The 144,179-nt window shown below is 35.5% G+C and overlaps 2 protein-coding genes across 4 annotated transcripts; both read left to right on the top strand.

The window, feature by feature from the left end:
* Positions 1 to 9,015: 9,015 nt before the first annotated feature.
* On the top strand, positions 9,016 to 111,624 carry LOC125649522 (chitin synthase chs-2-like). 3 transcript variants are annotated; one of them, XM_048877091.2, is made up of 18 exons: positions 9,016 to 9,080; positions 17,062 to 17,120; positions 17,253 to 17,988; positions 19,502 to 20,487; positions 22,587 to 22,668; positions 27,354 to 27,463; positions 29,886 to 29,983; positions 31,876 to 32,029; positions 33,638 to 33,863; positions 56,490 to 56,627; positions 74,224 to 74,407; positions 78,219 to 78,419; positions 85,284 to 85,681; positions 85,946 to 86,110; positions 88,395 to 88,591; positions 93,109 to 93,155; positions 109,547 to 109,606; positions 109,789 to 111,624. In XM_048877091.2, the coding sequence occupies exons 2-18, from the start codon at positions 17,062 to 17,064 to the stop codon at positions 110,589 to 110,591; spliced, it is 4,644 nt and encodes a 1,547-aa protein (XP_048733048.1). In that variant the 5' UTR covers positions 9,016 to 9,080; the 3' UTR covers positions 110,592 to 111,624. The 3 variants fall into 3 exon arrangements, 2 of the variants coding, with proteins under 2 accessions (XP_048733048.1, XP_048733049.1); XR_007360726.2 differs by having other exon boundaries at positions 9,023 to 9,080; positions 93,109 to 93,210; positions 109,789 to 109,838; XM_048877092.2 differs by lacking the exon at positions 78,219 to 78,419 and having other exon boundaries at positions 9,023 to 9,080.
* Positions 111,625 to 126,855: 15,231 nt separating this feature from the next.
* On the top strand, positions 126,856 to 137,929 carry LOC125650797 (aplysianin-A-like). The gene is made up of 5 exons (XM_048879317.2): positions 126,856 to 126,947; positions 132,041 to 132,437; positions 134,979 to 135,077; positions 136,404 to 136,646; positions 137,047 to 137,929. The coding sequence occupies exons 1-5, from the start codon at positions 126,893 to 126,895 to the stop codon at positions 137,834 to 137,836; spliced, it is 1,584 nt and encodes a 527-aa protein (XP_048735274.1). The 5' UTR covers positions 126,856 to 126,892; the 3' UTR covers positions 137,837 to 137,929.
* Positions 137,930 to 144,179: the final 6,250 nt, after the last annotated feature.

Genomic DNA, 144,179 nt, shown 5'->3' on the forward strand with positions numbered 1-144,179 from the left:
TGGATTAAAAGTATTTTTTAGCAGACAATATATATATTCATCCCCAAAATCTAAGATTTTATTCACCACTCCTTTTCCATAAGAAGCTTCAAAAATGTTCATCCAGGATGGGTTGCATGTTGATACTTTTTGAATCCATGAGCACTTTAAAGATATTATGAAATTATTTATATTGGTCATGTTAAGCCCACCCAACATGCATTTTTGAGTAACCGTTACTCTTATAACTTTATCACATTTTGCTTTCCATATAAATCTAAAGAGTTCCTGTGTTAATGAGTTTATGATTTCTTGACTGGGATTTGGTAGTGCAGAAAATAGGTGATTAAGTTTCGGGAGGAGAAGCGTTTTAATGACTGTGACTCTTCCTATGGGTGTTAAAATCCTTCTACTCCACTGCTTTATCATTGCATGAATAGTAGGAATCTGAGGACTAAAATTTAATTCTACAATGTTTTCTAGATCAACTGAAAAATGTATTCCTAGGAGAGTGAAGCTTGTGGATCCCCAGTCTAGTTTCCATCTTGGGTGATGATAGACATCAGCAGAAATATTTTTTGCTCCGATCCATATAATTTTTGTTTTGGAGCTGTTTATTTTTAATCCTGATAGCTTTGAGAAGAATTCTAGGGTTTCCAAAGCATTAAAAAGTGATTTATCTGAGCCATCAAGGGTCAAAGATGTATCATCCGCGTACTGAGACATTTTATGTTCTTTATCATTGATAACTATACCTTTAATATTTTTATTTTGTTTAATCAAAATAGCAAGTACTTCTGCACATAGAATAAATAAGTATGGGGCAATAGGGTCATCCTGACGGCACCCTCTCTGAATGTCGAATTGTTCAGAGAGCTTTCCACATTGTAGAACTGAGGCTTTGATATTGGTATTTAGAATTTTAACCCAAGTAATTACATTGTTACCGAAACCAAAGAAATCTAAGACCTTATATATAAACGACCATGATATTGAGTCAAATGCCTTCTCAAAATCTATAAGCATAAGCAAGCCTGGTAAATTATGTTTTTCTGTATATGCCATGAGGTCATATATAAATCTAGTATTTCCCCCTATATATCTACCTTTTATGAAGCCAGTTTGTGTATTAGAAATAAGATAATCTAAAGTACTTTTAATTTTTTGGCTAATACAGCCTGATATTAATTTATATAACACATTAAGTAGAGTGATAGGCCGCCAATTCTTGAGGAATTGCCTTGGTTTATCACCCTTTGGTAAACAAGAAATGATACCAAGTCTCTGTGAGACTGGTAAATATCCTTGCCTAAAGATTTGATTAATAGCACCAGTAATATAAGCCTTAAGATCATTCCAAAAAAAATTAAAAAATTCTGTAGTAAATCCATCACTGCCTGGAGACTTATTGTTTTTCATTTCTTTAAGCACTTGAAAGATTTCACGCTCACCAATATCTTTTTCTAGATCCATGGAAGTTTTTTGATCAAGTCTAGGTAATTTTGTTAAAGTTAATATATCATTAAGGTCCATATTGATCAAATCAGAGTCGTAATTCTTATATAGGTTTTCATAAAACTGTTTGATTTCTTTCAGAATATCTGATTGATTATAAATAATCCCATTATCTTGGGTTTCTATTTTTTTAATTGTCTTATTTAAATAGTTTCTTGCCTCTAGATGACAAAAATATTTTGTGGGTTTTTCCCCTTCTTCAATCCATTTGGCTCTAGAACGCACAAAGTGACCTTTTACTTTTTCCTTTCTTATATTTTCCAATTGTTTTTGTTTTTCTTCCAATACCCCAAGGTCCTCTGAGTCATTGGTTTCGATTTCATTGATTTCTTCTATCAAACTGGCTTCTAAAGTATTTCTTTCTCGTTTTTTGTAAGATGAGTAAGAAATTGTCATTCCACGTATTTCCATAAGTAAGGTTTCTAGAAATAAAGCATCATCAAGCTCAGAATTCTCATCCTGAGAGTCATGGGAATATTGTGTTTTTACTAATTGAATATGTTGTTTTACCTTTTCAACAAAGACTTTATCATATAAAAGTAGGTTATTGAACTTCCATAAACCCCGCCCTCTCTCAAATGTGTTAAATCTGAACTCGATGACTACTATTGAATGGTCAGATCTATAACCAGATCTAATTGAACAGTCTTCAGTGATATTGGTAAAGTTTTCTGAGATTAAGATATAGTCCAGGCGTGCTTGCTTAAATGGGTTTTTTTCCGCCATGTATACAATTTATTACATGGTTTGAGAACTCGCATATAGTCTACTAAATGTAAATCATTCATGACCTCAATAAGCATATCCTTTGCCTTGGGATTATTTACATGACAATAATTTTGAGTATCCAGAGCTTGATCCAAAGCTATATTAAAATCTCCACACAATAAGAAGTAATCATTATCGAAATCTATAAAACATTCTCGTACTTTTTCATAAAACTCTGGACAATCAACATTAGGTCCATATATGTTAACTAATGTTGTTCTATTGTTATTAATACTTAAATAAATTGCTAATAAGTTTCCATTGGAGTCTTTCTTTTCTTTGTGTAATTCAAGTTCAAAATTATTGTTAAAAAGTATTGCAACACCTCTGGAGTTGGAAGAAAAAGAATTAAAAACACATTTGTATCCCCATTGTGCTTCTATGCAAGCCTCTATATCACGTGTGAAATGAGTATCTTGTAAGCATACAATAGAAAATCCTTTTGTTTTATAAAAATTTAAAACATCTTGCCTTTTGGATGGAGTACAAAGCCCCTGACAGTTTATAGTAACCACCTTTACAGTATCAACCATAACAATAATCGTAGAAACACATACATACATGCATTCACACAGTAATGGCCTAATATAACAACAGAAAACATGAGAAGAAAAAAAGTGAAAAAATAAAATAAAACAGAAATAAACAGGTCAAGAATAACACTCTGCAATCTGCAGCGAAACACCTGATACTCGTTACCGGAAGTCTATTGGGCGAGTTAAATGTAAGGTTCAGTCCGAGAAAATACCAAGTTCCCGGAAAAGTCTTATTTCGAGTTTTTCTTTATTTACTAAAATTAAAAAAAAAAAAAAAAACAAAAAACAAAACAAAAAAAACAACCTAAAATATTCATTTATCTTATGCTGTTATATTATCATCATCGGCGCATACATTGCATTATATTTGTACTTTCTCCAATGTATCATTGAGTGGCCATGACAAGCACGCCAAATGGAGTTTGTGTTTGACTGAAAGGTATTTAGAAACAAATTCCCCCCTTTTTAGAGGGTTTTTGGTCAAGTTTGTGTCTGTTGTCCATGTCAATGCAGTAACGAAATAACGATAATTACGTAGTATTTGGTGATTAGGTCCTCTGAAAATCTGTTGGAATTTCCATGGGAACAAAGTGCGCTCCATTATTAGCTGACCTATGTTTTGAATTATTATGAGACAGAATATCTTCATTAGCTCCTACATGATATATCGATAACGTTTTATCCATCTAAAATATTCATTTTCATTCATAAATTAATTTAATATATCCCAATTAACTCGAAATAAATGACACCACAATTTTCCATATCTGCTTCATATTTGGATATCTTTATTGAAGATGGATGTCAACGGCAAATAAACAACACAACTTCATGAGAAACGAAACGACTTCAGCTTTTCCAACGTCAACTTCCCACATTTGTGTAGCAATTTTTCATTCTCATCTGCATTCCTGTATATGACATCTATGTCTCAACTAATTCGAAGCACAAGAGCATGTTCTGCGTATGATCAATTTTTAAATCGAGGCAGGACACCGACAAATAAGTTGATGTTACAGAGCTTTCAACAATATCGTTTAAAGTAAACATTTCGCAAATTCTATATAAATTATGATAGTTCTAATCTTTAATTTGCAAATACAAGCTATCACTGGGTTTAATGCAATGTGGCATGTTTCATACCAATACGGAATATCGGAACGACTATGTCGTCTCCGATTCCTTCCTGGTTTTAATATTCAGTATGTTCAACGAGATCACGTTTTCTGTGTTAACTTGGGTAACTTTTCAGTAAACAAGCATGAGTTACTTATTTACTATCAGATATATTGAGTTCAGGCACATTTTAGCTTAGAATTTGAAAGTTGATGGGTGGTTAACAAACGAAGAAATAAGTGCCGTTATATTTACATGAAAAATCTTAGTAAGCAAGAAAAGCAGTTTTGCCCAAATCCCTAAATCGTAAAGGGGGAGAAGGGGGGTATTCTTCAGTTCATGAGTTTTACTCATCGATCCAACCTTGCATTTCCACTACCATTCACCGCTACTATATCAAGTGACCAGCTAATGAATCGATCTTTGTATGCACTAATAACAAAATTTAATTGTTGTATGTGATAATTTAACGCGATCTCAGGAAAGGGGGGGGGGGCTACATGTTGATGCATGTACGTTTCTGGAGATCGATTTGTGATTAATTATATCATTTCATAGCTGTCGGTTGTTTTAATGACTCGAGAAAATCTCAAAGTAAATATCCACATAAGTGCATACGGTGTAGGAAATATACTTTTTCTTTTGTTTTATCTCTGATACCAAACAATCCAATAGCTCATGTTTTGGTATGATGCCATTCAATTGCAACAGAAATGAGTCGTATTTAGCCATCACTAATTTGTATACAAGAGTTGCCCAAGTGATGCATAATTTTCGTAACTTCTTTTTCTGAAGAGTTCCAAAATTTTCTAGTTCCGATATCCCGTATTGTTAGGCCGTTCTTTACTAATTTTCACTACATATTACATCGTGTACATGATCAAGAGCTCACGGCGGGTGTGACCGGCCAACAGGGGATGCTTACTCTTTCTAGGTACATGATCCCACCTCCAGTTTGTCCAGGGGCCCGTGTTTGCCATCATCTTCCTTTTGTATTCTTTATAGGATTTGAGATTGATCATTGTTCGTTATCTTCTTTTACATTACAACTGTATCATTGAAAAATTTAGCATTAATTCGGCATTTTTTAATCCAAGCTATACTTTAAGTCCCCTTTCCAATCATGAAATTCTTCGAAGTTATGTTTCAGTTTAAAACCCATTGAATATTCCAGTCAATGTATGCTTGATTTGAGTTACAGTACCCATAGTAGTTTCTAAAACTTCCAAGAAAAGCATTACAAAGATAAATATATTACAGGATCCAGTAACTGTTTTACCAAGCCCCTATCTTTACCCCCTACCTGCTGTGAAGGCGAAACATCAGACGTATTGTGTCGCTACATGTGCATAAAATGGGTTTAATGAAATATGGATTCTCAAACATTTCGAAAAAGTTAGTAGATATGAAATCACAAAACGTGTACGAATTAAACAGCATCAAAACGTACGACTTTTTAATAATATACATCACTATTTCTCACGATATATTAAAGACTAGGTATTTTAAATAAAAGACAGCTGCGTATGATAATTTTGTAAAACCAAGGTAGGCTACTGATAAATAGGTGAGTGTAACAGGGGTTCAAACAGTCTTGTTTATAGTCAACATTTCGCACATTGTAAAATCGTTATACTGAGCTAATTTGTAGATACAAACTATCAGTGGGTAAGTGCTGTCTGACGTATTTTGTATTATTTGTTAAGCTATTCTTAACATACTGATTTTAACAACGGATTACTCACTCAATTTATCTAATTATGATATTGGGCTGTTATTATTGGGCTTAAAGCGCAAAGATAACGAACAGTGATAAACCTCATAGATCTTATAAAGAATACAAAATTAAGGGTAAGGCAGACACGAATCTCTGAACACATTAGAAGTGGAATCAAGTGCATAGGAGGAGTAAGCACCCCTGTTAACCTGTCACATCCGTGGCGAGCAGCTATATCTTGATCAGGTAAACGGAGTAATCCGTAGTAAAAATTATTATGAAATAAATTCTGCCTCATGGAATTGCAAAACTAATAATGTAGCATAATTTGTGCCCATGAGAATTCGAACAGACTGTGGAAGATCTGATTAACAAAGACTAAGTAATTAATGTCAACGAGAAAATCTAGCATTATTTGAAGTATGAGCTTCAGATTACTTGTAATATTGAACCTTAAAAAGGAAGACAATGTTGATAAAGACTTTGTCTGCTGGAACCAGTACATAACCTTCTAATTCGTTCATCACAATGCAGGCTGATAGATATAGGGGATGCTTACTCCTCCTAGGCACCTGATCCCACCTCTGGTGTGTCCAGGGGTCCGTGTTTGCCCAACTATCTAATTTGTATTGCTTGTAGCAGTTATGAGATTGATCACTGTTCGTTATCTTCACCTTGCATATACGCATTTTCTAATTGTCAGTTGTCCAATGCACAATTTCAATATTCCTCTAATACCCTTCATCCATTTTGACAACATCAAGTTCTCCTCCTTTATATTAGCCTGTGGTTTGGTATTATCTTTGTCAGAATTCCGAATAGGGATGAAGTTTTTGTCGCCAGTTAAAAGATTGGCCTCTCTGAATTTCGGATCTTTTAAAATGAGTGATTGGGTCGTCATTTTCAACCATATTTCCTTACTCTTAAATGATAATCCATTCTAACTATAACCTCTGGCATTACAAATGATCAAAACTGCATTACAAGTAAAAGCTGACGCATGTTATTTTTTAACCAATCACAATCGCTATATCATCGTCAATCAAAAATAGGAAATGATACCATACCAACATTACATTTCTAAATTTAAATAATATTCATGTTTGTTTAAGGTGAGGACCGTTGGTTAAGTACTCTAAAGTAAAAAAAAAAAAAAAAAGCAGGGTTGCAAACTGGAGTATAGGGCAACATGAAAGGTGAAGATAACGAACAGTTATCAATCTCATTACTATAAAATAGAGAGTTGGGAAAACACGGTCCCTGGACATACAAAGGTGGGATCAGGTGCCTAGGAGTAGTAAGCATCCCCTGTCGACCGGTCAATGACAATTTATAACACCTGTTAAAGGGAATTTGTGATTCACTGGGGGAGATGTATTGAAAATATTTTCTGTTTTCCATTGATTTCTATAGTGAAATATGTTATTTTAACCAAAATTATATAGAGTTGGTACCTCTCGTTGTTTGTTTTTTTTCAAGTAAGTTAACTTAAATGAAAATGCATATGAATTTCTATATTGAGATTAAAAAATCATTTAAAAATGATTACTTTAAAACTTTACCAGAAGGTAGGTGGCGAAAAAATACTATCCTTCGCACTTCTTTATAGCCAGTGAAGACTTGTAATTTTATGGTACGGCAAGAAAAGTCACAAAGATATACGATAGGGGATGCTTACTCCTCCTAAACACCTGATCCCACCTCTGGTGTGTCCAGGGGTCCGTGTTTGCCCAACTATCTATTTTGTATTCTTTATAGGAGTTATGAGATTGATCAATGTTCGTTATCTTCACCTTTCATACATATATGTACTGGTAGACGAAACAATGGATACATAATTAAAACCTGCAAAGCGTTGTCTGCCAATGTGCCTGTAAGCAGTGGTATGAACTATGAATAGAACTAGTATCTATTCTTAAGAATTGCGAAGAATTAGGAAACTCAATGATATGACACAGTATCACCATTATATATGAGTTGCACATTATTGTTATACAAGAATCATTCTGGACTAAGCGTTTGAGAAACTTTCATGTAAATCTATCAAATATGATATATGTGTTTCAAATCATTCATACAATGTGATACATGGAGAGCAATTTTCTATCTGATTTTGGAATTTTCGCCAAAATTTATTAGTGAAAATGGAATGAAAAGAAGAGGTTAAAATAACGAACAGTGATCAATGAAAGGTGAAGATAACGAACAGTAATCAATCTAGTAACTTCTATAAGGAATCCAAATTTAAGAGTTTGGTAAACACGGATTCTTGTACAAACCAGAGGTGGGATCAGGTGCCTATGAGGAGTGAACATCCCTTGTCGACCGATCATACCCGCCGTTAACCCCACATCGCCATCAGGTAAACGGAGTAATCCGCAGTCAAAACCAGTGTGCAAAAGACGGCCTAACAATTGTCATGAAACACCTCAGACAGGATTTGACCCAATGACAGGTTATATCGACAAACTAGATCGTTACAACGATCTAAGGATTTGTGAAATGTTGGCTTTAAACGAGACTGTTGAAACCCCTGTAACATCAACATGTTTGTTAGTAACCTGTTTATATTTAAAAACTGATTATCATCAGAAAAAGGTCTTGCGTAACGAATCGGTTGAAAAGCACAAACACCATATGCAATTGATGATGGAAAATTGCTACTTTAGTATGGAAAGTCGATGACGGAGAAGTTGAAATCATCCCGTTTGTCATAAAGTTGAGTTGTTAGACAGTCATACAGACGGACGTGAACAAGAGTATATCTTAACTTTATATAGAGGGTGTTGGTGTGACAATTTCTCGATTAACATACCACTAGCGATAGACTTGTACACCTCATATTTAACTTTATTTCTATAACATGGGTATGTTTTAATTGGACATTTTATTGAAAACCATATTTGACATTGTTTCACAACGGAGGAAAATCTCACTTGTAACACATTTGACCACAACCTTTTAACGATTTTAGACATCTATGAAAGAACAAATATATTTCCCAAGTTCCTCTAATTAAAAATGTTAAGCAATTTAATGTATATGTGACTTTGTACATCTACTTGGGAAAGCTTTTAATAGACTTCAAGATGCTGTCTAAATAAACAGAATACACGAGGAACCCGCATTTAAATTCATTTAAATGCAGGTGTTATGGGAATTTCCCTATGCATAGAAAGACCATGAAATGGAAACAAGAGATATATCAATTGCAACGAGTAACCTTTACAAAACCGAACGAAATACATAACTTTATAAACGCATATGCATAGTTGCTAAGCAAATATTTCATGTTAATTGATCCTTTTTGATACAATTACTATTTAAATACGTTTGCATTGCCTGACAACCATGTATATATCTTCTAACCATGATCATTGAATTTAAAACCAGTTTTACGCTCTACATGCACAGACGAGAATATCGAGCGGGCCCTTGCTTGTGACGTGGTAAGTACAGAAATTTTTCTCTGATATAATTTCAAAAAGGTATTTGATTATTTTTTTTTTCAAATATGAAAGCTCATTTATTTCTTTGGGTATGTAACTACAATTCCACCATATTATTTTATATGATATTTTTTCATAATGAACCTCTCACTTTCTTGAGAAAGAATGAAGTACTACTGTTTATATGCATATGTTATATAACTGCATCACGAATGAATATATTTAGCGACTCACGAACATTCAAAGTATTAGGCAACATCACTATTGCCTTCATCATGATGTTGATGAACAGGGAGTAAAGTTTTGTTTGACTTCGAACAATGCATTTATAACTAAAACGACAACTCTCTTTTTTTTTTACGTTGAATTTCAAAAGTTTTACCCGAATATAGATTATGCAAAGTCTCTTTTCAAATTATTGGGTATGCAGACAAACCTACTTAGAATAAGATTTCAACATGTTTGATCATTTGAATAAGTTTTCGACGATGAAAGGCATTTGGTGTTTCAAATATTACAATTAAGTAAATTGATCTGGAACCTAGAGTATTTATATAAGAATCTAGAGAAGAACGACCGTTTGGTGCTTAAAATTATGTAATTAAGGACATTGATCTGTACGCGAACAATGGTGTTTAAAATACAGTTTGGGCATTCATTTGCAAGCATTTTTATGTCTCCTCGTTCTTCCCTTATACACATAATACCAACCACAGACTTGTTGAAAATTGTTTATATTTGATCAAAACTTTGATCATATAATTAAAATCATGCAATTAATTAGCATCATAAAGTTAATACTAAAACAATTTGGCGGTAAAATAGAATTACGATTAAGTCTTCAGCTCAATTGTTAAGTATATGACTTCAGAGAGTTTACCACGTGTAGGATTGTCACAAACACCAGTTCACATTGTTGAAATCACACTGTAAGATACCAACATAAAATCGGAAAATATCTTTCTGTCAATGAACAATATACAATGCAATCCCTTACCAAAATGTAAAGTTTGCTGCAAATTTGCCGCAAGTTTGCTGCAAGTTTGCGGCAAACAAATCAGTGTGCCAGAGCTGTTTGCCAGAAGTGTGCAGCTAATGCCGCTAGCGGCATACAGTGTGCCACTAGCAGTACACAGTGTGCCACTAGTGGCACAGTGTGCCAGAAGTGCACCACAACTTTTCCTAAATGAAACAGTGTGCCAAAAGTGCACCACAACTTTTTCTTTGGTATTCAGAATCAAAACTGTGTGCCAGAAGTGCACCACAACTTTTTCTTTGGTTTTCAGAATCGCGTGCCAGAAGTTCACAACTTTTTTCTTAAATTTTTAGAACTGAAACAGTAAGGGTACCAAAGTTCACGACTTTTTCTTGAATATTTAGAATAAAAGAGCCATATCAATATATCCATCACAACATTTTCTATAATAGAACATATGCAACATTTCTCGCACCCCCTTCAATCGATCTTCTTGTCTTAATGGGAATTAGCGGTCATTTTGTCACCAAATATTGAATTCTATGAAAGTTGCCCTATAATAGATATTATATATTAAAGTAATAATTACACTTGTATTTAATTATTTCAAACACCTTTTAACATCTTGAAAAAGAATATGTGATTTTGGTGATTGAATATTATTGTCGTGCGAGACAGTATAATTATTCTCTAGTTACCTTTGCATGCTGTCAGCAAAATGTATTTGTTGTTTTTGTTTATATTTGAGAAATGATTTAATTGGGGTGCAGTGAATACTTCTTCCGTATATATATTTCTTTACATTAAAAGCGGTTATCTAACATAGTTTTATTAGGATTAATTTTCTTGTTTTTGTACATAATAAAAAATAAATGTTCTTATTAGTCATCAATATGTATTTCAATATCATCGAGAGATTTTGAGAAAAAAATAGTTGCCATCACTTTCACAGCTAATGCTCCTTTAAAGTAAGATGTAAGTGCACAGGTATCTGAATTTTAATCTAATTATTTAAATTATTTATTGATTCACCAAGCATGTTGGCATACAATCATGTTACACAATATGAGATATATAAAGACAATAAACTAATTACTAACAGTTCATTTACATATATGTAAATACAAGTATATATTTGATATGTACCTGTGATATTAGACTATGTATACAATTTAGTATTGCATATTACATAAATTAAATGTAGTTATAGCACTCTACTTTTGGTGCGCAATTCAAAACATTCATGTAAAAATTAAATGTAGTTATAGCACTCTACTTTTGGTGCGGAATTCAAAACATTCATGTAAAAATTCAAAAACCCTTCTAGCATGAACTACATTGACAGGGTTGCATTGTACTTTACAATGGTTTTCCTTTGATATAGCATCGTGTGAATTGTAGATGTTCAAAGGGTAATAGTTAATTAGAAAAAATGTGAAGAATTTTTTTTTTATATCTAAATAAATGGAGAGAGAGAGAGAGAGAGAGAGAGAGAGAGAGAGAGAGAGAGAGAGAGAGAGAGAGATTTCTTTTCTTTATTTACATGTATATCTGTTCATTACAGTTCAGATACTGGGTTTGTGAGTTGAAATTAATCAAATGAGAGTGGTAAAAATCCACCTTTATATGTATAATTTACATATCAGGATTTTATCCAGGTACGTTATTCTGGTTTGTGGAATGCTAATTTATACTAAGTTAGAATAATCTAAGCTGTATACCAAAGTAGGTCTTCATGGGGCTTTACGGCTCTATGCATCGTAAATAGAGATCGGGTTCAATGCGTCGGGTGTGGGATTCACACAATATACGCTGAGCGCGAAAGTTGATATTGGCAGGCGCCATAATGTTATACCGGTAAACAACATTTTGAACATGAATCGAGAACAGGAGTTGAATCAGTTGATGCAGATATTCTGAGGAGAATCTTCCAGTCATTGAGTAAGTGAATTACTGTGTATCTTATAGTTATAAACTCTCTAATATATTGTTCAAAACGAAACTGACCATCGCTCATATTGTATGTTGTTGCGTCAAATCTTGCAAGTCGGTGTTTACGTTCATAAATTTACATGCTTCATTCAATTCTTTGAAATTATGTGGAATTATTTATTTTTTTAAATTTCCTTTGTATGAGATTAGACTCCTTCTAGTTGCATTATCGTAGCCCTCGCGGATTTTTTTCTTATACATTTGGACAGGACCATATAGGCACTTAAAAAAAAAAATGGAGAGAGGGGGGAAGGCCGGAAAACAAACAAATAATTAGGCCTATTTCCGTAATACTTATGCTATTTTTTGTTTACTTTCTACTCGGGTGATATTTGCAAAACTTAATTAGTTTATTAAGTAAATGGTGTTTTTTAATGAATGGTTGATTTTTTTTTTTATTCAAATGCTTATGATTTGAACCCAGATGTCCAGTTAGAAAAATTAAACTGCATTATGATCAGGGATGTGACCTCCGGAATCTCAATTTTGTCTCTACATCAATGCATTTAATACGTTATTAAAATGGATTGAAGGTCTTGTCTTGGCAATAAAGTTTGTACGTAAAGTTGGGTCAGCATGATATTAACAGTTGTACATCAGATATTGCATTTATTAGCCCAATGGGCTGTAACGCAACATTGATTATTCCTCGGCTTTGAAAATCGGTGGCCCCAGGTGTCGGGTGACGGTAATTACATGTACACACCCCAGAATGATTCCTCCTATGTTAGATGCCTTGCAAACTTATATATAGGAGGGCCAATGGTATCTCGTAATTATTTAAAATTTTATATCTTTTTCAGAATATATTTCATGATAGTCATGCAGATTCAGAAGTTGTGATGGTGTGTTGATAGGCTGTCTTCAACTTGCCATATCTTAGAGTTCCAACATGCAGGCCTGGATTAATGTGTATAAATCACTAATGAAAAAAAGAATGACATTTCAATTTATACACACTTGCCAAGTGAATCTGATGAGACTGCTACATGTATTTGTGAGTAAAGGCACTCTGTCTTAACCGAAAAACTATTTACAGTTTATCACAACAAATGGATGGGACAGTAGAGCTGTTGCGGACAATATGTGATTGTGATGACCAAGTACTGAACAAGTGGAAGATTAGAAGAAGGTCCAGAATTCAATCATGTTTTTGATTCTAAGGTGCACACAGCATGGAGATAGTCCTATTATTCTCCAGTTCATCTATGATGGAGAAACTTGTGTAAATGTTTAGTGTTCTCCCTAATAATTAAGTGCCCACAAGTCTGTATTAATTTATCAGAATATAAAGTCCTTCACAGTACTGATTTTAAAATTAATGTAGATTGTCTCCAGATTTTTCTGAGGAAAAGTTCATAGTTTACATGTGTGAATTTTGAATATATTTCATTCTTGTCTGCAAATGTTGCCGAAACCTGTTGTTATTGATGCACAGTCATGTTATGCAAATGATAGACCTTCTTAATTACATGTACAGAAGATCATGTCAACTCCTTTGTCTTAATTGTATACACAATTCTAGCATTTATAGCATCATTTATATAGCACTTGCTAGTTTAAGAAGGATTTTATTTTCTAAAAGCTTTCATTTGACATGATTGATCTAAAACGGCCAAAATTCACAAATCTATTTAAATCACAACCTGACCTTATGTCAGAAAAGTGCCACTGTGGGTTGATATTTTTCTCTTGGATCTTGAAAGAAATTCTTTATGCAACAGTTTCCAAATAAAATGTACTCTCATGGCCAGGGTGGGACTTCACCGAGAACTTTTTAACATTGCACAATGCAATATTTGTAGATTAGAAGTTGTTGCAGTTTCTTTAAGTTTTCTCTCACATCTTGTTATAATTATATTTTATATTTTTGGTTGGGTTGCACAATGTGCAAACAGTTTATAAAATGGTGAATGACTCAGTGGTGGGCAAGCGACAGTAGCGTCCCTGTAATAGTACCTACTTTGTGTAATCAACTCCTTTCACACCTCTCACTTGATGTTCCTTAAACTTTGTACAGTTGTTAGGGATACATTGAAGATGTGCATGTGCCTTTTTGAAAGTGATCAGACATTTTTTGAAAAATTTACATGTAGTTGAACTTCGTCATTTTTAAGCATTTCTTTAATCGACAGTACCTATTTTGTGTAATCAACTCCTCGTATATCTCTAACTTGACATTCCTCAAACTGTGTACATTTGTTTTGAACACATTGAAAATGTGCATATGTGTTTTTGAAAGTGATCAGACATTTAAAAAAAATGTATATGTAGTTGAACTTAGTCATTTTTAAGCATTTCTTGTAACTATTTTGTGTAATCAAATCTTCATGCACCTCTAACTTGACATTCCTTAAACTTTGTACAGTTGTTATGAACACATTGAAGATGTGCATGCATCTTTTTGAAAATGATTAGACTTTTTAAAAAAAAAATTATGTGTAGTTGAACTTGGTCATTTTTATGCATTTCTTGAATAGATGGTACCTATTTTGTGTGATCAACTCGTGCACATCTAAATTGATATTCCTCAAACTTTGTACAGTAGTTATGGACACATTGAAGATGTGCATGTGTCTTTTTGAAAGTGATCAGACTTTTTTCAAAAAAATTACATTTAGTTGAACTTTGTCATTTTTTAAGCATTTCCTGAATAGATGGTACTTATTTTTTGTAATCAACTCCTCTTACAGCATTTATTTGACATTCTTCAGACCTTGAACAGCTGTTATGGAAGCATTGTAAATGTGCATGTGTCTTTTCGGAAGTGATCAGGCATTCTTTGAAAAATTTACATGTGCATGGTGAAGTTGAACTTAGTCATTTTTTAAGCATGGTACTTTATGTAACCAACTCAGCTTTTACTTAACATTTTCCAGACCCTGTACATTATAGATGTTTTAAAAACATTGAAGATATTCATGTAACATTTTAAAAATGCTTCTCTTTTTTTTCTCTCTCTTTTTTGTTGTTGAAAAATTCTACCTTTAATTTGTCATTTTCCCAGTATATGTTTCTACTGTTGTTCCTATGATAGAGAACATATTTTACAAGAACCCGGTCATTTCTGTTTTTGAATAATTTTTTTTTAATTAGTATTTTTGAATATGTTAATTACTTGATATGTCATTGTTCTTGAAATTATATTAATTGAATTGTTATTGTGTTTTTGTTTTGTAATGACAGTTTATATAGCATCCCTTAATTTCGAGCAGACAGTGCCAGAAGTGTGCCGCAAGTTTGCCGCAAACTGTGTGCCAGAAGTGTGCAGCAAGAGTGTGCCGCAAGTTTGCCGCAAACTGTGTGCCAGAGGAAAAATTTGCATACGAAAAGTATACTTGCGGCAAATATGCCGCACACTGTGTGCCAGAAGTGTGCAGCAAGTGTGTGCCGCAAGTTTGCCGCAAACTGTGTGCCAGAGGAACAATTTGCATACGTAAAGTATACTTGCGGCAAATATGTCGAACACTGTGTGCCAGAAGTGTGCCGCAAGTTTGCTGCAAACTGTGTGCCAGAGGAAAAATTTGCATACGAAAAGTATACTTGCGGCAAATATGCCGCACACTGTGTGCCAGAAGTGTGCAGCAAGTGTGTGCCGCAAGTTTGCTGCAAACTGTGTGCCAGAGGAAAATTTGCATACGAAAAGTATACTTGCGGCAAATGTGCCGCAACTAGTTGCGGCAAACTTGCCGCAAATGCGCTGCAAATTTGCAGCAACTGTGTGCCAGAGGGCTTATATTTTGGTAAGGGATATACATATAAGTTGAATGGGAACATTTAAAATGGAAAACAAAACACTCCATGTAAAGTACATCCATAATCTAGTTTGTAAACTACATCTATAATCTAGTTGGTAGCGGGTGGGGTCACCAGTGTAGAGGAATTAATCACTCCTCGCCACCAGTGTAGAACAGTGAAACAGTCAATCCTCGAAGCTACACACTTTTGGCATTCATTTACGAACATTTTCATGAAAATGAATACTCCTAAAAATAGATCATGTTTAAAATAAAATCGGAAGAAAATGATACAACTTGTATTATACATTGTGCGAAAACGGGATTTCGTTGTATGAAGAAAAAGAAAAAAAGAAAACAATTAAATCAACCGAGAATTATACAGTCTGTTGGAATTCCTATGGGCACGAATTGTACTCCTTTGTTAGCTGACCTGTTTTTATATTCCTATGAAGCAGAATTTATTCAAAAACTTCTATGTGAGAAGATGTGGCCTTCAATTCGACATTTAGATATATCGAGGATGTATTATCTATTAACAATACTAATTTTCATTCATATGTCGATTCAATATATCCCAGTGAACTCGAAATAAAAGACACTGCAGAGTCGTCCACTTCTGCTTCATACTTAGATACTTTATTGAAAATAGATATTAACGGCAAACTCAACTTTATGACGGGACGATTTCAACTTCTCCATCGTCAACTTTCCATATTTATGTAGTAATATTCCATTATCACCTACATATGGTGTTTATAGCTCTCAACTGATTCGATACACAAGAGCTTGTTCTGCGAATGTCCAGTTTTGAAATCGAAACAGGCTACTGACAAACAAGTTGATGATGCAGGGGTTCCAACAGTCTCGTTTAAAAATTGCATTTCGCAAATTCTATGGCCATCATAACGATATAGTTTGCCAATATAACCTATCATTGGGTCAAATGCTGCCTGACGTGTTTCATGCAGGTTGTTAGGCTGTTCTTGGCACACTGATTTTGACTACGGATAACTCCGTTTACCTGATCAAGATATAGGGCTCACGGCGGATGTGACCGATCGAGAGGGAATGCTTATTCCTCCTAAGCACCTGATCCCACCTCTGGTATATGCAGGGGTCCGTGTTTGCCCAACTCTCTGTTTTGTATTGCTTATGGTAGTTATGGGATTGATCACTGTTCGTTATCTTCGCCTTTCATAGGTTCCTGAACTTAAATCTCAAACAAAAGTTTACTTTTCAGCAAATTCAATATCTTTCGATTTGAATTTTTTAGATGTCAGCCGTTAGTCACAGCGATGATTTGGGAAAGCAAAATGTGAAAGCAACTAAAGAGTAAGAAATTTAATGTCAACATTAGTTTGTAAATTTATTAAATCGCTTTATTTGTTTTATTATTTTTGGGATGATACTGGAGATCAAATACAAAGAATGTTAATCAAATGAGTTATTGGGCTTTTTTTTCAGTAAATACGACATTTTTGATACAAGTCCAGAGACGATAGAAGACAATGTGAGGCGTAATTGGCTAGATAGATGTCATGGTTGTCTTCGTCTCTTCTTTCTTATTTTTTTATTTGTGTTTATTCTAATCACAGCTTTCATATCGAGATTCAGTTTTCATATTATTTTGATAAATCTAAATCCTCCGACCATCTTCACAACTCTGAACAAATTTGGTGGTGATGCTGTCAATAACACTGTGCCGTTCGAGCCAGCGGAAGTTCACATTGCGTGGATCTGGGCATGCTTTCTATTGTTAGCAGCACCATCTGTTCATGTTTTTCTGCATCATTTCTTGCAAATTTGCAAAAAATGTAACCTGGAAGATATAAACAATGAAAAAACGATCACCAAGCATGAAAATGAAAAGTTTGTATGTTGCAATACTTTCCCAATACAAATATTTCATAAAAGAAATGATCAGTCCTTGGATGAAAAAGATTCACACGAAGATAAAAAGGCGAAAAGAAGAAAGAATTCTGACGACGATGAAAAGGGTGAGCAAATTAAAAAAGAAAAAGGTTCTGGCGACAATAAAAAGGATAAACAGACTAAGAGTGAAAAAAATTCTAACGATGGTGAAAATGAAAAGAGAGAAAATGATTCTGGCGACGGTAAAAATGATGTACTGACTAAGAAAACAATGGATCCTGACATAGAGAAAGAAAGTGATCAGACCGAAACGGAGAATAAACTTGGCGTGAGTACTTTTCCCTAATGGAAAATGCTGAACTCTTTATCAACACCACTTCACACTGTCCTAAGTATCATTCATTAGATTTAATATTAAGTAATTAATATTGTTCAGGTGTAGTAAAATATCATTTATTTGAGACTTTTCGATACAATAAATTTCAATTACGAGCATTCTCCCAATAAATTACTAAATCGCACGTCCTTTTGAAAAACCAATGAGTTTTGAGATTTCTATAAATGCATCAAGCAAAGCATAATTTCAAATTAAAAGTAAAATAAATTCAATTGAATTTCGTACACTATCAATTTTCAATTACTACTATCTTTTAAATAAATAGTTGCATACTTGTAGCTCTCTGGAACAGACCAGAGAGCAAAAGATTCACCTCTCATAAAAAAAACCTTCGATTTACGGTGCAGTTTTTTGCGCATGTTCAAGATCTGATATCGCTTATGTACATCACCACCTCAATATTTTGGCATAAAGAATCCCTAACACATTTGTCCGCTACACTTGTATTGAAATATATTTTAAAGCATTCATAAAAGCCCTATGCAACCCGAAATCTTAACAGTTTCAAATGATTGATGAAATAAATGAATGATTAAAAAATCTTCGCTCTGAATCAAAGTCTTGCATTAAGGTCGGATGTGTCTGTCTTGTTTGTACCAATATTTTCTCAGAAAGGCACATATCTGCAGCTAACAAATAAGGTCATTGCAGTTGTAAAGTAACAGAACATAATAAACTGACCAGAGCTTGCAGAGATTTTTCAAATGAATATGAGAGAAACATCAGATAGTAATGCAACGAACGAGTACGGTCATGCGCGTATTCGGAATCATGTTCTTATCAGTTCAACATATTCCGTTAAAATACAACTCGGATATTAGCCCTAACGTACTACCGAATTATGGAGTAAGATCTGTAATAGAATAAAAAAAAAATACGCCAATGCAAAAGATTTAATTACTTGATTTAGAAGTGTTCCGCTTATATCAGTCTCGTTTAAAGTCGGCATTTCGCAAATTCTATGGTCGTTATAACGATCTAGTTTGCCAATACAACCTATCTTTGGGTCAAATGCTGTCCGCCGTGTTTCATGTCGATTGTTAGGCCGTTCTTGGCACACTGATGTTAACTACGGATAACTCCATTTATCTGATGAAGACATAGGGCTTAGGGCGGGTGTGACCGGTCGACAGGGGATGCTCACTCCTCCTAGGCACCTGATTCCACCTCTGGTGTATCCAGGGGTACATGTTTGCCCAACTCGTTATTTTGTATTCCTTATAGGAGTTATGAGATTGATCACTATTCGTTATCTTCACCTTTAATACTAGCAGTACTAAACGTACTGAAAATCACCATATTTGATCCAGAATATTGACGAAGTAAATGAGTATTTGTACACCATGATTTCATATCCTACAAATCAGGTAAATCTAATATAGAATGAATGATTTGTAAAAGTAATATATGTATGTGAACTATTCTGTTTGCTTTTATTTCACAGGTACGCCAGACAGTCGTGATTGTGATAATCGGAGCATTTCAAGCAATCTTTGAAAGCTTGGCAGTATTTGTTTTACTTCCAACTTTTGACCAAGCTTCAGCCAGTATAATATCAACAAATATGACCTTGTTGGTGCCACTTTTTTTAAATGGATTAGTAAATCCATATTTTCGCAGTCATGGGGAGAAGTTCTTCAAAGACCGTGAGGATTGTCTGATATGTTTGTGGAAGTTTGGAGTGATCGTATTGGCAGCAACCGTTCTTGTTTTTCTGTTTGCGTATTTGATTTTGATAAATGTTAATGTTTCCGAAGAAGGGGTGCATTTTAACAATATGCCTTTCCTATATGCCCTCACTTTTATTTTGAATATGTGTATGTCTTGTGGATTTTGGGAGAATGTATCGGGATTCCTCATTGAGACACATCGATATAGAAATCTGGCATTTTCTGCGTTGTCGGTGATTAAGATACTGATTTATTTTTTCACCCTTCTGGCTAGTGTAGGTGTAACGACTCATGGGAGAGATGTATCTGGTGTTGGGGTGTTATTTGGGGTAGGAACTAATGCCACGATCGCCATGCTAGAGAAAAGCATTCTTCTCATCAGTACTTCAAGTTTCAGAGATGACTGTTCTGCAAGACATCCGTTTTACGTAGCTCTTGTCAGTTTGTTTGCGTCGTACCTTTGCTTTAATGCTTGTTATCAGGCTTGTAGAACCTATCTCCAATGGCAAAGTTTTTCCATTCCTCTATTATTGAATCTAGTACTGCTTCCTTTAATGGTGGGGTTTTTCCTGGAACCAAATGCTTTCTATTCGAAGATTGATAACTGTGAGATAATTTCAAACGATTGGGATTTCATTGTTGATAGAAATATTCAAAGTCAAATTATGATGGGGTTTTGTGGTGGTTTTACTTTACTTAGCGTCTCCATGCTTACGACTTACATCTGGCGCAGTGGAGCGAGAATAAAAAAGCTAGAAAGGTACGTTTAGCTGAATAATATTATTTAATACAACGTAAATCTTTCCCCTGCATACTTATTTTACAAATTGTTTAAAATTATAACATAATAATCACAAATTCTATGGTCGTTATAACGATCTAGTTCGCCAATACAACCTATCACTGGGTCAAATGCTGCCTAACGTGTTTCATACCGATTGTTAGGCCGTTCATGGCACACTGATTTTGACTACGGATAACTTCGTTTACCTAATCAAGATATTGGGCTCACAGCGGATGTGACTGGTCGACAGGGGATGCTTACTCCTCCTACGCACCTGATCCCAATACTGGTATATCCAGAGGTCCGTGTTTGGCCAACTTTCCATTTTGTAATGCTTATAGGAGTTATGAGATTGATCACTGTTCGTTATCTTCATATCTTCACCTTTCATGATTTAACTTGAATGATATAATAAAAATATCGTGTAATTTGTTTTGAGTTTGAGTTATGCATGTTTTTAAAAATGATCAAGGAAAATTTCATCATAATGTTCTGATGGATATTTTACCTCAACTTTCCACTTGTTTGTTTTCTTTCAAGCATATCAAAATTATCTTCATAAAATATGAAGAAATCTCATTTTCCTGTGTTATTTGAAAGACTCTTATAAGATGAGTAGATCCTGACAAACAATCGTATTGGGGGTCGAATTCGGCTTTCTTTTGCGCTCTATATGCCTTTACTGCGAAAGTATAATTACGATCTCAAGACATTCAATATAGACAGACTATACAAGCATAGTGTCCTGCATATGCATCTTAGACAGAATAAATATTTAGAATATACAATATCTAGACATAGGGTTCACGACGGGTGTGATCGGTCTATAGGGGCTATTTAGTCCTCCTAAGCACCTGGTCCCCTTTCTGGTATGTTCAGGCCTCAAGACCATAAACTGAGAATAGACTTATGTCTAAATTTCAAATCCAGCTAACGTTTTAAATAATATTCATAAACAAATAAAATTTTCATTATATGTCTGCATTTACATTTTTTATAAACTTGCAGTTTTTTAAAACATATGTGCTAGGCAAAATCTTAAGATATAATTAATCAAATTTTGACTTAAGTCTACTCTCAGTTTATGGTCTTGAGGTCAGGAGTCCGTGTTTGCCCAAATCATTATTTTGTATTCTTTATAGGAATTATGAGATTGATCGCTGTTCGTTATCTTCACCTTTCATGCACAATATGAGACAAAACAGTATGGCGGGAATTCCTCATCCAATTTGGCACAAGAAGATATCGATTTTAGCACATTTAATGGAGACTATTGCAAGATTAGCATAGTTGTATATACATGGTTATGGGCATATACTGAACTGTTCATTTCTTGCAGGTTCAATGTTTATTCTTTATTTGTAGAGAGGTTTAATATAGTAAAGTGAATTAGAGTGTATTTGCTTCTTAATGCAGATGTTTAACGTAGTTCCACTCTCCTATGACGTCATAAGATTTCGGAAAGTCAATGACTTAATAAGATTTATGCACGACAGGAGCATAAACGTTTTTGGAATCTTTTTCAATAGCTATTGTAAAAAATCTTGTTAACCATAATATATTTCAAAAGTCTAAATTATATATGAATAATCAATTATATGTTTCAAAATATTGAATCCAAGGGCAACAACTGTTTTCATTAAAATATTTATCAAGTCCATTACATGTTATGGATACTATTATATCGTTTTAACCAGTTCTTGTGAAATTTTGATAATGCTGTTCAAGGGGAATTACAATTTTCTGACGTTGATAACAGGTATATGTATGCTAATTGATGAAAATTTTATAAATACCGCAACAGACTTATTTTATCATTTTTACTTGTTACTAAGATATATTATTTGAAAAATCAACAATCAAATATAAAACTGAACCTATACTTCTATAGGGGTGGAATTACCTTAAAAGAACATTATCACTCAATTCATTAAAGATATGACGTTGCGATGGTTGTGTTTCATTATTTCATCATGCAATGATTTTCCTATATAAGTATCATAGCATCTGTACAACTAAATTCAAAACTGTAAATTTCGATACTGTCACTTCACTTCCTTTTTAATATATTTCAGAATATTTGCCATGCCCTTTTATACTGGTTATGCGGTTGATGCATCACTTCTGTTGTCAAAACGAATTAAAAGGAAGAAATGCGTAAGTTCGAACATAATAAATATTATCATCTATTTTGATATATTGCAATGATATTTTGGTAACGACACCATCTCACTCAATCCATCGAATGTTCTTGCCGCCGTGCCATTTTCTCTTGAAAGTTTCCATTAACAAATTAAAGAATGGAAGAAATGACTATAAATTTTCTCAAGTGTTTTATATTAAAACTATTAATCTAACTTTAATCGTTTTTATATGTCATATTATTCAAGGAAATGTGTTTACATAGGATATCAATTTCAAGAGAAAAGTAGTAAGGTGATCTAATTTCAAACAATATGCATCCGAATAACATTTGTTAGAAATGGTATTCCACAGAACTTTCCTGTCAATTAGCCAACTGCTGTCAGAAGTGTTTCATGCCAGTTGTTGGGTCGTTCTTTGCATACTAGTTTGACTCCAGATTGCTCCGTTCGCCTGACCAAGTTGAAGAGCGCACGGTTTGACCGACTAATAGGGAATGGTTACTCCTTCTAGGTACCTGATCTTACCTCTGGTGTATCCAGGGATCCGTCATTGTCCTACTTGTGATTTTGTGTTCTTTATAGAAATTATGGGAATGGTCACTTTTCGTTATCTTTACTTTCCTTTAACGAATATCCAATAAAATGAAATAGCAGTTACGATTTTTGATATGTAATGATCTGTATTTGATGTGCATGTATATACAGGGAGTATCATTTTCCATGATAGATTGCTGAAATTTGTTTTGATTAGTCTCGTTATTCACAGCGCTTACACATGCTAGCAGTTTAAGTGCTATTCCACGTAAGAATCATGCAAGGGGTGACACATCGACCGTCAGGAATTGAGTCGATACTTATATACACTTTGCCCCTATATATAAGAACTTTAGACATTATTTTTTTTCCATCTGACGCATCTCTACAGAGATATGTTAGTAAAATAGATTTTCCCCATATTGAACCCAAAATAGCTAATAAAATAAAAATATTATCAATACGTTTTGACCAAAAAAATACACAATAGCAAGTAAAGTCCCTTTGTTCTTTATTCATTGCCATAGTGACAATATCTCACACGTCTCCATGACAACCATTGCTTTTATTTGATACGTATATCATTGGGAAAAGAATCTAATATTTAAAACCACGTTTCTCAAAAAAGCAAACAAGATGTTTAGATAAATAAGGGGGATTTTGTTTAATCGTTTTCCTTGTTCAAAAGTATGAAAAATTCATTTTTTCCCCATAGAAATGTTTCTTTGATTATATTGATAAAATCTGGAAAAATAAGATATTATTGAAATTAGTTTTAATATAAAAATTGCGCATTAATTTGTCAAATCTATATTCTTAATTGATGATAATATGAATATATTTTGATATAAAAAATAAGATACCAAAATATCGTACATAATCATACCGAAAATGTAAAACAAGATCTTTAAAGACATTTCTATCGGGATCGAAGTTCCCATTATAACAAATCTATTGTTTACACCACGAGTGTACAGACGATTTTTTGAGTCTTTTTTCTGCCAACGTTTGCAAGTTGGAGTGAAGATTTCATGTTGTTAAAAACGTGTGGTTTATGAACACTAACGGTCGATTGAACTTGAATCACAACACGTAAACAAGGTAGGGCCCAATATTTCTTTATTTACATTTCCGGCTCGTTATTTTACCTTCATTGTTTAGTTTTCATTGAGACGGTTGGTTTGTCATGTTAATGTTTAGTGTACCATTGTAATTTTAGATTGTCCCCGAGACGTTTAGTTTGTCATTGCGACATTTAGTTGATCAATGGTGTTTGTTTATTAATGTAAGATTTAGTTTTAATGTGACGCTTGGTTTCTTATTGTAACGTTTAAAGAGACACTACAACTCAGTGTCCACATTTTAATCATGTTTTTTTTACAACACATGTCGATAAAAGGATAAAAATCATGCCGATGTTGAAAATTTAAACAAATTGAATACATCAATTTGCTCTCAACTGCGCTTTGAAAACCATCCGGAATATAAAGGTTTTTCCATGCTGACTCGGACAGTTTACATCACATGATTTAAAATAACAGCATAAGGGTTGTGTTGAAACTTATTCAAATACCCCCATAAGAGGTTCATACTTGCTTTTTAAGTAGCAGAAGAATAATTCGTACCGTCAAGTAGAACCCCGGATCACCATATTTTCTGGTTATTTACAGATAACTATAAGATAATGTTGCACACGGGTGACCCCTGGTCATCTTCTGATTTCATAAAGGAAAATCATGTAATTATGGATTATATTTTACGATACTACAGCAGTGTCAACGTGAAATGTTTAGCTCACTTGAGTCAAAGAATACAGATGATCTTTTTAATCACTTGTCATTTATAAACTGTCGTAATTTCAATCTACTGTGCATATTGTCACCAAACCATATGCAAGTGTTGTCCAAATATGTGTTCAGTTATGAGATTGATCACTGTTCGTTATCTTCACCTTTCATGGTCCATGGGTATTTTATCTAAGCCATATCTGTTTTCACTTTGTAAGAATTGTTGCAAATAGAAATTAAAACATATATAAGGTGTGTTTGTAAGATATGTGTAAGAGAAGTATGAATTTCGAACATAGCACGAGGTTCATCATATGGTCACTCTACCTGTTACTTGGGTGTCTATTTGAAATAGAAGTAGAAATATAAACAAATTTGATCTAAGGTCATCCATACACTAAAATGTCATTTACCTCAGGACAGCTTTCTATGATGTGAAATTATACAATAAATACCCTCACATAACCATTGTATCTATAGGTGACCAAAGATTTTTTTTATATGGCTATTACATATATAGGTAACCAGAGGGAACCCTTACATGACCGTTACATCAATGGGTGACCAGAGGGAACCTTTATATGACCATTACGTGAATGAATGGCCTGCGGTAACCCTTATATGACAATTGCATCAATGGGTGGCCAGAGGTAACCCATCTATGACCAATACATCAATGGGTGGCCAGAGGTAACCCTTTCATGACCATTATATCATGGGTGACTATAGGTAAACGTTGTATGACCACACCAATGAGTGACCAGAGGTAACCTTAAGATGACCATTGCAACAATGGGTGATCAGAGGTAACCCCTTTAATCATTGCTTCTATGGGTGACCAGAGGTATCCAGTGGTTACTCTTATATGACTATTTTATCTATAGGCGACTAGAAGTAACCCTTCAATGAACAATACAACAATGGGTGATCAAACGTACTCTAACATCAATGGGTGACCAAAAGTAACCCTGACATGAGCATTAGAGAAAGGGGTGACCAGGGGGAATATGATCGCTGCATCTCAGGTGACCATGGGTAACTTTTGTAGAACCATAACATCAACCGGTTGGGAACAATTGCCCTATATCGAGACGGTCCCTCTTAAGCATATTTTTGCTAGAGTATATGCAATGATCAAGTTGATTCATCTGTAAGCATTGGAACAAAACAATCGCCAGGAAAAGAAATATATAATGATGATAATAATAGTACTAAACATAGGAAAACACAGAAAAGTGGAAAATTCTAATTATAGGATTCATAACAGAATGTAAATTGGAGCATGTCATTCTGCCAAAAGAATAATAATGCAATATAGAAAGTAGGTACATTACCACGTTCTCTAATAGAGAAGAGTTTCACTCGCATTTCTCATTATGTGCATTTATTTCTACTACTTTCGTATGACCTCGGGTCCTATTTAAGCGTACGAATTGTCCTTCTGCTTTCATGGATGTGATTATTTCCTGTTTCTTATAATTAAGATGTATATCATTATTTTAACGGAAACCCTTTTATGTCCCTATTGACCAAATAAAGTTTTCAAACTAATACGTGACGTATTTATATAGAAATAGCATTTACTTTTAAAGCATTGCGTGTGATTCACCTAACTCTTGGTTTACCAAACACTCATACTAATCCCCACGCAAATTTTATCTTATCTTGTTTTATTTTCACCCTATTTCTAGCAAAATCTGTCAAATTCTGGGTCTAACCAATGTACGCTTTCTCTCACTCGACGACATGCTGCACTGTTTACCTTCTGTGCGCATGTCACTGATGACCGCAACGAAAAGACTGAATGTTTTTTGTATGCGCTGTCAACAGGTTTTAATTTCTTGCGTTAAAACAAGAATTTTCAACTTTAGAAATGTTCATACCTTCAACTATGCAATAAAATTTGAGAAAGCTTTGGGATAATTGTCATTCCATGATTTTTGTGCAAAATGAACCGTAGTGTCTCTTGCATTTGTCGTTGTAACGTTATTCTTTAGATTTGACAATATTGCGTCACTTTTGTCATTGTGACGTTTAGATTGTAATTTGGATATTTCATTTGCTATTGAGACGTTTACCTTGTTACTGTGGTGTTCCTATGACTTGTAGTTTGACAATGTGGTGTTCCTTTGTCCTAGGTACGTTTACTTTTTGTGCATGTCTTGAATGAAGCTTACATTTATGTACAAGGACCCAGGTCACGGTGGTACAATGGAGATGATCCTGACTATCATGTCATCGCTAAAAAAGATAAGCTGGCTAGAAAAATCATATGAACGGCAACGAACGACTAACTCTTACGTCACTATTGTTCTTGTAGGTATGCAAATAATATAGAATGGTGATAGTAAATCATTTTATTGTGTTATATTTTTAGATTGATCCAAAACGCGAAAAGCATTCAACAATTCCATTTATCTACCTATGTGCAACGATGTGGCATGAATCAGAACTAGAAATGAAAACACTTTTGAGGTCCATTTTCAGGTAATGGAAGTGAGAAATGTCCAAGTTATCTAAGAATATATCATATAGAGGCTCCTTTGAACGTGAAATTCACTGAATAACACTATAAAATATAATCTATATAATGAGTTTTTCCCTAGAGAAATTACTAAGTTTAAAGTAGATTTCCATGACTTGTAAATCAACTACAGACATGATGTTATGTACAGGTAACTTGGAACCATGTATTCGTATGCGTGCCAATATTACATGCAATCCTAGTGAAATATAAGCTGAAAAATAACTTGTTTGTTTCTACTCCATTCATTTTCAAAATACCTTACTTTGGTTTATAATCATTATTATATTTCATATTATTTGCTACCGATTGTTGAGTTTGCATACGAAATCAAAGGAGATACATTGGATTATTAAGCAGGAGGACATGATGCCTTATAACACTGTATACAATACTGCTTTGTGTTTAATTTTTATTGCAATTCTGACGGTTCTTTTTGGAGTTTAATAGAACGATTTTAATCTTGCCATTTCAATGCCTTCTTTAAGGTTAGAGGTTTTTTTTCATAATTTAAGAGCTTGTCTACCATGCAAACATGAAAAAGAAGAAAATGGTGATAATCAATATCATTTCTACTCAGTTATGTCGTTTGATTATATGGTTGGAATATGTGTATTTTGTATTTACATGCATTCTAATACCGGATATCGGAACTAGAGAATTTTGGAACTCTTCAGAAAAAGAAGCTACGAAAATTATGCGTCACTTGGGCAACTCTTGTATACCAATATTAATGATTGCTAAAGACGACTTATTTCTGATGCAAAAATATCTGCCTGGTTTGAATGTTATTTTTCAGAATGTTGCAAGTGAATACCCTAGTACCTGGAACATGAGTTATTGGATTAAATTTCTGATGTTTCGTAACGGAGATAAAACAAAAAAAGTTAATAAAGTGAAAGGAACTTAATAAATTTTCTTTAGGCACGTGTGGGGATATTTACTGAATTAGATATACTTTCTCGAGTCATTAAAGCAACCGACCACTATGAAATCATATAAATAATCACAATTAATGTATGCATTCATCTCCAGACACGTACATGCAGCAACATGTAGCCCCCCCTTTTTTTTTTGAGTTTACGATTTTGGGGTTTGAGCTAAGATTTCTTTTACAAATATAACGGCACCTTTTTTCTCCGTTTGCTTCCCACCCCCAACTTTCAAAATCGACGCTAAACTGTGCCTGAACTGACTATATCAGATACTAATTGTAAATAACTAAGTGCTTGTCTTCTGAAAGTTGCGCAAGTTAACGCAGATAACGTGATCTCATTGGGCATACTAACTATAAAAACCGCGACGGAATCGGAGATGAAATAATGGTTCCGATATTCCGTATTAGCCTTTGAACACAATAAACATCCTAAGATATTAGGTTTTGTTTTCAAACTGCAAATCATTTTTGAAGAGATATGAAGACTTTGTGTCATAAGATATTTCCCCTTTAAACCTCTTTTGAACAAATCTTGTTTGGAATCATTGATGTCCATATAGAAATTACATGGAATCTGTATTTTAGCATTGTTCAAACTGTTTAATATATTGTATTATATTGTCGATTTTCAAATAGGTGTTGCTGCAGACGTAATGTCTAAATCATTTAAAACTTAACGATCAAAACCAGGTATTTAAAACAAAACCTTAAAAATCAATTTTGGTCCTTTGGCCATTAGTCAGCAATACAATTTTAAAAATTAACAAATCGCATTTCAAAAGCATTTTGAATTCTCTTTTAAAGGATTGATTTTTATGCTTTAAAAATTATTACATTTTTGATAAACGATTCCAAAAATCTCTATGACAAATTGGATGACTACAACTTCTCCATCATCAACTCCCCATAGTTATGTAGCAATATCCCATTATCACCTGGATATGGTGTTTATATCTCTCAAGTGATTCGATACGCAAGAGCTTGTTCTGCGTATGACGAGTGTTTAAATCGAAGCAGGCTACTGACAAACAAGATGATGTTACAAGGGTTCAATAATCTCCTTTAAAGTCCGAATTTCGTAAATGATGTGGTCGTTATAACGCTCTAGTGGGCCAATACGATCTGTGATTGGGTCAAATGCTATTCGACATGTTTCATACTATTGTTTGGCCGTTCTTTACACCCTAATTTTTAATACGGATTACTCCGTTTACCTAATCAAGATATAGGGCTCACGGCGAGTGTTACCGGTCGACAGATATATTTCCCCTTCTAGACACCTGATTTTACCTCTTGTAAATATGAGAAGATTCCATTCTCAATAAATGATTAATACGTTCCCATGTGCTATTTCTTGATATATTAATATCTATAGAAGAGTATAACAAATTGTATTTGATTAACATGATGCAGTTTGTACATATTTTCAATTTTTTATTCATGTATAGGTTGAATAAGCATCAGTTCATTATGACAGTAAAGCAATGTTACATGCAAATAAAAAGGATTCGAAAGGAAGCAAACGAACACCTTTATCAATTCGAAGGTACTTTTATAGCCATTTAGATTTTGTAACATACAAAAAGTCAGAGACATGCATAATTCGCGAGCAAAATAGAGCCTCAGTTCGTTCTTTACATATTGATTTTGACAACGTATCACTATATTTACCTTATCAAGATGGAGGGCTCACAGCAAATGTAATTTTTTAACAAGGGATGCTTATAAGTTACTCTTCCTAAGTTCATAGGTATCTGATTCCACCGCTGGTTTTTCCAGGGGATCGTGTTTGCCTTGTTCTCAAATTTCCGATTCCTAATAGGATTTATGAGATTAATCACTGTTCGTTATCTTCACTTTTTTTATGAAAGATGTTCGTTCTTGAGTTCTTATAGGTTTAACAAAGTTTTTAAAAATCGTTTACCATCATAGATCAAATCTGGAAAAATTTTTTTTATTAATGACAACATAATTATAGAAGAATGGTCATCTAGGAAAAACTGAATCACTTTTATGATTTTCTCTTTTATAGTGCTTTGCAATCGCAATTTATTTTCAAAGATAAAATTTAAACTTCTAGAAAAAAAAACAACAAAGAAATATCTACATAATCACCATTAACTAATAGATATTTATCATATCTTTTTAGATAAGGTTCGGTAATAAAAAGTAAATATTTGGCAAGCTTCACGAAAGGCGAAGATAACCAACCGTTAACAATCTTATAACTCCTATAAGCAATACAAAATAGATAGTTGGGCAAACACGGACCCCTGGACACACCAGAGGTGGGATCAGGTGCCTAGAAGGAGTAAGCATCCCCTATATGAATTATGGGTTATTGCTATTTTACATAAGTTGGGATATACGATATTAGTAATACAAGTTTCCTAGAGAGTCTGTTTTGGAATTGTATAACATTTAGTAAGATATATTTTATATGTAAAAGTAACTAACATTGTAAATGCAAAAAAGTCACACTTGATATCAAAAGAGATATTTTGAAAAGTCCTATATTTCAGTTTGTTGAATTAGGTTATATGATAATTTTAGATTCAATGCTGTGCATCACAGTAAGGGTAACTTAAAGATTGACGCAGATCAAGAAGGTCAAAATCCATGCAAACTGACTTATTACATAAGAAATACTTAGACGCAGATTTTCCCCTCGAGCTTGTAATTCGTCACATAAGGAAATTTTGTTTCTTTCTTTTTCTTTTTACTTCTCGAGAATTTTTCACTTATTTTAAAACTTCACAAGCTGTAGGTAAAGTCCTACAGATTCAGACCTACGCTCTCAGAGCCGTACGTGTATCATCCTCATAATGTCAGTGGTCCTGAGTTCTACGATCCCGAGTGAACACAGGGTGCCTAACATTGTGAGGATATACCTATACATGTACATGTAACAGTGAGGAATCTTTATCGTGCCAACAACTTCCGTCACAAGAGGTGGTGATCTCACCCGAAAGACTTCTCACTCTCATTATATGCCAAACGTATAGCGACGGAACAGCCACTTCCAACTTTGTTAAAGTATTATTCGTGACACGACCAAGGTACGAACAAGATTTGAACACCTGACCTCCCAGTCACGAAGAAAACTTTCAAACTACTGAGCCATACGTAGATAATGAAAATAGTTTACACTTTTAATGCAGACAAAAATATCCTTTGAAATAAAATGTACATCAATGTTTAGGTGTAACAAACATGACAGAGTCGTGGTGATTATTTCAAATCACAGATATTGTTAATCACGAACAGGATCAGCAAAGGCGATCCACACATTAATGAACTCCTTAATGAAAACGATAAAATTTACAATATTTTGATTTTAAAAAGATGTTAAAATATTTGCACATAATTTCTATAATTCTTGAATATATACATGTAATCCGAAAAAATAATCATGGGAGATTTTTGTTGTCTTTTCAGCTCACATATTTTTTGATGACGCATTCAAAGAAAATAAAGAGAAAAATCCTCCTGAGGATGGTAAAAAAAATAAAAAAAAGTTTAAGCAAAAACCTGGAAAGGATACCAACGAGTATGTCAGTCAGTTCATTAAATGTGTCGAAGATACGGCAAGGTAATCTTATAAACAGCCTAAAAAATTTAATTATAGGTTGGTAAACTTTTCTCACGTACCGAAACATTTGGTTCCCGGGCGAAGCGAGGGACTAAATCGAGTGACGAGAAAAAAGTTTGACAACATGCTTAGGATATGTTTCACATGAGTAATGGAACTCTATCAGTCTTTGTATATTTTTAAACGTATTAACCATTTTTATCACACACACCATCCTTTAATCAATATCATCGGTAATTATCCTGTTTGGAGCTTCTTTGTACTGGCTGAGTTGGACAACTGGTATTCTCATGGTGTAGTAGTTTTCAAGGATAATTAGTTTTTTCTGCACATTCGAAATATCTTCATCCATATTTCAAGACTACATCTTTTGAGATGGATGTAGATAGAAAAAAAGACACTTTAGTTTTATGGACATTGATGAGGATTTGTTTTCGGACATGATAAAAACTTAAAACTTCCATGCGTTTTCCAGAAATTATTTGTGAAAATGATCCTTAAGGACATAGGATAATCTCCAACAAATTTACTATATTATTTGCAATACATTTTCCAAAACTATTTTTAAATGTGTTTATATTTCTAAAAACCATATTAACGACAAAATTTTCCTATGAAACATTAAATTGAATGGACGAACAAAAAGGGGACACTCCCTAACTCCATTAACTACATTTTAGCAGGCATTTTTACTAATAATTTTGTTTTATACCAATTAAATGGCAACAACGTGAATCATTGATATTTTTTCGTTTGATAATCATAGATACCATTTCATGGTTTCCCAACCGTGAAACTTGGACTTTTGGTGTGTCAAGCAATTTTGTCTAGGCGTTTGTTGGAGGTGTGAAACATGTACTATCGTTAACACACAAACGAAACAACCGATTTGCCTTGGACCTTATCAGACACCAGTATGCATAAACAGGAATCCAAATCTAATATACCACAATAGGTCTCCTATGTAAACTAGGGGGTCTACCTTTAGTTAGCGAAAGTTTAGTACTCAAATATCAAAGTATATATTCATCATCGATTATTTTGTTGAATGAATAATTTACTGTATCAAGAAACCAAATGTATTCAAATAAGAAAATAATTTTGTACAATATTAAGTTTTCATCCTACATCAATGTATTAAAATTGTACTATAGCAACATATAGAATCAGATAAATTTTTCAAAGTGAAGCAATCTCTATCGTTCATGGGTGTATAGTTATAGTAAACCTTTATAGTAAACCTTTATAGTAAACCTTTAATTCAAACACTTTAATTTCTTGTAAATAATGTTCCACATACTGGTGAAATTAAATGAAACTGTTGAAAAGAAAATCAAACTGGCATTCTTATGCACCACTTTTAAATGAAAATAGGGACGTGTGTTAAACGTGATGTACAGGCAATATTTTCATCATCAAATGTTGAAAACCTCAACTAAACCTTGAATCATTGAATCTGTAAAAACAATAATGTGAACAAAGTTACATCGCCAGTTTTTGTTATGAAAATCTATTAACGCTTAGATACACAACGTTCCATGTACAGTAAGAACATAACATTTACACAGCAAGACTTTAAAGCTAACAATACTGGTACATTTCATTCAGGTCATTTTATCGAATTAAAACATTTCCTGTCGCTAAAACATATAAGACACCATATGGTGGAAGACTGGAATGGGATTTACTAGTTCCAGATGTAAAAGACCTGAAATCCAGTGGTACAGGAACTTCAGGATCTCATCAAATTCTGGAAAATTTGACCACTCCTTGCAAACTTATTCTCCATCTCAAAGACAAATTTCTGATCCGTAATAAGAAGAGATGGAGTCAGGTAAGAATTACCATTACTTAACTGAGATATAGCATAGTAGGCAGTTCGATAATGTACAGAATATATATATATATATATATATGTATATATATATATATATATATATATATATATATATATAATTATTTGAACAATTGAACTACAATTTAGCATAATATTTTTACAAAATATGTGGGAATTATAGACAATTACCAAACTCTACCGGTTAACGTTATTATGATGTCATAAAGGACTCGTTTAATTGACGTCATAATAAAGATGTTGCTAAACAATTTTTGTATACATATTTGAACTGCCTGATGAACCATGTAGACATGGAGAAAGCGCTAGCAGTAAATGATTGTTTTTTAAGGAATGTGTCATTCTGATTTTCAATATTTATTTACAACTGTGCCGAATCAACTTCTAATATATATATATATATATATATATATATATATATATATATATAAAGTCAAAAAATAAAATCCAGTACTCAAACTTTTATCTATAGCGCTTTCGCCCTGCGGGCTCGTCATTGTTTAAATATCTACTGACGAGCCCGCAGGGCGAAAGCGCTATAGATAAAAGTTTGAGTACTGGATTTTATTTTTTGACTTTATTCTACCCCGATACCAAGAAAGAAGAATTTATTGAATATATATATATATATATATATATATATATAGGTAAAAAAGATACACGAAGACGTTTAGTAAAGCTTTAACGTCTTTGTGCATCTTTTATTATTTTTTTCCTATACTTTTACCGATCATTGCGAAAAGTAATTTTATATATATATATATATATATATATATATATATATATATATATATGATCTCCCGTGGTTTTTTTGGCTGTATATGATTATTATCCAACGAGTTGTATGTTTTCTATTCCTGAGCCTTGGGTATTATACACATATTTTGAAGAATTTAACAACACCTGTGCCATACCCATCATTTTCTACAATTTTTGTGATTTCTGTCACCCTGATCTAGTTCCTATGCACATTACCTCACGCGTTTTGGGATACGAATAATTTATGGTATCGCATTTGATCAGTGATATCCACTGGGTGGCAGATGAAAGTTCTTTTGGTTCTGAAAATGTGGGTAAGGGTATACACCAAAGTCAAATTATGACAGACTAATGAAAAATCATATTTCCCTTTTATGTCAATACTTGTATTTCATATTGGTGTAGTTAATAAATAATGACCCTAAATTATATGTAATTCATACATACTGGTGCTGGTGTACAAAACATGCTTTGAGCAGGTGCCCCTTTCTTGCTTTCATTTTCTCTCATTTGGGCTAATCCGCACCACCTCCACACCATCACAGTATCGAGCGAGAGGATTTACAGTCTGAGCGCAATCAAGAACCCTGTATGCTCTTCTTAAAAATCTACCTTTCATATAAAGCAATTCATCTTCCCTCTGAGCTACAGACCTTTTGCTGGACAATGCATGTCTTCATCGGATTTTCTTCAGCAACTGACTACGTGTCTTAGTTTCGTATTTACACCCATCTATAGGCTAGGGATCATGGTAACATGGTGACCGGTCGACAGGAGATGCTTACTCCTCCTAGGCACCTGACCCCACCTCTGGTGTGTTCAGAGGTCCGTGTTTGTCCAACTATCTATATTGTTTTGCTTATGGGAGTTATGAGATTGATCACTGTTCGTTGTCTTCACCTTTCCTGTTGCATATCAACATTTTTATTAAGCACTCAGCTACATTTGACATGTATCCTAAAATGATTGTATACATTTTTACACATGTAATATTACTTCAAATATGGGGTATTTACATTTTAATGAAAGTTGACAGGGTCTATAGTGCGAAGCTGTCCCCTGCTACATGGATAAAAGGGTGAATTTGTGAAATAGATGTACACATACATACTTACCTACCTACCTATCTACATGTATCTATCTATCTATCTATCTATATACAAGTTTATATCGAAATATGTCGAGCACTCTAGAAGATTATATCGGAGATTTATCCCACTATATATATATATATATATATATATATATATTATACCTCAGTATGAGAATTCTATGCAACGCGAAATCTGATTGGTTTGGACGGTCACATGCCAGGGATAACAAAACTTCATATCTCCCTCTCAAACATCATATTTCCCTATCATATTTACCGCTTGGGCAGCCTCGTGCATTTTCCATAAATTTAACGTCAAAGACGACGAAATGTATTGTGACGTCACAATAAGTCCGAGTCATTCTACTTCCATAGTTCGTAAGGCACAAAATATGCAGGTCTTTGATACACAGTTAAATTGCTTGGTTTGGGTTGATACACATATCACAACGCCCGAGGGGAATATGATTTTTCTTGGGTGAATAAATCTTCATATCTCCCGAACATTCATGCAATAAATTGTTTATTATACCGAAACAAAGCAAGACCACAAAATTGCATTTGAGATTGGAGTCCGCTCATCTATACATTGTACATTTATGTAGCTGAGATTGCCCTAACGGTAACACCGCGCCTCAACGAATTAGAAGGTACAAACAACGAAATACAGTGATATGATAACCAGCAATAAATGTATAATATACAACACCCGTTGCCTAGAAGTGTCGAAAGTAGTATAACCCCTCCCGATAGGGAGTTCAACTGAGTGCACTTTTTATGCAAATGAGGTCAAGTAAGGGCGGCTTTTGATTGGTCAAGCGGTGTTGGGGTCAACGGAGTGGTTCAATATCTAGGACGGGGTTAACTGGCGGACCCCAGCAGGGGTTGTAGGCCGGGTGTCGGGTTAATAGGCTGGCCTATTGCCGCTGGTCTAATTTTAGCTCTATTATGCGCTACTTTCGCTTTGAGTTCCTGGAAAAGGGTGAGTTCCTGGGGGCGATTTCAAGGTCGCAATGTGAATTATGACCTTCGCGCAAATATAAATATGTTGCGTGATTTGATACGAAATTGAAATATATTATTTGACAAGAAAAATTTTCACGTATACGGCTTATGTATTAGGTTAGACGGCAACTTTACTTAATAACACCTATCAATATAACGACAACATATAGACATGATGTAAGATGTACGTCGTGACGTACTTTTTCGTTGTGATCTCATAGGGTGCGAAGTGCACAGATAGTTGTTTTTATATACTATAAAACTGTTCTGCTATATCCATAATAGAGTTGAGGTCCAAAGTACTTTTAGAGTAAAAATGAATTATTTTCAAATATATAGCGTAAAACTATATGGAATCCGGGTTAGAATAAGTCCTCACTTCCCCTTGCTTGTCGTTAGAGGCGACTAAATGAGGCGGTCTTTCGGATGAGATCGCAAAAACCGAGGTCCCGTGTCACAGCAGGTGTGGCACGATAAAGATCCCTCCCTGCTCAAAGGCCGTAAGCGACGAGCATAGGCCTAAATTTTGCAGTCCTTCACGGGCAGTAATGACGTCTCCTTATGAGTGAATCATTCTCGAGTTCAACAATAAAAAAAAATCAATCAATCACATAAGATTCAATACAAAATAAAGGCCTAATGCAGAAAGATCTGACTCAAACCCCACACTATAGTGAACATATGCATAAACTCTTTGCATGACCGAATAGCTGACCTCATTGTTTACAAAATACCAGCGTTTCCGAGAAGTCAAAACGAAAGTGTCTGAGTTCATTGTTTACGCAATACCCTGCGTTTCCGAGAAATGAAACCTGACGCCTATCTATTTTCTGTCAGCTGTTAGACGAGGTCAGTAAATTATGTGTAAATTTGTTCATTGAATAAATGTGTAAACTTTCAACCATTGTTCTTCTTTATTTGAAAATTTAACAAAAAGGAATATTAACACACGCTATCACCCCAGATTTCCCCCCACCTATCCAACTTGTACTCCCCGTGACAATGCGAATTGTGTATTGCGTTTATATACTTATTGTGACGTCATAGAAAAGCAGGTTTTTCCACAACGTCATATAGAATGTTCCAGTCCTAGCTCGGCCACAATTAACGTCATATAGAATGTTCCACAACGTCAATAACCTGGACTCTAAATTAATTAGATTATAACATTTGTTTTAATAAACAGAGCCATTTAATCATGCGTTTTTTATTGATAACAATGTGAATTTAAAGGATTTTAAAGGATTAAAACAACAATAAAACACGGCTCAGGCCTCGTCGTCATAGCGATCTCGACTTTAGTGTTATCGATTTTTTCTACCCATTGTTGCGTCATAGCTCCGCACGCGCTCCTATCTCATAGCGCTCTCCCAAGTTCATACTGTCCTAGCCCGGCAGTCTTAGCACGCGCACCCCTAGCCCGCTCTCGAGTGCGTTCTAAAACTTGACCTTTTGACCTCAAAAGTGCACTCAGTTGAACCCCCTATCGGGACGGGTTATACTACTGTCGGTGGTCTCTTCCCAGGTACATTATATCTGGGTTCTCTCTTCCACCAACAAAAAACTGGGCGCCACTATATAACTGAAAAATTGTTGAATGTGGCGAAAAACATCAAAACAATCATCTTTCATTTGACATATGGAAATTCAATAGTATTTACGTTACATAATACGATCAATCAAACAGTATGATGTACACAAAACGCATCATGAAGAATAAACTTTTACACTTACTATCATGTACAGTCACTGTTTTTATAAACCGTAATGGAGTTGCCATAGATACTATTAGGTGGCAGGGGATAGTTTCTTTGGTTTTGAAACATGTGGATAGGGGGTATACACCAAAGTCAGATTATGACAGACTAATGAAAAATCATATTTCCCTTTTATGTCAATACTTGTATTTCATATTAGTGTAGTTAATAAAGTATGACCCTAAATTACATGTAATCTATAAATACTGGTGCTGGTGCACAAAACATGCTCTGAGCAGGTTCCCCTTTTTTGCTTTGCTTTTCCCTCATTTGGGCTAATCCGCACCACCCCCACACCATCACAGTACCAAACATGGGGATTTAGACACTGTCGCACAATCAAGAACCCTATCTGCCCTTCTCAAAAATCTACCTCTCATTTGGGGCAATCCACCTTCCCTCACCACTAACAAAACCGCTCAGTACATTCTATGCAACTCCCGGAAGTATTGATTTCTACCCCTGCGCGCATGCCCCAAATGACGTATTTGTTTACAAACACAATAATGACAACACATGTACACAGTATGCAATCAGCTGCTAGCTGACCGCCGCGCCGCGCCTGAGCCGGGTTGGAAATAGTTAATGCAATGTTACTGTTGATTGATTGCTTTGGCAAAATAAAATAGGTTAAATAAAACTTTTGTTTATTTTGGAACTTTGTCAAATAGATATAAATGGGTATAGAATGATTTGTACAACTTCAGTCACAGTGCTGAGCTGAGCTGTACATTGCATTGCAAAGCTCTGCACTGGAATACATTTCATGATTTCTGAAATGGAGGATTTTAAGATTTTACCTTTTAAATCTATAAATGAAAAGAAAGTTAAAGCAACAAGAAAACGGTCAGAGATTGACATAATATGTGGGGATTATTTTCCACCTGAAGGACACTGTGCCATTTTGATTTGTGAAGAGCAATTAGATGACGAGTTGATGAAGTCATACTTATATTTTGGGGGATCAAGGCATACAGAGGAGTCTACATGGTGTCTGGGATCAAGCCCATTTATTATTTCATATGTTATCTCTGAAAATGATGTTGTTATTAGTGATATTAAAAGATGCGACACATTTGGTGCATCATTTCCATCATTGGCCTCTTCGTCTGTAATTGTTGGATCCAATGATACAATACATGTATGGGGAGGAATGGATACATCATCTATGAGAGTTTTGCATGACTTATATCTTCTCAAACGGAAAGGTGCAAAGTTTGAGGTTATCCTTGCACAAGACAGTAAAGATGAGAGGAATGTAACTAAAATCAAACAAACTGGGGATGTTCCACTCGGCAGATTCGGGCATTCTCTTACAAAATTACATGATCAGTCAGCAATATTACATGGGGGAATTACACTGCCCTTTCGTGAAGCAGCAGAACTTGCACCCCCATTTCAACAAACATGTGATGATGTAAAATTCTATTTACTTAATTTAGATTCATTGAGCTGGTCCATAATTAATGTTCCAGATGTCCATAGCAGAGCATTTCATACTGCAACATATGATCAAAAAATGAAATGTATATACATAATTGGAGGAGTGACATATCAGGAATGTACCCCAAGGTCACGCCTGCCAGTTCATGATGTACTGGTTTTGAGAATCCCTGATAAAAATAACATCACTTTGGACAGGATCATATTTCAGTCACCACCCAATATTGAAAACCTTGGGCTGTCATATCACAGTGCCTGTCTAGAAGATGGTAAAGTGATAATTGTTGGAGGTTTTACACAAATAGGACAGTTTCAAGCAGATGAAAAACCTGACCTTAATCCCTGTGTATTGCTTGTGGATTTAAATTTCAAATCCATATTATCTGTTGATATTGGTTCAGACAACTTAACAGCTGGGAATTCATTGCTTTGTTTATCAAGTGACTGTTTTCTCTCATGTGGTGGTGTAATTAAAAGCTACTTTGTTTATACAACAAAGGCTATGAAACCTAGTCCTTGTGACCTTCAAACAAAATGTCGTATTGACAATTCACCAGAGATATCCCCAATTTCGTGGATCCAATGTGAGGGGACATGTAAAAGGTGGCTCCACCAATTTTGCATTGGACTTTTGAACAAGGACTTACCAAAAGGAAAATACAATTGTCCAGACTGTAAAACTAGTAATGTCAGTAGAAAGAGGAAATCAAGGAAATAGATGCTAAACAGTTTAATATATATGTGTGCATATTATAGCAAACATGTTTTGCAGACATGCCATAATCATATATATTGCAGTAGATCATTTGTACAATTTCAATAAGATTTTTGTAAATGACATGACCTCATATTATGACCTTCTTGTAAACATATGCTGCATTTTTTCTTTATGCTGGTTTTACTTGCAAGCCTCACCAGTTCTGGGCTGCTATAAAGCCAGTGACCCCAAAGCACATCTCGAAGCCCCCCATAAGTATCCCCTTTCCTGGCCAAATTCTTCCTAAAATGCCTAAAGATTTTGTTTCCACATTCATTACCCTCCCCACTCAACCCCCCCCCCCCCCACAGTTCCAGCACCATTTTCATCTTCAATTAGTTCCTGAACATGCTCAATAACTTTGTGTATGTAATTAGGCCATTTAGCATAACTGAAATTTTCAAGAAGTGCATGTCCAAAGGAAACTGCAGTCTGTTTGTACATTTTTGTTTCTTCGGGATACTGAGTTTTGGGGTCACTGGCTCTATACACGTTTCTCATGAATCGAAACTTTGAGAGCAGATCTGACAGATAATTTCTCCTGTCGCCACCATCAACCAAACACAAAATACTTTGCTCATTGTCAGGGTTAAATAGTGACCTCGAGTAATTACCTGGCATCATCAATTGCGGATTAATGCCGATTGTTTTTTTTCAGGCAATTATCAAATGTAACTTCAGCATTCTTAATGATTAACTGAATGTCTTCAGTAGCATCCCATGTATTAACATGTGCTATTTCTCTTATGATGAGTTTTTTGAAAAATGACCCACAATTAATGTCAGCATGGGTTGCATCTAAGCATTTCTGACTAGCATCAGTTTGGAGAAGAGGAACAGTTTTCACCCCTTTTGACAATTTGTCAAGTGCAGATTTGGATAAATTATCTGGGTTTGCTTTGACATAATTAGCTATTTCTGTAGTATCAGCAACTGTCCTTGAAATACTAAATGAACCCAGCTGAGATTGAGCCGTCTCTCTAGTAGCATAGCACAAGGTACACAGATAGGATGAGCCACTTCCTGCCAATCCCCCATATGATCTGTCTATTTTTTCATCTATCATGGAATTAAAAAAAATAAAAAAATAAATAAATTGTGCCTTCTCCAGCCATTTTGGTTTTGAACTCTTAAAATTTTGTTTTTCATGAAAAATCTTTCCTGTTCAATTATTTGAAGACACAATATGCTGGAGGCTTTGTTATTTTCATCGCAAATTGCCTCTAATACAGGCCTGTTAGTTCTCGATGAATTTGGCTTTTCTTCTTAAAAAAAAATAAGTTCCACATGCTCTCCCAAAACTGCTTCAATTCTGAACACACAAAAAGAAAATCTAAAAGCTTTGTCAGGAAAGAACCTATCCCCTGTTTCCTTGTGCACTGCTACATCACCTAATCCATCAGCCCCATCCTTTATATATGTTTTTAGGATAAGTGTGGGGTCAAGAGGATCAATACTTTTGGCCTCCAAACCTTTAATGATATCTGACTCTAACTCCTGCAGTGTTTTTGCAATAGCATCCGGGTAACTCCATCTGACCCCCTTAATATTGGGGGTTGGTATTTCAGGTACAGCTTTGTAAAAATCACATAAAATATCATATGGTTCAAAGGAAATATATCCACTCTGGGGCAATATTGAACTAATAGGTTTGGCTGGGGTATGGTAAAAAGTATTGAAATACTCTTGACCCTCCAGCGAGTATCGAGCTGATGCTGACATATACTGACATTCAATAGAATCCAATGTATGGGGAGGCTGAAAAGGATTGAAATTGCTCTTTTGTTTCAAGAATTCATATTGAGAGCGATATTGCGTCTTGCTCTGTAAAGTATCTATTCTTAAAACCAGACATTCATGTGCAGTAAGAGATATTGACCTTTCACTTCTCCACACAGAGTCAATGACCTTTGACCTTGGATCATTAATGTCAGATAAATGGTCAGATAGCATGAAAAAAAGAACATCTCCAATATTTTCATATTTCTTCCTGCAGAATTCATGGACAGACTGTAATACTGGTTTTTTTACCTTTTCTGTCTCAAATATTTAGGTCTACAATCAAAAATTGGAAGTTTTGCAAGACCTTCCCCTCTAGCTTGATTTGATTTTGGGTGCAAAACTTTCTTAGAGTATTTGCCAAATTTGCATTGAGCTTCATGTTTCAGTATCTCATTCAAATACAGTACTTCTCTGCATTCAGTGTAAACACATGACACATGGAGAGTTTCATACATAAGAAGCAAATGACCACTCAATTTAGAGATGCCATCAATGTCTGTAACTGTCCGACACACAGGGCAAACACTAGCTATATGTAGCCAAGCAATAATACAGTGTTTACAGTAAATGTGATTACACGATGTGATAGTGGACTCAGTTGGCAGACATTTACATATGCTACATTGCATTATTTCAGCTAAATTAAGTTCTGTAGCTCTGTCTAATGGTATGCTAGTTTAACCCCTCGTCTGAAAATGAATAAAAAGTTTCACCAAAATCTAATACACGTGCAACATCAGAAACAGTGTGAAGTTTTCTTGGAATTTTAGCTGCTGGTTCCACTGTTTCACTGCTAGTGCCAGCTATACATTCAGCCATGCTGCTACTTGCAGTTCCCTCGCCCTCAACACAGTCAATATCTGAAGCTGTATCAGTACTAGACATATCGCAAACCCCGCCACTCTTTGTAGAGGATGCAGTACTTTTACGTAAATTGAACTCATGTTCCGATGCAGTATCGGTATCACTATCACAATCCGTTTTTTCAATTGAAAAATCAAAAGTAACAAGCGTTAATTGTTTGTATGGACGACCCTTTCCTCTACAACAAATGCTGCAAGTACCGGTATCATCTGTGTGTTCAACAAAGTCAAATGACTTTGAAATTTTGCTGGAAAACTTCAAATGTTTTTGTTTTGAAGTTCTATATCTGATACAAAGCATTTTGCATGTATTACACTTTTTGAAAAAGTTGACCGGGCCTATAGTGCGAAACTGCCCCCTGCTACCTTATGCATATATCAAATTAACTTGTACAATTATGGTTTCGCACTATATGATGATGTCACAGTTCACACTTTCTATTTTTGTCATTATCTTGCATATTCAGTTTTATAACCCATTATAGGGCGATCAAAGTTTTATGTTTTCATTTCCAATGTTATTTGCCTTTAATATCATTACAAATCAATTGTAATGATAACCGTTTCCTCGTGTTCCCGTGGGGATCCGGGTTAGAATAGGTCCTGGATTATTCTCTTTAGAGAAGTCGAGAGGCATAGCCTTCATCGACTTCTCTTCGCAAGCATTCATGTTTTGATTCTGGAAAACGTGTAAATGCCGGAGTCGGTGACGGTTTAAGCTTCGACCGACGTTTCGACTCAGATGTGCCTGGATTTACGCAATAGACAACTTGTTTTCAAACATTTAGCAGTAATGTACAAAACTGTCACAAGGAAATCAACACTTACTTGCTTTTAATCCATTTTCAACATGTCCCCTGTCCCGGGTTTAAATCACAACTCTGTTTACGTCAGCCTGCTTTCTCTTAACTGGTCCCCTATTGTGACAGCTCCCAAGACCAGTTAACGTAAACCCGGGACAGGGGACATGTTGAAAATGGATTAAAAGCAAGTAAGTGTTGATTTCCTTGTGACAGTTTTGTACATTACTGCTAAATGTTTGAAAACAAGTTGTCTATTGCGTAAATCCAGGCACATCTGAGTCGAAACGTCGGTCGAAGCTTAAACCGTCACCGACTCCGGCATTTACACGTTTTCCAGAATCAAAACATGAATGCTTGCGAAGAGAAGTCGATGAAGGCTATGCCTCTCGACTTCTCTAAAGAGAATAATCCAGGACCTATTCTAACCCGGATCCCCACGGGAACACGAGGAAACGGTTATCATTACAATTGATTTGTAATGATATTAAAGGCAAATAACATTGGAAATGAAAACATAAAACTTTGATCGCCCTATAATGGGTTATAAAACTGAATATGCAAGATAATGACAAAAATAGAAAGTGTGAACTGTGACATCATCATATAGTGCGAAACCATAATTGTACAAGTTAATTTGATATATGCATAAGGTAGCAGGGGGCAGTTTCGCACTATAGGCCCGGTCAACTTTTTCAAAAAGTGTAATACATGCAAAATGCTTTGTATCAGATATAGAACTTCAAAACAAAAACATTTGAAGTTTTCCAGCAAAATTTCAAAGTCATTTGACTTTGTTGAACACACAGATGATACCGGTACTTGCAGCATTTGTTGTAGAGGAAAGGGTCGTCCATACAAACAATTAACGCTTGTTACTTTTGATTTTTCAATTGAAAAAACGGATTGTGATAGTGATACCGATACTGCATCGGAACATGAGTTCAATTTACGTAAAAGTACTGCATCCTCTACAAAGAGTGGCGGGGTTTGCGATATGTCTAGTACTGATACAGCTTCAGATATTGACTGTGTTGAGGGCGAGGGAACTGCAAGTAGCAGCATGGCTGAATGTATAGCTGGCACTAGCAGTGAAACAGTGGAACCAGCAGCTAAAATTCCAAGAAAACTTCACACTGTTTCTGATGTTGCACGTGTATTAGATTTTGGTGAAACTTTTTATTCATTTTCAGACGAGGGGTTAAACTAGCATACCATTAGACAGAGCTACAGAACTTAATTTAGCTGAAATAATGCAATGTAGCATATGTAAATGTCTGCCAACTGAGTCCACTATCACATCGTGTAATCACATTTACTGTAAACACTGTATTATTGCTTGGCTACATATAGCTAGTGTTTGCCCTGTGTGTCGGACAGTTACAGACATTGATGGCATCTCTAAATTGAGTGGTCATTTGCTTCTTATGTATGAAACTCTCCATGTGTCATGTGTTTACACTGAATGCAGAGAAGTACTGTATTTGAATGAGATACTGAAACATGAAGCTCAATGCAAATTTGGCAAATACCCTAAGAAAGTTTTGCACCCAAACTCAAATCAAGCTAGAGGGGAAGGTCTTGCAAAACTTCCAATTTTTGATTGTAGACCTAAATATTTGAGACAGAAAAGGTAAAAAACCAGTATTACAGTCTGTCCATGAATTCTGCAGGGAGAAATATGAAAATATTGGAGATGTTCTTTTTTTCATGCTATCTGACCATTTATCTGACATTAATGATCCAAGGTCAAAGGTCATTGACTCTGTGTGGAGAAGTGAAAGGTCAATATCTCTTACTGCACATGAATGTCTGGCTTTAAGAATAGATACTTTACAGAGCAAGACGCAATATCGCTCTCAATATGAATTCTTGAAACAAAAGAGCAATTTCAATCCTTTTCAGCCTCCCCATACATTGGATTCTATTGAATGTCAGTATATGTCAGCATCAGCTCGATACTCGCTGGAGGGTCAAGAGTATTTCAATACTTTTTACCATACCCCAGCCAAACCTATTATTTCAATATTGCCCCAGAGTGGATATATTTCCTTTGAACCATATGATATTTTATGTGATTTTTACAAAGCTGTACCTGAAATACCAACCCCCAATATTAAGGGGGTCAGATGGAGTTACCCGGATGCTATTGCAAAAACACTGCAGGAGTTAGAGTCAGATATCATTAAAGGTTTGGAGGCCAAAAGTATTGATCCTCTTGACCCCACACTTATCCTAAAAACATATATAAAGGATGGGGCTGATGGATTAGGTGATGTAGCAGTGCACAAGGAAACAGGGGATAGGTTCTTTCCTGACAAAGCTTTTAGATTTTCTTTTTGTGTGTTCAGAATTGAAGCAGTTTTGGGAGAGCATGTGGAACTTATTTTTTTTTAAGAAGAAAAGCCAAATTCATCGAGAACTAACAGGCCTGTATTAGAGGCAATTTGCGATGAAAATAACAAAGCCTCCAGCATATTGTGTCTTCAAATAATTGAACAGGAAAGATTTTTCATGAAAAACAAAATTTTAAGAGTTCAAAACCAAAATGGCTGGAGAAGGCACAATTTATTATTTTTTTTATTTTTTTTAATTCCATGATAGATGAAAAAATAGACAGATCATATGGGGGATTGGCAGGAAGTGGCTCATCCTATCTGTGTACCTTGTGCTATGCTACTAGAGAGACGGCTCAATCTCAGCTGGGTTCATTTAGTATTTCAAGGACAGTTGCTGATACTACAGAAATAGCTAATTATGTCAAAGCAAACCCAGATAATTTATCCAAATCTGCACTTGACAAATTGTCAAAAGGGGTGAAAACTGTTCCTCTTCTCCAAACTGATGCTAGTCAGAAATGCTTAGATGCAACCCATGCTGACATTAATTGTGGGTCATTTTTCAAAAAACTCATCATAAGAGAAATAGCACATGTTAATACATGGGATGCTACTGAAGACATTCAGTTAATCATTAAGAATGCTGAAGTTACATTTGATAATTGCCTGGAAAAAAAACAATCGGCATTAATCCGCAATTGATGATGTCAGGTAATTACTCGAGGTCACTATTTAACCCTGACAATGAGCAAAGTATTTTGTGTTTGGTTGATGGTGGCGACAGGAGAAATTATCTGTCAGATCTGCTCTCAAAGTTTCGATTCATGAGAAACGTGTATAGAGCCAGTGACCCCAAAACTCAGTATCCCGAAGAAACAAAAATGTACAAACAGACTGCAGTTTCCTTTGGACATGCACTTCTTGAAAATTTCAGTTATGCTAAATGGCCTAATTACATACACAAAGTTATTGAGCATGTTCAGGAACTAATTGAAGATGAAAATGGTGCTGGAACTGTGGGGGGGGGGGGGGTTGAGTGGGGAGGGTAATGAATGTGGAAACAAAATCTTTAGGCATTTTAGGAAGAATTTGGCCAGGAAAGGGGATACTTATGGGGGGCTTCGAGATGTGCTTTGGGGTCACTGGCTTTATAGCAGCCCAGAACTGGTGAGGCTTGCAAGTAAAACCAGCATAAAGAAAAAATGCAGCATATGTTTACAAGAAGGTCATAATATGAGGTCATGTCATTTACAAAAATCTTATTGAAATTGTACAAATGATCTACTGCAATATATATGATTATGGCATGTCTGCAAAACATGTTTGCTATAATATGCACACATATATATTAAACTGTTTAGCATCTATTTCCTTGATTTCCTCTTTCTACTGACATTACTAGTTTTACAGTCTGGACAATTGTATTTTCCTTTTGGTAAGTCCTTGTTCAAAAGTCCAATGCAAAATTGGTGGAGCCACCTTTTACATGTCCCCTCACATTGGATCCACGAAATTGGGGATATCTCTGGTGAATTGTCAATACGACATTTTGTTTGAAGGTCACAAGGACTAGGTTTCATAGCCTTTGTTGTATAAACAAAGTAGCTTTTAATTACACCACCACATGAGAGAAAACAGTCACTTGATAAACAAAGCAATGAATTCCCAGCTGTTAAGTTGTCTGAACCAATATCAACAGATAATATGGATTTGAAATTTAAATCCACAAGCAATACACAGGGATTAAGGTCAGGTTTTTCATCTGCTTGAAACTGTCCTATTTGTGTAAAACCTCCAACAATTATCACTTTACCATCTTCTAGACAGGCACTGTGATATGACAGCCCAAGGTTTTCAATATTGGGTGGTGACTGAAATATGATCCTGTCCAAAGTGATGTTATTTTTATCAGGGATTCTCAAAACCAGTACATCATGAACTGGCAGGCGTGACCTTGGGGTACATTCCTGATATGTCACTCCTCCAATTATGTATATACATTTCATTTTTTGATCATATGTTGCAGTATGAAATGCTCTGCTATGGACATCTGGAACATTAATTATGGACCAGCTCAATGAATCTAAATTAAGTAAATAGAATTTTCCATCATCACATGTTTGTTGAAATGGGGGTGCAAGTCCTGCTGCTTCACGAAAGGGCAGTGTAATTCCCCCATGTAATATTGCTGACTGATCATGTAATTTTGTAAGAGAATGCCCGAATCTGCCGAGTGGAACATCCCCAGTTTGTTTGATTTTAGTTACATTCCTCTCATCTTTACTGTCTTGTGCAAGGATAACCTCAAACTTTGCACCTTTCCGTTTGAGAAGATATAAGTCATGCAAAACTCTCATAGATGATGTATCCATTCCTCCCCATACATGTATTGTATCATTGGATCCAACAATTACAGACGAAGAGGCCAATGATGGAAATGATGCACCAAATGTGTCGCATCTTTTAATATCACTAATAACAACATCATTTTCAGAGATAACATATGAAATAATAAATGGGCTTGATCCCAGACACCATGTAGACTCCTCTGTATGCCTTGATCCCCCAAAATATAAGTATGACTTCATCAACTCGTCATCTAATTGCTCTTCACAAATCAAAATGGCACAGTGTCCTTCAGGTGGAAAATAATCCCCACATATTATGTCAATCTCTGACCGTTTTCTTGTTGCTTTAACTTTCTTTTCATTTATAGATTTAAAAGGTAAAATCTTAAAATCCTCCATTTCAGAAATCATGAAATGTATTCCAGTGCAGAGCTTTGCAATGCAATGTACAGCTCAGCTCAGCACTGTGACTGAAGTTGTACAAATCATTCTATACCCATTTATATCTATTTGACAAAGTTCCAAAATAAACAAAAGTTTTATTTAACCTATTTTATTTTGCCAAAGCAATCAATCAACAGTAACATTGCATTAACTATTTCCAACCCGGCTCAGGCGCGGCGCGGCGGTCAGCTAGCAGCTGATTGCATACTGTGTACATGTGTTGTCATTATTGTGTTTGTAAACAAATACGTCATTTGGGGCATGCGCGCAGGGGTAGAAATCAATACTTCCGGGAGTTGCATAGAATGTACTGAGCGGTTTTGTTAGTGGTGAGGGAAGGTGGATTGCCCCAAATGAGAGGTAGATTTTTGAGAAGGGCAGATAGGGTTCTTGATTGTGCGACAGTGTCTAAATCCCCATGTTTGGTACTGTGATGGTGTGGGGGTGGTGCGGATTAGCCCAAATGAGGGAAAAGCAAAGCAAAAAAGGGGAACCTGCTCAGAGCATGTTTTGTGCACCAGCACCAGTATTTATAGATTACATGTAATTTAGGGTCATACTTTATTAACTACACTAATATGAAATACAAGTATTGACATAAAAGGGAAATATGATTTTTCATTAGTCTGTCATAATCTGACTTTGGTGTATACCCCCTATCCACATGTTTCAAAACCAAAGAAACTATCCCCTGCCACCTAATAGTATCTATGGCAACTCCATTACGGTTTATAAAAACAGTGACTGTACATGATAGTAAGTGTAAAAGTTTATTCTTCATGATGCGTTTTGTGTACATCATACTGTTTGATTGATCGTATTATGTAACGTAAATACTATTGAATTTCCATATGTCAAATGAAAGATGATTGTTTTGATGTTTTTCGCCACATTCAACAATTTTTCAGTTATATAGTGGCGCCCAGTTTTTTGTTGGTGGAAGAGAGAACCCAGATATAATGTACCTGGGAAGAGACCACCGACAGTAGTATAACCCGTCCCGATAGGGGGTTCAACTGAGTGCACTTTTGAGGTCAAAAGGTCAAGTTTTAGAACGCACTCGAGAGCGGGCTAGGGGTGCGCGTGCTAAGACTGCCGGGCTAGGACAGTATGAACTTGGGAGAGCGCTATGAGATAGGAGCGCGTGCGGAGCTATGACGCAACAATGGGTAGAAAAAATCGATAACACTAAAGTCGAGATCGCTATGACGACGAGGCCTGAGCCGTGTTTTATTGTTGTTTTAATCCTTTAAAATCCTTTAAATTCACATTGTTATCAATAAAAAACGCATGATTAAATGGCTCTGTTTATTAAAACAAATGTTATAATCTAATTAATTTAGAGTCCAGGTTATTGACGTTGTGGAACATTCTATATGACGTTAATTGTGGCCGAGCTAGGACTGGAACATTCTATATGACGTTGTGGAAAAACCTGCTTTTCTATGACGTCACAATAAGTATATAAACGCAATACACAATTCGCATTGTCACGGGGAGTACAAGTTGGATAGGTGGGGGGAAATCTGGGGTGATAGCGTGTGTTAATATTCCTTTTTGTTAAATTTTCAAATAAAGAAGAACAATGGTTGAAAGTTTACACATTTATTCAATGAACAAATTTACACATAATTTACTGACTTCGTCTAACAGCTGACAGAAAATAGATAGGCATCAGGTTTCATTTCTCGGAAACGCAGGGTATTGCGTAAACAATGAACTCAGACACTTTCGTTTTGACTTCTCGGAAACGCTGGTATTTTGTAAACAATGAGGTCAGCTATTCGGTCATGCAAAGAGTTTATGCATATGCTCACTATAGTGTGGGGTTTGAGTCAGATCTTTCTGCATTAGGCCTTTATTTTGTATTGAATCTTATGTGATTGATTGATTTTTTTTTATTGTTGAACTCGAGAATGATTCACTCATAAGGAGACGTCATTACTGCCCGTGAAGGACTGCAAAATTTAGGCCTATGCTCGTCGCTTACGGCCTTTGAGCAGGGAGGGATCTTTATCGTGCCACACCTGCTGTGACACGGGACCTCGGTTTTTGCGATCTCATCCGAAAGACCGCCTCATTTAGTCGCCTCTAACGACAAGCAAGGGGAAGTGAGGACTTATTCTAACCCGGATTCCATATAGTTTTACGCTATATATTTGAAAATAATTCATTTTTACTCTAAAAGTACTTTGGACCTCAACTCTATTATGGATATAGCAGAACAGTTTTATAGTATATAAAAACAACTATCTGTGCACTTCGCACCCTATGAGATCACAACGAAAAAGTACGTCACGACGTACATCTTACATCATGTCTATATGTTGTCGTTATATTGATAGGTGTTATTAAGTAAAGTTGCCGTCTAACCTAATACATAAGCCGTATACGTGAAAATTTTTCTTGTCAAATAATATATTTCAATTTCGTATCAAATCACGCAACATATTTATATTTGCGCGAAGGTCATAATTCACATTGCGACCTTGAAATCGCCCCCAGGAACTCACCCTTTTCCAGGAACTCAAAGCGAAAGTAGCGCATAATAGAGCTAAAATTAGACCAGCGGCAATAGGCCAGCCTATTAACCCGACACCCGGCCTACAACCCCTGCTGGGGTCCGCCAGTTAACCCCGTCCTAGATATTGAACCACTCCGTTGACCCCAACACCGCTTGACCAATCAAAAGCCGCCCTTACTTGACCTCATTTGCATAAAAAGTGCACTCAGTTGAACTCCCTATCGGGAGGGGTTATACTACTGTCGAATCTATATAGTAGATACAAGATTATTAAAAGAAGTATATAAAGCACGTGATTTTTGTATTCCTCAAAAGTGATTCGTTCAAATATAATTTGTTTTGTTTCGTGGTAAATATAACTCATCGTACAACTTATCGGACTCATGACAGGTATGGCCGGTCTGCAGGGGATGACCACTCCTCTTAGGCTTCTGATCTCACCTCTGGTGCGCCCAGAGGTCCGTGGTCCATTATTATTTTTATTAGTATGTACCATAATTCGCCATTTTTTCTATTGTATTGGCCATGGGTTTTCTACACCATAACCAATGGGCGGAGTCTTGATAACCAATAGTAGGACATGCATCAGACACAAAATTCAAGCTCACAATTTTAATAATGCTGTCAAAAACAAATAGAAGAAAGGAATTTTTTTCACAACTCAAAAAGTCTACAAACATGAATATGTTCACCAAAACAATTGAAACATGAATTTGGGCACAGCACCGATTTGTCCGATTACAAGTTTGCAAACATGTACATCCTCTATTCAGAAACTCGCATTTTGGTTTTGGAAGTAAACTATGCAGTATAAAGAATATGATCGACATGGCCTGTAGATTCACACTGATTTTTCTCCACATTTAATGACTTTTTCTTGCGGCTCTTGTGTAACCGATTCTTCCTGTTTGGGTTCGAACAAAATCGAAATATCTTTCAACATTTCCGAGGACGGTCGTGTATACTTTCGCACACTTTCGATCGAGCGATGACCGGTTCATTCCATTATTTCTTGCTCCGGCACGCCTGCCTTGTAGAGGATTGTCACCAGCGTGCGCTTTCCGGAATGATTTTTTAAATAATCCACGATCCCAGCCTCCGCAAACATGGTTTTCATGATGACTGACAGTTTGTTCAATCCGGTTGCTGACTAAACCGCAATTCATTCTCCGGGCCATTCTCAAGGGGTCGACGGTAAATGTCCGGTTTTCCCCGCAGTTGCGAACAATTCCAATGTACTGCTCGTAAATCTTGAACAGTTTCATATCTTGAAAATGATGCGTGATTTCCTTTGCGTCCACATGGCGTTGTGCAAGACCTCTAAAAATATAAACCATTATTATTATAGGCCTACTAATTCATGACTTGGCAAAATTACTGTAAATGTATTACATTTGGCTGTGTATTCTATTTAGCGCCTTTGGCGAAACGCAGCTTCCGCTAAATTAAGTACATCGCTAAATGCCATCCGTAAATCTAGATGTTTAAAGTAATTCAGGAATGCGCTAAATCAAATTTACGCTAACTTGTTGAAAAAACGATTTCCGCCAAATATCGTACACACCAAATATAATACGTTTACAGTAATTGACACCACCATCAATTGGGACAAAATACACAATTTACATGTACAATATTTTTTTTTTTTTAGTAATATTAAGTATTTACAATACACTTATTATGTCATTGGATCTCGTATTTTGTTAAATGATTTGAAAAAGCTTATAAATGCTTATCTCTGTATGTCTTGTTTGTCCTCCCTTTAATTTTAACAAAGTGTCCATGCAGATCAACTCGAACCTCTACCTTGTCAATCTCCATTCCCCTATGTTCATCGATGCCACGTAGACTGAACAGCTTGCAGTTGTAGAAAAACATGGTATTCAGCAGCGCTTTTCCAGTTGCATTGCCTAATAACCCCTTTTCCCAGAGTTTATTCTCACTCTCTGCGCTGATGGGTTCTGCTTGTTTCGGACAAGTTCCGATTCGTGAGGTTGTCAATTCGCTCATTTGGGCGCTAAGAATGCGACGGAATTCGTAATACTTTGAGTGTTTTTCATCAAGGAAATTCTCGTGTATGCCACATTCCCGAAAGTACCAGAGCAATCCAACGCAGAGCATGTACAAGGATTTTTTTTTTGGTGGGCTTCAACAACAAATTTGCCTAACCATTTATTTATGTCCACTGGTTTGGTCAGATTCTCGAGCTATGGAATACCACTTCCCGTACTGAAAATGCGGGCGGATCGCCATTCCTTGAAAGTGTTAACACTCCAGCTTGTGTTTTTGCGAGTATTTCTACTCTCAGTAGATTTTATCAGGTTTTCAATGTCACTGTCATTGCAAAATCTGTCATTCGAATCTAACTGATTCAAAACGGTCTCCGATGTAACCGGTATCTGTATCAAATTAAAGTCAACTTCTGCACTTTGAGTTAACAATAGATAGGAAATGTCGTTGAAAACGCCATCCTCGTCTTCCATTAGCTGTCCAACCTGGGATAGGGTGATATCGTCTATTGTATTGTCCCATTCTGCAGAATTTCAATTTGTCCATTAGATCCGTGTGCGTTAGGCCAACGGCTCATTTAGAACTATCCATCCCCTCCCTCTTTTGCAAGCGCTCAATTAAAAACAAGTACTGGTGATGAGCGTTGATAGAAGTCAGTAAGTCAGGTGACAAAACCATATTAAGGAATTTATTTGTCTGATTACGTTGCATGTCTTACATGTTAGGAAATCTTATAGATATGTCGCACATGTGGCACGCAAAATAAGTTTTAATTGGTTTTCTAACATCGTGGGCTAAAGGTCATGAAAAGCTGCACCTTCTCGTGACCCTTTAACCTCTCTAGAGGGTATCTGAAGAAAACCAATAAAAACTTATTCGGCAAGTCACATGTACCATAGTTTCACATATTTCCTAATATGGTTGGGTGCCTGGCAAAAATCGCTTTTTATGACCTTTAGCCCACAATGTTAGAAAACCAACACGGTAACTGCTACAAAACGTTGTCGTTTTGAAAAAACCATGAACATATACAAAGATATCTTCAAAATTTTAATTCAGTTAACATTTTTGAATGCGTTATAGAGGCATTTTTTGTATTCTCTCGAAAAGTTTTCAATTATGCGTCAAACACGTGAAAAACTTACATGGACGTTGGGACCTTCGTCGCGTCGAGTCAGTATAATCTATTCTTTCGGAACATAAAGAACAGTGTTCAGAATACTGTCATTATCACACAAAAATTATATCTCAGTTCCTGGGCTTGTTTCTCTGCATCCTTCGTTTCTCGTGTGATGTTTGTGTCAAGTCAGCCTATACTGTTACAACATATGTTTACATCGGTGCTACTTTCAGTTTAAATAAAAAAAAAATGTTTGTGGTTCATGAGCTTAATAGAAGTATCAAAATAGATAACATTACCATAGCTATTGTGATAATCATATTGCTTTCTTTGTATTACTTAAATTTAAATTAATTCGAAAGTATTCTTGCATTTATTCTTGCGGATGTTTATTCAAAGTGAGTAAATTGGTCCGCACAAATAGTCTCTACAGAATCTATTTAAAATCATTGCGCTGTGAAAGAGTAACAACATAGGGAACTGCGTTCAACTCCCAAAAAGCGTTAAGTGACCCAACCAGTTATTATATCGTATAATATGCCCCAAAATTAAATTATTTGCTTAAAAGAGTCTTCGTATAAAAAAAAAACCAGTAGTACATACGTAATGCACCCATGCACGATATATAAATATTACATGTAGTTGAGGGTAACATTGAAAATTTTCACCCCGAGAAAACCATTGTCAACTAAGGCGTAGCCGAGGTTTCAATGTTACCCTCAACTACAAGCAATATTTGTTTTATTATACTGAATGTTATATAAACAGCAAAGCAGAAAAAAATTACGTCTGTTTACATTTGATGAAATACTGTCATGCGATATATCGTATATCGATACGGGTATTCGTGTTTATTACAAACGCTCAAACGACGTCGTCTAGCAATCTACAGCGAACCGTATGCGCATAAATTTGACGCATGTGATAATTTTTTTATAATATCACCCGTTGTCAAGTACTGTTACCCGTTGTTAGATATTATCACCCTGGAACACGTGCTTTCTGTTCTCAGGGGGTAACAATATGTTTTTTCAAATGCTTCTCGACCAATCAGATTCGAATATTTTACATGAAAGTATAATAATGAAGATTGGCATCGAATAGTATTCCTTTTGAAACTTGAAATGAATTTATCCTGACCAATATAGTAGAGTCCGTCTTCTAGATCTAATTAAGGGATGATGCCTTTGTACGGAATGTCTTTAGGTTTAATATGTGACCTTTAATTTGGCCTCTGATCTTTTGTCAAAGACTTGGCTGTATGTTTTAACCTCATTAAAAAGAATATACATTAATGATATTTAACGTATATATGGTTTTTGTATGTATTAAAATCGTAAAAATGTAGAAGGACCCTCTAAAACCTATGTTTTGAGATAACTCTATTTACTATGATCCATGTGTTGATGCATCAAGTGAAGGCTGTCTCAAATACAATTTATTCATCTTTACGGTGAGCCTCGTTGTCTTCGAACAACTTCCGTTTGTCACTGCAATGATAATAATGTGGTAATTATGAAAGTCATTAAATGTAATCACGATATCATTATCCATCTTCTAGGTGATGTATATGTATTATCTCCTGAGCTATATTCCAATAAGAAAACAAATACAAACTGGAGCAAGAAACGATCGAAATGATTCAACGATACCCTCCACCAGTGCGACCGCCACTGAATCTGGCAATCAATCAAAACAAGTAAGGTTTTTAAAGGAAACATTGCATGTTTCTAAACGTTTTAATTTTTTCACCAATATTAGTTTTATTTATGCCTAAAACTACATTAAATGTGTTTTAAATGAAATATTTTTCGCAAGTTTCGAGTTTGAAAGCGATGAAATTCAAATTATTTACTTACGATATATTTGTAACGTCATATACGACCTTAACCCTTTCTCTACCGGCACATTTTAGAGGTTAAGAGAGAAGGCTTGAGAGCAGTTGTTAGCCATTTCATAGACAGATTAGATTTAATCAACAAAAAACTAATTGTCACGTTAAGCGTTTGTAAACAACATTGGGGTGTTTTCTGTCATTTAAGAGTGTGTAGTTATACTAGCTGTCAGTTGAAAGGATTTAGACTTAATTTTTCTCTCCAATATTTCAAAGGAAAGTGTGAGGGAAAAGACGTGGATATTTTTGTCGACACAAGGACTTAGCCATAAAAAGCACTCTTGTTGCCTTTGTCTATGTACTTTTTCAAAAAATAGCAGGACAGAGACCACGATAAACTGAGAGAAAATCGTTATATCGAAACCAAGCACTGCTAGCCCTAAAGCATTCTATACACACTCGCACCAACTGACCTTCACCTTGTAACAACAAATAACTTGTGCACCCAGTTTCATTCAACTGGTAGATTTACAAAAACTCTTGAAGATAAAAACTACTTGAAGTTTTAATTATAGATAATTACAATATTGTATTTTCTAACTTTAAATTGATTTATAATGCTTTCTCTTATTTAAAAAATGAACATAAAGTACAGAATAACACCGTGCTCCTATTTCCTAACGACGTGTATATCCCAATTACAAATTAATAATAGCGAAATTGCTCTATGACAATAAAGTTTTGTGATTTCTACTTTCAATTTGGTTATTTTTATCTATGTATTTATTTCCGGAATGAACCCGTGACAATAGGCCGCCTAGTAGTTGTGAACGATGTAACGTATCATAATTTGTCAAATAATCATTATAAGTTTATTTATCTCTTTTTAAAAACTTTAATTACATTACATTACCACATAGCGTTAAGACAGCAACCCATGTTTATAAACATTATTTACTCGCAATAGTACCGATTTCATACTCGCTTTCTTCGCTAAATTTAGGTATTTAAATCGCTATTTGTACTGATGGCTAAAACAAACACGATTCTGGAAACTAGTCAATATTGAAATAATGGTGTACATAGAGAATACTGGTAAATAAATTAGGTCCCTAAAAGATGAGTTTTCATACGCCCGTATTATGGTACAGCGATGTATGTACGTCCGTCCGTCCGTCTGTCCATCCGTCCGTACGGGGTTTCCTCTTTATAATTTCATTTCCCTTTCACATATCATGCTGAAACTTGCTGTGTAGCTTCTTTGTGGGTCACTCTAGATCATACTGCAATTTTGATCCATTTCTACCTTTTTTCCAGGAGTTTTTCCCCTTTATTTGGAAATAATTATTATATGGAGGGTACATAATTTTTCCGCCCTACTCCTCCCACAGTTTTCAAGTGAGAGCCTTCTTATTATGCCCCCTTCAAATAAGAGGGGCATATTGGTTTGCACCTGTCGGTCGGTCGGTCGGTTGGTCGGTCGGTCGACCACATGTTGTCCGCTCAATATCTTGAGAACCATTCACTTGATGATAATGATATTTCGTATGTGGGTTGGTTATGAGTAGAAAAGGACCCCTATTGTTTTTCAGGTCAAAAGGTCAAAGATCAAGGGTCAATCTACTGAATATATTTTTTTGCCATGTATGGAAATGATATTTTAAAGAAATTATATGACTTTGGAGATAGTTTTATTGTGGAACAATTATGTGTTAAAAGCAATGTTTTTTTGGAAGGATGTTTTCAATGCTTGGTTTTTTTATTTGAAGACTAGTCAAAATCTTCCAAATATTAAAAATAATTTTCATAATATTCCAGTGTGGTACAATTCTAATATTAGAATTGCGGGAAAACCTGTGTTTTATGAGAAATGGTATGAAAAGGGGATTAAAGCTGTTCAAGATTTTTTTGATACTGATTGTAACTTCCATACCATAGAAAAATTTCAGTGTTTATACAATCTTCAAGAAGTATGTGTAATGAAATACAATAGCATTATTACTGCAATTTCAAAATATTTAAAACGTCTGTCAATTGATAGACACTCAACCAAACAAAATGTTAATCCATGTATGCCTATATTTTTTTAACCAGTTTTATTACATGAAAGATGTTCTAATATTATTTACAATATTTTAAATGCAAAAGAAGATATCCCAACTTCTATGGGCAAGTGGAAAACTGAACTATCTTCATATGGAGTAGATGCTATTTCAGTGCAAGATGTGTTTAAAATTTGTTTCAAAACATCTAGTGATTCTTCTGTTCAGTGGCTACAGTTTAGAATTTTACATAGAATTCTTCCTGTTGGTTATTATTTGAAAAACATTAGTGTTAAAACAGATGATCTCTGTAGATTTTGTACAAGTAATATTGAAACAGTAACACATATTTTTACTTCGTGTAATAAGACCCAAACATTGTGGAGTGAGTTAAGTCTTCATATATATAGAAAATTTTCAGAAAGAATTGGTTTTAATGTGTCAAATATAATATTTGGTGAAATTGCACTGTCTTTAAATAATAAAGCTATAAACTTTATAATTCTATATGCTAAACAATACATATTTATCTGTTTAATGCAGAATAAAGAACCAAATCTTGTTGGATTACTATGTCACTTAAAGTTTAAATATCATATAGAGAAATATGCTGCAATTCAAGCATTTAAAATACATAACTTTGATAAAATATGGATGAAGTGTGAAAATATTTTTGCAATTGATTAATTATTACTACATGTACTTGTCATTATTTTTAGTACATGTATTATTAAGGTCTTCCGTCTCCTGCGGAAGACCTTACTATTATTGTTCGCGTTCTTCTTCTTCATTAAGGTCTTCCGTCTCCTGCGGAAGACCTTACTATTATTGTTCGCGTTCTTCTTCTTCATTATTATTATTATTATTATTTTCCTTGGTAGTACACGCGTTTTTCTCAGCCATTTCTCGATCGATTTTCACGAAATTTTCAGGAAAGATGTCTTTTGGTGACGAGACTTTGCTTGCAAAATTTCGTGCTTGACGTCACTTCCGTTCAGGAGTTATCTCTCTTTTAGTGACTTTTTGAAGGGCCTTGTTGTCCACACATCTCCTCCGTTAGTTTTGAAGCTAGAGTCTTGAAATTTCTACACAAGATAGAGTAAACATTTTAGAAGATTTGTGGGGGATTCGATTTTACCGGAGGCGATTTGCCTAAACGCTCGCCTGGACCTGAAAAAATGGATGCCAAAATTTTTCGCCGATTTCGGCGATTTTTGACCTTTGATCTCCAATATCTTTTTTCTTGCAAATATTTTGTTAAGACATGTAGAACAAAAGTTGTGCACATTTATGAGATCTTTTCGACAATATCAAGATTTAGGGGCTAGCCTCTTAAATTAGGGATCTAGAAGGGCTCAAAGTCTAGATCAAATATCTCAAAAATCGTTAATATTTTGGTATAAGTCAAAGAACAAAAAATGTTCATCTCAACAATCCAAATCTATTCATATAAAAATTTAGGTCATATGTTACGTAATAAGGGATTTTAAGGGCCAAAACCATAAATATTTTACCCCTTGTATCTCGAAAACGACAAATATTTTGAAAAGCAATAAAGAACAAAAGTTGTTCAGAATGATGATCTGAACAATATGCATATTTCGTTTTTACCCTATGTGGCCCCGTTAGGGAGCTACAGTTTGGCCCCTAAAAATTACTTCTAGAAATAACTCGAGAACGGTAAAGAATTTCTAAATACTTGTTGAACAAAAAATGTTTGAAATGTCATGACCTTTCTTACGATATCAAGCAAAAGGGGCTGACCCTTTAAATTAGGGGCCCAGAAGGGTCCAAAGGTTGATGAGAATATCTCAGAAACTATTAATATTTTGTAATAAGTCATTGAAGCGGAAATGTTCATCTAAACGAACTTGTTCTTATCAAATCAAAAAGTAGGTAATATGTTACGTAATAAGGGATTTTAAGGGCCAAAATCATAAATAATTGATGCCTCATATCTTGAAAACGACAAATATTTTGAAAAGCATTATTGAACAAAAGTTGTTCAGAATGATAATCTAAACAATATGTACATTTCGTTTTTTCCCTATGTGGCCCCGTTAGGGAGCTACAGTTTGGCCCCTAAATATTTCTTGTAGAGATAACTCGAGAACGGTAAAGAATTTCTAAATAGTTGTTGAGCAAAAAATGTTTAAAATGACAAGGCCTTTCTTACGATATCAAGCAAAACGGGCTGGCCCTTTAAATTAGGGGTTCAGAAGGGTCCAAATGTTTTTGAGAATATCTCAGAAACTATTAATATTTTATAATAAGTTGTAGAAGCGGAAATGTTCATCTCAACGAGCTTGATCTTATCAAATCAAAAAGTAGGTCATATGTTACGTAATTAGAGATTTTAAGGGCCAAAATCGTAAATATTTGACGCCTCATATCTTTAAAATGACATATTTTTGAAAAGCATTATTGAACAAAAGTTGTTCAATGTGTCATAACCTATCGATCAATATCAAAAAATGGGTCTGTGGGCCTCATGGCTCGCCTGTAGAGTCGATTTTTGTCGATATCAGTCGATTTCAAAAACTTGTAACTGGTAAATATTTTGTAAGGACATATTGATCAAAAGTTGTTCAGTTTATCGAGATCTATCGATTGATATCAAGAAATAGGCCTATGGTCCTAATGACTCGCCCTGTAGAGTCGATTTTTTGTCGATATCGGTCGATCTCAATAACTTTTTACAGGTAAATATTTTGTAAAGACATATAGAACTAAAGTTGTTGAGTCTATAGAGGGCTAACAAATGACATCAAGAAATAGGCCCGCGGGCCTTATGACTTGCCTGGAGAGTCGAATTTCAAACGAATTTCACCGCAACTTTGCTTCAGAAGCTTATGATATGAAAAATTGATTATATCTAAAGTGTCTTAAAGTCGGAAACTAAATTGGGACTCATTTGTCTTGTCTTTTCTTTTTTTAACTCCGAGTGCATCAACAAATCGGACGGAAGACCTACTCGTTGCTCGCAACGAGATCGTGTCTAGTTATTATTATTATTATTATTTTCCTTGGTAGTACACGCGTTTTTCTCAGCCATTTCTCGATCGATTTTCACGAAATTTTCAGGAAAGATGTCGTTTGGTGACGAGACTTTGCTTGCAAAATTTCGTGCTTGACGTCACTTCCGGTCAGGAGTTATCTCTCTTTTAGTGACTTTTTGAAGGGCCTTGTTGTCCACGCATCTCCTCCGTTAGTTTTGAAGCTAGAGTCTTGAAATTTCTACACAAGATAGAGTAAACATTTTAGAAGATTTGTGGGGGATTCGATTTTACCGGAGGCGATTTGCCTAAAAGCTCGCCTGGACCTGAAAAAATGGATGCCAAAATGTTTCGCCGATTTCGGCGATTTTTGACCTTTGATCTCCAATATCTTTTTTCTTGCAAATATTTTGTTAAGACATGTAGAACAAAAGTTGTGCACATTTACGAGATCTTTTCGAAAATATCAAGATTTAGGGGTAGCCCCTTCAATTAGGGATCTAGAAGGGCTCAAAGTCTAGATCAAATATCTCAAAAATCGTTAATATTTTGGTATAAGTCAAAGAACAAAAAATGTTCATCTCAACAATCCAAATCTATTCATATAAAAATTTAGGTCATATGTTACGTAATAAGGGATTTTAAGGGCCAAAACCATAAATATTTTACCCCTTGTATCTCGAAAACGACAAATATTTTGAAAAGCAATAAAGAACAAAAGTTGTTCAGAATGATGATCTGAACAATATGCATATTTCGTTTTTACCCTATGTGGCCCCGTTAGGGAGCTACAGTTTGGCCCCTAAAAATTACTTCTAGAAATAACTCGAGAACGGTAAAGAATTTCTAAATACTTGTTGAACAAAAAATGTTTGAAATGTCATGACCTTTCTTACGATATCAAGCAAAAGGGGCTGACCCTTTCAATTAGGGGCCCAGAAGGGTCCAAAGGTTGATGAGAATATCTCAGAAACTATTAATATTTTGTAATAAGTCATTGAAGCGGAAATGTTCATCTCAACGAGTTTGTTCTTATCAAATCAAAAAGTAGGTAATATGTTACGTAATAAGGGATTTTAAGGGCCAAAATCATAAATAATTGACGCCTCATATCTTGAAAACGACAAATATTTTGAAAAGCATTATTGAACAAAAGTTGTTCAGAATGATAATCTAAACAATATGTACATTTCGTTTTTTCCCTATGTGGCCCCGTTAGGGAGCTACAGTTTGGCCCCTAAATATTTCTTGTAGAGATAACTCGAGAACGGTAAAGAACTTCTAAATACTTGTTGAGCAAAAAATGTTTAAAATGACAAGGCCTTTCTTACGATATCAAGCAAAACGGGCTGGCCCTTTAAATTAGGGGTTCAGAAGGGTCCAAATGTTTTTGAGAATATCTCAGAAACTATTAATATTTTGTAATAAGTTGTAGAAGCGGAAATGTTCATCTCAACGAGCTTGATCTTATCAAATCAAAAAGTAGGTCATATGTTACGTAATAAGGGATTTTAAGGGCCAAAATTTCGTGCTTGACGTCACTTCCGGTCAGGAGTTATCTCTCTTTTAGTGACTTTTTGAAGGGCCTTGTTGTCCACGCATCTCCTCCGTTAGTTTTGAAGCTAGAGTCTTGAAATTTCTACACAAGATAGAGTAAACATTTTAGAAGATTTGTGGGGTATTCGATTTTACCGGAGGCGATTTGCCTAAACGCTCGCCTGGACCTGAAAAAATGGATGCCAAAATGTTTCGCCGATTTCGGCGATTTTTGACCTTTGATCTCCAATATCTTTTTTCTTGCAAATATTTTGTTAAGACATGTAGAACAAAAGTTGTGCACATTTACGAGATCTTTTCGAAAATATCAAGATTTAGGGGCTAGCCCCTTCAATTAGGGATCTAGAAGGGCTCAAAGTCTACATCAAATATCTCAAAAATCGTTAATATTTTGGTATAAGTCAAAGAACAAAAAATGTTCATCTCAACAATCCAAATCTATTCATATAAAAATTTAGGTCATATGTTACGTAATAAGGGATTTTAAGGGCCAAAACCATAAATTTTTTACCCCTTGTATCTCGAAAACGACAAATATTTTGAAAAGCAATAAAGAACAAAAGTTGTTCAGAATGATGATCTGAACAATATGCATATTTCGTTTTTACCCTATGTGGCTCCGTTAGGGAGCTACAGTTTGGCCCCTAAAAATTACTTCTAGAAATAACTCGAGAACGGTAAAGAATTTCTAAATACTTGTTGAACAAAAAATGTTTGAAATGTCATGACCTTTCTTACGATATCAAGCAAAAGGGGCTGACCCTTTCAATTAGGGGCCCAGAAGGGTCCAAAGGTTGATGAGAATATCTCAGAAACTATTAATATTTTGTAATAAGTCATTGAAGCGGAAATGTTCATCTAAACGAGCTTGTTCTTATCAAATCAAAAAGTAGGTCATATGTTACGTAATAAGGGATTTTAAGGGCCAAAATCATAAATAATTGACGCCTCATATCTTGAAAACGACAAATATTTTGAAAAGCATTATTGAACAAAAGTTATTCAGAATGATAATCTAAACAATATGTACATTTCGTTTTTTCCCTATGTGGCCCCGTTAGGGAGCTACAGTTTGGCCCCTAAATATTTCTTGTAGAGATAACTCGAGAACGGTAAAGAATTTCTAAATACTTGTTGAGCAAAAAATGTTTAAAATGACAAGGCCTTTCTTACGATATCAAGCAAAACGGGCTGGCCCTTTAAATTAGGGGTTCAGAAGGGTCCAAATGTTTTTGAGAATATCTCAGAAACTATTAATATTTTATAATAAGTTGTAGAAGCGGAAATGTTCATCTCAACGAGCTTGATCTTATCAAATCAAAAAGTAGGTCATATGTTACGTAATTAGATATTTTAAGGGCCAAAATCGTAAATATTTGATGCCTCATATCTTTAAAACGACATATTTTTTGAAAAGCATTATTGAACAAAAGTTGTTCAATGTGTCATAACCTATCGATCAATATCAAAAAATGGGTCTGTGGGCCTCATGGCTCGCCTGTAGAGTCGATTTTTGTCGATATCAGTCGATTTCAAAAACTTGTAACTGGTAAATATTTTGTAAGGACATATTGAACAAAAGTTGTTCAGTTTATCGAGATCTATCGATTGATATCAAGAAATAGGCCTATGGTCCTAATGGCTCGCCTGTAGAGTCGATTTTTTGTCGATATCGGTCGATCTCAATAACTTTTTACAGGTAAATATTTTGTAAAGACATATAGAACTAAAGTTGTTGAGTCTATAGAGGGCTAACAAATGACATCAAGAAATAGGCCCGCGGGCCTTATGGCTCGCCTGGAGAGTCGAATTTCAAACGAATTTCACCGCAACTTTGCTTCAGAAGCTTATGATATGAAAAATTGATTATATCTAAAGTGTCTTAAAGTCGGAAACTAAATTGGGACTCATTTGTCTTTTTTTTTTTTTTTAACTCCGAGTGCATCAACAAATCGGATAGAAGACCTACTCGTTGCTCGCAACGAGATCGTGTCTAGTTATTCTTATTATTATTTTCTTCTTATTCTTATTATTCCTCTTCTTTAGTGAGAAATTTGTCCGACCGATTTTGTGAAAGTGCTTTGACAGATCCACTTCAAACTTTGTGAGCTGATAGGGGGTCACTAGGAGGGGTGCATTCAACTTTTCAAATTTTCAAAATGGCCGCCGTTTCAAGATGGCGGCCAAAAAACGTCAAAAACTCAAGGTTGTCGGATTTCAACCAAATTCTATTTCTAGCGTAATCTAGTGACCCCAAGTCCATTTCCACCATCAAATTTTTTTTTTTGAGCCGCCATTTTCAAAATGGCCGCCATATACCGAAATATTTGAAAGTGTTAAAATCTTTACAACATTTGGGTTGTGGGGTAAATGGAGGGTCCACAATTCATTTCTAGCATCAGTATTTCCTTCTAAGCAATTTTCAAATGTTTCAAAATGGCCGCCATTGAAGAAAATGGCGGCCAAAAATCAAGTCCGTCGGATTTCAAACAAATTCAATTTTTAGGGTTTTTTGAGAATTCTGAGTTCATATCTGGCATCAAAAAGCATTACTGACATGGGGAGGTGTTCGGAGACATTTGTGTTGGCATCCCAACACAGTTATAGCTCGTTATTATTATTTTTTTTTTTTTCCCTTTCGTCTCCGAGACCGTTGGATGGATTTTCCTGAAACTTTCACAGATTATAGAGAACGATGGTACCTCGAGGCATTTTTTTCATTTTTTCAAAATTCACTTCCGGTCGCAAGATATGTCCAATTTTCGTCTTTTTACAAGATATCTTGTCCAGCATTTTTCTCAGAAACGGTAAAAGATAGAGTCACCAAATTTTCAGAGTTAATAGATCTCACTTTGTAGGCGTGCAGTAGGGGGTTAAGAATGTCGGCCGTCACTTCCAGTTGTCACCGGAAGTGATTAAAGGAAACATGAATTTCAAACTTTTTTCTTTCAAATTGAAACCTATTTCGGTTTACTATATCTCGTTCTAATTCTCAAAAAATGTTGACCCCACCGGAAGTTGAATCTTCAACTTCCGGTTATATCAAAGAAAGACTATTCATTCTCTCATTTTTCAGTGCCATAAATCTCGGTCATGAAACTAGTTAATGAGTTGAGTTTTACATCTATTATAGTCACTATAAATGTCTAGAGTAACGTCAAATATTTTTGTAAAATTTACGTCCGGTCGGCAAATACGGCTTATTAGCTGTTTTCGTTGTCCAGCATTTTTCTCAGAAACGGTAAAAGATAGAGTCACCAAATTTTCAGAGTTAATAGATCTCACTTTGTAGGCGTGCAGTAGGGGGTTAAGAATGTCGACCGTCACTTCCGGTCGTCACCGGAAGTGATTAAATAAATAATACATTCCAAACTTTTTTCTTTCAAACTGAAACCTATATCGGTTTACTAGGTCTGGTTCTAATTCTCAAAAAAATGTTGACCTCACCGGAAGTTGAATCTCCAACTTCCGGTTATATCATAGAGAGACTATTCATTCTCTCATTTTTCAGTGCCATAAATCTCGGTCATAAAACAAGTTAATGACTTGAATTTTACATATGTTATAGACACTATAAATTTCTAGAGCAAATTTAAATATTTTTTTAAAATTCACTTCCGGTCGTGAGATATAGGGTGGACATGTTGAAACCTTGTTTTTTCAGTTTCTCAATAATGAATATAGATAGACACTTGAAACTTGTAGAGTTGATCAACTAACATTAGTCCATTGTACACATACATTCAATTTTTTTGTCCGTCACTTCCGGTCTATACCGGAAGTATTTGAAAAAATGTCGATTTTCTGATTTTGTTCGAGTGATTTCTCAGAGATGACTGAAATTTTCAGGAATAATGTCTTATGAAATGACCTTGCTATAATTATTTTTGTTTTTACAAATTCCACTTCCGGTCGGAAAATATGGCCGATTTTCTGTTTCTCAAAAGGAATTTTCTCCAGCATTTTTCTTGGAAAAGGTAAAATATAGGTTCATCAAATATTCAGGGATGATCAATCTCCGTTTGTAGGCGTGCGGTAGGTGGTTGAACATGTCGACCGTCACTTCCTGTCGTCACCGGAAGTGATGGAAAGAATCGCAAATTTCAAACTTTTTCCTTTAAATTGAAACCTATACTAGTTTATCAACTCTCTTTCAAAGTGTCAAAAGAATATTGACTCTGTCGGTAGTCAAAACGACTACTTCCGGTTTCTTGATAAAATACCTTTTTACTTTTCGTCTCTTTGTCCCCAAAAATCTCGCTTATATTTGAAGTCTTTCATATGATTTTCACATGTCTTAATAAAAGTATCAACTTCTAAAGTTCTGATCATTTTGTTTTTCAAAATTTACTTCCGGTCGGTATTGACCTACTACTTTTTCTTTATTTAATCTACTTCTTTTTGTTGAGAACTCTTTCAGATAGAAACGTGAAATTTTCAGAGAATATAGACAGTAAAGAGTCGCTGTCATTTATAGGCAAATGCATCTGAATAGTACTTCCGGTCGTCACCGGAAGTTACGAGAAAGGAGTAAAAAATTCGATAATACATTTCTCATTCATTGTTAAGGCACATTTTCTGATACATTTAAATGGTTTTCGTAGGAATATAAAACTCTTTACCGGAAGTGGTCTAACGGAAGACCTACTCATTACTAGTAATGAGTGTCTAGTTGTTATTATTATTACTTTCACTATTGTACAGCAAGTAACCTAAACCACAGGGAGATGTATGCATGTATGAAAGGTATGTTTTTGTAAGTGTTTGATGTATTGTATGTAACCAAAAAATAAATAAATTATAAAAAAAAAAAAAAAAAAGGGTCAATCTACTCTGGACATAGGAATATAATGTCCTCTCAATATCTTGAGAACCCTTTGCTTGAAAAACATCAAACTTAGCACACTGGTACATCCTAAGGAGTAGATGACCCCTATTGATTTTGAAGTCATATGGTCAAAGGTCAAACTGGGCATAGGAATATACTGACCATTTAATGTCTAAAGAACCCTTTGCTTGACAGACATCAAACTTGGTACACCAGTACATCTTCAGGAGAAGATGACCCCTATTGATTTTGAGGTCACATGGTCAAAGGTCAAGGGTAAAACAGGACATTAGAATATACTGTCCGCTCAATATCTTGAGAACCCTTTGCTTGACAGACATCAAACTTAGTACACTGGTACATCGTCAGGAGAAGATGACCCCTATTGATTTTGAGGTCACATGGTCAAAGGTCATGGGTCAAACTGGACATACGAATTTAATGTCCGCTCAATATCTTGAGAACCCTTTTCTTGACAGTCATCAATCTTGGTACACTGATACGTCTTCAGGAGAAGATGACCCCTATTGATTTTGAGATCACATGGGCAAAAGTCAAGGGTCAAACTGGACATTTGAATATACTGTCCGTTCAATATCTTGAGAACCCTTTGCTTGACAGATATCAAACTTGGTATACTGGTACATTTTGAGGAGAAAATGACCCTTATTGATTTTGAGGTCACATGTCTAAAGGTCAAGGGTCAAACTGGGCATTGGAATATACTGTCTGCTCAATAGCTTGAGAACCCTTTGCTTGACAGACATCAAACTTGGTACACTGGTACGTCTTCAGGAGAAGATGACCCCTATTGATTTTGAGGTCAAATGTTTAAAGGTCAAGGGTCAGCCTGGACATTGGAATATACTGTCCGCTCAATATCTTGAGAACCCTTTCCTTGACAGACATCAAACTTAGTACACTGGTGAATATTCAGGAGGAGATGACTCCTATTGATTTTGAGGTCACATGGCCAAAAGTCAAACTGGACATAGTAATATACTGTCCACTCAATATCTTGATAACCCTTTTGCTTGACAGACATTAAACTTAGTACACTGGTACATTTTCAGGAGAAGATGACCCATATTGATTTTGAGGTCAAAAGTCAGTTGTTGAACTGGACATAGTAATACATTGTCTCCTATATCTTAAGAATTATTTGCTTGATTGACACCAAACTTGGTACACTGGTACAGCATAAGGAACAGATGACCCCTATTGATTTTTAGGTCACATGGTCAATTCACTCTTGACATAGGAAGATATTGTCTGTTCAATATTTTGAATTGATGATACTACTATTGATTAAATGATGTGTGTGTATAACCCTTTTCAATTTTGCACCGGGGGGGGGGGGGATATGTGATTTACAAACATCTCTTGTTTTGTGGAGTGTTTGTATGGGTATTGAAGATGTGCATGTGGGATGGATTTTGATTTTCGACAATTTTTGAGAAAATTACAGGTTGTTAAACTTAGTCTATTTGGAAATTAATATTCTATGGAGCGTACATAATTTGTCCGCCCCACTCCTCCTACAGTTTTCAAGTGAGGACCTTCTTATTTTGTGTAGTGTTTGTATGGGTATTGAAGATGTGCATGTGGGATGAATTTTGAATTTCTACAATTTTTCAGAAAATTACAGGTTGTTGAACTTAGTCTATTTGGAAATTAATATTCTATGGAGGGTACATAATTTGTCCGCACAACTCCTCCCAGTTTTTAAGTGAGGACCATCTTATTTTGTGGAGTGTTTGTATGGGTATTGAAGATGTGCATCTGAGGAAGGATTTTGATTTTCTTCCATTTTTGAAAAAATTGCAGGTTGTTGAACTTGGTCCATTTTGAGGAAATTTAGATTTTTAAGCTAAAACCCTTTGTTCATATGAAAGTTTGTCACAGCCTTATGATGGCTGATAATACCTGAAGCAAAGTTATACAAATTATAGCACAAGAAAAACACCCTATGTAAGCATTTCACGGGCGTATTATGTACCGTTTGCGGTACTCTTGTTAAAAATACCTAACACTTGTTTCACAATCAGTTGATCGAAATTTGATTGGGTTTAAATTTAGGCCTATGCTCGGCACTTACGGCCACAACGACGATGGTGAAGATTTAAAGTGCAGACTGCCCAGTAGGGGCCCTGCTACACTAGGTTTGTTGCGGCGAGGCGACGATGGTGGTCGACCCTCGGATCCCCTGGAAACGAGGACGGGTCTTCTTGAAGATCCGAGGATAGTTAGGTCCTCCAGTAGGTGGTGGATGGGTCCATATCCTCTTCCTAGAGTCGATCGCCCACTGTATAGTCGGGGGAAGGGCTTCTTGAAGGTAGCTTGCTATTCTTCATTTGTGGTCGATCAACCCTCGGATCTCCCTCAGTAAAATCGGGGAGACGGTCTTCTTGAAGACTGTGTTAAGGAGGCGGCAAAGGAGGTATGAAGGGAGCACCCCATCGGATCCAGTGCAGAAACCCATCAGCTCTGTGCTTGAATTTGTCTAAATAATTTAGATAGTCGACTAAATTTCCTTAGTTACTGGTCGAAAGCAGAAGGATAGTTGTGTGTATGCAAATGTATTTATGGCCGAAAGAGTTTAGCGTGGAGTTGCTTTCAACTGACAGCTTACGGTCATTGACCATTGCCACATCTATATGACTCGCCACTGTCCAACGTGACAACCTAAGTTTTTGAAATTGGACTTGGATTTAAATCCGTATTGTGGCTAACTATCGCATTATCAATGACATATCTGTCTCACCACCAATGTCTTTTTCAGAATAAAACACATGTAAATGTATGGGTTTATTGTATGGAATATATTGGCCACAGTGGTCAGAAACAACAAACAACTGTGGGGTCGCCGAACAACAGGGCTATCCCTCAACAACAACATATCATGCGTTGTCCGAAAGGGCAAGTAACATGCTGGGTTGATCTCAATCATGTTACCGACACATACAACACACAAGTGTTCAACTCTTAATTATTTACATAAAATGAAATTAAACTGTCAAATCAACATTCAACCATCATCAAGAGTCAACGTATATTTTCACAACCAACTTGAAGGTGACGATTTGGCCTCGCACCGCTCATAATTGACGACCACTAAATTGATACCACTAGGACTATGTGAAATGCATGGATGTTGTCAATGATGCTGTACCTGAAAAGATAAAAGGCTAGCAGCAGAAAAACTGAACTCAAACTTTTTTTAAAAGGGGGTGACTTGGGTGGGTATTTAGAAAAATTTTCCTCCGCAAAATTTGATCGACCTTCTTCGTTGGATGCTGAATGGAAAAGAAGGAAGTTGGGATGCGTAATTTGATGGAATGCATAATTCTCGAGTGCACCCGTGATGAGTTATAATTCCGGAACAAAGTTTTCGGATTGAAACATAACAGAGATGGGCTTACTATTATTATATATATGCATATAGTAAATCATACGTTGATTCGAATACTATCATAAATAATGCTTAGATAAAGACACATATTTACAGACAAGCTGAAATATATGTTAATATATTGGCGAAATAGATTATTAGATTAATTACTATAAGCATAAGGAAGACAAAATTCATATAATTTTGAATACTTTGGAAACATGCGATGTGTCCTTTAATGCTTTTATTTTCATCGTTGTATGGTAAAAACAAATCATGACAGTAGTACCGACACTGCTCTGTTAACCTAAACAAAATTGAAACCAGCCGTTTGGATGTTCGCGATTCTACATGTACATGTATCATCCTTGTGTAATGGGTATTTACCTGAAATTGTGCCTGACCGTTACTTTCTGAAAGTTACATGTATAAAATAATACACTGTACATAGTAATATATTGTCTCCTATATTCTAAGAATCATTTGCTTGAATGACACCAAACTTGGTACACTGGTAAAATCTAAGGAGTAAATTACCAAACTTGTCACACTGGTACATATACAACTTTTAAAAGGAGTGTATGACACCTATTGATTTTAGGTCACATGTCAAGGGTCAATCCGCTCTGTATAAAGGAATATATTGTGCGCTCGATATCTTGAATTGTTTGGCACTCCTATCAATTATATGATGCATGTGTATAATCCTTTCATTTTTGCACAGGGGGTGGGGTGTTTTATTAACATTTCTTGTATAATGGATGTTTACCATTTTCCAGTCAAGCAGATACTTCAAAAGTATATGCAAATTTGATCCCTTTGTCAAATATAGTCAAATATAGACTACTAAAAATTTCGTCCTGTAGGACATACTAACGATACAAACACCAATGATACAATTTGCATTAGTGTGTAAAAAAAAAACAACAACTGGGTTACAGTGTACCTTATCAACCAACTACTTACATGCCGTGAACCCTATATATCTATTCTAAAGAACTTTTAGTAAACTTGAAATCGCAGAATTTTTCCCAAATGAATAACATTAAAACCTATGACTTTTCAATACTATACACGACCATTCCTCACGATAAATTAAAGACTAGACTTTTGGACATCATAGAAAGTTGCTTCTTCAACAAAAATGGAAAAAAGGAATATTCATATCTAGTGATCAGTCATCCAAAAACTTACTTTGTTAAACACCACTCTGATTCCACGCACAAGTACTCTGAAGTTGAAATAAACAATATGCTAGAGTTCCTCATTGACAATATCTTCGTGGTCTTTGGTGATCAGGTCTTCCAACAGTCTGTCGGAATAGCTATGGGCACGAATTGTGCTCCTTTGTTAGATTACCTGTTTTTATATTCGTATGAAGCAGAGTTGTTTTTCAAAAGCTTCTACATGAAAAGAAAAAATATCTTGCTGTGGCCTTCAACTCGACATTTAGATACATCGAATACGTTTTATTTTTATTTTTATTCATATGTCGATTCAATATATCCCTATGAACTCGAAATAAAAGACACCACAGAGTCCTCCATATCTGCTTCGTACTATATTAACGATAAACTAACAACTCAACTTTATGACAAACAAGATGATTTCAGCTTCTCCATCGTCAATGTTCCATATTTATGTAGTAACATTCCATAATCACCAGCATATGATGTTTATATCTCTCACCTCCCAACTGATTCTATACATAAGGGCTTGTTCAGTGTATGATCAATTTTTAAATCGAGACATGCTACTAACAAAGCAGTTGATGGTACAGGGGTTCCAACAGTCTTGTTTAAAGTCAGCATTTCGCAAATTCTATCGTTGTTATAATGATTTAGTTTGCCAATACGACCTATATTTAGATTTAATGTTGTGTGATATGTTTCATATCGATTATGAGGCCGTTTTTGGTACAACAATTTTGATTACGGATTACTCCATTTACATCATGAAGATAAAGGGCTCAAGATGGGTGTAACCGGTCGACAGGGAATGCTTACTCCTCCTAGGCACCTGATCCCCCTTTGTTATACCCAGTGATCCGTGTTTGCCTAACTCTCTATTTTGTATTCCTTAAAGGAGTTATGAGATTGATTACTGTTCGTTATACTCACCTTTCATATAAACAATTACCAATATGGCCACCCTGGAGATAGTTTCAAATAATTTGGCTACTCATCTGGAAAAAGGGACACTTGCAGCATTAATTACATTATGAAAATCTAATCAAGAATTATATCGTAAACTTAGAAGTACAGAATACTAGAGAAAGATTGAAAATATAAGATTGTAATACATATCTAAAAGATGGATTTAAACATATGCAAAATTGTTACTACTTCTTAAATGCAGACGACTTGTAAAGTTGTAACAGACGTTTATGCATTGATACGGTGTATAAAAACAACATAACCCCAACTTTCGAATATGATGTAGCATAGAGCAGACGTATTCTGCAACAGCTAAAACATGAACAATTGTTGACTTCAACTTGTCTTTCTTGACCCGATTCTTATTCTATTGCATTTCCCCAGGCGACTTGTTGCTGGTGTATCATATGAAAAGGAGACCGTATTGTTTTTTAACCATCTTAACTTGATTGACGTTTGTGTATATACTATTTTCAAAGAATAAATTGCAGAATGATGTCATTACGGACGAAAAACGTAACCATTTCTTGAATGTTTTGGCCCCGAACACCTTTATTCTGGCTCTTGATGGTGATGTTGATTTCAAACCTGACGCTGTACTTCGATTGTTAGAGAGAATGCAGAAGAACAAAGATGTCGGGGCTGCATGTGGACGAATTGTTCCTATGGGTGGAGGTAATTCCTTTTCTATTAAAAGAAATCAGTTCGATTGTTTAAGAAATGTTTTGGTGTCGTCGCACAAAATGGATAATAAATATTTTTTTCCGGCGATCTGTTCAAATCGGAAAAGTTACATTTTTCATAATGCTGGCGGGATATGTATCCCTTGAATTCACTCTTCCACGCCCCGCCCACCGATGACAACGAACGTCACATGTTTTCAGACTCCGTCAACTTATGTAAACAACATGGCGGGAGATTTCGATCTTATACAGGATATCTTTTCAATCGCCTCGTTTACTCGTGAATTTTCACAGAAAAGTCCGTCAAAGGGTTTGACATACTTCAGAGAAGGTTATGATCACATAATTTCAGAGGGTAAAAACGCGGAAGAAACAGTAATTATAACTTATTTGTTAGCGCTAGATGCTTTCGCTGCATTTGAAGTAATGAAACACTACATCGTCTAACCATCGAATTGCAGGATTCGGCTGCCATCGATGCTTACTGTTCATGCACAACTGGGTTAATATTACGAAACGTTTTCCGAGTTTTGAATAATTGTTTTGTTACGGAATTGACGATGTTTGTTGTTCGGTTGAAACTGAATAACTATATCATATATGCTGCGTTGACCGGTTCAATAAAATTTTTCATCTGCTTGCTTGCTTTTGCATCTTTTATTTTACTCTTATTTATGATTTACTTATGAAAAACAGTTAAGTATTATCAAGAATTTACATTGCAGCTCAAATACCATCTGTGATCTCCATTAAATGTTCAACTTCAGTTATACTTGAATGGATATTGTAGATCTAGATATCTACATTGAGATATTACATGCATAATTTTTTTTAATGGTAATGGGTTAATTAGATCATTCCAAGTTTTTATTCCACGTCCACCGAACTATCTATTTCTATTAAAAAAAAAACAACTTGCAAATCAACAGAAAGAATGTGTACAATGTTTGATAGACATCACCATTTTGACAGTACAGTCAAGAATATGTTAAATGACACACAATAGAAAACTTGGATTATAAACAAGATTATAAAGACTCGGACCAAAAAACAATTTCCTGTTCGTAAAACATATGTTTTAATTAGTTACCCAACCTCTTGTATTATAGTACATGTAATTACATAGGATCAGCAACACAATATAATACTTAGTTAAAGGAGTATTTTATCATAAATAGGACAATAAATTAAATACCAAATGGGTTTCTTTTATTTTCAACAAATAATTCAAAACTATGGAATAATCATTGTTCTATAAGAATAAATGGTTTACAATATCTGTCTATTTTAATTGTCAATGAATCTGCACAAATTCTTCAATTTTCTTAGTTGTAAGCATTCACACATTTCAAAGGAAAATTTAAGTAATTTACTAGTTTATATTTATCAAAATGTAATTTTCCCAAAGTTGGACATAAAACTCTCTTATAAAATGTTTGAATATCATTTTAAACAAATCCCTCACATTGTATACAAGTAGTACACAATGAATTCACATGCTCTACAATTTTCTCTTCAACCCTGGGTTTTGCCCAAGACTTAGTAGGGTGCAAACTATCCAAACTTTATTGATGTCTCCATATATACATATACTAACTGGTGGGAATACACTGACAGAGATGCAGACATATTTCCCCTGGTTCTTTGGATATCGTGAAACCTTTGTCTACCAAAATGAATTCCCCTTCCAGAATAATTCAACCCACCATCAGTTAACAAAGGAGTTTGTAAAATCCACTATTCTCTGTAACAGCTACATCTGACATAGATCCAGTAAATAATTCACTAACAAATATGATAATAATAATAATAGCCTTTATTTATCCAGGATAACACAAATTAGCATACAGCTAGTTTCCATTGTGTCCCCTAAAGGATCACAATCCACAAGTCCCCTTTAGGTTGTAGCTGATTTGTAGTCAGAATTTATAATTTGTAACTGCAGTTTTAAAGAAGATGGTTTCTGTGATTTCCTTTCTGCACAATCAATGATAGTGATGGTTGTTGGGAATTGAGCTTTTATTCAGTTGTCATGTTGTTAATATCATTCCTATAGGACTATATTGAAACACAACATAAGGTCAATTCAGGCACAGAATATATCACTGATACACTGTGTTGAAATACAAAATCTTGATGCCAAGTCCTTGATTTCAAAATGATGTCTCAGCCTCATCAGTGTTAATAACAACTGCGATTGTTTTGTCATATTTGTTATGTCCCTCCTTTTTTTACACACTGGGGAATTTGCACAGATATATAAAAAAAACTCTAACAAAGTACAAAATGTGGCATGTCTCAAATTGATATGATATAAAAACAACCCTGGGTTTTTTTTCTTGCTGTAGAGTACTGTTAATGTCAAAAGGGGTGGCCTGTTGGTGAGGTTAATCTTGGGCTTCCATTGAAAACTGGAGTTGCAGGTGATGATTAAGTATGCTCTGTTGATGAAAAGCATTTTCTGCTGTTGTTAACTGGTCTTGTAAATTCTCTGACTTCTGCTGCTGTTACAAGTATATCCAATGAATCTATAAAGAAAAAATAACATTTGTTTAGCATTTGGAAGTAAAACATATATAGATGCTGAGAGGGGCCATGGAATTTTAAAAGGTGACCTGACCTATTACATGAAAGATCCTATGCATACATTACACCCAACAATTTATTAGCTACTTATAAAATTTCAGTTTGCTCGAATTATTATGAAATCTAAATTCGAATTTAAAACCATTTATTACAAAATATATATGGACATAAATTCTATTGGTATTTAAAAATTTTGACCACGGAATTAGTCCGATTACTGAAACTTTAGAACTTTATCCCCTGGTATGATCTATTGTAAGAATCATGGAACGAAAACTTTGAATATGGCGCTCTTACAGTCATGTTATGATATACATGGCTGAGCAGGGAAAATTTAAGACACCAGACCAGAAACTGCATATATATTGGTGTAAACATTAAATGAATTGTCCCTAGCTATGAAAATAGTTTAGATAGGGGATTCTTTTTAATAGATAACATTATAGTAAAAAAAAAAAAAAAAGTATTGTGTAGCTCTTAGCACAGGTGCTTGGGTTCATGACCCCCCCCCCTCCTTTGAATAACCTAGCTACACGAATTGTTATATCCAATGGGGGAAATTCTTAAAAAGAGCTATTATGGGGTATGCATGACATTGTTGACATGCATTAGTAGGATTTTCAACAAGAAATAATTTAAATCAAGTCGTGCAGGTTATTCGGGAGAATGGGGGGTGGGGGGGGAGGGTCCTGAACCCAAGCACCTGTAGCTCTTAGTATATGTATACACATGCCATGGGCATGTATTATTATCAGTCCCTGATTTAACTATTACTATTAACTAATACATAATTGTCTGCTAAGACTAACTTACTTTGTGTGCCGGTCCATTCTGCTCTTACTGTGGGGCCTACCGTACCGCTTTATTCAACGTAAACATTAATCTTTATGTGATTTTGGAAATGGGATAAACATTACTTCTTGTATCCTTTCTGGGTAACGTGAATCACTGTTGCATTTCCCCGATGCACACAATTCCACCAATTTTATGAGAACTCGAAGTAATCAGGCTAAAACATCTGTACCTCAAAACCTCCGTCATCATAAGTTTTGACGGAGGTAATGGCGGACAATTCTTCCGCGATTCTGATTGGCTGTGCGGAGATGATAACCACACCTCCCCTGACGACAGTGGAAGCGTGAATTGGAATATTACATAACTTTTTTTTTTTTTTTTTTTTTTTTTTTTTTTTTTTTTTTTTTTTTACACATTTCTAGGTCCTGTGGTGTGGTACCAGAAGTTTGAGTACGCTGCCAGTCATTGGTTACAGAAAGCCACAGAACACGTGTTCGGCTGTGTTCTCTGTTCCCCTGGCTGTTTCAGCCTCTTCCGGGCTTCTGCTCTAATGAGTACTGATATCATAAAGGTTTATACGAACATGCCTTCAACTGCTTTTGAATATATTCAATACGACCAGGGTAAGTTCAGCTGCATATACTGTTTTATTTCAGCTTATTTGGGTCATAGACACAAGTGAGATTTTCATATCAAAATCTGATCATCATCATCTGTTTTTGTAAATTAGCTTCTCATATTTTAAACCTTTCCACAACAATTAAGCAATATCAATTAAACCTTGGAAAAGCATCTATTTTATAAAGGAAAATTCGTATTTGTTGAATTAAAGGGGAATGCCCCTTTCCAAGGAAAAACATGTGGGAAATATATCTAGGTATTGAGCTCCCTGCGGGTGTGACCGGGTGACAAGGCACCTTATCCCACCTCTGGTATATCCAGGGGTCCATGTTTGCCCAACTCTTTCTCTTATATTCCTTATAGGAGTTATGAGATTGATCACCCGCATGCATAGCTCTATCCTTGGATGAATCTGGTTCCAGTTTTTGGCACTCTAATTTTCCTTTTAGCTCTTACAAGTTTATTGTTATTTCGAATTTCCAAAATTTCGGGTTGAGCATCACTGAAGAGACATTATTTGTCGAAATGCGCATCTGGTGCATCAAAATTGGTACCGTATAAGTTTTACATTACGACCCCTGGGTCAATGCCTTTGCTGGTGGATTGTTAGTCCCTGAGGGTCTCTACAGCCCAGTAGCTAAGTACTTCGTAACTAGGTTGAAAATACGGATGTATATTTAATTGCTGGGATAAAATTTAGAAATTCATTTCAAAATTAAGGATTATTTCCCTCATGCATAGCTCTTATCCTTGGACGAATTTGGCTGCAGTTTTTGGCACTGTTGTTTTCCTTTTAGCATTTACAAGTTTATTGTTATTTCGAATTTCCAAAATTTCGGGTTGAGCATCACTGAAGAGACAATATTTGTCGAAATGCGCATAAGGTGCATCAAAATCGGTACCGTGCAAGTTTTACATCATTGTTCGATTTATTCACCTTTGATGTAGTGAAAATAAAATTAGAAGTTTTAAGGATCTTGAGCCGCTTAATGGGTACATCAGCGCAAACGCCGAAACTTGTAAATGTATGAAACCTTCCATATACAATGAAGAGGATTTAGTTTTGAAATCATCATAGTTTTTCTCAGATAAACAGCATCAAACTACAACTGTTCAACAATACACTACCGTTCCCCACGATGAATTCAAGAACTGTTTCTTTAATATAAATGGAGCACAAAAATTTCAGATATTGTACTCAACTACTCAACAATTACTCCGTTAAATACCCCTGTGATTCTCGTCACAAATACAATGAAGTTGATATTAAAAGATGCTGAAATTCTTCTTTGACACCCCAATTGTGTCATGGTCGTGTTAAACGCGAGATGTTAAAAGTTAGTTAGAAGTGAGGATTATTGATCTTTGACATATGACCTAAAAACAGAGGTTCAATGTCGTTGTAGGCCTTGGCACGTTAAACGACCCTCACTGTTACGGTCCTGCGCGCTAAGCATAGCTTTAACTTTCCGATACTTCAACAACAACTGTTGACATCTCAATACGAGAGTAAAATTATGGACGGACGTAAAATAAGTAACCAATCAACAACCTGGTTATCAATACTTACGTAGATTTTTGGGGATCACGTCTTTTACCTATCTTTTGGAATTTCCATGAGCACAAATTGCGCTCCATTATCAACTGACCTTTTTTTTTATATAAATTCTTTTATGAGACAGAATATATTCAATAGCTTCTACATGATATGGGAAAAAAAAACTCTGGTTGTGGCCTTCAACTCGACATTTAGGGTGTATTGATGACGTTTTATCCATTAACAATATTCATATGTCAATTTGATATATCCCAATGAACTCAAAATAAATGACACCACAGTTTTTCATATCTGTTTCACCTTTGGCTATTTCATTGAGAATGGATGTCACGGCAAACAAACACAACTTCGTCACAAACGAAATTACTTCAGTTTCTCCATCGTCAACTTTCAATATTTGTTTAGCAATTTCTCATTCTCACATGTATATGATGTTTATGTCTCAACTAATTCGAAACACACCAACATGCTCTGGGTATCGTCAATTTTTTAATCGAGGCAGGCAAACGAACAAAATTGATGTTACAGAGGTTTCAACAGTACATGTATCTTTTAAAGCAAGGGTTTCCCAAATTCTATATCTGGTAGTTATATAATGTTTTAATTTGTAAATACAAGCTATCACTGGATTGAATGCCGTCTGGTGTGTTTCAAACCAATTTTAATGTCATTCCTCATTGATTCCCTTCGAGTGCCTAATCAAGATAAAGGGCTCACGGTGGTTGTGACCGGTCGACAGGTGATGCTTACTCCTCCTAGGCATCTGATCCTACCTCCGGTTTGTCAAGGGGTCCGTGTTTACCCTTCTCTTCCTTTGTATTCTTTATAGGATTTGAGATTGATTATTGTTCGTTATCTTCTTTTCCCTCTTACTACTGTATTATAGAAGAACTTGGCATTAACTCCACATTTGTTAATCCAAGTTATACTTTAAAAAATCCCCTTTCAAACGGTGAAATTCTTCAAAGTTATGTTTCAGTTTAAAACGCATTAAATATTCCAGTCAATGGATTATTGATTTAAGGGGTACCTGTAAAGTGCGAAACGAAATCGAAACGAAACGAAATCTACCGAAACGAAACGAAATCTACCTACACGAAACGAAACCCACCTAAACGAAACGAAACCTACCGAAACGAAACAGATTGTATAACCGAACTCTTTTAATTATAATAATTAAAAATGGTATCTTAGGCCCCTGTGAAAGTTACCACATATAAATAAAATTCGCCTCCCCTTTGATGTAGGCTTTCGGCTTGACTGTTACAAAGTTTTAAAAGTTGGAAAGGGGGGAGTAAGCACACAGTACATATCCGTAGTTGATTAAATGCCATGTACAATTAGTTTCGGATTCATACATTTCAGAACCGAGGGTTACAGTCTCAGAGATCTGGGGAAACACACTATACGAGGGGTGGGGTCGCCAACGTTGGATCCGCGTTTGGGCATAGATACATTGTTTGAAGAAGCTGGTGTCTGAGAAAATTGAAAGCAGGAAGAGCTCTTAACCTTTTATTTTATCTCTAACTGCTGAGGTGCGAGTACTTTCAATAATGGAAAAACTCTATACATTTGGGATGTTGCTAAGACGGGGAATTGAAAACGGGACGGAAAACGGATTTTTTTTTAATGCAATAATATTAGGAGGAGGTCGACATTTTGTAAACTGAAAAGGCTTATGAACAAGGGGATTTTAAGCAGAAATCACAAAGAGAACGGGAGGACATATTCAGAATCCACCGTTTGATATACTACATACAAATACACAATATCCACATGTATACATATATTTGTCTTTAGAGCAAAAAATACTGAAACGTGTATTTATGCCCAAAATCGGATTCAACGCCGACGACCCTATCCCTCGTTTAGTGTGTTTCCCCAGACCTCTGACCTGTGAGACTGTAACCTTCCATTCTGAAATTTATGGATCCGAAGCTAATTGCACATGGTATTTATGTACTTTGTGCTTACCCCCCCCCCCCTTTCCAACTCTTAAAACTTTGTATTAGTCAAGCCGAAAGCCTATATCAAAGGGGAGGCGAATTTTATTTATATGTGTAAACTTTAACAGGAGCCTTAGATACCATTTTCAATTATTATAATTTAAAGAGTTCGATCATACAATCTGTAGCGTTCCGTTTCGGTAGGTTTCGTTTCGGTGGGTTTCGTTTCGGTAGATTTCGTTTCGTTTCGGTGGGTTTCGTTTCGTTTCGGTAGATTTCGTTTCGTTACGGTATATTTCGTTTCGGTAGATTTCGTTTCGTTTCGGTAGATTTCGTTTCGTTTCGATTTCGTTTCGCACTTTACAGGTACCCTGATTTAAGTTACAGTACTTACATTGTATACTAGATTTCAAAACTTCCAAGAAAAGCCTTATAACGATTGATACATTGCAGGATCCAGTAGATGTACTTATCTTTAATGAGCAGAATGCTGTCTGACATGTTTCATATCAATTGTTAAGCCGTTCTGTACATACTCATTTTCACCATAGATTACCTACTCAGTTTATCATAAATCATGAATATTGGTGTGTCATCTCGGTATACTACATGTATTACATTTTGACTTCAGATACATAGTATTTAATTTCTTAATACAAGAGTATTGACTGACTGAATATTGTTTAACGTCCTTCTCGAGAATGTTTCACTCATATGGAGACATCACCACTGCCGGTGAAGGACTGCAAAATTTAGGCCTGACCACCTCAGATCTCCAGATTTTTTCAGCATTTAAAATATGGAAAAAATGCGGACGGGAATATTAGTACTCTTTTTCCGGATAAATTTTTAAAATATGGAAATGATCGGGGAATATGGAAATCTTTAACAGAAATGCAGAAATACGGAAATCTGTTAACGGAAATGCAGAAATACGGAAATTTGTAATAGAATTACGGAAATCTGTAACATATGCAGAAAAAAGAAAACTCTTCAATAAACTTCATTTAAATTCTGATGGGAATATTCATTACATCCTAATGAAACTTTAAGAGTTACAATTAAAAACTGTAAACAAATGAACAGATAAATTGATAAAACCAAACATCTGCAACCATGTGGAGTTCTTTGATTTGTTCACTTCGACACTTGTTCAATATTTGGTCATAAAATCACTCGAGTTTCATCAACAACAACTCCACCGGCTACCGTCAGTCCCATCCATTTTTTATGCATTTCAAAGGATCTGTACTCACAAACACATTGTCGCAGTCAAAGTAAACTCACTTAGAAAGTCACGGTTGAAGGTACAAATTGGATAAAGTGCAATTTTTCGATTAAACTTTTTAAAAATCCTCATTTTGGAAATATTCACAATCATTCATAAAAAACAGCTACAGAACACCCTCTGAAAAATAAAATAAAATAAAATTGCAAATAAGAATAATCTCTAAAAAAAATAATACCACAGCTAGACTCCTTATAACCAGAGTTTTAAATTACACACGTCTCTAATTAATGATACCATAGTTATTTTGATAGAGTAAGCGAGACTCCTTGTCTTATTTAGAGCAAAATTAACCAGTCTATAAAAGACAAAGTAGATTGCTTGTATACATACCGTAATATATGCATTATCCAGCTACATGTACATAAATCCTTTGTCAACTGTTGTAAAACGACAATAAACATCAAATCCATTGGTTTCTTGTCCGGCCTCATGGCCTAGCTGTCCTGGTTCCAGTAAAAAAAAATGAATGACACACCCGATGCTTTTAAATCATGAACCCGATCTCTCTTGAAGAGAATTTCTTTTCAAAGCGTTTAATATCAGTAGGGGTAACTAAATATTTTTCTAAGTTCAGAGCACCGTATTTTTTTCTAAGTTCAGAGCTCCGTATTTTTTCCAGATGAAATTTTTTCTAAATTCTGCATTCCTATATCTTTTCTGATTGAAAATAGACTAAGTCCAACTTTCCGTATTTTTTCCACATATTTTCCAGATTTTTTCCTCATTTCCTTACTTTCTTAATTTCATCCTTTTCCCCCGTGTTTTTCTGCATCTAAAATACGGAAAAGATACGGAAATATATGGAAATCTGGAGATCTGAGGTGCTCGGCGCTTATGGCTATTGAGCAGGGAGGGATCTTTATCGTGCCACACATGCTGTGACACGGGACCTCGGTTTTTTGCGATCTCATCCGAAGGACCGCCCCATTTAGTCGCCTCTTACGACAAGCAAAGGGGTACTGAGGACCTATTCTAACCCGGATCCCCACGGGCTTAATAATGCAAGAGTATAAACAATGTATGTGAAATAAAGATAGTCTAGTAACTACAGGGTGTAGCGCAAATAATTTACAGGTGTACATACATGACTCAAAATTCACGAGCGCGGTCGATTTAAATTCGAGCATGAATGTGCTTTGAAATGTAGCATTGGGTTTTTTTTAAGTAAGGGGAAGGGCTTAAGGAAAAAACTGATTCGTCAAAAATTCTTGTCAAGTGAGACAAAATAAAATATAATTGTTCTTTTGCCCTTGAAAACTTGAAAATGATAAGTGGGGGTGGGGGTGAGGTATTTATTAACTGAAACAGTCTCATTTTTGTACATGTACCAGTGCTCATTCTTTGTTATATGTACATGCATGTCATAAGGGTTGAATTCATAACTGCAGGCTCTTACATTTTTCTCTCATTCAGAACTTCTCCCAATTTTTAACCAAACAATAGTTATATTTTATAATAATAAAAATTATTTATTCTATTTTTTTTTTATATTGGTGAGTGGTCTGCAGTTTTCCTTGAATTTTCGCAATGGATAATCATGACGTTTATACTTTATAAATTAAATTTCTGATATAATAGGAAAGTTTACTTTCACTCTTATGCACACGTTCCTTTTTCATTTTTGCCTTGCTATGAAAATCGATCCCTTCAATTAGGTGTTCTGAATGACGGTGAACGCTTTGTGAACGGTGAAGGCGAGGTGAGCGCAAAACTGTAAACGGAGAGCGCACGGTGAGCGAACGGTAAAATGTAAAGTAGAACGTTTCAGGGACTGTAGCCTTTGGTTTGGCACTATCTTTGTCAGCATTCAGAAAAGGGATGAAGTTCCGGTCACCAATTAAAATTTCGAACATTTCAAAAATGAGTGACTGCGTCGTCATTTCCAATTATATTTACATGACCATTTTCTAAAATCATAAATGATAATCCGATCTAACTATAACCTCTTACAAATTTCCAAAAGTGCATTGAAAGTAAGAGTTGACGCCTAGTATTGTTTAACCAATCACAATCAAAAATATGAAATGATAAATAATCATGCTACTTTTACATTTCTAATTTTTTTTTTAAGGTGAGGACCGTTGGTTAAGTACTCTATTGTTAAAACAGGGTTACAAACTGGAGTATACGGCAACATCTGACGCCAACACCTTTGTACCTGAAGGCTTCTTCGAGTTTTTTAACCAAAGAAGAAGATGGTCTCCCTCTACTTTAGCAAATATTTTTGATATTATCTCAAGTGTTTCAACCCTATCAGAAAGAAACGATTATGTCAGCAAGCTTTATTTGTTCTACCAGATGTTTCTTTTTGCCGCTTCCATAATCACGCCGGGTACAATATTTCTAATGATCCTCGGAGCCACGGTTCTAGCTTTCCCAATTATTCCAACCTGGTTGGCTTTTGCAATCAACGCAGTACTTATTGTGATCGTCATGTTGTCATGTGTGTGTGCAGAGGAGAAACATCAGGTATATATGATTGTAAACATATGAATCGTGTGGTTGTCTTATGGTATAGAAACTATAGAAACTATCCAAATATTATACAGATACAATGTACATGTATGTGCGTACATCAAGATAAAATATCAATAAGATAGGACAGAATAGGACCCCTTGCAAAATGTAAAGAAAAAAGTGAAGTTTATCAAAGAAACTGTAAATTCAGAGTAAACTGTAGTTTTCTTAAAATATCATCAAATACCCATTTATGGTGACTTTTTATTTATATAGCTCACCATAATGTCCGTGATTTCTGCGATGTATGCACTGATAATGGTTGTTGTGCTGTTCGGCTTGATCATTGACGCAATCACAAGTGATTTTTGTTCTGTGACGACCTACTTTTTCTGTTACGTTGCTGGGATATTTCTTCTAGCTGCAATTCTACACCCAAGGGTAAGTTGCCTTACAGAATTCAATTTATACGAATAAGAATGGAGATTAAAATAATCAACTAATGATAAGAATTTTATAAAGAGGACTTTCACGTAAGCCCCATTCACACATTTACGGATGAAACGGCGGATCATCCCGAGTTGTCAATCCGAGGTTGGTCCGTGACAAACCGTCATCATTGGGTACAAACCGTACATGCATCAGGCGTCGTCCGAGACCATCCGGCTTGGTCAAGCCAAACCGGGATAAAAAATCAAACATGTTTAAATCCCCTTTCACACATTCAGGGATCAGGAGCTAGTCAACGCCGGATGCAAAATTCTAGTCATCCTGGGTGATCCGGCATCTTTTGGTTCTGTGACTTTGTAATGCCGGTATCCACACGGTTTTATCACGATGCAGACATGGAAAACGCCGGTTCTACTACTAATAAGCATGTTAGCTACTCGTAAAAAAAACCCGGTTGGTGCCGAAATGATCACGGAACTTACGGAAGATCACGGTTTCTGCCGGTTTATCCACGGTTGTTTCACGGAGATACTCGGATGTCCACGGATTATCACGGTCTTTCGGTACCGTGTACCTCCGTGTATCAACGAGGTTCGGGTATCAACCGAGAAGTCCGTGTAGCCACTGAAGTAACCGTGTAAAGTCCGGGGTCATCCGTATACAAAACTTTTCTTCTGAAGATTATGGATTTCTACGGTTTTGTACACGATTGTTCCCGGTAAATACACAGATAGTCACGATAAACGAAGGGAAGAAAGACCGTGATGACCCGTGGACATCCGCATATCTCCATGAAACAACCGAGGATGGCCCGGCAGAAACCGTGATCTTCCCTACGCTTCGTGGTCATTCCGGAACCGACCAAGATTATTGGGGAACATACGTGTACCAACCGTTCTTATCCGTAGGTAAAAACAACATTTTCCATGTCTGCATCATGATCACTCGGATCACCTCGGTCGATTCCATCTAACCTCGGATGCATGATGCTTTCCGCCATAGTACGTATACATTGACGTATAACAACATGTTTACCGTCACTGATCAACTGATCAACAGTTCCCGCAAAATACTGTCCATTTTAACATATTTTGTATAACACTCTCATTGTTTGTAAGTATTTCTCTTTGAAAATTATGAGTTTTTTCTCGAAATAGAGGGCAAGTTTTCTAAGGAAAACTCGATAACTCATTGGAAAATAACATAATTTGATCAATACTTTCTGAAAGTGGGAGTTTTTCCTGGGGAGTAAATAGACGTCCGCATTGCAAATGTTAGGCGTAGTTAAACATCACTTACCGGCATACATCCAAGGCTAGATACCGGATTCTGCTGAAGTTTGTCGAATGTATCATCATAAGACTGTGTTGACACCGGCATTATAACGTCACAGAACCCAAAGACGCCGGATCATCCCGGATGATTAGCATTTGCATCCGGTGTTAACTGGTTCCTGATCCGCGAATGTGTGAAAGGGACCATCCATGTACATGTTGAAGGGGCTTTAAATTAAACTTCTTACAGAGTCACTGTATCTTCACATATATTACATAATGTGGCCAATATCAACAGAGAATAATAACAAAAACTACATGTAAATACATCTAGCACTACAACTACACTAATCTACAAACGTATTTACAACGCAGACTACATGTGTTTTTAGTCTTTATGCTTGCCAATCAATGTTAAAAGCGGAGCGAATTAGGACAATGCCTTATTCGTCCAAAGAGTAGATCCAAAATGATGTATTTATATGTTGTTTTTGTTATTATTCTCTGTTGATATTGGCCACATTATGTAATTCTTTTCGTTTGTCCTGAAGAAGGGACAGGTCTACACGAACATTTGACAATTTGGTTGTTCGTGTCGTTGGTCATTTTAGTGCTTTGTATAATTTTTTGTATCTCACCTTGGATCAGGCACTTTTAGTTATCGGTTGTTGTTGGAACTTAATGCTTATATATATATATATATATATATATATATATATATATATATGAAGTCAAAAAATAAAATCCGATACTCAAACTTCTTCCGACGAGCCCGCAGGGCGAAAGCGCTATATGGATAAAAGTTTGATATTGGATTTTATTTTTTGACTTTATTCTACCCCGATACCAAGAAAAAAGAATTTATTTAATATATATATATATATATATATATATATATATATATATATATATATATGGATGTGGGTGGGTGTGAAGAGAAAAAATATTCAGCTTGATTTTTTGCTAAAAGTGTAATGTCATATAATCATATTTTGGTGCAGGAGATTTCCAACATATTATATGGGGTTGTGTACTTCCTGGCTGTTCCCACGACTTCAATGTTGCTGTTGATTTACGCTCTGGGAAATCTACACGTTACTTCGTGGGGAACCAGAGAATCTAACAAACCAAGTAAAAGAAGAAAGCAACAATTAGACGAATCAAACGAAAACTCTTGCTCTTGTTTCGGATTATGTCGGTATGTCTACATTGCAAATGGTGGTTTTTAGGTCGCGGAAGCCTATTGGTTAGGACGATTGCTTCACGACCGGGAGGTTCGAGTCGCGACGCCGTGTCACGGCAAAGACGTTTAGCACAGTAAATTTAGCTTTGCCAAGTGCATTACATTTAAGTACTATAATTTCAATAACAGTATAAAACTTCGCTTGATCAAGCATGCAAACGTTTGGATGAGGCTTCTCATAGATTTCAATGAAACATGTTTTACTGTTATTCTCAGTGACCTGTCGCATTGAAAGAACGATAAAGAACTAGCCCTGTTACGGCTCTGAGTGTCATGCATAGGTCAAACGTTGATGTTTAATGTGTCTACATGAGTAAAAAACAAATTCTTGAATGCGACGCAAAACCAAAAAAAAAAAAAAAAATTAAAACAAATAAATCAGTATAACGTGTTTCTTAACCAGAGAACTCACAACTACAATTACAAACGAGCTTTGCAGTGAAAATTGCAAAACTAAGATATAACCGTTATAAGTATTATTGTACTCGTAAAATCAAAATTTTGAGGTTTAAATAATTAACAGTGCTGTGGCTTTTCAAGTGCTTCTATAAATTTCTTGGGGTTTTTAATGCTTTATTTCTGCACACACACACACACACATATATATATATATATATATATATATATATATATGATGACAAAAGTGCACAAATTTTTCCTCTCTCCCACATTGATACCATCTTTCATATTGACAATATTAATGATTACAATTTTAATGAAAAGCTTTGAGGAAAAATAAAAAAAAGTTGTACATACTAAATCAATGTTTTTTCTTCTTTTTCACTATTTAATGCTTTCTTCAAATAAAATGTTCCACTCTGCCCATTTGGTATCAAATTGGCTTATACAAGAATTTCGAACACACTTCATTTTTTCAACACAATAATTATGCCCCCCCCCCCCCTTCAAAGAAAAGGGGCATATTGGTTTGCACCTGTCAGTCGGTCGGTCGGTCGGTCCGTCGGTCGGTAGACCGCATGTTGTCCGCTCAATATCTTGAGAACCATTCACTTGATGATAATGATATTTCATATGTGGGTTGGTTATGAGTGGAAGATGACCCCTATTGTTTTTCAGGTCAAAAAGTTAAAGGTCAAGAGTCAATCTACTCTGGACATAGGAATATAATGTCCGCTCAATATCTCAAGAACCCTTTACTTGAAAGACATTAAACTTAGTACACTGGTGTAGGAGAAGATGACCCCTATTGATTTTGAGGTCACATGGTCAAAGGTCAAGGGTCAAACTGGGCGTGGGAATATACTGACTATTCAATGTCTAGAGAACCCTTTGCTTGACAGACATCAAACTTGGTACACCAGTACGTCTTTAGAAGAAAATGACCCCTATTGATTTTGAGGTCACATGGTTAAAGGTCAAGGGTCACACTGGACATAGGAATATATTGTCCGTTCAATATCTTGAGAACCCTTTACCTGACAGACATCAAACTTGTTACACTGGTACGTCTTTCAAAGAAGGTGACCCCTATTGATTTTGAGGTCACATGTTTAAAGGTTAAGGGTCAAACTGGACATAGGAATATACTGTCCGTTCAATATCTTGAGAACCCTTTGCTTGACAGACATCAAACTTGGTGCACTGGTACATCTTCAGGAAAAGATGATCCCTATTGATTTTGAGGTCACATGTTTAAAGGTCAAGGGTCAACCTGGACATTGGAATATACTGTCTGCTCAATATCTTGAGAACCCTTTGCTTGACAGACATCAAACTTTAAATAGTACACTGGTGTATATTCAGGAGAAGATGACTCCTATTGATTTTGAGGTCACAAGATCAAAGGTCAAGGGTCAAACTGGACATATTAATATACTGTCCACTCAATATCTTGATAACCTTTTTGCTTGACAGACATCAAACTTAGTACACTGGTACATCTTCAGGAGAGGATGACCCATATTGATTTTGAGGTCAAAAGTCAATAGTTGAACTGGACATAGTAATATATTGTCTCCTATATTTTAAGAATTATTTGCTTGATTGACACGTACCAAACTTGGTACACTTGTACAGCATAATGAGTAGATGACCCCTATTGAATTTTAGGTCACATGGTCAATTCACTCTTGACATAGGAAGATATTGTCTGCTCAATATGTTGAATTGATGATAATACTATCAATTAAATGAGGTGTGTGTATAACCCTTTTCAATTTTGCACCATGGGGGGCATATGTGTTTTACAAACATCTCTTGGTTTTTTTTTCAAGTTAAACACAACTCAAGTTCACATTAAAAATCGATCACACTTTCTCCGTTCTTCCCTTAACTCCCCTAACTCCAATGTTACACAACTGTATGTATATGAACATGGAATTCTCGTCCTGAATGCCGAAGAGTACCGCACAAAAAGATGAATGAATGTTAAAGGCGAGCTCAAAGACTTACTGGCTTTAAACAACTTTCAGTACTGAAGAAATCGCATTTTAAAAAATATATGGTTACACAATGCTAGTATATTTTTTGTTTAACTGTTTAAGTGTCAAGCCTGCATATCATCATTATTGAATTTCACAAAAGGGAAATGAGGTTCGGGGGGGGGGGTGTCCCTCCCTTCCGGATATCTATTAGTAAAATATAATATTAAAATCAATGCATTTTTTCATATAAAACCATGAAATTCCCATACCCATTAAATTCAGACCCCGGGTATGTTTTGAATATTGTAGTAACGTTAACTGTACATTTGCCGCCGTTTACAAATTACTTTATGAATAATTAGGTAATTTGTGTTGGCCAATTTATATTCAATATTCAAGACAGCTGCATATTTCAAAAAAATAATTTACTTTGTATTGCTGAGTTGTCATTATCAGTATTAGAGGGGGCGCCATATAAATGAAGGGGCAACCGCCAGTTAAATTATATGGCGGCCGCCAGATAAATTACATATGTAAGTGGCGATTGCGAGATGAATTAGGTGGCGGCCTCCAGATAATGACAGATAATAGTGGCGAATGCCAGTTAAATTAAGTGGTGGTTTCCAGGTAAACTAAGCGGCCGTCGTCATATGAATTAACTACATGTATCTCCTCTTTACTATATTCAATGGTCATATTCGAAATTTTCCTTCCATTCGGGATCGGGATGTATCAGTTTCATATTCGTTTCATATTCATGTTCATCTTCGATTCATGTTCAGAAACATCTCTATTGATATTATAGATTGTGAGAATACTGATTTATTCATTTTGAGAAAATTACTATTTGATTGACTCAGTAAGTTTTGAGGAAATCTTTTATAGAGAGTACATGGTTCGTCCATCTAACTTCTGTTTTGAAGTTAGGTTCTGACTGTACAGAGCGCTTGTATGAATATTGAAAAGGCTAGTTGTATTCAGCGCGTCCGCGCATCAACCATGGTAAATGTTTTCCAGTAGAATTTCTGTGGTAATAAACATTCAAATAAGCTTGATTTTTTGGGGGGACTTTTTAGCTTTATTGCTTTTTTACGGAAATAGTTTACGCAAATATCAAGCCCAACCAAAAGTACGAGGAATGTTTTAACACTAAGCCTTTTTTCAAAATATTTTGTTTAACTATCGATATATATTTTGTCTTAAACACGTGCAAGTTCTGGTGAGATAACGAGCCTGAAGCGTACGATTAAAAATAATTTAAGCGATAAATTTTCCTAAGAAAAATTGTGACGCGCGGGCGCGCCGAATACCACTTACCACTGACAATTTGAATTTTGCAAGGATTTCGATTTTCATCAAAATTGCAGGTTGTAGAACTTCGTTAGTCTTGAGAAAATATTACAAATTGCTTAATGGTTTGTTAATCTAACTCATATCTGTTTTCAAACTGAGGCCTTTGTATAGAAGTTGAGGATATGCTTATTGCAAGAATATTGATTCCCTAAAATTTAGAAATTTTCTTTAATAATTGAAAAAAATGATAGGTTGTTAAATTTAGTAAATTATTGTGTAGTATTTTACGCACAGAACTCTTAGTTTATCTACAGTCACAGCTTTTAATCCACGACCTTTTATTTTTGCCATATTGCTAATCAATGACATTGTTAATGTCATATCACTGTTTTTTGCCTCTTTTCATTCAAAAGACTCATGACTTTCACCTGTAATTTCAAGCGCCTGTCGAAGGCACAGACTGTATCGAGAAATATATGCGGACTTCCCGGTTACGAAAAGAGAGTCTTAATCACGTGCTCTAGGCTACCGCAACCGGTGAAATAATGTTGTATCATATATATATATATATATATATATATATATATATATATATATATCGTTATCACATATTAAATGTACTTCAAGATCATAGATTCATTGAAAATATTCAATTTTATCAGTTAATGATGCGTACTTTCTTCTTATATGACATCTATTTTTATCAGGAAGAGCGTGCAACATGCCATATGGTTTGACTCTATTATCTCAATTTCATACATCACTTACTAAAGTACTTAATACTTTCATTTGAAGATGTACCTGTCTTCCAAGTGATAACCTAGCGAAGAAAAGGCGGAAAGGTATAGAACCACAACGACTCATTTTGCTGAATAGTATTGATGAATATAATGAAAGGTGAAGATAACAGTGATCAATCTCATAACTCCCTAAAGGAATAGAAAATAAAGAGTTGTGCAAACACGGACCTCTGGATATACCAGAGGTTGGATCAAGTTCCTAAGAGGAGAAAGTATCCCCTGTTGACCTGCCACACCCGCCGTGACCCCTATGTCTTGATCAGGTAAACGTAGTAATCCGTAATCAAATTCTTCGTGTCAAAAATGGCCTAACAATCGACATTATAACGATCATAGAATTAACGAAACGCTGACTTTAAACGGGACTGTTAAATCGAGGCAGGTTACTAACAAACAGCTTGATGTTACAGGTGTTTCAACAGTCTCGTTTAATGAAGCAGATGTGGGGGACTCTGTGGTGTGTTTTATCTTGAGTTCACAGAGATATAATATGTATACGGTGTGACCGTTGGACCGAGCGAAGCATGAAATGGTCATTGGCGTATCCCAAGTGATAATCATAATTCTGTTAAGTACGGTAGATTATGATTCATTTAATATATATATATATATATATATATATATATATATATATATATATATATATATATATATATATATATTATGACATTTTCCTTGCGCTAAACACCCAGTAACATCTCAATATTAAAGGGAGTAATATGGGAATAACAGTTCTACAAGATCCGCCTATTCATTTAACGCGTGAAATGAAACGCAAGGCGACGTAAACCATGCATTGTGACGTCACATTTAGCCTCGACTTTTTTCTCTTTCAAAGCAAACAATTATAAACAACAATACATCCCGTTTGCAATATAAAAAGGGGCCGTTAAAACTAAACAAAGTTAACCAATACATTCAAAATAGTAAAAAAGTAACCGTAAGTATATGGTATATTCTTATTTAAAGAATCTCATTAACTCGTTCATCTATTTAGTCGTATTAGTGTTTTTCTATTTGATGATTGGCTAAAAACTGTAACAATAATAATCACACCATTCATTTTTAACAAACTGGGTGTTTGAATTACAAATTACACCTCAGTCTTGTATTTTTGGCATTCTAAATTAAAACACGAATAACTCTAGAAGCAACTAGTTAACAAAGCAATATGGCGGCGCCCATATGGATCACAAAACTTTCAGTGAACGTATGTAGAGATTATCTCTATTCATTTGCTGATTTTCTCATTTTTTCTTTTACATACGTGTTACCTTTAGAGCCTTGCTTCGCGGACGGGCCTTAGGCCCGTCCGAGCTTCGCTCGGTAATATGTATACGGTGTGACCGTTGGACCGAGCGAAGCATGTAATGTCCATTGGAGTGTCCCAAGTGGTAATCATAATTCCGTTAAGTATGGTAGGTTATGATTCATTTAAAAATATATATTTTTAATGAAATTTTCTTTGCGCTAAAAACCCAGTAACATCTCAATATTAAAGGGGTTTATATGGGGACAACAGTTTTACAGGATCCGCCTATTCATTGAACGCGGGAAATAAAACACAAGGTGACGTAAACTGTGTATTGTGACGTCACATTTAGCCTCAACCTTTTTTCTCTTTTTCAAAGCAAACAATTATAAACAACAATAAAACATTCCGTATGCAAATAAAAAGGCCGTTATAAAACTAAACAAAATTAACCAATAAATTCAAAATGGTAAAAATGTAACCGTAATTTTATCGTATATTCTTATTTAAAGAAACTCATGAACTCGTTCATCTATTTAGTAGTATTACGGTTTTATATGTAATTATTTGCTAAAACCTGTTACAATGATAATTATACTATTCACTTTGAACAAACTGGGTGTTTAAATTACGAATTGCACGTCAGAGTCTTCTAATATGTATACGGTGTGACCGTTGGACCGAGCGAAGAATGTAATGGTCATTTGAGTGTCCCAAGTGGTAATCATAATTCCGTTAAGTACGGTAGATTATGAATCATTTAAAAATATATATTTTTAATGCAATTTTCCTTGCGCTAAACACCCAGTAACATCTCAGTATTAAAGGGGTTTATATGGGGACAACAGTTTTACGGGATCCGCCTATTCATTGAACGCGGGAAATAAAACGCAAGGCGACGTAAACAGTGCATCGTGACGTCACATTTAGCCTCGACTTTTTTCTCCTTTTCAAAGCAAACAATTATAAACAACAATAATACATTCCGTATGCAATGAAAAAGGCCGTTAAAACTAAACAAAATTAACCAATGAATTCAAAATTGTAAAAAAGTAACCGCAATTTTATCGTATATTCTTATTCAAAGAAACTCATGAACTCGTTCATCTATTTAGTCGTATTACGGTTTTATATGTATTTATTTGTTAAAACCTGTTACAATGATAATTATACTATTCACTTTGAACAAACTGAGTGTTTAAATTACGAATTGCACGTCAGAGTCTTCTATTATTGGCATTCAAAATAAAACACGAATAACTGTTGAAACAGGTAATGAAAAAATAAATGGCGGCGCCCATATGGATCACCAAAATTTCAGTGAACGTATATAGAGATTATCTCTTTTTCTTTTGCTGATTTTGACTTTTTTCTTTTACATACGTGTTACCTTTAGAGCCTTGCTTCGCGGACGAGCCTTCGGCCCGTCCGAGCTTCGCTCGGTATTATTGGCATTCAAAATAAAACACGAATAACTGTTGAAGCAGGTAATGAAAAAATAAATGGCGGCGCCCATATGGATCACCAAAATTTCAGTGAACGTATATAGAGATTGTCTCTTTTTCTTTTGCTGATTTTGACTTTTTTCTTTTACATACGTGTTATCTTTAGAGCCTTGCTTCGCGGCTCGGTATTAAATCGACATATAAATGAAAGTTAATATGTCTTACGGCGTGACCGTTTTGAGGGCGAAGCAATTGGCATTAGTATCTAGATCCATAACAGGACAAAAAATATTCCGAAATATTAGCACCTAACGTGTGGCGACAGAGCTCAATCCAAGTACTCTAACTTTACACATTTTTGATCCGCTAATTCATCGAACGCGGGAAACTCTATGCAACTGATGTAAACAGCGCATTGTGACGTGATATTCAGCGTCGGTATTTAGCAAATACACAAACAATGCAGACATGACCTACTATCGCGTTAATCATGTGATTATATACGATTAAGAAAATAAGATTTAAATGCTTTTACGGATTTTATATAACATCTCAGAACGACGTGAACTTGGGTACACGAGATTCAAAATGGAGAAATACATGTTTACGCGCTAATAGTCGAATCGACGCCATTGGGACCAAACTTTTCAAGTTCTATAGGTATGGTTTAATTTTTCATTAGTTTTCTATATTTTCCTTTTTAACATGTATATACGTGTTACCTATAGGGAGAGCTCAGCTCTCACGGCCCTTCGCACCGTGAGAGGGCTTCGCCCTCTATTATTGTTACTAGATAAAACGTCTTCGATATATCTAAATGACGAGTTAAAGGCCAAAGCAAAAGATTTTTCCCTCTCATGTAGAATTATATAGTATATCAGGTGATTGATATGCAAAGTGAAATATCAAATAGCAAAAATAACTTCAATAATTCAAAATTGTTCTACACTGATATATTTAATTGACTTTTCCTCCTAGAGATGAACATGTCCTCAATACCCCCTGCTTGTCGTAAGAGGCGAGTAGATGGCAGTGGCGGATTTAGAGGGGGCGCAGTCGGCGCCCCCCCCCCCCCTAAAATTTTCAAATTTAAGGTACATATTGTAAATCGCGGTATCTTGTTTCGGAAAATGTACTAAACGATAAAAGAAGCAATAATTTCTTCCTCTCCCGGGGAAATAAATGACAAAATCTTTTGATTTCTTGAATTACTTTATTGGGAGAACTTAATTTTTTCCAAAAAAACCCCTTAAAATTTGGGTTATTTTATTAATTTCACCTTATCAAAATGATAGAAAATAGTACAAATGACTAAATAGGAGAAATATTTCAAGCCCTATAAAATCTGTAAAATCTGGACCCACTGCCTCATTAAGTGGCGCCCCCCGTAACCGCAATTCCTGGATCCGCCCCTGGATGGGGTGGTCCTTCGGATGAGACCGCAAAAACCGAGGCTCCGTGTCACAGCAGATGTGGCACGATAAAGATCCCTCCCTACTCAAAAGCCGTAAGCGCCGAACATAGGCCTAAATTTTGCAGCCCTTCACCGGCATTGGTGACGTCTCCATATGAGTGAAAATTTTCAAGCGGGACGTTAAACAATATAAATGAATTAATCCTCCTGGAGAATAATTACGTCATTCATTATCACTTCTAGCATTGTGAATCAACACATTGGACGAATAGGATGTCCTAATTCGCTCCCTAGGAAAATATTGTTTAGCAAGCCATAACCAATAAACATAATTTGCAGTGTAAATAGGTTGGTAAAATTAGTGCTTCGTACATAGTTTATTATCTTCAGTCATCTGATGTAAAACCTTCGCGTGTTTTTTTTTTTTTTTTTTTTTTTTTTTTTTTTGAGGAAGTAACAGGTTGTCCCGAACTTGTTCGTTTCGTTGGTCCTTTTAGTGCTTTATAGCGAGCGCAGCCTACTGCGAGCTCTAATGACTAGATCGCGGGAAATGATCCGAGCTAATTCTAAACCTCTAACAAGGAAAAAAATTTGACGCCAATCCCAGAAGTCCCTTGTCAAAAATGGCTGAGATCTCGCAAAGTCACACCTTGGAATATGATTGTGAACTTATGTGGATTATCATCCTAATCTTGTGGCTCCAAAATTCAGTGCACCATTAGGCGAAATGTTTAACGAAGTGCAATTTTTATGAAAGGCAGGCTAAGATGATGTGTGACGTCATGTCTACGTTTTGACGTACGTCATAATAAGACTGACAGTGGTGGATCTAAATACGTACTTGTTATTTCCATTTGTAAAAGTCATACTACCGGGACAATATTGAATATACGTAAACATTAGACATACGTAATATGGCATCAAATACAAATTGTGTATAATCGACTGCAAACCACAAATCTGATTAAAATACTAAATTTTCAATAGGAATTTATTATTCTAACAAGAAAAAAGGGAGACTAACTTAAATTGTTTGAATATGTGAGGGAGCACAGGCACTGAATTAGTGCTATTTAAAAAAAAAATTACAAAAAATCAAAGGAATTCGGTCGGATTGAAAATAATTTTTAAAAATCTGGGGGTTTTTGGTTGTTGTTGGTTTTTTTTTGGGGGGGGGGGGGGGGCATAGGGGGGATTTTGTTTGTTTGTTTCGTTTTTGTTTTTTTTTTGTTTTTGTTTTGTTTTTTGTGGGGAGGGGGGTGGAGTTGACTAAAAATACTACGTGCTTGAATCCATTTCCTTTCAACATGTCCGGTAATGCAAACACGATGACCCCCCCCCCCCCTCTCCCTCATGATGACCATATACATCCCATTAGTTGAATTTATCGATTTATTTTTAAATTATCATTATATTGAAATGCGTTTTATGTTCAAAGGCAGTGCTGTTTAAATACAGTTTTACAAACTTGAAACGTTTGGACATTTTTATCATACAATTATTAACTTGAAAAGATTGAGAGTAAAAAAAAAAAGAAAGTAGAGGCAGTCGACTGCTGAGAGTATACAGTTCAGAACAGTGTCGTGTATCAAAGGTTAAGCAAGTCACATTGAAGGCAGCAGTAATAAAATGTTTATGTAACAGGTTTCTCGATCCCTTCAAGTAATAACAGGAGCACCTGTTTGAGTTCTCGACAAGACGTTTATTCAGGAGTTACCAATGCATGAATTATCCATTGACGAAACCCTATAACAACAATGTTTAAAAAATTTAAGTAATATGCTATATAAAACATGAATACTATAATTTCACATAAATACTGATGTACAACCAATATACGATTATAGCATTACATGGGTGATCTATATCAAGGGAAATAACTCTATACCTGTATACATCACATGTTAAATCTCCCAAGTCTGATAGACTTTAACTTCATCATAAAACTTTACAATAATTATCATTATAATATGTATTAACATTATTGATTATTGAATTAAATAAAAAACCATGGTGAGCATACCATTCTATGGGAATAGGCTTGAGTGAACAATATTTACAGATGGCACCAAACTGGTCTGATCTATAAATTAATTATGATATCTACAATATCTTGTAAGTCATAAAACATACTTTTGCTTTAAAATAATATCACAGTGAGACAAATCCTATACATTACTATCACAGATATTTACATTATATAAGTCTCACTCTCACTGATCATTTATTCCAGGAATGTGGTAACAAAGAGAAATGCAAAATTACAGATTCAACATTTAGTAAAGGAATTATAGAACAGTTTAGCATTAGTAATAAATTATTAACTTGCCATTGAAGAGGAAAAATGTCGGTCTATGTCTAATTGTCAAAATATGTCAGATCTACTGAAATCAACTCTCTTCTTCAAAAACTGAATAAAGACTGACCACAAAGAACAGAACTTTTGGAGGGAAAATCTCCAAGACCAATCCAATGACATAAGACAAACTAAAACACCAATGCAATTAAAAGACACAAGGGACATTTGGCCAAAATATAATTATATAACCCAGGCCATTACACTGGGAAAGTGACTAAATTTTATGCTTGACTGCATGTTTAAATTACATTACCTTGCATAAGCATTTTATTCATGTGTGTAAAAAAAAATGAACTGATTCTTTATACATATACCCATCATATCATACAATATACATGTATAATATGAGTCTGTCACATATATATAGCATAACAATATTTCAATCACATTCATGTATACATGTTTTAATGATTTTTAATGTAAAACGCCGAGAGAAAATTCATATCATGAGTATTTGGCAAATAGATATTGTTTAAATTGAACCTGATCAAAGCATGAACATTACAAAATATGTACATACATGAAGCTGCGCTTGCTCAAACGGTAGCACCGTCAACATATTATAATTCTTGTTGTTGACCTTGACACACACACACACACACACACACACACACACACTGATTCCAAGGCCCGTTCGTGCCATGGATGCTTCAAACTTATGATGTAAACTGGCTATGATTACTCCTTCGTCAAACTCTCGGGATTTAGAAGTGAAAATCACGGGTCTTTCGGATATGATCTTAAAAACGGAGGTTTCGCATCGCAGCAGGCGTTGGTGTGTTAATAAACGGAGAGTGCTAAAAATATGTCTAAATTTCTGCTACTTCACTTATAGCTACAGTTGGTGACATCTCAATATGAGTGAAAAATTCTTGACAGGACGTAAGTTTTAATGAAATTTAATTAGACTGTTTCACGCGATGTTTCTCTCAAATATTAAGAATACATCGTTCTTTGAAATCACAAAAATCCGATATTGCTTTACCTTGTATTCACCGAGATCACTATTCCCTGTCGGTCGCTGGAAACAGGTGAGATACGGATAAAGTTATTGTTCACTGCAATGTTTGATTTCAAGAGTTACATGTATGTCCCTTGCTTAAAATTCAAAATTAAAAACATAGAAAATCACAACGAAATGTTAGACCTAACGTTGACGAACCTCACTTAGGTTTTCTAATGCTTGCGTCACTGACGATTGTCTGTCTCAGGTTAAGCACACTGTTGATATATTTTCATACATTTATTCAATAATCACATTTCTTGGTCAGTAGATTGATTAAAAAATTGATTCACGACCCCCCCCCCCCCCCATTTTTTTTCACTTTTATGATCAAAATCCACTATCTAATTTGTGTATAAGGTTTCACAAAAAAATTATGTTTTACATTATCACCAGGGGCGGACCCAGGAATTGTGGTTACGGGGGGCGCCACTTTATTAGGCAGTGGGTCCAGGGCGAAACCCCCGGAAGCTCCTGGATTTTACAGATTTTATGGGGCTTGAAATATTTCTCCTATTAAGTCATTTGTACTATTTTCTATCATTTGAATAAGGTGCAATTAATAAAATGACACCAATTTTAAGGGTTTTTTGGAAAACATTGAGTTCTCCCAATAAAGTAATTCAAGAAATTAAAGGATTTTGTCAATTATTTCTCCGGGAGTGGAAGAAATTATTGCTTCTTTTATCGTTTAGTACATTTTCCGGAACAAGATACCGTGATTTACCTTAAATTTGAAAATTTTAGGGGGGGGGGGGCGCCGGCTGCGTCCCCTTTAAATCTGCCACTGATCACAGAAAACGCATTTTAGAGAGTTAAACTTTATCATTTGTTTTGTAAAAAAAAATTGTATTATTGTTTACGAAGTTTCAAAAAAAGAAAGAAAAATAGATGTCGATCTAAGTTTATTATATTTAATCACATTTCAAGTATTCTTTAGGTAAAATGTGTCATCTAAAAGTTAAATTTCTGATTGTGCAAAATTAAGATGCTTTAAATTATAAAATTAACATTTCACTGGATTGTTTGTAAACATAAAAAGACTCGGGTCTTTGTTTACATACCACATATTTAAGCTAACATGTTGCTCTTTTCTTTGCATTCAGGTCAAAAGTGTGGCTGTCAACATCACACGAGTTATATTTTTAATGTTTAACATAAAAATGATGAAAAAAAATTCAAAAAACGAGAACCAGTCCCTATAAAATATGATAAAGATTTCATACGTAATGGTCAGCATGAACAAAAAGTCTTCGTCTCGGTAAATTCGTGACCGGTCGACAGAGGATACTTACTCCTCCTAGGCACCTGATCCCACCTCTGATATGTCCAGGGGTCCGTGTTTGTCCAACTCTCTATATTTTGTATTGCTTATTAGAGCTAATAAGGGGCACAGACTCTAACAGATCGGTCGGTGTGTCTCGGATTGTCCTTCGAGATATCAAAGATTTGTCATATGTACAATCATCATATTGTCAGCTTTGGTACTGAAACGAAAATTCTTATACCCAAATTAAAAACTGTTATGTTTCTTTAAGAGATATTTTTGATGATTCCTTTTCAGATTCCATATGCCGATCTCAAAATGTTCTGTAAAAAAATGTAAACCTTGTGATATACTGATCACTAGAAATTCCTTTAGTAATCTCACCGGACGCAGTTTCTGTACCAAAACATTTTATGATTTGACTTGTAAATCTTCTAACGTTGTCTACGCTATTTAGTGTAACCTATGTGTTTTAATTTATGTGGGAGAAACTAAGAGTTCACTTAATAAAAGAATATCGGGCCATAGATTTCAAATAAATAATAGTGGTAACCAACTTCTTTATAAACCTTTCAATTCACCGGACCACTCCAACTTGTCCATGAAGGTCAGAATTTTAAAGAAAAAAAATTACCATCACACAAACAATCCAACATTAAGTACCCTTTTTCGTTAGCAACAAGAAGATCACTGGATCAGGACTCTTAGGTACTGCATTTTCATATCGATGCAATAATAATGTATATGATGTGGGAAATTTGACTAATCTACAATGAAATAACTTGAATGTGATGGTACTCTTTCCCAATACTCAAAGACGGAAACGCAGTCATGGACATCGTTCATATAAAAGACCAAGTATAAATGATGTTACGTTTGATTCACTTTTACTTTACGTCAACACACAATTAGATCCACATCATATTCGCACAAAACTTTACTCTGTTCCATTGAGAGTTTTACATACGTTATTTGAAGAACCACAGTTAGTCTATACTTGGATTTTTCAACACCTTAATATAGACTGAACTCTGATTAGGTTATATTGCCAATCACAGGCTTTTTAAACCACCACGGGTCATGGATGATATTCCTTCCAAATCATGCCGCTAGTTCCTTGCGCTCAAATGTACAAACTCCCGTCAACATAAGCAACATTCTTCGTCATAAAAAAGTTCAGTCGTGTATTCCAACTTATTTCAAGTCTCAAGTCTACACCCAGTTTTTCCTATGAATATTCTTATACTATTGCATCCAAACTTTTAAATAAATTATAAACAAACTTGCAGTGCCTAGATATAGACCATCTTATACTTAATCCGCCTACGTGTTCCTGTTCCTCATCTTCTTTCAACTATAGTCCAGCTGGACATGTCATTACTGGTGATGATGATATAGTTGAAAATGAGAAACTCAAATCAGTTATTTTAAAAGGTCCTAAATCCAGAGAACCCCGTCTTTCAATTGACGACAGAACTTCACCTCTATTATGAATTCAGATTATTCTGTCGAAGATTATGCCAGACGATGGGCTAAATATGAAAAAGAAGAACTTGATACATTGTCAGAATGGATTAAAGGTATAGAAGGAATATTAAAATCCGGCATCAGATATATTAAAACAAAAGTACGTACCATCAATCCTTCCGTGTTTAGTAAACCAGACGTGATAAAAGAACTAGATAGGTTACATGAGGAATATGTTTTGCTTCCAACTGATAAAGCTTGTTATAACATCGTCTTTGTTTGTAAGACTCATTATTACAACTGTATTTTAAACAAACTTGACATTAATTCCACTTTTGGCAATCGTACGTATACCCGAATTGCCCTTTCAAAAGATTAAATTCTTCAAAAACATGCTTCAGACACATTTAATACCCCAGTCAATGGATCGAATGAATATGAGTTACCGTACCTATACTGGATTCCTAAACTTCATAAAAACCCTTACAAAGATACATTGCTGGATCAGGTAAGTGTTCTACAAAGCCCCTATCTTTACTCCTCACGAACATATTAACAGCTGTGAAGGTGAAACTTCAAACATGCAAGGTGAAGATAACGAACAGTGATCAATCTCATAACTCCTACAAGCAATACAAAATATATAGTTGGGCAAACACGGACCCCTGGACACACCAGAGGTGGGATCAGGTGCCTAGGAGGAGTAAGCATCCCCTGTTGACCGGTCACACCCGCCGTGAGCCCTATATCCTGATCAGGTAAACGGAGTTATCCGCAGTCAAAATCAGTGTGCCAAGAACGGCTTAACAATCAGTATGAAACACGTCAGACAGCATTTGACCCAATGCGAGGTTGTATTGACGAAGTAGATCGTTATAACGACCATAGAATTTGCGAAATGCTGACTTCAATCGAGACTGTTGAAATCCCTGTACCATCAACTTTGCGACTACATATGCCAGAAGTGGTTTAAAGAAAATATGGATTTCAATAAAATTCTAAAGAACTTTTAGTAAACTTGAAATCGCAAAATTTTTCTCTAATCAACAACATCAAAACATAAGACTTTTCAACACTTTACACGATCATTCCTCACGATGAATTAAAGACTAGACTTTTTGACATCATTGACAGTTGCTTCTTCAACAAAAATGAGAAACGGAAATATTCATATCTAATGATCAGTCATCCAAAAACACCACTCTGATTCCACGCACAAGTACTCTGAAGTTCAAATAAAAAATATGCTGGAGTTCCTCATTGACAATATCTTCGTGGTCTTTGGTGATCAGGTCTTCCAACAGTCTGTTGGAAGTCCCATCGGCACGAATTGTGCTCCTTTATTAGCTTGCCTGTTTTTATGTTCCTATAAAGCAGAATTTATTGAAAAACTTCTACGTGAGAAAAAATCTCTTCCTGTGGTCTTCATCTCACCATTTAAATATATCGACGACGTATTATCTATGAACAATAATAATTTTTATTCATATGTGGATTCAATATATCCCTGTGAACTCGAAATAAAAGACACCACAGAATCGTCCACTTCTGCTTCATACTTGGGTATTTCATTGAAAGTAGATATTAACGGCAAACTACACTGTAGCAACTCAATTTTATGACAAACGGGACGATTTCAGATTCTCCATCGTCAACTTCCCATATTTATGTAGCAATATTCCATTATCACCTGCATATGGTGTTTATATCGCTCAACTGATTCGATAGGCCAGAGTTTTTTCTGCAGATGGTCAGTTTTTAAATCGAGGCAGGCTACTGACAAACAGGTTGATGATGAAGGGGTTTCTACAGTCACGTTTAAAGTCAACATTTCGCAAATTCTATGGTCGTTATACTGATTTAATTTACCAATACAACCTATCATTGGGTCAAATGCTTTCTGATGTATGTCATACCGATCGTTAGGCCGTTTTTGGCACGCTGATTTTGACTACGGATAACTTCATTTACCTGATCAAGATATAGGGTTCACAGCGGTTGTGACTGGTCGACAGGGGATGCTTGTTCCTCCTAGGCGTATGGTCCCTCCTTTGTTGTGTATAGGGGTCTGTGTTTGCCCACCTCTTTACTCTGTGTTGCTTATAGAAGTTATGAAATTGATCACTGTTTGTTATCTTCACCTTTCATGAGATTGATCACTGTTCGTTATCTTCACCTTTCATATTAATCACTCAATGACTGAAGACTTGTTCAGAGGTGGGATATTAAAACGAGTTTATCCCGGTTCTTTTCTTTTGAACAATTAGATTTATACACATTTATAGTAATCCAGGCACTACGGTAGATTACAGTAATTGCCTGGCCTGTTAGATATTTTGTAAAATACAAAGAAGAACTATACTTGTATATAATGGTATTATGAATAATTTTGTTCGATAGACACTCTGGAACATGTAATAACATTAATATAAACTGTACAACAATGTGAACTGGTGGATTTAAAGGGGACACACCCCTTTCCCTTTTTTGACATTTTTAAAGAAATAATAGAACAGCAAAGATATTACATTTGACATTATAGATACAAACAAGTGCATTAAGATAAACAAATCAACTATTCGTTGTTGTTTTGTTTATTGAATTTAGTATTGACGTACAAAGAATAGCTAGATTAACTCATAAAAATAACCCCTCAAAAAGCCTCGAAACCCTAGAGTACTCAGCCCATTGCCCCCTTCCCCCTCACTTTGATAAATCTTAGATCTGCCACTGGTAGACATTTAGGTAGCAGTCCATGTAAAACCTATACGGTACCAATTTTGATGCACCAGATGCGCATTTCGACAAATAATGTTTCTTCAGTGATGCTCAACCGAAATCTTTGAAATCCGAAATAACTATAAAGTTTTAGAGCTAAATATAGCCAAAAACAGCGTGCCAAAAAAGTGGAGCCAAATTCGTCCAAGGATAAGAGCTATGCATGAGGGAGATAATCCTTAATTTTGAAATGAATTTCTAAATTTTATAACAGTAATTAAATATACATCCGTATTTTCAAGCTAGTAACGAAGTACTTAGCTACTGGGCTGTAGAGACCCTCGGGGACTAACAGTCCACCAGCAGAGGCCTCGACCCAGGGGTCATAATGTAAAACTTATACGGTACCAATTTTGATGCACCAGATGCGCATTTCGACAAATAATGTCTCTTCAGTGATGCTCAACCGAAATGTATGAAGCTAGCATGCAAATTTTTGCTCCTATCTTTGCTCCTCACGAAAATATTAACAGCTGTGAAGGAGAAACTTCAAACTTACTGTGCGACTACATATGCCAGAAGTGGTGTTAATCAAATGTGGATTCTAAAACATTCTAAAGAACTTTTAGTAAACTTGAAATCGCAGAATTTTTCCCAAACCAATAACATTAAAACCTATGACTTTTCAACACTATACACGATCATTCCTCACGATAAATTAAAGACTAGACTTTTTGACATCATAGACATTTGCTTCTTCAACAAAAACGGAAAACGGAAATATTCATATCTAGTGATCAGTCTTTCAAAAACTTACTTTGTTAAACACCACTCTGATTCCACGCACAGGTACTCTTAAGTTGAAATAAAAAATATGCTAGAGTTCCTCATTGACAATATCTTCGTGGTCTTTGGTGATCAGGTCTTCCAACAGTCTGTTGGAATTCCCATGGGCACGAATTGTGCTCCTTTGTTAGCTGACCTGTTTCTTTATTCATATGAAGCAGAATTTATTCAAAAACTTCTACGCGAGAAGAAAAAATCCCCCGCTGTGGCCTCCAATTCGACATTTAGATATATCGATGACGTTTTATCTATTAACAATAATAACTTTCATTCATATGTCGATTTGATATATCCCTGTGAGCTCGAAATAAAGGACACCACAGAGTTGTCCACTTCTGCTTCATACTTAGATATTTTATTGAAAGTAGACATTAAGGGCAAACTGACAACTCAACTGTATGATAAACGGGATGATTTCAGCTTCTCCATCGTCAACTTCCCATATTTATGTAGCAATATTCCATTATCACCTGCTTATGGTGTTTATATATCTCAACTGATTCGATATGCAAGAGCTTGTTCTGCGTATAGTCAGTTTTTAAATCGAGGTAAGCTACTGACAAACAAGTTGATGGTACAGGGGTTTCAACAGTCTCGATTGAAGTCAGCATTTCGGAAATTTTATGGTGGTTATAACGATCTAGTTCGCCAATATAACCTATCTTTGGGTCTAATACAACCTTGCATTGGGTCAAATGCTGTCTGACGTGTTTCATAGTGATTGTTAAGCCGTTCTTGGCACACTGATTTTTACTGCGGATAATTCTGTTTACCTGATCAAGATATAGGGCTCACGACGGTTGTGACCGGTCAACAGGGGATGCTTACTCCTCGTAGGCACCTGATCCCACCTCTGGTGTGTCCAGGGGTCCGTGTTTGCCCAACTATCTATTTTGTATTGCTTATAGGAGTTATGAGATTGATCACTGTTCGTTATCTTCACCTTGAATGCAAAGTGTGACACATTGATAATCTTGGATTTTCATGAAACTTTCCATAACTCTTCATACTAATTTTATGAAGACATGCAGAGTAAAAAGTCTTTGTGTTCGTGGTTTCTGTGGGAAAAAAACTAAATAAGGCTTCTACAGAGTTTCCCTGCACTTGTTTGCCCCATCAGTGGTGCAAGCTTAACCCACGTCTGTTTCATCCATGGTATTTTCAAAGTCCTAACCAACTTCAAGGAAGAAGAAACTATGTACACATATCAAATTAAGCATAAACACTAATGTCATTTATTAGCAATTCCATTTATAATAATAGCAAAATAACGATTACAATCATAATTACGTTAACAATTATCAAAAGTTTAAAACCTTCGAAATAAAAGGTAGTACAAAAATTTTCCATTAATGACATGTAAAATTACTGAGGTAAATCTCTATGACATTAAAATGCTTAAAGTTGATCTCTACTGTGGCAGTATTCATATTTGCTGCAATAGCATATTGGTTTACAACATTCCATCAGAGGGATTTATGTTTTACTAGAATATATGTCTGTATTCTTCATATACATTGGTATTAATAAGATTCGGATGATTTTTGAAGTGTATTAATTAAATATGATCTTTGAAATTTAATGCACAATTGAACAATTTCTTATGGTGTGAATGTATCTACATGTACTTTTTTTCTCTCAAAACTTCTGATAAAATCTACATTAATAGAATTAAGATTCAACATTTTAAAAGTATCATTAGTCCATAACTTGGCATCAATTCATTTACTGTTTTCTCTTCTGATGATGCAATCAAACAAAAATTTCCATAATCTCTTGTAAATATTCAATAGACAATTACATACAATGTAACACCATTCTCTTATACGACAAAAATATTAATAAAATATTTCGAAAATTGTTGAATTTAACGTACATATAAGAAACTTGCATATTCAAAATACCTAGATAAATCTTTATGGGGCGATTAAAACTGAAACTTTCCTCCATATTTATAACGCATTAATGGTCTTTACATTTCTTTGTTTACTCTACAAAACAATGGTTTGTCCGAGGTTCGTGGAGCACACAGCTGTGGCGGTGCTGATTTTTATAGTGATGTAACGGACGTGGCCGGTGAACAAGGGATACTTACTCCTCCTGATCCTGCTTCTGATGTTCTCAAAGTTCCGTATTTACACTGTTTTCGATGTTATACTCTGTGGGATCTATGAAATTCATCACTGTTTCCCATCATCACCTTTTTACCGGTCGCGGCAGCTCAGTGGTAGAGTGTTCGCTTCGTAACCGAGAGGTTGTGAATTCGAGCCCCCTCGTGCCATGGTTGCGTCAAACCCAGGCCGCGTCAAACATATGTAGTGATTGCTCCTTCGCCAAACGCTCGGCATTTCGAAATGAGAATCACGGTTTTTTCAGATATGACCTTCAAAACGGAGATCCCGTGTCACGACAGACGGTGGCACGTTAAATAACCCTGACTGCTACGGTCCTAATATAAGCGCTAAGCATAGGTTTGAATTTGTTGTACTTCACCTACAGCTGGTGAAATCTCAATATAAATGAAAAATACTAGACGGGACGTAAAACAATCAAGCAAGCAATTTTCACCTTTTCCTCAAATCTAAGTATTGAATAATAGTGAACTAGAAAATACCTTTATTACGTATAATATCCCTAATATGTTGAGTTGAAATATTTACAGATAAATCCAAAAAACTAAAGATAGCGAAAGAAAGCAATGGAAAGGAAAACAACCATAAAGGTAAGTATATATTGAAATGTTTCATATCAACATCTTACTTTATGCGAAAACAACAGAAAGCAGATAATGGAAATGAAGAACAGTAAGAAATACAGATTGTTATATATAACACTTTTCAAAAGATATGATCCAAAACCAGTTTCACCATTTAGTTATGCCAATCTTTGTTCCTTTTTTGTCAGAAAAGACACCTGATGAAAGTCTGGAAGTGAAAGAAAATGTCCTGTTAGATAAGGCTGAGGACATCGAGATAGATGAAAAAGAGTTTTGGAGAGAAATCATACAGAAATATCTAAGTCCAACAATTAAGGAGGACACAAAGAAACAGAACAAATTAATTGATCTACGAAATTCAGTTTACGCAGGATTCGTCATGATAAACTTGATATATATCACAATTGTTTTTGTTGTAACCCAGACAAATGATCTTAACGATAATGTATTCACTTTTCATCTGCCGTGTCCAAATAGATCAGGCTCATTTGACGTCGATCCTATCTCCGTGGTATTCATCGTTTCTTTTGGATTTGTTCTCTTTTTTCAGATGATCGGAATGATTATTCATAGATTTTCCACCTTCACACATATCGTTGCAGTATCGAAAATATTTGAAAAATCGTGTAAAAGGAGCGTGAAACAAAAATCTGACGAAAAAAAGAAAAATGAAACTGCCGAACAAAAGACAAACGAAACCGACAAAGAAAAGAAAAGCGACGCAAAAAAGGAAAGAGAAGGCAGACATTTTGTTGAGAAAAAGTGGAAATCGGCAATAGAACGTATATTCGATAACCAATTCATGGGTGATAGAAAAAGTACCATGGAAGAAAGAGCACAATCGGAATTTCATAAGTCCATGGTAAAGGTAATAGAAACAACAGAGGAAAGTGATACGCTGTCACCTAATCGATATGTTGGTACCTCAGGGTTTAGTGGATCAACAATCAAAAGATCATTGAAAAAAAACCCTCATGGTATCGACAATTAGTGAACCAACCGTCATCGAACATTAAAAGAGACATGTTTATTCTATGACTATTCGTTATACCTGCACTTCCTTGACGAAACCTCAAATATATTATTGTTTTTATCATGGACAAAATGTGTTTCAAAATAGATAAGTAACATAAATATACAAGGGATTAACGCAAGATCTTGGACGATTGCAAGATAAATATGGTAGATAATGAATTACTCAAACTATTGGATTCTCGAAACACAAGTGGCTGGCATTTACAAATTTGACAACGAAAAACAGATTTGCCGATTAGAACAAAACAATGCTATTGGCCATCAATCAGTAAATAGATATGCAATGATAACAACGTTTATAATCCAGAATATCCAACATATAAGATACTTTTAGTGACATACAATAACGATTTAGAAGATTGAAAAAATCTCAAGTTTTAAAATTTGTGACTAGAAGATGTTATAAATTGGGCGACAGAAGCTCTAAATATTCGTTCTCTTCCTGTCTCAATTTGTACAGATCAATTCTAACATGCGCTCGGTACAAGGAATTAAATGTTTATTGTATATTACGCATTTAAGGGTTTAAATGTTGACTAGTATTATTAGTTCAGTTATATATACATATATTAAACTATACATTTGTGTAAGTTTGCTTTAGTACTGATGTAGTGTATCATATTATATGTAAGCTTTATTACTATGTCATTATAATTGCTTTGAAAGATAAAAGTGAAAGAAAATTCAAGGATTTGGATCTCTTTCAACTTGTACAGGATCCGCCAGGTTTAGTCGTCGAAATTTGTTTATTTAGTTCGTTTGATTAGGGTTTGGAGCCGAATCGGTGATATTCCAGCCTTGTATCGACTTACAGTTAACTGTTTGTCCGGTTTTGAAGTGCTTTGGTTGTTTTTGGCGGCTCATAATGTCTCCTCTTTTATCGAACACTACAACGACGGTCTTTTGTACGAAAGCCTATTATTGGAATTTTACGAAGAGGTTTACTTTTACAATCGACGGTTGACTTTTACAATTTAAAAGACCTAATATCTCATAATTACAAGACAAAATCTCGTTACTAGAGATAATTGTTTCGAAATTACAAGATAATTATTTCGAAATTACGAGAAAAATAAATACATAAAGCTGATTTGCACAACTTATCAATAGTTTTAATTTGAAAAACAGGAACAGGTGTGATGAAAGGCGAAGATAACGAACAGTGATCAATCTCACAACTCCTATAAGCAATACAAAACAGATAGTTGGGCAAATACGGACCCCTGAAAACAGAGCTGGGATCATGTGCCTAGGAGGAGCAAGCATCCCCTGTCGACCAATCACACCCGCCGTGAGCCCTATATCCTGATCAGGTAAACGGAGTTATCCGTAACCAAACTCAGTGAACCAAAAACGGCCTAACAATCGGTATGAAACACGTCAGACAGCATTTGACCCAATGATAGGTTGTATTGACGAACTAGATCGTTATAGCGATCATAAAATTGCGAAATGCTAACTTCAATCGAGACTGTTGAAACCCCTGAACCATCAACGTCTTTGTCAGTAGCTTTCCTCGATTTAAAAACTGATTATATAAATGTCTATCACTTAAAAGAAAGATGAATATAACCAACAGTGATCAATCTCACAACTCCTATAATCAATACAAATTAGAGAGTTGAGCAAACACGGACCCATGGATATACCAGAGGTGGTATCAGGTGTCTAGAAAGTGGAGTAAGTAGATATTATTGTATCTATTTTACCAAAAACATATTTTGACGTAGGTCCGTGAGTTCTTTTCCATGGTAACCATCATCAAACATATCCTTGCTACAGACATCTTAACAAAAAAAAAAGGTTTTTAAAAAAATGAAATAAATAAATGAAAAAGGGGGAGTGTATGACTGACATCCGAGTAATAATTTTTAAAATTGAGTGAATTGGAACAGAAAAAGACATTTCTTTTAGATAGATCTCGGTTCATTTCCATGGTAACGATCATCCACAACTTTATATATATTAATATTAACAATAGTCATTTTCATTCATATTTCATGCTGCTTTTTTATCTCTTAACTTGAAATAACAGACAACACAGTCTTCCATATCTGATTCACATTTGAATGCAAGGCGAAGATAACGAACAGTGATCAATTTCATAACTCCTATAAGCAATACAAAATAGATAGTTGGGCAAACACGGACCCCTGGACACACCAGAGGTGGTATCAGGTGTCTAGGAGTAGTAAACGCAGTGAAAGGTGAAGATAACAAACAGTGATCAATCTCATAACTCCTATAAGCAATACAAAATAGATAGTTGGGCAAACACGGAACCCTGAACACACCAGAGGTGGGATCAGGTACCTAGGAAGAGTAAGCATCCCCTGTATTTCATTGAACATATATGTTCATGACAATCGAACAACACAACTTTATGACAAATGAGATGACTGTTAGCTTCCCTTATTCCATCATCAACTGCATATGGTGCTGATGTACTGTCTCTCAATTGATTCAATACCCGAAAACATGTTCTGAACATCCCTTTTGCACTTCTATGCCAGTTGATGCTATAATCATGTGGTTGAGGTGATGATTTGGACTTAATGGAAACGGCACACATGCGACAAGATTTGGGCCTTGTTGGGAAGTTCAACTATTTTCCCAATAGTGTTCCTATCATTGATTAATGTCTTGAAATAGTATCAGAATAATGACTCATGACTCATGAGCATTCAAACTTTAAAGATCATTAATACACGAACATTTCAAAAATATTAGGTAATTATCCATAGGGCCCAAAACTTCCACTCTAGGAATATTCAGTAAAAAACACTCCATCCTTGCTTTTCTCAGACATAGTGAAATGCACATTAAAATGTGCTACAATATATATGAGCTCAGAAAAGCTTCACCTTGGGTGAGCTAAAAATGACTGAATATCAGAAGCTATTCTAAGCACAAATAATACCGGTGTAAATATGAACCATATTTTCAAAAACAGTTCCCCCTTATTCTTTGTCAGTTTTTCGTGAATTTCGACCCGAAGGCAATGTGCCCCTATAAAATACTATTGTAAATTGTCCTTAATATTGTGATCTATAAAACTAAAAACAAGTTAGGGCATGCCTGTCTTGTAGGATTTCAAAGCTAAAATCCATGGTTCTCAAGTTCAATAACTTAATTTTCGACGGCAAACACTATCTACAAATTAGTAGCACAGCTATGGGCACCAAAATGGCTCATGTTATGTCAATATTTTTATTGGGAGACTTGAACGTAACCTACTAATGCGGGCACCAATAAAGCCTCTAATTTGGTTGCGATTCATTGACGACATTAAGAGGAAATGGGTTTAAAGTCGGGGGGGACCTTGATAACTTCATTAAACTAGTCAATGCATATCATGTTTCCATTAAGTTCACTTGATATTTCCGCATCCAGTGCCATCCACTCCATACATTCAACGGAATACCAAAAGGTTTAGCCACCACAGTCCGTCGTATCTGTTCCACTTCTGCACTTTATCATGAACAGAGCACCCATCTGAAAAAAATATGTGCAAGAGAAGCTATGAAGCCCCAAAACTACAAGCATCTATTGATAAGATGTCAAATACGACAGACAATCCCTATTACAACATAAAGACAAATCGGTAGGTGACAGAGTTCCAATGGTTACAACGTACCACCCTGTGTTGAAAGACCTAAACAAAATTCTAAAGAAGCTGATTCCCATTCTCCATACTAACCCAAAATGGCTGAGGTATTCAAGGATCCTTCCATGTCTGCCTCCAGACGTCCCAGAAATCTGAGACATGGTGATGCAAACCAAATTTGAAAATCCTTTGCCAAATTGAGGTTTTAAAATATGTTCTGATCGCTTTGGCAGACTGAAATCCACTTTTCCCCCGCATTTCAATGAGGAAAGTGACTCATACGAAAACGCTTTCTTCACATTGCCGAAAAGTAATTAAAGTCGTAAAATTTACGCGATTTCTTTTTGAGTTTGATAAAATTTTGTCATATGTAAAATATATCTATAAAATCAATTGCATTCTAAATGTTATCTAAAATGTACTCAGAATTAAACAAAACAGGCGAACGACATAGGATTTATTTACGTCATTCAGAGTTACGCGGTAATTTCAAAATGGCTGAAATTTGCCAAAACCTCAATCAATCAAATTTGTCAGTGCCATACATCCTTAAAGGAGACTATTGAAACTCCTGTAACATCAACTTATTTGTCAGTGGCCTGCCTTGATTTGAAAACTGACCAAACGCAGAACAAGGTCTAACGTACCGAACCAGATGAGAGATATACACACCATATACAGGTGATAATGGAATATTGCTACATAAATATGGGAAGTTGACGATGGAGAAACAAAAATCATCCCGTTTTTCATAAAGTTGAGTTGTTAGTTTGCCGTTAATATATACTTTCAATAAAGTATCTAAGTATGAAGCAGAAGTGGACGACTCTGTGGTGTCTTTTATTTCGAGTTCACAGGGAAATATCGATTCGACATATGACTGAAAGTTATTATTGTTAATAGATAAAACGTTCAGTCGATATATCTAAATGTCGAATTGAAGGCCATAGCAAGAGATGTTTTCTTCTCATGTAGACGTTTTTGAATAAATTCTGCTTCATATCAATATGATAACAGGTCCGTTAACAAAGAGCACAATTAATGCCCATGAGAATTCCAACGGACTGAAGCATAATTGTGTCGTAAAATGTCTTCTGAAAGAGCAGTTGGAGTATAAGTACGAATACCAAATATGTAATCAATGCCTAGTTAGAATACAGTTGTAATAATTGATCCCTGTTCGTTATCTTCAACTTTCATCTGTAATTTCCCGAGATTGTAGTTCATAGTTTGGAGGAGTATAAAAAAGAAAAAAAGCCATTGTTTTAACAAAGGGAAGACGAATTATCATATCTGTATCTTTCAAATGTGTATCTTGTAAACATATGGCTACCAGGTTATGTTTCTGAATGAGTAATGATAGTTCATTGAAATTTACTTTAAAACCTCGACAATTTCATTGAATAAATGTTGGATAAATCATAATTCCTTATGTGTTACCAGGATATCCCCTTTATTATATTTCGGATAAAGATTCCTGGTTCGTGATGAGAAGTGTGATGTAATAAACTTTCCTCCAAGACTCCAAATTTTTCATGTATAGCGAGGCGATCTTTCTCCCCCTTTAACACCCGATCACTATAGTATTTTGGTTTATTTTTGTAAATATGTGTTACATCTCCTAGGTTTGGCGGTATCTGTAGCTACAGGCTCCGCAACTAGACTTTGCAAAGGTGACAGCTACAACCTTAGTTGAGGACCCTGAAGAAGCATATATGTTGATTTTATTCTACCTTTGTCCTTAGACGACAAAAACTGTTTTTGTTGATACAGAAGTATGCCCGGATCAGAGTTGAGGTGACATATCCTTCATTGAGGATGATTTCAAAACTTGCATATGATGGCATATTTGGGTTTAGAACACTATTGACAGATTTTTTGGACTCGTGGTAAATTAAGTTTTTATCTGCTTTAACATTTTTTTTATTTCTTTTTCTTTTATCCAGATTGAACATTGTTTAGAGGAGGTCATGTGGTCACCTTTGCAGTTTTTGCATTTCTGTTCCTTGTGACTATCATGCCCCTCCTCACCGCACCTGAAACAGGCCTTTGCAATTTGTTTGGCCATAGCAACGCAGCGAATTTGGTATAACCATTTGGTAAACACCGATTCTGATATTTGTTGATATCTGGCATTCCAAAAGTTAATAAAAAGAATTTGGTTCAATGTTCTCATTCCGTTTGTTTTTTGTAAACCTTCTGACATCAGCCACTCCCTGAGGTTCAAATTCGTTTTGGATATCCTGTTCAGGAATGCCATTTAGGTTGTGATATATTAAGTAAAATGTCGGTGAATTTTTAGATTGGGTTTTGATGATTGTAAATATTTTCAGTAGAAAAATGTTCCAAATATTTTAGGTGTGGAAAGATTTCCAGTTAGTTTTATTGAATTTCCATTTAGTTATACTATTGTTTTATTGAGATTTGTTTGTTTTGGAATAATTAGTACATGATTACTCCCATGTATCGACCAGTGAAAATGTATAAGAATCAATCAAATTAAAGTCTGGTGCAGAGTATGAGCCTTTGAACGGATGGATATAGATGTAGATCCGTCATTTAAGATACAAAGATCGCAATGTTGCATTGCATCTTCTAATTTCGTCCATCTGTCTGTTAGTTTACCCGTGCCTAACAATGACTTGTGGGCGTTAAATTCTACATATCAAAAATGGGGTAGGAAGTTGTTGAATTAAGTTTTCCATTTCATGGATGATTGATTGATTGTATGTTGTTTAACGTCCCTCTCGGGAATGTTTAACTCATATGGAGACGTCACCATTGCCGGTGAAGGATTGCAAAATTTAGACCTATGTTCCGCACTTACGGTCTTTGAGCAGGGAGAGATCTTTATTGTGTCACAACTGCTGTGACACGGGGTCTGGGTTCTTGCGGTCTCATCCGAAGGACGGGTCCATTTAGTCGCCTCTTACGAAATCAAAATGTACCGAGGACCTATTCTAATCTGGATTCCCGCTGGACCCATTTCTCTCAGATACATGTAGGTTGCTTGCAAACAAATTGGAATTGGATAATGGTTCTGATTAAGTAGAGGTAATTTCTTAAATTAACACGGATACCTCGACATTTCTAGTGTCAATTCATTAAATGAACGTTAAAACCTTGACAATTATTATTGTATGATCGACTGATTATTATCCATTTATTTTGTAGGTTGACAGCTGAGATCCTTCGCGGTTTATTTTTGCTTGACTAGATAATGGGGTCTCTAAAAGATGTTGAGGAAAAGGATGGTAGACTATTCATTTCTTCCCCCGGTGCCCAATATTTATTTTGATGGTCGACCGTGTTGGTATCGCCTTTGCGCAACTTATTACTATTTTGTTGCTTGGATTTATTTGGATACTGTCTTCCAGATTGTTTTAATTGGCCTACAGTGGCAGGAGAATTTTTTTTGCCTAGCGGGTGACGATGTAAAACTGTTTTTGCAATATCATTATTGGTTTTTGGTAAAAATGATTATTTGGAGGGAGATTGCTCTTTATTATTTGAGTGGACGCATTCCTTACTTATACTTTAAAGACCCATCTCATGACCGTACAGTTGGTGAAAATGTAGGCGAAGCCTAATCTAAACAAATATTATTTACCTGGAGTGGCCAGGGTCTACCAAGGTGTTAATTGTTATATCCCATGACACTCAAAGAAATACACCGAGACTGAGGTGATCCAGACAGAAATGGTAGAAATCTACCTGTCCGAGCTTTTTTATAGTTTTGATATACACAGGACCTGTCTCCGGGACCTCTGCAGAGTTTCTGTGGTCATAGTGCTTGAATAATGGTTGTATTCGTAAGGGTAGCTGACACACATTCTACATCCACCCCCTCTTTCTCTCTCTTACTCTCAGCCATTGACTCAATGAATAATTTCTGTTATAAATATAGAGGTGTCATAAATTGATGACATAAATTATTTCAATAAGTTACCAAGTTTTAGAAATTATTGTGCAAATTATTGTTTGATTTCTAATTGTGTAATTTATAATACATGTATATAGAGGGGGGAAATTACAATTATATTGAAATTGCATGGTTCAGGGGTCTTTTTAAAAACAATTGAAAATAGCAATTGTGGACAGGTTAATGCTATAAAAACTCAGGTATACTGGGCTTCCTCAAGATCTAAAGAATGTATGTAGATACTGACTGTTATTGTTATCAAAACACCTCTCTGGGGTAGCTCCAGACCACAGTGTCTGCAGATGTCACTCCATCTGAGATCTATTGTTAAATGTTTGATTGACAGGCAGCTTATAATTTGGGGGTGTTAACTTAAAATTGGGTCTTTAAGTACTGCTGCATATGATGGACAATTTGGCTTTGGTACGAAATACATACTAAACAATTCTTTGCGTATTTATTAGTAATTTATTTTCAGCTATGGTTTTCATAATTTCTTTTTCCTTTCGCCAAATAGACCAGTTTTCAGAAGAAGAATTAATCAATCATTTTCCTTGCATTTTCAGCAAGAAGAGATTTTCTGTCATCACTACACCTGAAGCAAGTTTCGTGCCCTTTGCAGTTGTTTTGACCATGACATGTGAGACAACAAAGAGGATTTGGTAGGTACAACTGGATTTCATATTGCATTGTACAATGCAAATTTTAAGCCGTTTGGTAAGTTATGTCTGTTGAAATGAATTACAAACATGTATCAGTCGGGCAATTAAACGTTTTCAAATACTAGTATCTCAGCCATGTAAATGTTATTGTAGACTTTTGAAAATTTAATCAAAAATACAGTAATTAGTCCAAGTTGGTTCATAAAATCTTACACTCGAGCGTCCAACCACGAAATCCGTCTATCGACATTTCCATCACCGAGGACTAGAGAAGATTAATTTATATAAAGGGAGAATGTCGCGTTTTACGGTGTATCACTGATATATTTCACTGTAATCAGGACGGACCATATATTTCTATTGTCAAAAACCATGTTTAAGTACAGGTATACGAAAACTTTTCAAACTTATTTTGTTTTAAAGGGACTGGTTCACGATTTTTGAAAAAAATGTTTTTTATTTTTGATGCTAAATATTAAAAATATAACTGAATAAATGTTGACAGCCAAAATTTTGACCTTCTGAATACAAGAAAAAAAGCAATATTTCAGCCCTAAATCTGTGTTATGTAAACAAAGACTCGAGTCTTTTCATGTAAACAAACAAACCAGTGATATGTTAATTTTGTGATATAAAGCATCTTAATTTTGCATAGTCATAAATTTTAACTTTTAGATGACACATTTTACCCATAGAATGCTTGAAATGTGAAAGATATAATAAACTTAGATCGATATCTATTTTTTTTAAATGTAAACAATAACATACCGCAATCTTTGTTTACAAAACAAATAATAAACTCTCTAACATGAGCTTCCTTGATGATGTAAAACCTTAATTCTTATGTGAAATCTTTTAAACACATTAGAAAATAGATTTTGATCATAAAAAGTGAAAAACAAAATTTTGGGGAAAATCGTGAATCAGTCCCTTTTGTCAGTTTTGCTGGAAGTAACTTTTTCGTTAAACTTGCAATAAAGCCTTAATTCACTTTAAGCGAGAAACAGTTATTGAATGATAGTATAATCAAACTCAAATAGATTTACAGAAAAGTAAAAATCCAAGTCCAGCAAAAATCAATAACATTTGTTTGAAATTTATTTACAATTAATTACAGAATAATATACACGTGTCAATGAAAAACTACTGATTTACACTAATTAAAGTTTACAAAGTAGTGACCGTTGTTTGTTTTACCACTGAGTTGAATCCATGCAGGAGAATAAGCATGGTTATAGAGCTGTCGCAATCGGCCGTTGAGTCAAGTCTCCCGTAATATATTATACAGTGTACTTACAGCGCACCACAAAAATTAGTCTATTTATACTAAAACAAAATATCTATAGAAAGTATACAATACCGGCAGAAAGTTTATTAAATTACCTATCAATTGCACTATTGCAAATATCGTTCTAAAGATAAAATGCATTGAAAGTCAACTAGTAAACATAGTACACAACATCTCTCTCTTAAAAAGTGAATGGTAATAGAAAAACGGTTCTCCAAAATTCAAAACCAGAATACATGTACCGTACATCAAAGCAACATAATTGAAATGCAGTATATTCATAATACTCTTGATAAGGCATCTGCAATAAAATTGAATTTGCCTTTAATATGTTTGATACTATAGAATTATATTCTTGTAACAATAATTTCTATCTTGTGAGTTTTTGTTCTTATTTGACATGTTATGTCAAAGGGGGCTATAGTCCGTAAAACAAGAATTGGAAGTACAGTAACATTCAAATAAACACCTAAAACAAAGCAAGGCAGTAATTCGCATTGGTAGAATCATTTAGTTCACATTTTGTCAGTTTCTTTGAGAAAGAAGAAACAACTCTATCTATATTGTTACTATGTTCTTAAAACAAAGCAGTCCCAACTGCTACAACACTATATACTAAGTTTGGCACCGCCCTGGGGTTGGAACTCCTACCTCGGGGATCATGAAATTTACAATTTTGGTAAAGGACGACCTGTTCTTTCTAGATATCTATTTAGTTTTAATAGCACTAAAGAAGATGTCATTTAAGTGTTTTACACATAAACGCTATATACTAAGTTTGGCCCCACAGTGGGGGCAAGAACCTCTACCCCGGAGATCATGAAATTCACAATTTTGATAGAGGCCTTCCAGTGCTACATCACTATTGCATTTAGTTTTTCTTACACACGTGGAGTTGTAGAGAAGAAGATTTTGAAAATTTGGTCAATGTTTCTCAATAAGTTGGCAATCCAACAAATGACACAACATAGCAGAAATCCTTGGATGATATAACATTTCTCTTCAAGGTCACAATCTTAATAACCAGGTCATTCGCAACTCTGACCCCCTATGCTGCTGGTCTGGAGAGTCCGCGCGACAAAGGATGCAAATTACTACATTTGTATATGCGATCTTCCGTTATTGGTTGTTGTCTGCCATTTTAAAGATGCTATCCAAACTAAGAGGCTTCCTCTAAAAGTGACCTGAAGAACGAAAAGATTCCAGCAAACAACAAAATGACATGCGTTCTGAGCGGCAATAGATTAATCTATATCGACCCCAAACATATCATCCGGTGGAATCAGATGCACAGTCATATACAGATTTTTCACCGTGATCAAAGTATCGGGAAAAAACCCAATCACCTTCATTAATTCTTTAGAATTTGGCCACTCCTTTAAACATGCCATAATGTGCATTGGTGTTATGTCTGAACACAGACCATAACCCTAGTTCTGAGTAGTATCCGTAATACACTCAGGAAGACACTCCCACCTTCTGGAGAAGGTTTCGATACGGGGAAAAGTTTGCTTTACGAAATTTATTCGTAATTGTAATAAAGGTGTATCAAGTTTTATTAAGCAACGACTTTCATTCAAGGTTCTTAATAATTACAGATTTGTCGATCGCTGAATTTTATCATTGCAGGACAGGAAACTTTCAACATATGTTGAGAATGTGCCAAATTCAAATACTCAAAGAGCAGAAACTTCCAATAAAGATACCAATGTGATTTTTCAATATATGCATACGCTAAAAGAGGAATGTTATATTGGTTGAGGACTTTAATTGTAGAATCAACACTTTATAAGAAAGACCGATTATTTGAAAGATAATATTCGTTGTTCTATCACAAGATACTTGACCAAGGATGAAATTCAATAATTCTTCTTTTACCTGGTACTAAGAAACCAATTTACCGAAAGTTTTCGTTATGCAACAGAAAATATCCATTAACAGTGTACGTAAGGCACAAAATACATGCAACCATGAGAAATCATTTGATTTTCACCATAACATAGGTAAATCCCCACAAGAAATGTAAACCCCTAAATATGTTAGCATTTCTCCTGTAGAATAGAGCAATTCCTTTGATGTTTTTAAAATGATTTCTGTAGGATTTTTAACCCATTATGATTATCTCGCCTGTCAGATGGAATCATCTGTGACAAAGCTGGTTTTGAAGTTTATTAATGATGATGTATCCAATATCACCTGTGATCGTCCCAAGGTTCGAAATTATGTTTAAAGTGCTGGAAATTAACCACTTACAGTAGAGTTGACAAATATTTTCATATCAGTTGAAAAGTTCCATTATGCTCTTTCTGAAGTGAGAATAAAATCACACACTTAAGCAATTCAATTCAGGAGGGAAAAAAATTCAAATTCCAACATATTTTAGTAAATCTCTGCACCAGCAAATTGTAGCAAAACTTTAGAAATTAAACAACTCATTTAATGGTTTTAATATATTTGTCAGGAATTCCACTGTATGAAATTCGCATTTTAGCAAAGAATGCCATTATATTAGCCTGAGATTAAAGATATGTTGAAGTTAACTGGAATTGTCCGGAAATCAGGTATTCCAATAATCTCTAATGCAGGCACATTATTACATAACTTATCTTTGTACTCTGATCAGGCAGAATTTATTCAAACTCCTCTAAATGAAAAACAAAACTCTTACTGTGGATTTCAACGCGAGATATAAGTACATCGACGACGTATCTTCTTTTAACAATTCTCACCACAGGAATAGGTAATTAGACCTGTAATGTTAAAACAAAAACGATACTCAAAATCACAGTATAATGGCTAACGCAATTAGAGACCAGATAAAGCGAAGCATATAGCGAATCAAGTTTCTAATTAATTCAAGTAAGTTGTGTAATTTCAACCTGTTACCCCATGAAATATACAAGTACCAATCTGTGTCTCAATCCTAGTCTGCTCATAAATGGACTCTTCCAAGCCTTTATAAAACTTGTCGTGTAACAAGCTAGTCGGGGCAAAACAATACTCCAGAGAGGAGAGAATGTCCTTCAATGTGTTCATCTCATACAATACTCCAGAGAGGAGAGAATGTCCTTCCATGTGTCCATCTCAAACAATACTCCAGAGAGGAGAGAATGTCCTTCAATGTGTCCATCTCAAACAATACTCCAGAGAGGAGAGAATGTCCTTCCATGTGTCCATCTCAAACAATACTCCAGAGAGGAGAGAATGTCCTTTAATGTGTCCATCTCAAACAATACTCCAGAGAGGAGAGAATGTCTTTCAATGTGTTCATCTCATAAATCCTATTCAGGAAACAAAACTGAGAGTAGGGTAAGGGTCCAGGTGCCTAGGAGGAGTAAGCATTCCTTGTTGACCGGTCATATCCACCATGAACTCTCTTGATCAGGTAAACGAAGTAATATGTAGAGAAAATGAGTATGTAAAGAGCAACTTTACAATTGGTATGAAACACGTCTAACATTATTCAGCCCAGTGACAGGTTGTATTTGCAAATAAGATAATTATAACGATCATAACATTTGCAAAATGCTTATCTTAAATAAAACTTGAAACCCATGTACATTAACTTATTTATCAGTAGCCTGCCTCGGTTTAAAAATTGATCATACACAGAACATGCTCTTGTGTATCGAATCAGTTGAGAGATATAAATACCACATGCAGGTGATAATGGAATATTGCAACCTAAAGATGGGAAGCTGACGATGGAGAAGCTGAAATCATCCCTTCTTGTCATAAAGTTAAGTTGTTAGTTTGCCACTAATTTCTATATTCAGTAAAATATCAAAATCCTAACCAGATGTGGTAGACTTTGTGTATATGTGCTAAGACCTGATCTCCAACGACTACATATATATTGCCAAAAGACGAACTCCGGCATCTTTTTAGTATACAGGTACTTTGGCCGAATGGTGTTTAACAAAGTAAGTTTTGGATGACTGATCACAAGATCAATTTCCGAGTTCCATCGTTATTGAAGAGACAGCTGTCAAGAAATTAAGGCTAAAGTAAGTAGACTAAGTTAACAGGGTAACTATCTCATTCTCTCGCTTTCTTGCCTTTTAGCGTTGGTCGACACTGTACACGAATGCAGATAGTTTTTGCTGGATATTTGCATGAAAGGTGTAGATAACGAACAGAAATCAATCTCATAACTCCTATATGCAAAACAAAGCAGAGTTGGGCAAACACGGACCCCTGGACACATCAGAGCTGGGATCAGGTGCTTAGGAGGAGTAAGCATACCCTGTCGACCGATCACGCCCGCCGTGAGCCCTATATCTTGATCAGGTAAATGTAGTTATCCGTAGTCAAAATCAGTGTGCCAAGAACGGCCTAACAATCGGTATGAAATACGTCAGACAGCATATGATCCAATGAAAGGTTGTATTGGCAAACTATAACGTTATAACAACTATAGAATTTTCGAAGTGCTGCCTTTAAATAAGAATGTTGAAACTCTTGTGTTCCCTGCATGATATCATGAAATAACAAGCCATTCTTAGAGATGAATATTACTCTCATTCGTGCTAACGATTACTTAACATTTTCACTTTTAATACAGGGAGAACATTACTCTATGTAGTTGTGTATTATTTTATTACCTGCAAAATAATTCGCGCGATTGAAATAATGAAATTCTGACCAAATGCAATCCAATTAAAATGATATCCTTTGATCCCCTCACGAATCAAATGATCAAATTCTAATTTGGACCAAATAAAAGAAATGAAATTTGATAAATCCGCCCAATAAAATGCACCCGATAATCTGTTTTAGATGTTGATTGATTGTTTCTTTTTCGTCCCGTTGAGAATTGTTCACTCATATTGAGATGTCACAGGTTGTAGCTGAAGTACTACATTTAGACCTATGCTTCACGCTTACGGTCGTCGCAGTGGCAGTGAAGGTTGTTTAATGTGTAAACGCCTGTCGCGATACGGACCTCACTTTTAAATGTCGAGCGGGTTTTTTTGAGGGGTGGGGGAGTTACATCTTAGGTTTGACCACCATGGCGCAAGTGCGGCTAGTTCTCACAACCTCCCGGTTACAAAGTGAACGAAACATCATTCAATAAAGGCAAAGATAACGAACATTGATCAACTTCACAACTCCTATAAGCAATACAAAATAAAGAGTTGGGCAAACACAGAACCCTGGATATACGAGAGGTGGGATCAGTTGCCTAGGAGGAGTAAGCAACCCCTGTCGAACGATCACACCCGCCGTGAACCCTATACCTTGATCGGCTAAACGGAGTTATCCGTGGTCAAAATCAGTGTGCCAAGAACGGCCTAACAATCGGTATGAAACGCGTCAGACAGCCTTAGACCCATTGGTAGATTGTATTGGCAAACTAGATCGTTATAACGACCATAGAATTTGCGAAATCCTTACTTAAATCGAAACTGTTGAAACCCCTTCACCATCAACTTGTTTGTTTGCCTGCCTTGATTTCAAAACTAACCATACGCAGAATAAGTTCTTGCGTATCGAATCAGTTGAGAGATATAAACAACATATACAGGTGTTAATAAAATATTGCTACATACATATAGGAAATTGACGATGGAGAAGCTGAAATCATTCCGTTTGTCATAAAAGTTTAGTTGTTAATTTGCCGTTAATATCTATTTTCAATAAAATATCTACGTATGAAGCAGAAGTGGACGACTCTGTGGTGTCTTTCGAGTTCATATGGATATATCGAATTAACATATGAATGAAATTATTATTATTAATAGATAATGCGTCGTCGATATATCTAAATGTCGAGTTCAAGGCCACAGCAAGATTTTTTTCTTTTCACGGAGACTTTTTAAAAATAAATTCTGCTTGATAAGGTATAAAAACAGGTCAGCTAATAAAGGAGCACAATTCGTACCCATGGGAATTCCAACAGACTGTTGGAAGACCTAATCATCATAGGCTACGAAGATATTGTTAATGTGGAAGTCCTGCATATTTTTCATTTCAACTTCAGAGTACTTGTGCGTGGAATCAGGGTGGTGTTTAACAAAGGAATTTTTTGGATGACTCATCACTAGATGTAAATAATTCCGTTTTCCATTTTTGTTGAAGACACAACTGTCAATGATATCAAAAAGTCTAGTCTTTAATTTATCGTAAAGAATGGCCGTGTAAAGTGTTCAAAAGTCAAACGTTTTGATGTTGATTTGAGAAAGGATTTTCTATTTCAAATTTACTAAAGTTCTTTAGAGTTTTTAGAATCCACATTTGATTTACCCCACTTCTGGCATATGTAGTCGCAGAGTACGTTTGAAGTTTCTCCTTCACAGCTGTTAATATTTTCGTGAATAACAAAGATATTGGCTTGGTAGAACACTTACTGGTTTCAGCAATGTATCTTTGTAAGGTTTTTTATTAACTTTAGGAATCCAGTACAGGTACGGTAACTCATATTCAGTATTCATCCGACCCATTGACTTGGATATTAAATGTGTCTAAAACTGAATGTGGCGTAACTCTCGTCAAACGTATTTTAAACACCGCTAGCATTTTCTTCGCTTCAAACTGAAATAGAGCAGGAAATTTTCTCCCTCATTAATTTAACCTTCAAATGTGCTTTATTAGCATGTGTAGTGCGTCTTAAAACCATAATCCAGAAATTAATGCAACGTATGTCAGAAACCTTAAAAATAATGCAGAGATGAGGATATACACGACAACTCTAATTTGAATAACATGCTTAATTGCGTAACTTCATTTTTCACACTTCTTAGTATATACAATATAGACAATACTTGAATTTTCACAAATGAATCCTGCTGCTGTTATTTTGTGTTTCTCCCTCGTGTATGGAACTTGTAAAGGTAATGAAAGACTTTTTATTTGTTAGAATAAAAATAATCATTTATAACTACATAAACAAGATTTTAAATACATTGGTAAATTAAGCACTAGCATTCCTTTTTTTCATTATTTGAAGAGTATTGCATGTTTGGTTGGTTGGTTGGTATGTTGAGTTTGTCCATAATAATTGCGAGGTAGGATACACCACCACCACCACCCCCCACCCACCCCTCTTTTCACCAAACTTTCAAAATAGACATGAAACTTTGGAACTAATAAAATCTTGTGTCAAAATGTTTGTTACCCATTAGAAAATATCTATTGATATCTTGAATAAAATCGACTAGATTTGCAGGACTGTCACAGATATGAGGAAAAGGTTTCGGAAGAAAATAACGTGCATTTATTCTATTAAATTTTACACATATTTTGCTTTTGGAAAACACCGAACGTGCGTTTGTCTATGTACAATGTACCAATTTTATACCAAAGTTGCAGCTTATACTGATGTACAAAATGTGTACCTTTGTGAGGTAAATGTGTGCTCTATAATTACTTAAACAACATATGCTTCTAATTTGTCAAGTTTCAACCAATGCTGAATTCGCAAATGGTGGCCAAGGTCCTTATTCTACCTTATCCTTTGTCATTGTGTTAATTAGCACAATCTAAATGCAAAACACGTATTTCAAAAATTAACCTTAAAGTGAATTATCACTTCGGGTGAATACAATGGGGAAAAAAACCCAAAAACCGTCTTTTTGAAAAATATTAGATACCTTTTCTTAGACATACACATAAACGCTCGGCATTTAGAAGTGAGAATCACGTTTCTTTCGAATATGACATTAAAAATGGAGGTCCCGTTGTCACGATAAAAAAAATCCTCACTGTTACCACTGGGTTTTGACACAATCTGAGGAAATTGGTACAGTGTATATATAGTATAGAGAGTGAAGGGAGCTAACAAAGCAGCCATTAAATTTTCGGTTGCTCGCTTAAAACTCTTATAACTTCGGTACGAGTATTAAACGTGATAATGTTTTTAAAAAAATTCCCAGTCTCAAAACTTAGGTATTAATCGTGATAATGCATAACAAAAATTCCCAATCAAAAGCCAGAATATTGTTCTGTATCTTTTACCTGACTTCACAGAAACTTTGAAAATTTAAGTCCAACATCCGAGAATCATGTCGCCGTCGTTAACCCTACATCATTTTCTCTATGCAATGTTCCTTCATTACGTTGGATTTTATTATGGTTGCTGCGGATCTTCACCGGAAATTTAAAGTTTAAATAAAATACATGTATGGTTGACTCGTTTGTACTCGGAGGCTAATAGCTGGTGAAAACGAATCTGATCTGTCGAAACGGAACATCAACACTCATTCAAATATTGTGAGGGTGACCACAAAAAGCTATATTTTAAACGGTGATTCTAAGTTGGACTGCAACAGATGATAGATGCATTTTGTATGCACATCCAGTTTAAAATAATACATGTTAAAAATGCATGGGATGGGACCCACTTCCATGAGGAAAATTTCTGGATCCGCTCAGATGTACATATGGCTACGCTCGCTTTAACGGTAGCTCCACCAACATATTACTTGATAAATTGTTTTATTAGGCTAGATATTTTAGTCTAAGTTTGATATATATCAATTGAAGCCGTACATTCACCTGTACACTCACCTGTACCGACAGTGATAGATTTTCCTACTCTGATATACATGTGTCTCACACCTTTTTTCGTGTGGGTGAGCGAAGAGATTTTTTTTTTTTTGAGTGCCATATGTCTTCTTCTAAACTTCTGTCAGCATGCAGTAAGTCATTATCCCGCCATATTATTTGTGTTTCTCTATAACTTTACTGCCTTATCATGCTGAAGAGTTTCCAAAGGGAATGACTCTTGGTTACATAATGCACTTTTTTTCCATAAATCATTCATGAAATAGGCAGATTCCCAAAAGTTATAGTTTAGATTTATGATTTTTAAAAACCATTGAATTCAAATACAGTTTTACAGATTTATTCAATTATAAAGATCACTTAGGATTTCCCATTATTCTTTTTTTTTTCCTTAAATAAAAAAAAAATAAGATGTTTTATCATTTGATATGAAAAATAGAATTTTAAGACTAATTTTGTAAACTACATGTACATAGTTTGTCGACTTGATTTAAATCAAAATCTTTCCAAACAATTTATCAAAGGGATTTTAGCTTTCCTAAAGAAAACACTACTCTTCTCACATTTACCCATGAGGAGTAAACTGTTTCTTTGGTATTGTCTTTCTTGCTGTTGCAATAGTTTTTTTAATGAATAAAAGAAAACGAAATTGAAAATTTCCCATACAGATGATAAAAAACACCAACTGAGAGTCGTACCTTATCAAACTACAATCTAAAGCAGTCTATGAATTATATTCGTTACACAGTTATTGTACACAATGTAGATGCTCCATTTTCAATACATGTATATGTAAGGTTTTTTTCATATCGCCAATTTCATAAAATATCTTCAGTTGATTAAGATACTTGATTTTCTTTGCATAACTTCTTACACAAGTAGACAGACACTTTATAAACAACATGCTCTTCATATGAATGGTAAATGTAATAGTGTGTGATAATGCAAATCTTCTCGATTTATTAAACATATAGAACAACTTCATTTTTGCAGCTAAAATGTTTACATGAAGGTATGAATTGTTTAGAGCAAAATATAACACTTTAATTAGAATGCATTGCTTGTAGGTGAAACCGCAGACTTTCATTAATGACCTATGTCTGACAGCGATGAAGTAAGACGTAACGGACAGCTTATAAATATCGGCCGCACGAGCGGCTGGGGGGAAATGAGAAATCATTTTTCAATGTTTCGGTAAAATAATTCCTTGTCAATGACATGTATAAAGGTTGTAAATAAAAGATATTTAAATAAAGCTCTTAATTGCTGTTTTCAACATCTTTCATTTTGTTCATTATTGATAAGATATTATCAATTTACTATTTTATATAAAAATTTTGCAAGTAGTATTCCCCAGGAAGAGTATTGTGTAAGATAAGAAAGCAACTCGTTATGAGTTTCCGGGTTTTGATTATTTGGTTCGAATATGCAACAGCTGAAAATCAATATATACTCATTCGTATCTAGTCCATGGTCAAGATGAGTGGATGGTCAACTGATATTTTCTTTGTAATACAGGAGCACACCAGGACAAAATTTTGTCGCATTTTCTATTCTCTTTTCATATTAATTATACATAAACGCTTTGCATAGTGTATCCACTGGAAAAGGAATTGTCTTTGTAATATTGTTTTACGCTGATGATACTGTAATTACGACAAAAACTGCCCATGATGTACTCTAAAATACATTGATGCGCTTAATGAAGTAATATTTGCTAAGTGTGGAGATTGCATGTGAAGACTCACGGTCCATATATCCCTACCTACTACATTTCCCTCCCCTCTTAAACTGTCCTCGCCATCGAGGACAAATAACCCAGATTCTTTTTTGCGCCTGACAGGACTTTCACCTGCAAGTCCAGGGGGTAATCAACGGCACTAAATTTAACCGTAAGGGAGAAAATGCAACGGACCAGAACGGGAATCGAACCAGGGCCCCCTGAATCACAGGTCAAATGCTCTACCAACCGTGCTATTTCACCATCGGCGATCGAACCCGTCTGACCGTCAGACCGTTACATATGGAATATGGTGAAACTAGCCGTTTCCTTTCTATGTTATAATTCATATTATTAGAATGATTTTCTTCTGGTTGGAATTATTCATTACTTCAGAAAACAAAATTCTATTCATTTTATATAGATATTTATCCACACAACACCTTGCTGAAGATACAACAAACCCATGTCTTAACTGTATACAAACCCATGTCTTAACTGTATACAAACCCATGTCTTAACTGTATACAAACCCTTATCACGTCTCAGACAAAATTGCTGAAATCTAATTGGTCAGATCTTGGTCACATGACGCCGTGAAAAAAACCGTATCATGCGAGTAAAATCCGTATTGGGCGAGTCATTTTATTTATCGTCGGGTTCGACTTGCAGCCGTGTCAAAAGGAAAGACATTTGACTAAGTTGTATGATATAGACCCCCACATATACAGTTAGAGGTCTTCGACGTGATGAATTCGTTACACAGTTAGTTAGTGACCTGATACGGAAAAATACATGGTGTGAAAAGAAAACCCGTATAGGGCTCGGCTTCGCCTCGCCCGATACGGGTTTTCTTTTCACACCATGTATTTTTCCGTATCAGGTCACTAACTAACTGTGTAACTAATAATGTCTTAATTGTATACAAACCCATGTCTTAACTGTATACAAACCCATGTCTTAACTGTATACAAACCCATGTCTTAACTGTATACAAACCCTTATCACGTCTCAGACAAAATTGCTGAAATCTAATTGGTCAGATCTTGGTCACATGACGCCGTGAAAAAAACCGTATCATGCGAGTAAAATCCGTATTGGGCGAGTCATTTTATTTATCGTCGGGTTCGACTTGCAGCCGTGTCAAAAGGAAAGACATTTGACTAAGTTGTATGATATAGACCCCCACATATACAGTTAGAGGTCTTCGACGTGATGAATTCGTTACACAGTTAGTTAGTGACCTGATACGGAAAAATACATGGTGTGAAAAGAAAACCCGTATAGGGCTCGGCTTCGCCTCGCCCGATACGGGTTTTCTTTTCACACCATGTATTTTTCCGTATCAGGTCACTAACTAACTGTGTAACTAATAATGTCTTAATTGTATACAAACCCATGTCTTAACTGTATACACCCATGTGGATTATCGCATGGAATGATTAACGTTCTATTGTACACATAAGAACTACAAATGGATTATTGTTGCAGTAAAGCGAAGGCTGGATTAGTTCATTTAAATGTGGTATAGTGGTATCTTCTACAGGTCAAATTGATAAACATTTTAAGTCACATGAGTAACTCAGGTGACCTATTGCTAATATTCTGTAAGATTCGTTTAAGATTAAGATAAAAGAATCAGACAATAGAAATACGTATTGTATTACCTCCTCATAAACCATGATTTATTTAATATACTAGGAGCACGGTATGAGGAGGATATCACTATTATTGGAGCTGGAATCGGAGGAACTTACACCGGATGGAGGCTCAGAAACAAAGGACTTCGGGTTGGAATTTATGAATACTCCGATAGAGTTGGTGGTAGGATGTATACAAGAAGATTTCCTGATGCTCCAGATCTCCCTATAGAGTTCGGTGCCATGAGACTTCTACCGGAAGAACATTTGAGAATGATGAAAGCTGGGAATGAGCTCGGACTCCACTTTGTTCCGTTTAATGAGGGCCTTGGAAAAATTCCCAACAGGACAATCCTGTTCTATCGAGATACCCACATGACAACTTTTGAATTAGGAGGAACACATACACCTTACAGTCTAAGACCAGAGGAACTCAGAAACCCCGTGGATTTAGAACAGTTTGTGGAATTTGTCTTTCTTTTAAGTACCCTCTCCAATGACGAGTTGAAAATTGTCTCTATTCACTTTTTTGTATGTAAAAGCCGCGCATATTATTTCATGTTCATACATAATACATATACTTGTAAAGCTTTTAGTAATTGTTTGCATCTTGACAGAGTATCGAAATACACTACAATTCCTGATCCCTGATACTTCCATCAGAAAGCCACACAGATGATATTTCGGAGATTACTTACTTAATCCTCTTCGTGTATGTGTATACACTAAGGCAGATACAAGTTCTCTCCATTGGCTCCTGTCCTGCGTTGCTCACTCTATGGTGTTCCAGTTGTATCCAGTCCCCTTCATTTCTGTCTCTACAGAACTTATCTAAGTCCCTTTCGGTCTCCCAGGAAATTAATAGGGGGAATTAATTCCAAAGTAACTTGACAAATATGATAAGTAGAGTCCTGGGGTCTTTGAAAATAAGAAGAGAATGACAGGGCCTACCAAGGTTAAGGGACTTCAGTGACCTTTACCTCTGACCATGAAGATAAAACCTGGTATAACTTTGGAACCAGGAGTGATAGTGATATGTGACCTTCAAAAATAGTAAGAGGATATAAACTAGTGTTTAGGTAAATGAACACAAATGACCTTGACCTTGGAACATAAAACTGGTATTACTTCAAAGTAGGGTCTGATAGAAACATGGGATCTGCAGAAAGGATGATGGAATCTACAAATTACTGTTAAGGTCCAGTAACCTTGAACATAGAACTTGTATAACTTTAGAATTGATATTAAAGGGACTGATTCACGATTTTCCCCAAAATTTTGTTTTTCACTTTTAATGGTCATAATTTACTGTCTATTGTGTTTAAAAGATTTCACATATAAGTTAAAGCTATACATTATCACAGAAGCTCATTTTAGAGAGTTCATTATTTGTTTTGTAAACAAAGATTGCGGTATGTTATTGTTTACGAAATTTTCAAAAGAAATGGATATCGATCTAAGTTTCACTCGAGTCTTTGTTTACATAACACAGATTTAATTGCTTTCATTCTTGCATTCAGAAGGTCAAACTGCTGGCTATCATCATTAAATGAGTTATATTTTTAATGTTTCACATCAAAAATTAAAAAATATTTTGCTCAAAGATCGTGAACCAGTCCCTTTAATAGGGACAAGGGATTTCCAGAAATGATAAGAGGATACAAACTAGTATCAAGGTCAAATGACTTCTGTGACTTTGATCATAAAAACTCGGATTACTTTGGGACCGATAGAGACATGGAATCTTCAGAAATTATAAAAGAATATTGTGACCATTAAACTAGTATCTCCAGTGACCTTTAATATAAATTAGAACCAAGACTGATAGAGACATGGAATCTTCAGAAATGATAAAAGGATGTTGTGACATACAAACAAGTATCAAGATCAAGTGTGTTTCCAATGACTTTGACCTCTTACCTTGAACGGTCCGGTTTCCTCCCACATAAATGACCCCCTAGCGCAAACATCCGTGCATCAAAAGACCCCATTGGAAATAAGCTTTCGAACTTTCATGGGTTATCCTTGGTATTTATGTATGTATGTTTGTATGTATGTACATGTATATACCGAATAAACATTTGTTTATTTTTTATAACATGAAAACTTGCATACACTTCAGAACCAGGTCTGACAGGTTCTGGCATCTTGGGAAATGAGTGAATGGTGGGACCTACAAACTAGTATCAAGGTCAAGTGACGGCAGTGACTTTGATATTGATTATAAAAACGTGTACAACTTTAGAATAGGGATTGACAGAGACATGGGATCTTCAGACATGATGAGAGGACGTTGAGACCTACAGACTAGGAGATCAAGGCCAAGTGACGTCAGTTTTATTTAAGGAAACAAATGGATTTTTTGAAAATTTTCAAAAATAAAGATCTTTGTGATCTAGATCATTTAGATAAAATTAGAACTGGCATGGGTTTTGTGGAAGGGAGTTATAAAGGTGGGGGGAAATCAGTAGTACTCAGAAAAGGCCCACATTTATACCGCCAGTACTTCGTTTGGGAGACTTTATAATTGGCAGATTATATATCTTGTATTGATAAAACCCGTACACGGGTATTTACCACAAACGTTTCCTGTGAAACCACATATAATATTGCATTATTCGTTATTCTTTACCTGAAAATTCAATGGAAAAAAACAATACGCAATAATTGAAATCCTTCAAAACAGTCTTTTCATTGGTGCATTTCGTGTATTAATGAACGATTTATATTGTTGTTTGATTATGCAATAGAAAATACCACGTACACACAACAAAATCCTATTTATTTAATTCGTCCAAAATTAAAGTTTGGGTATCCTTGGTATGCAATACAAATGTAACAATAATGAAAATGAAGTCATGCAAAATGAATGCAGGTGTGATTTCTAAATTTTGTAACAAAGTACGGCTCTGAATAAACAAGCAAGTTTTTGTTGTTTCAGTATTTGTACATGAAGCTGTACCTTTTTTACGTAATGAATACATACATGTATGTTACAGGTATCTTTCTGAAACGTATTCAAATTATAATGGCACTGATCCAAAGACGGAGCTATTTACAGCAGTGACGCATGACGGTGTTCCCTTGTACCAACAGAGGTGGGAATGTTTCCTTACAGTGAGAAATAATTATGTAGAATGATATACAGCCTTATTTTTTGAAATATCTTTTTAAATGTTTGCTCAGTAGAGCAATATTTTTATTTCAATTTGCATGTATTCTTTTTAGCTCACCAGATCACCTTATGGTTGTCGTCTTTACACATTTTTTTAATTTCTTCTCCAGATCCGCTGGGGAAAATTCAATCAAACTCACCTTAAACATAGTAAAGGTTTATTGGGTAAAGAGGGTTTAGAATTATTCAAATAAAGAATCACATTCCTTTCAAATGGGGAATGATATTGAAGATATGGTGGCATCTTTCCAAAAATCTTTTTCACAAGAACCACAGGATCAGAAAAGTCAAAACTCGTGTTAAAGCTTTCTGATGGAGTGTAGATTCTAAATTGTTCAAATCATGACACCCATCCCCCCCCAATATAGGGGGAGGGGGACCACAGTGGCGGGTCGGCTTTTTATGGGGATATATTGGGGGAAATTCATCAAATCTTCTCCAGAACAACAGGTCTACATAAGTTACATTTGTATGCAAGCATCCTCAGGTCGTGCTGATTCATGTTTGTTTACATCATTACCGCGGTGGGTAAGTTGGCGCCACAATATGGGATCAAAGTTTTATATTGGATATATAGGATGAAAGTTTAGAAATATCCTTCTGAAGAAGAATAGAGCCATGGGTATTCAAATTAATAAGCAAGCATTCCCAGAGGAGTGCAGAGTCTGTGGCCACAGGAGGTTGGATAAGACCACGATAGAAGATCAATGCTTGAAATGGGAATATATAATGACAATTCTTTAACAGTCTTCTCGCGAACAGCTAAGTCATCATTAATCAATTTGATAGGCAAGCATCCTTAAGTAGTGCATATTCATTTTTAACCGATTGCCTCAAAGGTAGGGTAGAGCCACAGTGGGGTTACATTGAAGGTTTTAAATTGGAATATATCGAAAAACTTCTAACATCGTCTCATGATAGCGTGGTCATAGTTAATGAGATTAGTATGCAAGCATCCTCAGTCGGGGGTGGGGGAGGTAGGTAGTCCATGAAGGAGATCAGGTCCCAATACGGATTCTAAGTTTTACATGAAAATAGAATATGGAGTATAGATTTAGGATGGGGGATCTAGGGGGAAATAGGGCATCCCTATGTTGTGCGGAGTAGGGTTTCGACCCCGTTTTGAGTAGTTGGGGTGGTCATGATTTAGGTTCAAAATTTTCCATGGGAATAAAGGGGTTAAAAATATCTTATCAGGACAAGGTTGAGTTAAGTTGGCGTTGTGGTTCATGGGCCTCTTGTTTTGTAGTTACAAAGAGTTGATACAGAAAACCGGGATCAGCAAAGAGGCCTATAATTACATCATTGACAGTAGTCTGTTTCACGATGATGTCTTTGATACACAGAGCATTCTACGATTCCCCAGGTCACGCAAAAATACCACACCTCACATCACCACCAGTAGACTTCCCCCTGTCGTCACTGTGTCCGAAGGAATGGATTCATTTCCAAAAGGTTTTATGAAGCAATTTACATCGTCGAATCCTTTCAGGTAAAATGACTGACAGGTATTACACATGTACATGTAAATATACTTATAAAGTGCTAATATATGCCCTCGATCGTCGTCAACAACTGGGCGAATTTTAAACGGGCAATAAAGCAACTAAATGTTTCTTGTGTGCTCTGTGTAACATTTATTCGTTGTTTCTCGGAAACATCCACCAATCACGTTTCGGGGCTAATCGTGGCACATAGTAGAATTATCATCACGATTCTTGCTTGATTGTATTACATTTGCGTAAAGAATTGTGACGGTTTTATGGTATACATGTACATAGGACTTCGTGTTTGCCCATCAAGTTGGTGCATTTTTGCACAATATTTATTAAAACTCTGAAAGGTTACAAATATAAAAATTGTTAAGGTACAACATTCTTTTTATATTACAGGCACAGATATTTTCGAAACAGACAGCTTGTAAAAATATCAAGATCAAAACGGGGGAAATTGAAATTGAAATTCAAACGAACTCGAACAATCAATGGCAAAACCATACGTACAAAGAGAAGTTTTAAAGTTTACACACGTAACGTTATACTAGCTCTTCCAAAGGTTCCTTTACAAAACATCAGGATGCCTGTGTCCAGCAATGCTCGATTCCAATCGGCGCTCAATTCGGTGACTGACGTGAAAGCATCGAAGATATTTTTGGTCTATGACTACGCCTGGTGGCTTTATGGCCCGATGAACTTCACATATACTCATTCAGATCTCCCATATAGACAGTCTTTTCACTGGGGAATATCCAGAACTGGCAAGGCAATTCTTCTGATATCTTATGCAGACTTTGAAGATCCATTGTTCTGGAGTCAGCTGCAACAGAGAGGAAAAGTTATAAGCAAAAGGAACGATGACACTAGGGTAACAGACCAAGTTGTTAAACACGCACATTACCAGCTTTCTAAAGTTTACAACATAAATTTTACGCATATTCCTAAACCAGTAGACGGGATGATGTTTGTCTGGGAAATGTACCCTTTCAAGGGAGCATGGTGTGTATGGAAGCCGGGATCGAGGTGGTATGACATTAAAAATTTCCTCACCAAGCCGTTTCTTTTCAACAACATATACATCGTCCATGGGTACTGGGGAGCGGAATATCGTACATGGGGAGAGGCCACCCTAAAGGCTGCTGATGACGTATTATCTTATTTCAAACTCTCATCTTATCTTACGTAATTATCGTGAATAAAACTCGAGACTTAAACCACAATTAATCTGATGTAAAGATATAATACTATAAACGTATACATTTTATTTTGACACCTTGAATTGGTTGTTATTTTTCCTTTAGTCTAGAATTATTACCAGCTGTTGATTGGTTTTATTTTGTTTAATGTCCAGTTTGAGAATGTTTCACTCATATGGAGACGTCACCACTGCTGGTGAAGGACTGCAAAATTTAGTCTTATGCTCGGTTCTTACGGCCTTTGAGCAGGGAGGGATCTTTTTCGTGCCACACCTACTGACACGGGGCTTCGGTTTTTGTGGTCTCATCCGAAGGACTACCCCATTTAGTCGACTCTTCAAGCAAGGGGCACTGAGGATCTATTCTAACCCAGATCTACAGGGGATTACAACTCATCAGGGAGATAAACTATATCCTGACGAGAAATGGAACCCAAAACATCTGGAGGAACCATGAAAGATTCGTCGATTTACCCAAATTGACCCATTTGCACTCAAATGTAGCATGCACGCAAGTGAAACCAAATAGATCCGTAATAAACCCAAATGGCACAAATGGACTATAATGGAATAAAATATCCGTCCTATTGATATCCATGATGTTTAAAATCAAAATTATGGATACATTTATATAGATATGCGCATATTTCAATATAATCAAGATTTATTGATATAGAAATGATGAAATACGATGCTTGAACCCTTTATTGTTTGAATGTTAAATCACAGGCACTCGACGTTTTGAATATCTATAATTTAAAAAACAATGTCTTCCTGTAACCTAAACATAATATTCAAAAGATATATCAAGAACCATCTTGGTTTTCTTTTTGACCAGCTGCATCGCCTGAAACTTTCGGCGAAAAGTTCGATATAATATGATAATTAGACTCCTACCGTTTAGAAGCAACTCTGTCAAGGTCTTACCTCTCGCATCGTCATGGTGAACTGGAAATAAAGTCCATTTATCGGCAATAATCAACCGTCAAACGTCGTCTACTGCTTCTCAAATGCGAAAAATTTCCAATGTCAACTTCTCATACTCTGTCCATCATCTGATCTTGGACAGAATTCATAATAGAGACGAAGTTCTGTCACCAATTGAAAGACTGGGGCTCTGTTTTTCATGTCATTTTCGACCAGTTTGTCATCATGAACTTGAGAAAGATTACATTACCTGCTGATGAACACGAAACAGAGTGCAATGCATAACACAAATCCGAGTTATTAAAACGATTAATCTAGCTTTCGAAATCAAATTGTGGGTTTAAAACAACTTGCAATCACTATAGCATCTAAAACAGCTTGCAATTACTATAGCATTGTGAAATCACGTGCTTATTTACGACTTATAAAGAATCTTGTGTTTATCGCTATTTTTATATGTAATGACTTGAAGATTACATGTACGTTACGTACATTGCATATCCCGTGGGGATCCGGGTATGAAAATGTCCTCAGTACCCCCTTGCTTGTCGTAAGAGGCCACTAAATGGGGCGGTCCGCAAAAATCGAGGCCCTCGTGGCAAGATAAAGATCCCTCCCTGCTGAAAGTCCGTAAGCGCCGAGCATAGGCCTAAATTTTGCAGCCCTTCACCGGCAATGGTGATGTCTCCATATGAGTGAAAAATTCTCGAGCAGGACGTTAAACAATACACAACCAACCACCGTGCATTATATTCATAGCCATAACACTGTGATATTATGGAACTGTGCGGTTATTATATCAAAGAAAGTTTAGCATTATCGTTTTTGTATTTGTTTCAAACTTTAAAGCAAATTACGGAAGTTTAATCTATATCACGTAGAATAGTTCATGGCCGTGCCCTTATAATCATATTCTTTAACTTGACAAACACAATTTATCAAATCTCGGTTTTATAGTTTATTTCTTGTCAGAAAACAGCGAAAAAGCTGTGTGACATTAGTTCCGTATGCCATTATTAACATCATTTCTAAAATACGTTATTCACATATATGCGTTAAAGTTAGACATGTTAATTACCGTCAATTTTGATCTGCCATAGTCCGTATTCATTCGTAACTCACATCAGTATAAAAGGGGAAGATAACGAACAGTGATCAATCTCATAACTCCTACAAGGAATACAAAATTAAAAGCTGGGTAAACACGGACCCCTGGATATACCAGAGGTGGGATCAACTGCCTAAGAGGAGTAAGCATCCCGTGTCGACCAGTCACACCCACTGTGAGCCCTATATCCTGATCAGGTAAACGGAGTAATCTGTGGTCAAAATCAGTGTATAAAGAACGGCCTAAAAATCAAAAATCTTTTGACATTACATGGTGTAGATTTTTAATTATATGCAGTGGTTCTGTTATATGGTGTCGCTTTGTTATTATATGGTGGTTTCGTATTTATATGCAGTGGTTTAATATTTATATGATATGTCATCATTATGTGGTTTGCCATTACATGAGGTATGTCATTATGAATTTCGTCATTATATTATGAGGTTTATGACAACCGGAAATAATGGGAGTATAATCCAATTTTGGCTATTCTTCTGAAAACTACACTAATGCGCTTTACGAAGTATGCAGGTGTGAAGCACTGCAGTTCATACCCTCATGTATATTTCAAAAATTTAATTTATTTCTTAAAGAGACATGTACACGGTTTCTGATCGATTGAAATTGATAGGTTTTTGTTATAGAAATAAAGAAAAGTGGATTAAAAATATTTTTACACAGGATATATTTTGTATATACATAAAATCTGATTGTTTGCCAACACGCTTATCATAGCCAGGAAAGCTCGTGATGACGTATGTGTAAACACCAAGATTTCATAAAAATATGTCAAAAACCATTCGACATTTCGGCATGATAAATCTAATTGGGGAAAACCGGTCGCGGTAGCTCAGTGGTAGAGCGTTTACTCTAAGACTCACAGTTAGGGTCGTCTAAGAGAAAAAAAAATTAGTTTCCCATACCGAGGTTTAAAAATACACTTTAAAACTTGCATCCAAACTTTTTAATTATAAACAAACTTTGCAGTGCAAAGATACATGTATAGACCATCTTATACGTAATCCACCAACATGTTCTTGTTCTTCATCTTCTTTCAACTACAGTCCAGCTGGGCATGTCATTACTGGTGATGTTGATATAGTTGAAAATGAGGACCTCAAATCACTTATTCTTAAAGGTCCTAAATACAGAGAACCTCGATCTTTTAATTGGCGACAGAACTTCATCTCTATTATGAGTTCTGTCAAAGATTATGCCAGACGATGGGCTAAATATGAAAAAGAAGAACTTGATACATTGTCAGAATGGGTTAAAAGCATAAGAGGGATATTAAAATCCCGCATTAGACACATGAAAACAAAAGTACGTACCATCTATCCTTCTGTGTTTAGTAAACCAGAAGTGATAAAAGAATTAGATAGGTTACATGAGGAATATGTTTTGGTTCCAGTTGACAAAGCTAGTAACAACATTGTCTTTGTTTGTAAGGCTCATTATTACAACTGTATTTTAAACGAACTTGGCATTAATTCCACTTTTGGTAATCATACTTATACTCCAACTGCCCTTTCAAAAGACGAAATTCTTCAAAACCATGCTTCAGTTTTAGACACATTTAATATTCCAGTCAATGGGTCGAATGAATATAAGTTACCGTACCTATACTGGATTCCTAAACTACATAAAAACCCTTACAAACAAAGATACATTGCTGGATGCAGTGAATGCTCTATCAAGCCCCTATCTTTGCTCCTCACGAAAATGTTAACAGCTGTGAAGGAGAAACTTCAAACTTGCTGTGCGACTACATATGCCAGAAGTGGTGTTAATCAAAAGTGGATTCTAAAACATTCTAAAGAACTTTTAGTAAACTTGAAATCACAGAATTTTTCCCAAATCAATAGCATTAAAACCTATGACTTTTCAACACTATACACGACCATTCCTCACGATAAATTAAAGACTAGACTTTTTGACATCATAGACAGTTGCTTCTTCAACAAAACGGAAAACGGAAATATTCATATCTAGTGATCATTCATTCAAAAACTTACTTTGTTAAACACCACTCTGATTCCACGCACAAGTACTCTGAAGTTGAAATAAAAAATATGCTAGAGTTCCTCATTGAAAATATCTTCGTGGTCTTTGGTGATCAGGTCTTCCAACAGTCTGTTGGAATTCCCATGGGCACGAATTATGCTCCTTTGTTAGCTGACCTGTTTTTATATTCATATGAAGCAGAATTTATTCAAAAACTTCTACGTGAGAAGAAAAAATCTCTCGCTGTGACCTTCAATTCGACTTTTAGATATATCGATGACGTTTTGTCTATTAACAATGATAGCTTTCATTCATATGTCGATTTGATATATCCCTGTGAGCTCGAAATAAAGAACACCACAGAGTCGTCCACTTCTGCTTCATACTTAGATATTTTATTGAAAGTAGACATTAACGGCAAACTGACAACTCAACTGTATGACAAACGGGATGATTTCAGCTTCTCCATCGTCAACTTCCCACATTTATGTAGCAATATTCCATTATCACCTGCATATGGTGTTTATATATCTCAACTGATTCGATATGCAAGAGCTTGTTCTGGGTATAGTCAGTTTTTAAATCGAGGTAAGCTACTGACAAACAAGTTGATGGTACAGGGATTTCAACAGTCTCGATTGAAGTCAGCATTTCGCAAATTATATGGTCGTTATAACGATCTAGTTCGTCAATACAACCTCGCATTGGGTCAAATGCTGTCTGACGTGTTTCATACCGATTGTTAAGCCGTTCTTGGCACACTGATTTGACTGCGGATAACTCCGTTTACCTGATCAGGATATGGGGCTCGCGGCAGGTGTGACCGGTCAACAGGGGATGCTTACTCCTTCTAGGCACCTGATCCCACCTCTGGTGTGTCCAGGGGTCCGTGTTTGCCAAACTATCTATTTTGTATTGCTTGTAGGAATTATGAGATTGATCACTGTTCGTTATCTTCACCTTACATCAAAAGTGTTTGTGTTTATTATAGTTTTGAGACATGCTTAATCAGAAAATCATATTAGTTTTGATGTATATAGCTCACATTTTTGTAGGTCTTCCGTAAGTCTTCCGTAGGTCTTCAATTACCTGTAGGTCTTCAATTAGATATGCCCCACGTCAACAGGGAATTTGTACTCCCCCTAGATACCTGCTCCAAGCTTTGGTGTTTCCAGAGATCCGTGTTTGCGCTGCTCTCAAATTGTATTTTTCATGAAGATTATACTTTATAACGAGCATAGCGGTCTCAAAAGATTAAGACAGAGAGAATTTTAGTCTACTTTCACGTTGAATAATTTTTCGATGTTGAAAACTCCTGTCGACCGGTCACATCCTCCGTGAGCCCTATATCTTGGTCAGGTAAACGGAGTTATCTGTAGTCGAAATCAATGTGCTAAGAAATGCCTAACACTCGGTATGAAACAATTCAGACAGCATTTGACCCAATGATAGGTTGTAATGGCAAACTATCAAATTATTAAAGATGTGTTTATACTTTAGTTTTAATTGTGTTACTTTTAATTACATGTTTTAATGTTATTTTTTTTCTTCAAAAGTATTTTATTGCAAATTGTCTCTAGTTATTCAACTTGGACATGAAATAAAGCAGGCATACAATTCAGTATAAATGTTTAAAAGATAGTTGAATTAAAAGTGAAATACTTTATTTAAAAAATTGTTCATTGATACATTTGCAATATACAGAGAGAAGAGAGAGAGAGAGAGGGGGGGAGAGAGAGATGTCATATCAGTGTTGAAAATAAAAAAAAGTTGGAATCCTATCAGTATACAAGTCAAAATAAATGTGCGTCCTATTCCATTTTGCACCGGTCCCAATCCCCCAATAAATATTGACCGGTTCCTAAATTTGACATCAGTATTATATTTACTAGGTAGAGAGTGAACATCAGAGAGTATGGACGTGTTTCTGGGACGCTCCGTTTGGTTTATGAGTATTTGGTGTATTCAGTGTTTTTGAAACGTACTTATAGTTCTGGTATTGGATTGTATGCAATGGTAAAAGAAAAAACAAAAAACCCTGCTAAAAGGAGGAGGAGGGAAAAGCATGAAAAGTTCAGACCAGAGTAGTGTTCAGGAACCGACTGCCCTCAGCAAGGTGCTAAGTGAAACGAACAATGCATTGTATGAAAATGTTGCCGCTTTTAGTGATAACAGTGACAATAATAGCGACAATTTACCTATAACTTCAACTCCGAATGATAAATCTGTGTCAGATGTAGCTAACAAACTTGACTACATTGTGAAAAAGTTGGACGCATTGGATAGTATTATGGA

This window comes from Ostrea edulis, chromosome 5 (assembly GCF_947568905.1).
Source record: "Ostrea edulis chromosome 5, xbOstEdul1.1, whole genome shotgun sequence".
Lineage (NCBI taxonomy): Eukaryota > Metazoa > Mollusca > Bivalvia > Ostreida > Ostreidae > Ostrea > Ostrea edulis.

Coding starts and splice junctions, on each gene's coding strand:
- LOC125649522 (XM_048877091.2), top strand. CDS start 17,062: ATGTCAGCCGTTAGTCACAGCGATGATTTGGGAAAGCAAAATGTGAAA. Junction 20,488..22,586: donor AGAATAAAAAAGCTAGAAAG/GTACGTTTAGCT, acceptor AATATATTTCAG/AATATTTGCCATGCCCTTTT. Junction 29,984..31,875: donor ACACCTTTATCAATTCGAAG/GTACTTTTATAG, acceptor TTGTCTTTTCAG/CTCACATATTTTTTGATGAC.
- LOC125650797 (XM_048879317.2), top strand. CDS start 126,893: ATGAATCCTGCTGCTGTTATTTTGTGTTTCTCCCTCGTGTATGGAACT. Junction 135,078..136,403: donor GTTCCCTTGTACCAACAGAG/GTGGGAATGTTT, acceptor CTTGTTTTGTAG/TTACAAAGAGTTGATACAGA. Junction 136,647..137,046: donor ACATCGTCGAATCCTTTCAG/GTAAAATGACTG, acceptor TTTATATTACAG/GCACAGATATTTTCGAAACA.